The sequence below is a fragment of the Lynx canadensis genome, chromosome E1 (genome assembly GCF_007474595.2).
Source record: "Lynx canadensis isolate LIC74 chromosome E1, mLynCan4.pri.v2, whole genome shotgun sequence".
In the NCBI taxonomy this organism is placed as follows: Eukaryota; Metazoa; Chordata; class Mammalia; order Carnivora; family Felidae; genus Lynx; species Lynx canadensis.
The window spans coordinates 53976965-54118401 of record NC_044316.2 but is presented as its reverse complement, the minus strand read 5'-3'; the positions used below and the strand labels follow the sequence as shown (position 1 = coordinate 54118401).

Below are 141437 nucleotides of genomic sequence, written 5' to 3'. Positions count from 1 at the left end.
TGCTATTGTTTTTTGGCACTTGCTTGCCAAACACTTGCTTCTCAGTTTCTTCCAGAAAAAAAAAAAAGTCAGCTGAATAAAAAATGATTGGGGTTGTGAGTGGAAGCCACAATGATGAGAGATATACATGAAAGTAGAAGTAAGAGAATGTAGTCCTTTGTCTCTGCAGGGTAGGCCCAGATGGAGTCTAACATGACTGGCCTGTGTAGAGGGAAGAAGTGAGTCTTGTGGCCAGAAACATGAACCTGTTTGTGGTCACTTTCCTTTTCTCTCTTCCCAGTGCCTGGGGCAGAAGTGTTGATGGAGAATTGAGTAAAAATGGTATCAGGGATAACAATTGAAATGACAAAGACTTTCAGGTTACTTCTGCAGCCATTTATATGTGCTTAGTAGAACTGATAAAATCACCTGTGTTATTCCAGAGATTGTTAATTCCAACCACCCTCACTTGCATATAACATTTTATAAAGTTTTATTTTGAAATTTTAGATAATACAGCACTTCATAGTTTGCAAAGAACTGTCTACTCATCAACTCATTTATTTCTCATGACAACAATACATGAGAAAGCTGAGGCTCAGAGTTTATTTACCTGCCCAAGGTCATTTAGCAAGTGAATGGCAGAGCTGAGAGTAGAACACAAGGGTTTTGACTCCCAATCCAGTGCTCTTCCCAACTGCTTGAGTTCAGGGACAATTGAGGAAAGTGGAAAGACCAGTGGATTCGAATGGGGTGGTGAGGACAGCATTAGGGGAGCATGCACAGAGAAAGGTGCTCAGGTGGTGGTGGCAGGTGGTAGAGAGGGATAGGCAAGAGTCTCTTGTTTTTAGGTTGAGCTTGGTGGGTTGTCTCAGTTCAGTGGACATCACCATGCTTCATGGCAGAACTTAGCTTTGATGGAAGAGAATTCGATTTTGTTTTGTTTTTCTTTCTTTCTTTTTAATAATTTTATTTCATTTTTAAAAAGATTTTGTTTGTTTATTTATTTATTTATTTAATTTTTTAAGTAGGTTTCACAACCAGCATAGAGCCCAGCGCACGGCTTGAACTCAAAACTCTGAGATCAACACCTGAGCTGAGATCTGAGCCACCCAGGCACCCCTTATCTGATTTTTTTAAAGTAGGTTCCACAGCCCAGCATGGGGATTGAACTCATGACCATGAGATCAAGAGTTGCGTGCTCTACGGACTGAGACAGCCCAATGTGCCCCTCAATTTTGTTTTTTCATTTCAGCAAACATTTGCTCACCTAAGTCCCCGGTCATGTACTAGAGAAAAGGGGATAAGACTCACTGTCACAAGGAGAAGAGTTGATTAATGGCAGTGATAAGAGTGTTTCACCTCATCCACAACCTCCAAGAGACTGATTCATAAGCCAGGTTTCCAATTTATTTATTTGCGATGGGAAATATTTGTGACATGATAACTGGTGATCTTTACTTACCAAGTGGAAGGTCTGTTCAGGAGACCAAATGATCATTCTGAACATTGCTTGAAGATAGAATTAGTAACCAGGAATGGTAGTCAAAAGTCACCTGTGTCAAGCTGATTTGGTTTGCTTTGTTTCTTTAATGGTGTGCTATGTTTGTCTCAGTAATAGGCTTGTCACTAACATGTTGTTACTCCCAACCATTTTATTCTGGATTCGTTTATGGCTATTAGATATGATTGTCCTATCACATCCAACCTTGTGACCTAGACTCAGTGCCTGGGGCTGACACAGATGTGGATTCTGGAATCTGGTGACCAACATTTGAATCCCGACCCCGTCACTCACTGTGACTCATGCAGACACTTAACCTGCTTCTTCTTCTGTAACTGAGGCTGAGATTATTTCTGGAGAGATTCCCTGCGGCTCTTGGCCACAGCCACATGCCGAGATGAGATTGAAGATCACCCCAGCCTGGACTATGATGGTAACCAGTCAGAAATGCATACTAATAGATAAACAACAGATAAAATATGGGATCTGGAATGAGGGAAAAGTCCGCAACCGTCAAGAGGAAGCTTCTAGTGGCTGTGAAGTAGCATGCCTTGTGGGGGCTTTTTTGGGGGAGACATTTAAAATTTTTATTTAACTTAATATATATTTTTTTAGTGTTTATTTTTGAGAGAGACAGAGCATGAGCGGGGGAGGGGCAAAGAGAGAGGGAGACACAGAATCTGAAACAGGCTCCAGGTCCTGAGCTGTCAGCACAGAGCCTGACGTGGGGCTCAAATTCACGGACTGTGAGATCATGACCTGAGCAAAAGTCGGATGCCCAACCGACTGAGCCACCCAAGTGCCCCACTTAACTTAATATTAATATCTGATCTGCCAATACCCTATTTGTGTTCCTACCTTGTCTGTGAAATAAATTCATAAAATCATTGAAGTCTCTAGTAGCTGGGTGGAGAGACAGGAGGAGTGGGTCTGTACGTATGTATGACCAAATCATTTTTCTGAAGATTATAATGTTTCAAACAGAGGTAATCTCTTAAGCACCAAAGTGTCCATTTCCGTGGCATTAAGTATAGTGACATTTTTGTATAGCAATTAACAACATTCCTGTTGTGGCTTTAAATCGAATTTCTCTGATGACTAATGAAGCTGCACATGCTTTGCATATGCTCATTAGCTATTCATAGATCTTCCTTGGTGAAGTGTCAGTTCCAATCTGTGGCCTGTTTTAAAAAACTGAGTTGCTCACCTTTGTTATCAGTGATTTATACGAGTTCTTTATATATTCTAGATGTTCAATGTCTACAGTCCATGGCAAGACACATGTTTTGCATATATTTTCCCCCTGCCTCTTCATTTTTTAAATGATGTCACTTTATGAACAGGAAACTTCCATTTGGATGAAATCTAATCTGTAATTTATGGGGGTGCTTTTTGTGTCCTAAGAAAGTAATTGCCTACTTCAAGGCTGCAAAGATATTCTCTTTTATGCTTTTTTTCTGAAAGCCTTATGGATCTGGCTTTTATGTTTGGGTCTGTGGCCCTTTTAAAATTAATTAATGAATTCTAATTAATCATGTGTATGGAGTGAGTAGAGGTCAAGGTTCATTTTTTCCCACGTGGATATTCACTTGTTCCAGCACTTTTTCCTTTTGCATGGAATTGCCCTGGTGTCTTGATGGAAAATCAATTGACTGGGGGCACCTGGGTGGCTCAGTCAGTTAAGCGTCTGACTTCGGCTCAGGTCATGATCTCACGGTTCATGAGTTGGAGCCCTGTGTCAGGCTTTGTGCTGACAGCTCTGAGCCTGGAGCCTGCTTCGGATTCTGTGTCTCCCTCTCTCTCTATCCCTCCCCTGCTTGTGCTCTCTCTCTCTCTCTTAAAAGTAAATAAATGTTAAAAAAAATTTTTTTTAAGTAAAAAGAAAATCAATTGACCGTGTACATGTGAAGTTTGTTTTCGGAGTCTCTATACAGTTCCATGGATCTATTAGTATGACCTTGCCCAGAAATTTAGGATGACAACAGACAATTAAATCTGCAACATCCTAACCAATAAGCAGAGAAAGCCCTGAGCTGCTTTCGTGGCTGTATCTCATCATTGTTTATAACCCCCAATTTCCCCGGGGCACTCTCCCTATGCCCCCTCGCTTCCCCGATATGAGCTCACTCAAAAACTACTATAAAATCTAGGAATCGAAACTGCAGGCCAGATTTAGAAGCAATTGTGCAATGTTGGGCAGTTCCTAAGTTACCGCTCGTGTGGTTCTTCATGATTTGTGGATAAGAAGCTTGTTTTTTGTCTTTCTCTTGCTGACTAGTGTGGACCGTGCATGTGAATGTAGGTGGGCATGTGCAGAAGTTCTTTGTATTTGACTGTTAAGTATTTGCATGTGTTCCTTCCTCTATGGGGTTCATCAACTAAGAAACTGGGATCTGTGGGTAGAGCGTGCATACGTGCCTGGAGATATCCAGAATCTTTGTGATCCTCAGTGTCCCATCCACGATGTTTTTGGGGTTTCTAAAACTGAAGCGAATGCACCGAGGCCTTGTTGACAGCATCCTGAATTCAGAGCAGTTACTCAGAGAAAGGTCAGGAGGGGAACGGCTGTTTTTTTATCTTCATGGGCCTCATTTGACCAATAGAGGTTGCAAATAAACTGGCTAAAAGCATGGGGTTTGGGGACAGAGGGATGTGAGTTTGAACTTTGACTCTGCTACTTCTTGGCTTTTTCATCTTAGATAAATCACTTAATCTCACTAAGATTCAGTTTCCTCATCTGCAAAATGGGGGATCATCATCGTTCTTTTTTCAGAGGGTAATTGTCGGTATGAAATAAGATAACAGATACAATCTTTCAATACATATGGGTTATTATTATAACTATTAATAAACATTTACTAAGCATGTTGATCACAAAGCACACAGGTGCCTCCTATCCCTATGCCCTGTGATACACTCTAGTGATCAAAACACAAAGTGACTCAAATGCCTCCTCTTTCACTGTGGGTCACTGTGAACTTGGACATGCCATACAACTTCCCTGAGTCTCACTTTCTCTGTCAGTACAATGGGGCTACAGCATCTCCCATGTAGGGCTTCTGAGAGGTGTTTCATACAGCAAGGTCTGGATAAATGTTGGTTCTCTTTCCTTAGGCATGTTCCCTTCCATTTTAATATGTGTGTGTGTTGGTGTCAGAGAGTGGCATTTCTGGGCCACAGTGAGGGCTGAGAAGATATGTGAGCATTCGTTTTTCAGATGACTCCTCAGTGAGGGGCCATGGCCAGAAAGTGGCCAGAAGAGAGGATAAATGCAATGCCAGCTTCTGGCTGGGAGCCATGTGGGAAACACTGGGGCTGGGGAGCCACCTGGGATTCCTGTTCCTACCTCATTAATACCAAAGGAACTGAAGACGAAGAGAAGAGACAGCAGGTCTCCAATACAGATGATCGCAGTCAACACACCTTCCCTATTACCATGGAGAAAATGCAGGATTGTTGGCAATGTTGACACCGGCATGCAGGTCAAGGAGTTAGCTGGCTTAGAGCATCCTACTGCAGCCTTGAGGGTGCAGGGTCACTGACCAGCTTCTGTGTCCCTGACCTGGGAGGAAGCCCTAAGTGTAAGACAAGGCTGGCTGTGGGACCTAAGGAGCTGAAGCTCATGGTGAGGAGGAAGAAAATATCAGAGAAATATCATTCTGATATTCATCTCCATTTTTCCTCTCCTACCTTGACCTTTGGCAGTAAAGATCTCCAGTGACATCCTTCTGCTAGATGTGAAGGCCATCTTTCCCATCTGTCCCATTAGATATTATTGACTGCTCCCTTTGGGAAACTTTGCCTTATCAAGTCCCCTGGGCCTCCCATTTCTCTGGACATAATTTCTTGGTTTTCTTCATGGACTCTTCTTCCTTGGTCAACTCTTTAAATAACCAAGGCCCTCCAACATCCCTGTCTTCTTCTTGGTCTGCAACAGTGTTCTCATGGACATCCTGGTGGTTCCTACACACGCTTTTCCAACCCTGGATGGACATTCATCCATTCAGTTGGTCTTACTAAGCCCCTCTGTCACACGCTCCAGTCAGCATTTTTACCTACCACCTCTGTCTTGAACATTCACCAGGATATCTCCTACCACTGTTCCTGAAGCCCCTCCAACTCCCCATGCCCCAGATCACACTTCTTACTTCCCTCACAGCCTCCTCCCTCTAGCTCAGTTCATGGTGTCCTCAGCCCAATCTTTACCAAGGCTAGACACTCTAGATTCTTTTTTGGCTCCTTATCCTATACCTGGTCAAAAGTCTTGTCAATTAGATGTTTATTTAATAATTCAATTTTTTCTTTTTGCTAATTCTCATAGTAACTCTCATGATTGGGATTCTTATTACCAGCCTCTCCTCTTTCCAGTCCACCCCACATATCTCTGCAGGAGAGGTCTCTTTCTAAACCTCACCCTGGTCAATCACTCCTTTGCTCAAAAACTTACAGGGGTTACTTATCACCTTTAGGGTGCAGTTCGAGGCCTCCCAAGACCCATTTCTCTGTTAACGTGTACAGCTTTATCACTCCCCACTCCCATGACGCCTCATGCTGCAGCCACAATGGACCGACCCACCTTTTGGTTTCTTCTAAGTGGCTGCTTTGGCTCTTTTCTTCTTCTAAGACTTAGTTCAGCATCACCTCTTCTGGGAAGTCTCCCCTAACCTGTCCAGCTATAGCTGGTCATGCCCAGCTATGCCCATGTCAGGGTTTTTATCACTTTTAGCACATTGTGTTATGGCTGATTGCCTCCTGGACTCTAAGTCCTACTGGGGCTGGGGACTGCCCTTTTCATCTTTGTATCCCCCCACCCTTGGTACTGGTCCTGCCCCAGGGTAGATACTTTGTGAAGGTTGGTCGTTTGTTACTGAGTGAGGTCCACTATAAAAATAGGTACTTCTACAGGCATTTCTTTGTTACATCTTTACTACACAAATCAAAGCCCAGTCTCTTGGTAATCTGTTGACAAGCAAGTGGGATATAACAACACACATTAATATTGGTCTGCTTTGACAAACTTCACTCCTTTGACCTGGAAGTGAGTTGTTCAATGAATTATGGCACCTAAAGAAAACATTCTCCAGGAAACTGAGTCTACAGGTTTCTGGAGATTAGACTATTGATAAGATTGCCTTTTTTCTTATAATTTACTAACATATTTGTAAACTGATGGAGAACCATGTCCTGTATGACTGTGCTCTCTATCAGTTAGCCATGTGTTTTCTTTCCTTTCCTTTGTTCTTGGGCAGCCAGTAGTGCTTGAGGAATATCACACATATCCCATTACCTCCCCCAACTTCATGGTATATAGCGAGCCACTCTTCACAAAGCCAGTGCAGCTGTTCCTGCCCACAGGTCCTGTCCCCATGCTTTAATAAAATCACCTTTTTTGCACCGAAAGAAAGAAAGAAAGAAAGAAAGAAAGAAAGAAAGAACATTCTCGCCAAATGATAAATTGAAAAGAGATCTTCATTGGGAAATTTATTGTAAATGACACAAAACCAGATTTTAGAGGGAAAAGCAGCTTCAAAACAAATTTCAAGGGAAGACCAAAAGCTTAAAAGTGATGGTTTTTGAGAAGCTTCTATTTTAGAGCCTGATTATGCTAACCAAATGATTCATGGGATTATTGGGAGGAGAAAATCATGTAACAGATGCAGAAGTGCTTTGAAAAGTCAAAGGTGCCATTCTAATGGAAGTCATTACCCAAAGAGTGGCTTGTAAGCTGTTTCTTTTGGATCCTGGTATAGCCTTAGCTACTTTGTGGACTTCAATTGGCAGAGACAGAGGGTAGAAAAGTGTCTTTGAAATGGATATTTCCCTGTTGTACTTTTAACATCTTTCACACCTGGTAACCTCCTCTGTGGCCTTACATGGGCCAGTTATTAAAGTGGGTGTGGCTTAGGGACCACAGTGGATCCTGAGAAAGACAGGGAAGAACAGATGAGCCACTCCTCACCTGTCCCCTTGTTCCTGCCACAGGTCCCTGCTCATCACATTTTCCTCCCTGCTTCTGCCCCCACTGAAGGTGCCCCTAATCCTGAACCTGCTCTGTGTTGTGATCTGTGTGAAATGGCCTCAGAAAAGCACTGAAGAGATGGGGAGCCTGGGTGGCTCAGTCAGTTGAGCATCTGACTCTTGATTTCAGCTCAGTTTATGATCCGGGGTCATGGGATTGAGCCCTGAGTAGGGCTCTGTGCTGAGCGTGGAGCCTGCTTAAGATTCTCTCTCTCCCTCTTCCTCTGCCTCTCCCCCACTCCCTCCTTCTCTCTCTCTCTCTCTCTCTCTCTCTCTCACACACACACACACACACACACTCTCTCTCTCTCTCAAAGAAAATAAATTTAAAAATTAAAAAAAAATAGGCACCACAGGGAGTTGAAGCAAAGACCTCCATTTTCTGTCTACAACCGCCTCTGATGCTAGTTATTTGGAGGAGCCATATTTTTTACCCTCAGCACTCAACCCTTTCTGATGGGCTTAAGAGGATAATCAGAGCTGATGGCTCATTTATACCTGTGGCCCATGGTGAGTCATCAAGATCAAACCAACACCAGATTGTGCTTGACGTAGTGGTGCCATGGCCACTTCCCAAACGGAGATATGGATGACTCTGGTGTAAGACTTTAAGACTCTGCTTAATGAAACCAACATGGACCCTAAACTGGAAACTTCCATTTATCTCCCCAGGGTTCAAGATCTGGGACCATTTCTTAATCCAGGAAGCTGCCTAGGGTAGCAGTCCTGCTCACCCCATCTGCCTTTACTATTGTTTATGTATTTATCCATTGGTCTTCCTTCTTTGTATCTGCCTTCACCTCTTGGGTGTTTATAAATGTTGGTAGAATAAACTCACAAGAACACTATCTTACTTCTGAGTCCCCGGAACCTACCTAGTACCTGGAACATGGCAGGTGCTGTAAGAATGAATACTTGTTCAATGACAGGATAAATGAATCATGCTGTTGCTCTTTCCTGAAGCCTGTAGATATAGGAGGGAGGTGATCAGACATCCATGATTGGCACTGAATCTCACACTTCCTATAGGAGTTGAGGATGTATATAACATGAGTACTGGTTGTGATCCACAAGATCAATCTTAACAGAAAAATTAGCTGCCATGCTTTTGCAATGAAGACTAAAGACTTTACCAAGATCTATGAAAATTGCCTCTCCCGTGCCCTTTGCCAGCCTATCGGGTGATGGCAGTGAGACCCCACTTACATTTCATTCCTGGCATTAGACTCCCATGCCCATCAAAGTTTCAGCCTTTCTAGCAGTGCTCTGGGGTTGTCTCAGGGACGGTTAACACAGAATCTGGGCCTTGCTCTTCTCCTGATCACTGAAACTGCTTGAGTGAAACACTGCTGCCATGGCAGCTGGCATGCTCCTGGACACCAATATCAGTGTCTCCAGGTGAACCCAGATCTGCTACCCCTTGGGGCCCCAGAGTAGCCATGCTGTATCCTTCTTCCCATTTTTGGCTCACACTGTCTAGGCTCTGAGGCAATGATGCTTGTCCTTCCATATGTCACAGAGGACTGGTGAGGACAGCTCTATCATCTGCTGCCTAGGGCCACTCTCCTCACAGGCTAGACCTAAGCTCAGGTGCAAGGAGAAGGGCTTTGAGAGACCCTTGTCTGTCGACCCCCTCCCCTGCCTCTTCTGCTCTCAGGGTTCTTTCTCCAATGTAGATGGACCCCTGGAGTCTGCCTGCTTCTTGGTTCATCAGACATGGCTGGTTCACCTGTTTGTGTGAAGTGGTCTGGTGACTAATGTCAGGATAACCTGTTTCCGTAGGTCAACTAGTGTCTCAAACTAATTCCATGGGCATGCTTGGGGGTCATTATACCATTTCACTTTTTTTTTTGGAAGGCAATTATCAGCTGGATGCTTAGCCCTGACTCTGGTTGCCAGGTAGATGTATATTAACTCATACACTCATCTATTCAAGCAGCACCCATTTACTGAATGCCTGTTGTGAGCCAGCCACTGTACTAAATGCTGAGACTAGTAAGATAAATCACACATGGTGCCTATTCTGGAGGGGTTCTTGGTCTTAATGGAGAGGGGACATAACCTCACTCTCCAGTTTCTGGTGGAGTTCAGCTAATTGCCAGTGGGAGGTAGAAGGGCAGAAAGAAAGGTGTTTCCCTGCAGGGTTGGGAATGTCTGTGTCCTTCCACCAAAGGCCCTCAGCCCCTGCCAAGTGCTTTTCTCCCTCAACTTTCTGGGAGGTCTCTCCAGTGGCTCTGTTGGGTTATGGTTTTTATCCCCTCTCCTCCCTCATTTGTTTGTTTGTTTGTTTATTTATTTATTTATTAAAAAATTTTTAAATGTTTATTTATTTTTTAGAGACAGTGAGACAGAGTGTGAGCAGGGAAGGGGCAGAGAGAGAGAGGGAGACACAGAAGCTGAAGCAGGCTCCAGGCTCTGAGCTGTCAGCACAGAGCCCGATGTGGGGCTCAAACCCACAAACCAGGAAATCATGACCTGAGCTGAAGTCAGAGGCTTAACCAACTGAGCCACCCCGGTGCCCATCTACTCCCTCCTTTAGACTTAGGGGTGGTAAGGGCTCCCTGCTGCTGCTAGCCCTGGTTTTTTTTTCTCTAACTTTTGTTGATTTCCTTTAACTCATTCCTTGCCAAATCAAATTATCTTCAATTATACCATCTTGTAGGTGTACCAGGATCCTGGCCGATGCGGATTTCTAATTCATCTTTGTATCTGTAGGGGCTGGTACCTAGCAGATGCTCATTAAATGATTGCCAAATTAATAATAATATGATGTGATAAGGGCCATGTCAGTAGTTTTTATAAGGCTTGCTCTGTGAACATCCAGCTTCCAGTCCTGACTCCAGAAAAATCTGCTTGGTTAGCATATTTGAAGACACAATGATAAATTAAAAAAATGTGACTTGTCTGTTTTGGGAAGTTGTGGGAGTTTTTGTAGAAGTGGGTGCCCTGTGATGCTAATTGTTAAAAGAATCAAAACCACAGCATTTCTGTCACTATTAGCAGCTTGTCTTCCTCCAGCTTCTTCTCCTTCTGAACAATTGTATTTTCCCAAATTTTGATGTGATGGGAAAACAAACTGAAGTGTAGGGGGAAAAAAAAAGAGACATAAAGAAGCAGTAAGAAAAATGAAGGCTATTTCAGTCCAGCTGCTGTAGATGCTCCCCAAATTTTGGCTGCTGAGGCAGGGAGAACAGCGAGACTCTGCAATGCTCCTGCTCACAGCTCTGCTCCTCAGTGTCCCAGGTGGGATGATGGTTCCAGTATGAGGAGCAGGCCTGGTGGGCGGGAGAAGGGGAGTTGGAGGGAGTGGGAACTCACTAGGGAAAGAACAATGAAATCAGAGGGATGCCCAGTATTCAGACTACAACTCCAGATAGTTGGTGGTCCTGCTGATGGCAATCTGGAGACCTAAGCAAAGCCACCAATCAGGCTTTGTCCTCCAGAGGGCACAGAGACAACCCAGGGTGTGTGTGGGTAGTCTTGGAGGCAAGATGGAATCTCATTCAGTAGGGTGCTCCAACACAAAGTAGGGCTGGTGCACAGTGGAGACTTCACATGTGGCAGTTGACTGCACAAATGGATCCCAGTTGTTCTGAACATGCATAAGCCCAGAAGCAAAGGAAGGCAGTGTCTGCAGGTTAACATGAGAAGGACAGAGGCAGCCAGAGTAGATGGCAGAATGCTGGTGGCAGTGAGGACCACAGGAGCTCACCAGCAGGGCTGCCTGATGGAGTCTTTGAGGGGGGCAGGTTCCCGATGCTTCCCAACCCTGGGCTTCCAGAGAGGGGGAAAGAGAAAGTTCTCTGCTACAGAAAAAGTTCTGTATCTTTTGGATAAATATCTGTTTAGATATTTAGATAAATATTGGTTATCTATTTCTATATAACAAGCAATCCTAATGCTTAATGGCTTAAATCAATAACCATTTTATTAAACCTCACAGTTTCATGGGTCAGGACTTTGGGCAGGACTTGGCTAGGTGATTCTTCTTTTGCACCTGGCATTAATGGAGGCCTCTTGATGGTACTCAGCAAGTGGATGAACTGAAATGGAAGGAGCAAGGTGACTTAATTCATATGTCTGTGCTTAGTGGAAGTAGCTAGAAGGTTGGATTAAGCTGAGACTGTTGACCAGAATACCCACATTTGATCTTTTCAGCATGGTGGTCTTGGGCAACTTGGATTTCTCTCATGGTAGATGACCTCCCCAGTGAGAGCATTCCAGGAGACCAGGTGGACACTGCAAGGATTCTTACAATTCCTCCTTGAGATTTCCAGAACATCACTTTTGCTGCATTCTATTGGTCAATCAAACCACCTTGAATAAAGACCAGCTTCTTCCTCTTGATTTTGGTGAGAACTGCCCTCTTGTTATTCTGTGTGTGTAGTTACACCTCATGCTGTGAGCCTCTGAGAGTGGGTGCCTTTTAGAGTCCACTAGCTTGGGGCTGAAGCCTGACTCTGACACTTTTGGACCCCATGATCCAGGGTAAAACACTTAACCTCCATAATCTGCAGGGATGATAATCTTCCATACTCTACAGGGCTGTGGAAGAGTTATAGCAGTGTCAGAAACACAGTAAGCATTCCAAAATGTTAGCTGCCGTTGTAATAGGCATTAGTGTTCAGTAGTCAGCTAACCCACTGGAAACATTCTTGAATAAATAGCTTTGCCCTTTGGGGGGAAAAATTCTTTTTTATTTTCTTAAGTTTATTTCTTTTGAGGGAGAGAGAAAGCATGAACAGGGGAGGAACAGAGAGAGATGGAGACAGAGAGAATCCCAAGATGCACTGATAGTGCAGAGCCTGATGCAGGGCTTGATCTCATGACCATGAGATCACGACCTGAGCCAAATTAGATGCTTAACCCATTGAGCCACCCAGGGACCCCTGGGGAAAAAGAATTCCTAATCTCTTGGAGGTACTCTCCATTTTCTCACCTGTAAAGTGGGTGCCCCAGGGTGCAAACATTCAATGCTGGTAAGTGTCCAGGGCCCTGGGGCTGGCCTTGCTCATGCCCAGTGGTTGAGGGGAAGGCAGAAGTGACAGAGGGCTTTTGCCTTCATGTGGTCGTGGAGCCTCTGGAGGAAGTACTGCATCCTGATTCCAGCAAGGGAGAGAGGGTTCTGACTTCCCCCCTTTTACTTTCTTTCTTTCTTTTTTTTTTTTTAATTATTTTTTTCTGGTGCAGAGATACATGAAACTCAAGTACAACTCCCACCCATGATGAGGTCCAGTTTTGACTTCGGTCTTGTGCTACAGGGCTTCTCTCTTATTGAGTTGTGGAGAAAGACATATCCGAGAGAGCAGGCAAGAACTTCCCACGCCCAAGGTGTAACCCAGCCAACATGAGTCGCTCCATGGGGAGTCAGAAGCTGCACCAGGTTGAGTTGTTGCCCAAAGAAAATGTTTATTTGCAGCAAATAAGGAGATCTCTATGAATAAGAGAGGGTGAATGGGTTCCTTATGTTCAGGGTTAGGATTACTAGATAGGAAAGACTTGTCATCTAGTAGAGAGCATGCACCTTAAGGAAACACACCTTTAAAAAAAAAAAAAAAAAAGGAAACACACCTTTACATACATTGTATTTATGTAAATGAGGCTGAGGTTCCTCCCTGGGTGAAGATTTTAGTATTATAATGAGATAAAGGTAATGGGAGGTCATTCAGGAGGTCACTCTTAGCACTGTCCATCATGAGTGGGGGGTAGTATTAGCTCAAAAGGTCTGGGTGGTCTGGGCCTGTGGGAGGCAGGTCTTGTGAGGACAGTCACTGTCACCATCGCCTGAGAGGTGGTTTTGGGTTTCCTTTGCCTGAGTTAAGAGGAAAGCCAGAAAGAAGAGCTTAAGGAAAAAGACAAGACAAAAGTGAGTGAGTACAAGCAGGTGGGAAGTAAAGGTCAGGTCTTGGGGTCTAGCTGGTGACAAAGGGTCTCCAAGGCTGGCTCCTTCTCCCTTGAGAAGACTTGTGTTTCTCTTACTGGAAACAGGTGACCTCGGCCTTCCCTGCTTGTGAGCAGTGGCTACATTTCGAGTCTCTTCAACTCATCAGAAGGAAACAACTCCACTTGGCACTGCTGACAGTTGATTTTCCAAGTGTCCCCTGTCACTCAACCTCCTGACTTGACAGAAGTGCCACATTTGCTGTGGCATAGCTCACTTCTCCTTCGGTGGCATGTGATGATTTTGTTTCCCTGTGCTTGTTTCCTGAGGACCAGGCAGCAGGAGTCTCGTGTGCCAGGCCACGTGGGCTGATGGTTTGATCTAGAGTACCTTCTGCTCCCTCTGTCTTGTGTGTGACCGTGTGTCTCAGTGAGTTCAGGCAGCATAACAGAACCACAGACTGGATGGCTTAGGAACGAACAGGTCTTCCTCACGGTTCTGAAAGCTGGAAGTCCAAGATCAGGGAGCCAGCATGGTTGGGTTCTGGTGGGGGCCCTCTGTCTGGTCTGGTTGACCAACCTCTCTTTGTATCCTTAGATGGCAGGAAAGGAGATAGTGAGCTCTCCGGCCTCTTCTGAGGGCACTATCCCATCCATGAGGGCTCTACCTTCCACCCTAATCACCTCCCAAAGGCCTTTGCATCACACCGGGATAGGGTTTCAACATATAAATTTGAGGAGGGCGACACTGGTATCAGTCTTACTGCAGGCTGCCATAACTAAGCACCACCGAAGAGGCAGCTTAAATAATAGAATTTTTCTTTCTCACATTCTGGAAGCTGGAAGTCTGAGATCAAGATGTCCACAGGGTTGGTTTCTTCTGAGGCTTCAGTTCTTGGCTTGTAGACACACCTTTACCCTGTGTCTTACTATTTTTTTTAAGAAAGTTCCATACCCAGCATGGAGTCCAACACAGGGCTTGAACTCACAGCCCTGAGATCAAGACCTGAGCTGAGATCAAGAGTCTGATGCTTAACCAAATGAGCCACTGAGGCACCCCTACCCTATGTCTTCACACAGTCTTCCTTCTGTGTATGGGTGTCCTAATCTCTTCTTACACGGACACCAATCACATTGGATTAGGGCCTACCCTAATGGTAAATGACCTCATTTTACCCCAATCACCTCTTTAAAGACTATCTCCAAACACATATGTGGGGTTAGGACTTCCACATATGAATCTGGGTGGGGACACAACCCAGCCAGTAACAACGCATCCATGTGTGTGCCCGTTGTGTTTGTTCCTAGTAACAGCTTCCCTTTCTAGAATTCCTTCCCCATTTCCTATCTTGTCTAGAGAGATCCTGGGGTGTGGTGAGGGTGACCAGACATCCCTTTTTTATGTCTGATGTGCTGTGATAGCAACTAGTTTCCCCTTTCATCTTCAGTGACATGACTTTTGGACAACAAACAAATTCAGAGACCTGGCCCCTCTCCTGACTCCACAGTCATGCAGCCATGGAACCTGGGGCAACAAAAGTACTTGCTTCTCTAGTATGGTCTTTCTATAAACCCGTAAGTCAGCTTAGATGATCATGTAGATACCTTTCGCCTCTAACTGTGATTCACATTGTGTTATAGCAAGAAAGAAATATCTTTGATATTTATTGAATGGATTTCTTTGAATAAAGATGAAGTTTTATGTAAAAAAATGGGGCATCAGTTTAGATGTCAAATTATTAGAAAAATATATGTATAAAAGCTATTTTTTTTGATCCTCTAAGAATGAAGACCTTCCCAAGAAAGCCTGGGAAAGTGGGTGCTGAGTAAGTTCACACACCTGAAGTCAGCCCAGATGACATTTTTCCTTGTGAGAGCTAAGCTTGCAAGTCAAAAGAGGGCAGAGAGGACTTTTTCCATTGTTATGGAACCAGACTGGAACGCTGGCGGAAAAGCCAACTGGCACTCAGAGATCTTGGTAGATCGGAGATTTATTTAACACCGGTGGGCTCAGAAGAGACCGTTTCTCCAAAGATCTGAGCCCTGAGCACAAGCATGGGAGACAAAAATAGTCTATTACTTCCGCATTCCGCATTAGTAGTAATTTGGCACAAGGCAAGCAGGGCAGGAAGAAGAATCCGGAAAAGGGGTCTATAAGCTAGAAACTAGAGTTTGTGTTAGTCTTGTAGGCCATCTTATGGTGCATAACTTTACTTATTTTCCCAACACCATGAATTCATTGTTGAAATTGGGCATTGATCCCCGTTTTCAATCTCTAATTTCAAAGTATTGCTTGTGTTGTAAACAAACAGTCCCCAAAAAGAGTTGCTTGTGGGAAGCCCTCCCCACCACTCCCAACTTAATACCTAACCTAACTGCAGTTTCAGCCTCTCCCAGGAGTGGAATTTTAAGCCAATCAATCTGGAATTTCCTAATGAGCATTAGTGAAGGAATTTGCATGATAAGACCTCCTGCTTCCTCCCCCTCTCCCAACTAAGGAAAGGTGACCTTGCCTGAAATAATCTTTATTTTCTTTTGCTGATAACTTCCTTGCCCCACCATCCTTCTTATAAAAACCTTCTATTTTGTACAGCTTCCAGGAGCATCTCTTTACTTGCTAGATGGGGTGCTTGCTACCTGATTTGTAGAGGCCACCTTGAGGCAACAAGGCTTTGGCACTGGAAACCTGAGCCAAGGCAAAAGGCCCACAGTGAGGGAGCCTGAGGCAAACAGGCTCATTAAGCGACCCACCTGGAAATAGCCATAGTCCCTTACAGACCAGTTACAACCACACACAGTTTATAAGATTACTAAAAAGCAGAAAAGTCCTTACATTCCATGACTGAGCACTCCACCCCATAACTCTGGCCCTTACCACTGCTTCCTGGCAGACGGTCTCTCTTTTGCTATCCTACCCGCTGCCCCCTTGCAAGTGTATTCAATAAACTTCTCTCTTGTTCTGCCTTGGGGGGATTCTTTCACCACCTGTACCGCCAGCCCCGACCTGATCAGGATGCTTCACATGATTTATGATAGTAACGATGTTGGGCCTGGAGCTAATGGCCAAGAAAGAATTCCTGAGATTTTTTTTTGGTGCCAAAAGGTGCCTTTATTTATTTTATTTATTTAAAAAATCTTTTAATTTATTTTTTGAGAGAGAGAGAGAGAGAGAGAGACAGCGTGTGAGCAGGTGAGGGGCAGAGAGGGAGACACAGAATCCAAAGTAGGCTCCAGGCTCTGAGCTGTCAGCACAGAGCCCGACGCAGGGTTCAAATTCATGAACCATGAGATCATGACCTGAATGGAAGTTGGATGATCTATGACTGAGCCACCTGGGTGCCCCTTTTATTATAGCTCGGGCTCAGGACTTGTGGGCAGGAAGAACTGCATTTCAGTTAGTGGGGGTTAGGGATAGCAGAGGTCTCTAAGGAATTTGTGCATGTGAGAAGCAAGGTCTCCAGGACCTTGAAGGGCTAGCTGCTAAGACAAGATTATTTACTACCGTCTAGTAAAACATCAGTCACGAGACCCTTCAGATGTATGTACATCAGTGGGCCGTATGTTTGACAGATGATTGCTAATGTATGTCTTGGGGGGGTGTTTTCGGCTCTCAGAGGGAAGTAACACCAACGAGAGCAAAGCTGTAGTGGTAAAACATTAAAGGAAGTCCTTGAGGGAGCTTCAGAAGCGTTAGAGTCTGTATGCCTCAGGGAATCTGCCTGGAGGCGACAATCCACAGCCCTGTCCAGTCTTTGGTCCTTTTTCTCCCACCAATAATAATAAATAATAAAGCCTATTAAATCTTCAAATTTAGTCAGTTGAACTTTTGTTTTTTTAACACTTGGTTAATGCAAAATAATCTTATCCCATTGGCAGAACATTCTTTTGTGTCCCCCAAACCTTTTCCAGGCTGCTCTCTTTCCTCCTGATCAGTTCGTGCTCATTAAACACCACTAAGGGGCAGATGTGGGGCCAGGTACCAGAGACACGGGAGTGAACGAGGCAGAATCCCGCAGAATGCTGCATGCAGTGCAGGCTGCAGATGATGCCACCTGCACTTACAAGTTCATGGCCGAATGTGTGCGGGGCACTGTGGCAATACATAGACGTTGATCTGACCCAGCTTTGAAAGGCACTCCCAGGAGGCTATCTGAGCCCTGTTGGGTAAAGCTGCAAGTTCTGGCTCTCCACTGGGCCTGCACTGCTTAGATCCCTGTCTGGGAGGGGCTCTGTGCCTCGCTGCTCCCGGACACCCCGCCCTGTGCTGCGCTGGGTGGGCGGGGCTGCCATTTTCTCTGTGGTTTGGCCAGACGTAGGAAAGTTACCCTCTAAGCTTCTGTTTTGCTAGATTGTCCATTTCCTGGTTCTTTGGCAAGAGAATGGTTTTTGTTGAGGCTCTTTCACCCTTTTCTCCCGGTGCCTGTTAATATATCCTGATTGCTGTCTTCTCCAGTCTGGGGTATTTCCAAGTTTGGGGTATATGAAGCCAAAAGAAAACCCAGAGAACTTACCATTTCATTTGTTGTTCCTTGACTCTCAAGGTCCCTTGTCAGTCTACTTTCTCTTCACCTTTCAGAACCTTCCTATTTTTGTTTTATGTGTCAGATCCAGGGGTTAGATGTCCTTTGGGGGAGGGATAGGGAAAAAATGGACTATCTTCCTGGAAGCAGAAATGCATGTTTCTAAGGACTAGGCATAGACATGGCTTACTTTGTTTCTGATGACATTACCCTGCAGAACCTCTGTCTCATGGTCCCTCTGGATGTGGGTGAAAGTGAGTTTCACCACTTCCAGGCTTGCCCATAAGACATCTACACAATACCCACCCCCACAATGCATGATAAAAACAGGACCAGTATTGAAGGTGTTGGCATTGTATGCTGGAAAGAGTCTAGATCCTTCCACTTGGAGAGTTCCCTGACTTTCTTTACTGTGCAAAGTAGGCAAGAAATAAGCCTGTATTGCATTGAGCTACTGAGATCTTAGGACTGTTACAGCAGCTAATATTTATGTAGACAAGTGCACCATGTCCCTTCTCTTTTCTTCACTTTCTCCCCTAATGAGGCTGGACCTCAAGATTCATCTATGCAATGTTTATCATGTTACTTCCCCACCTTGTCTTTCTGCCTTACAAATCCCAAACTGTTCACTCTCTATCACTGCAGCTGTACATTTCCCTGTCTTATTCTGGGGTGACTGAGTGCTACCGGGGGCAATTCAGTGATGGTGCCAGTTAGCACCACCCTCTCAGTCTCAATTAACTGGGCTCTCAGCAGCCCTTAGCAATCCTTAGACATGTCAGCTCCCTCTCCGTTTTCTCTAGCCACTATCCCAACATTTTCCTCTCATTCTCTACTTCCCATTTCAACTCCTTGCTTCTCCTTAGAGTGGAAAAAATCTTCAGAGAGGTATAAGCTTCCTCAGCCTTCTGTCCTCTCATTTAATGAGCTTCTCTAATGCTTCCTCTCTTTTCTTTCTTTTTTAAAATTTTATGTATTTATTTATTTATTTATTTATAAATTTACATCCAAGTTAGTTAGCATATAGTGCAACAATGATTTTAGGGGTAGATTCCTTAGTGCCCCTTCTCCATTTAGCCCATCCCCCCTTCTACAACACTTCCAGTAACCCTCTGTTTGTTCTCTATATTTAAGAGTCTCTTATGTTTTGTCCCCCTCCCTGTTTTTATATTATTTTTGCTTCCCTTCTCTTATGTTCATCTGTTTTGAAGTCCTCATATGAGTGAAGTCATATGATATTTGTCTTTCTCTGACTGACTAATTTCACTTAGCATAATACCCTCTGGTTCAATCCACATAATTGCAAATGGTAAGATTTCATTCTTTTTGATTGCCTAGTAATACTCCATAGTATATATACCATATCTTCTTTATCCATTCATCTGTCGATGGACATTTGGGCTCTTTCCATACTTTGGCTATTGTTGATAGTGCTGCTATAAACATTGGGGTGCACGTGCCTCTTCGAAGTAGCACACCTGTATCCCTTGGATAAATACCTAATAGTGCAATTGCTGGGTCATAGGATAGTTCTGTTTTTAATTTTTTGAGGAACTTCCATACTGTTTCCCAGAGTGACTACACCCAGTTTGCATTCCCACCAGCAGTGCAAAAGAGATCCTCTTTCCCTGCATCCTTGCCAACGCTATCATTGCCTGAGTGGTTATTGTTAGCCTTTCTGGCAGGTGTAAGGTGGTATCTCATTGTGGTTTTGGTTTGTATTTCCCTGATGATGAATGACATTGAGCATTTTTTCATGTGTCGGTTCGCCATCTGGATGTCTTCTTTGGAGAAGTATCTATTCAGGTCTTTTGCCTGTTTCTTCACTGGATTATTTGGGTTTTTTATTTGATTTTTTTTTTTTTTTGGCGTTGAGTTTGATAAGTTCTATATAGATTTTGGAAACTAACCATTTATCAGATATGTCATTTGCAAATATTTTCTCCCATTCTGTTGGTTGCCTTTTAGTTTTGCTGATTGTTTCCTTTGCTGTGCAGAAGATTTTTATTTTGATGAGGTCCCAATGGTTCATTTTTGCTTTTGTTTCCCTTGCCTCTGGAGACATGTTGAGTAAAAAGTTGCTGTGGCTGGGGTCAAAGAGGTTTTTTCCTGCTTTCCCCTCTAGGATTTTGATGGCTTCCTGTCTTATGTTGTGTCTTTCATCCATTTTGAGTTTATTTTTGTGGATGGTGTAAGAAAGTGGTCCAGGTTCATTTTTCTGCATGTTGCCGTCCAGTTTTCCCAGCACCATTTGCTGAAGAGACTGTCTTTATTCCATTGGATATTCTTTCCTGCTTTGTCAAAGATCAGTTGGCCACACATTTGTGGGTCCATTTCTGGGTTCTCTATCTGTTCCATTGGTCTGAGTGTCTGCTTTTGTGCCAGTACCATACTGTCTTGATGATTACAGCTTTGTAATACATCTTAAAGTCCAGGATTGTGATGCCTCCTGCTTTGGTTTTCTTTTTCAAGATTGCTTTGGCTATTTGGGGTCTTTTCTGGTTCCATATAAATTTTAGGATTGTTTATTCTAGTTCTGTGAAGAATGCTGGTATTATTTTGATAGGGATTGCTTCCTTTATTTTCCATAACCCAATTTCCCCTTCTTTCCTCTAGTCTGGAGAGACATTACCTTCTATCTCTCGAAGTATGTGAGTTTCCTAGAGCTGTTGTAATGAAGTACCTTGAACTGAGTGGCTTAAACAGTAGAAATCTATTGGCTCACAGTACTGGAGGACAAAAGTCCAAGATCCAGGTGTCATCAGAGTTGGCTCTTTCTGAGGGTTTCTGGTGGCTTGCTGGCAATCTTTGGCATTCCTGATCTCTGCTTTGTCTTCATGTGGTGTTCTCCCTGGATTCATCTTGGGGTTCAGATTTGCCCTCAGCTCTTTTCTCCAACACTTGCTTCTCCATCTGTGTCTGTAGCCTAATGAATTGTACCAGCCTCTGCCAAAGACAGAAAAAATATTATCAATTGCATTTGTGAAGTGCCCAGCCATCAAAAACTGGGGATTCTGCCACATCTCTGCCAGCTGTGCTCTCTATGCCACACCAGGGATAGTCATGATCTGCTTAGGAAGTTGCAAGGAATCCCAACAGTTTTCCTGCTTCCACTTTTTTTTTTAAAATTTTTTTTAACGTTTATTTATTTTTGAGACAGAGACAGAGCATGAACGGGGGAGGGTCAGAGAGAGGGAGACACAGAATCTGAAACAGGCTCCAGGCTCTGAGGTGTCAGCACAGAGCCCGACGCAGGGCTCGAACTCACAGACCACGAGATCATGACCTGAGCCGAAGTCGGACGCTCAACCGACTGAGCCACCCAGGCGCCCCCTGCTTCCACTTTTATGGATTTCTACTCCTTCCTCCATGCCCTCCTTTCCAGACGCAGCTCTTGCTTTTTTTGATGTACAGTTCTTTTGTGTGTGTGTTTGTTGTGATAAAATATACACATAATATCTATCATCTTTACCATTTTAAGTGTACAGTTCAGTGGCATTAAATATATTCACATGGGGCGCCTGGGCGGCTCAGTCGGTTGAGTGTCTGACTTCAGTTCAAGTCATGATCTCATGGTTCGTGGCTTTGAGCCCCACGTCGGGTGCTGTGCTGACAGCTCAGAGCCTGGAGCCTGCTTCAGATTCTGTATCTCCCTCTCTCTCTGCCCCTCCCCTGTTCTTTCTCTCTCAAAAATAAACATTAAAAAAAATATCCACATGGTTGTGTAGCCCTCACCACCGTCCACCTCCAGAATTCTTTCATCTTGTGAAACTGGAACTCTGTCTCTATTAAACTTATCTCCCTGTTCTCCTCCCCCCGTCCCAGCCCCTGGCACCCACCATTCTGCTTTCTGTCCCTATGATTGTGACTATTCTAAGTACCACATGTAAGTGGAATCATACAGTATTTGCCTTTTCGTGACTGGCTTATTTCATGCAGTGTAATGTCTTTGGGGTTCATCCATGTGTAACATAGTATAGCATTTCTTTCCTTTCCAAGGCTGGATAATTCCATTGTATATATATGCCACGTTTTGTTTGTCCATTCATCTGTCAATGGACACTTGGGTTCCTTCCACATTTTGTCTGTTGTGACTAATGCTACTGTGGACATGCTACTCTTTGAAACTCTGCTTTCAGTTCTTTTGGGTATATGCCCAGAACTGGAATCACTGAATCATATGCTAATTCAATTTTTGATTTTTTTGAGGAATCACCAAACTGTTTTCCAGAGTGATTGTATCATTTGACATCTCCACCAACAGTGCACCAGGGTTCCACTTTTTCCACATCCTCATCAATGCTTGTTTTCTGTTTTTTTTAGATAGTAGCCATCCTAATGGGTGTGAGGTGGTGTCTTTTGGCTTCGATTTGCATTTCCCTAATGATTGTGATGTTGAGCACCTTTTTATGTGCTACTGGTCAATTAAATATCTTTGGAGAAATGTCTATTCAAGTCCTCTGTTTTTCTGTTTTTGTTTTTGTTTTGAATTAGGTTGTTTGCTTTTTGTTGTTGAGTTGTAGGCGTTTTCTCTATATTCTAGATATTAATCCCTTTGAGACATATGATTTGCAAATATTTTGGGTTTTTTTTTTTTGTCTCTCTCTCTCTCTCTCTCTCTCTTTTGCTGCAGCTTTGCTGGAACACGGGGCCCTTCCTAAGTGTGCTAGTTGGGTAATCCTAGCTGAGCATGGGTGTGGGTGGGGGCTATGATGAAAATGCCACTGCCACAGCACCCCACCCTCCATTGATGCTCAGGGTGTCCCTGGAGTTGACAGAGCTGACAGTGAAAGTTGGTGACTCAAGGGTGAGGTACAGCAATGGGGCCAACAGCCCTGGGGCCTTGTTTAGAAGGCAGAATGTAGACTTGAGAAGGATGAAGACAGAACCACCTGCTGAAGCCTGAGAGAGAGGAAGAGCAGAGTGGAGGGAGGGAAGGGAGAAGAAGAGAGGAAGAAAGGAGGTAAGGCAGCCTGCTTGCTGGCTCTTCTGTCTTTGTGAGTAATGATAATTTTGCATTCTAAGGGAGGTTCCCTGTCACTCTCAATTGCTCTGAGCTGAGAGTTTTCCTGAACTCCAGGGAGTGGGTGAGGTAGCAGCACTTACTTTGGACAACTCTAAGATCTACCTTGAGTTGACTGGCAGGGGAGTGAGAAGCTTGTAGGAATGAGTGATTCAGTTCAGCCAGGGGTAAGGGGTAAGTCAAGAGTCCAGCTGAATGAAGTGGTCGTTCCTTCAACAAACTCAGTATGTGCTTTGCATCACTGAGGTAACACAAGGTGAGAGAAAGAGCACCTGATCAGAGTTGTAGGGTTCTGGGTTCTGGGTTGACTTTACATCTGATCACACAGGATGGCCTTGTTCAAATCCCTTAACTTTTGGGCTTTGGTTTCTTCAACCCTAACTTGAAAGGATTGGCCTACATCAGTCAGTAGGCTATGATGAATTACTAGGTTAAAACATCAGGGGCGCCTGGATGGCCCAGCAGGTTAAGCATCCAACTCTTGATTTTGGCTCAGGTCATGATTTCACAGTGCATAGAATTGAACCCCTCCTCCATACTCTCTTTCTCAAAATAAATAAACCTTTAAAAATTGGAATAGAATAGAAAACATATTAGTGCACAGTATTATTTTTTGATACTTTTGTTTCAGACATAAATATGGGTGGTAGTTCTGGGCTGAAATGTAACACTTCTTTCTTATTGTGGGTTTTAGGTGAAAACTTTTTTTAAATGTTTATTTATTTTGAGAGAAAGAGACAGTGCGCACGTGCAAATGGGAGAGGGCCAGAGAGAGGGAGAGAAAGAATCCAAAGCAGGCTCAACACTGTCAGTGCAGAGGGGACTGCAGTACAGACGAGACTCAATCTCATGAATCATGAGATCACAATCTGAGCCAGTATTGAGTCTGATGCTCAACTGACTGAGCCACCCAGGTGCCCTCAGGCGAAAACTTTTAAGAGTACCAGAGAGGTAGATGAAGTTCCTTTCCAGCAACCACATTTTTGTATTTCTAGGTGAGTTATCAAATACCCCAAGTACATAATATTTTTAAACAACTTTTCTCCTCATCTGTGCACACACACACACACACACACAGATTTTTCCAGGGATCTTCCTTATTTTTCATTTTGAGAAATTAAAAAGAGATGTGATCACAAGGGTAGGAGTGGAAGGCGGAACAAACAAAGAGAAGCAAGTACTTGGCACTGAGTTTCTGGAGGACTGTGGGGTCCAGTGCACCTTTCCTCCTGTAGATACGGCGGAGGAGCGATCCACTGAGGCCAGAAGATGTGTCTTTTCAGTGCCTTCCTGCTCCTCTGCCTTCCGGGTGAGTGCGCCTTGGGGCAGGGGCATGTCTACTCCGTGGAGCTGGAGATGACGGGGAGGAAGAGAATCTACAGAGACAGACCCATATAGGAGGTGTGGAAGGCTGGGAAAATCTTCCTGGAAGATTCAAAGTTTTGTTCTACTTACTTGATTCTCCCACCTATCCTCCCTTGAGAATGGAGAAGGGAAATATTATCCTCTGGATAATCACCCACTTGACTTTTCCTGACTTGGGGCATGACCCCTATTTGCCAGTGATTCTTCTATGAGTAGAATCATGTGTTGCCCTTGTCAGGGAGAGAAAGGGGTTGACTTAAGGCTAGTCAGCCCATGGCTTCAGCCTCTCCCAGCTCTTATTGACTTTCCTCTGTGTCTCTGCTCCCACTTAACTCCTGGGGTGGAGGGGAAGCATCCTGTACCCCTTGTCCCCCCACAACCTGGGGAACACCAGATTACCCACTGTGGGGTCCTCACTCAGAAGCAGAGTGTTCCAGCTTTAGTCCTGTAACTTGAGAGAAACTTCCTCTCTCTCCCTTCTGTCCTCTGTGTTCAGATTCCAAATCCCACTCTTTGTAATGCTGTGTTAACATGAGGATTATTGAAGCCTGGACATGACATGGGATAGTCAGAGATGAGTCCTGCCAAAGGCGGCTTCGAGGATTAAACCCATTAACCCATTAACACATGTAAAGAGCATGGAACAGTGCCCGCTCCTTCCTAAACTCTGAATCAATACTTTCTCTTATAATGAGAACAGTGCTGGATCCTTGCTCAATTTTCTCTCACTCCCCCTCTTAACAGAGGAGAGCCAGGTTGGGCCTATAACAGAGTGAAAAATCACCCAAGAGAAATGATTCAGACTAACATCACCTCCAGAGACTCAAGAAGGTCAAAATGGCTTGGTGGGGGCTGGGGGAGGGGAGAGGTGAGTGTGGAAGGAGGATTTGAGAGATGAGTATGTGTGTTATGTGGAGGGAAGTTGATTTGCCATAGAGGAAAGATATTTTCTCGTCTGCTAGAAAAGCAGGAGAAAATTCATCTTGCTCACAGATCTGAGGGGAACACAGCTGCCCATGTAGGCACGTGTTTGTGCAGCTAGGCATGTTTCCTGTAGAGGGGTGAGCATGGGAGGATGTGGGGGGCACCCAGGGATGGGGAATGGTGTCTCTGTTCATTGAAGGTCACTGCAAGTTGGTGAACAGGGGCCAGGAGCTACAGGATGCACTGGATAAGGTGTGGGGGTTTGTGTTTTTCAGGCTATTTCACTCTGAGCATTCCCAGGATCTTAAAAGGCACAACGGGAGGAACATTGGTGATGGAGTGCCGGTACAATGTGGGAGAGGAGGGTCACAGGAAGTTCTGGTGCCGAGGGCCCAACTGGACAGACTGTGTCCGAGTCATTGAAACGGAACAGATGGCAGGGCAAGAGGTGAGGCGTGGCCGAGTAACCCTTCGAGACAACCCCAGAGAGCACCTTTTCCACGTGATCACGGAGGACCTGGAGGAAGGAGATGCAGACACTTACTGGTGCGGGGTGGACAGGGCCACAAGTGTCCCCCAGGCCCCGGTGGCCGTGACTATTTTTCCAGGTAATCCCTTCCCACACCCTTTGCCTGCATAGGTTGAGGTCATGGGTGCCCAGTCTCTCTTGCTGAGGAGTGAAAGGAGGCTCCAGCCAAGGCCCATGACTGGCTACCCAGGGGGACAGGAATGCACCTGTGTGTAGGCACAGGCATCTGTAAAAGCCTGCGTCTGTGCCTACATGTAAGTGTGACTGGTGAAATAAGTCGGGTTGCATCTTGAGCCCTGGAGTCAGAAAGCTGTGTTCAAGTCTCAGCTGTGCCACTTGTGGGCTGTGTGACTTGGGCAAGTTACTTAACTGGTTTGTGCCTCAGTTTCCCCATTAGTAAAACTGGAGAACAATAGTGTTGCTATACAGTGATTGAGAGCATTAAATGAGTTGGTAGGGGTGAAGCGCTGATCACAGTGGCTGGTAGTTAGTTAGGACTTACAAGATGGTAGCCATTGGTACTATTATCCAGGCCAAACCAAAGCTGCAACACTCACATCTCCAGGTTCTGGCAGGGAAAAGTGGCTTTATTTATGGGCTTTAGGGGGTCCCCTTGTTTCTCTCCCTCAGTTATCGAAACATTATTATCTGCCTATTATGGACCTAGTCTGGCGATGTCAGGGGGAGACGGGGAAAGCAGACAGATTCAGTCTTCACAGCCCGGTGGGCTTGCAGGGAGTTGTAGATGTTGACCTTGGAGTGGAGATGAGGAAGGACAGGGACAGAGAACAGGGGAGCTTGGGAACAGTGGTGGGGCAGGGGAAGCCCATCCTTTATGGACATGCAGCCACTCACTATACAGATGGTGACAGGTGCAATGTAAGTGTGTGGGGGGGCTAGTGAGATAGGGATTAAATGGTGTTTGAGTGGGGAGGGGCTACCTTGGGTACAAGGCCCCCAGGAGGGCTCCCTCCCAAGGAGGTAGCACATGAGCTGGGTCATGGCCCCCCTGCCCTATGGCTCTGCTGGGGACCCCAGCCCTGGTGTCCTGCTTCTTCTTAGCCCAGCATGAACACAACTATGCAGTTACAGCTCCCTCACTCAGGTCCCCACTCAGAAGGGGGCACATGAAAATCTACACCAGGATTTTTTCCATGCTTTTATTTTATGCCATATACCTGATCTGTGTGTGGGGGTGAGGGAAAGAGGGAGGGTCTGGGTCCTGCCCTCTGGAGTTTTCAGAGTCCCCACAGTGATGAGAATGTGCTGGAGCTTCACTGGAAGGCCTCTTGTGGGGTTTCCTGGAGGGCTGGCTGAGGCCCCTGAAAGACCCCTCCTTCCAGCATCCTCTGCCTGTGCCTGGGATGTCTTGGTGTGAGATGGGGCTGGGGACCCCCCCCCCCCCGAGAAGTAATATGGGATTCTCCTGCCTGGTCTTGGCACCTCCCCCAGGACACTTCTCCTCTCTGTGTAACCACAGCGTCCCTTGAAGATGGGGAGATGTGCAGTGTTATGATGACTGAAGACTTTGAGCCATTGGGAAGTTGGGGCAGAGAGTGACTTGTGACCTGCTCTGTAGGCTCAGCGACAGTATCAATGATGACCACTGAGACATTGGCCAGCATGGGAGCCCCAGCTCTGACCAGTCACATGGCCAGCCCTGGCCTTCCTGCTTGGTAAGAAAAGCCATGTCCCTGCAAGAGGGTCCCACTATCCTGGCTTTATAGTTTCCTGGTGGGGATGCAAGCTTGGGGTTCCCCTGGCTTTGGTGTGACACCTTAGTACTTGCTGCAGGTCCCAAGGAGAGCCAGGGCCCCTGTACCTGGCCTCTGCTTTGGTTCTCTGCTCTGTCTCCTTCCCCGTCTCTAGGTGTGAGGGTGTTAGTAGCCAGTGTTTGGGTTCCCATTCCAGCTCTACTTTTTATTAACAGGGTGATGACACTGGGCAAGTCACTTAACCTCTGCATGTCTCAGTTGCCCCATCTGTAAAATGAGGATGATTTGGGGCACCTGGGTGGCTTAGTTGGTTAAGTGTCTGACTTTTGACTTCGGCTCAGGTCATGATCTCACAGTTCATGAGATCGAGCCCCTTGTCAGGCTCAGTGTGGAACTTGCTTGGGATTCTCTCTCTCCTTCTCTCTCCGCCCCTTCCCTGCTCTCTCTCTCTCTCTCTCTCTCTCTTAAAATAACCAAATAAACATGAAAAAAAATAAAATGAGGGTGGTTCTAGTGACTATGGTTGTTCTCGTTATTTGTGGTTGTTTTATGCCAAAAACTAGTAAAAAAATATAATCATTTATGATGTTCACGGATTCTGTGAGTCAAGCATTTGGACAGGATACAGCATGGAAATTTGTCTCTGCCCCAGGATGTCTGGAACCTCAGCTGGAATCCCATATGTGGCCTCTGCATGTGGTCTGGGCTTCCTTACAATATGGTGGCTGGGTCCATGAGCAAGTGTTCCAAGACAGCCAGGTGGGCCCTGTCTCCTTCTCCTGACCTATTCTCAGAAATCATGCATAGCTTCTATGTTCTGTAGTCAAAGCAATCACCAGTCCATCCAGCTTCAAAGGGATGAGAAATAGATTCCACCTCTTGATAGAGAAGAGTCAGGCTTCTGGAAGAGCATGTGGGACTAGAAATATTGCTGTGACCATTTTTGGAAAATACAACCTGCCACAGACATGATAACAGAACAGCCTTACAGAGTCCCTGTGAAGAATACATTAAGGGAATAGGGTGAAGCATGGAGCCAGGGCTCCCCACATAGTGAGCCATTCTCCCTTTTCTCTCTTCTGTCTCTCTGTCCTGGGGAACAACTTATCAGAACCAGCATGGCAGGGGGGGCGCTGATGATGGTCTATGACTTGTGTGCTGGGTTCAGAGTCCAAAGGTGGGGTGCAGAGTGGCCTCTCACTAAGGCACTGTAGTCACTTTCTTCTGACCCTATTTCCTCCACCAGGCCCTTCCTGTTCTTTGCCAGCTTCCTATTCCTGGTCTTGCTGAAAGTCAGCCTCTTCCTGAGCTTCAATTATGCTGCCATTTGGTTGGCCTGGCTTCAGCGTCACCTCTGAGGACGATGGTCTGCCCAGCCCAGTGTAACTGCAGCTCACTCCCCAGTGACTCCCTGTCTGGTGACACAGTTCCTGGCCTCTCTGCTCCAAACTCAGCCTGGACCCATCCCTGGGATGTGAAACCAGAAATGAATCAGCCCCAGCAGAGACTTTTGTGCCTGGGCATTGAGTCATCTTTGCCGGATCCTTTCCCGGGCTGGTCTGACAGCAGACACCAGGACTCCATGTGAGGACATGGGCTGTGGACTGAGATGGATGTGTGTTCAAACTTCAGTGCTTACAACATGACCCAGTAGAGGTTTTTGATGGCTCTCATCATCTGTTTCTTGGATTTGTACATAATTGAGATAATACATGGAGGACATTGGCCGTGTAGGAGCTTCCACATGGAGCTGCCATGGCAATTGCTGGTTTGGGTCCAGGGCACAGGGAGGAGGGTAAGCAGTTAAGGGACCTGGGAGGAGCAAACCAGGCCTCCTGCGACTTCTGCTTGACTCTGGGCACAATGTGGGCAGGTGGTTAGCCCCCAGAGGTCTCACCCACATCTGTCTGTGCCAAATATGCATTCAGCAAATGGGAGAAGGGGATGAAGAATGTGGGTCTTGCTTTAAATGGCAGCTGAAAGCACCATCCCTATGTGCAGCAGGTTCTAGGAAGAGGATTTTCTTGTGACAAGCTGCAAACAGAGCTGCTTTGGGGCAGTGAGTGTCCAGGCACGAGGGGGCCTGACCTGGCTCTAGCCTGAACCCCTCCCCGCTCCTTCTCTCTCTTTGTCCCTCTGTCCTCCATCCTCAATGGCCTCTGTCCTGAGGAGGAGTTCCTTTCTCTTTCCTTAAGGTTCAGCCCTTATGCCCAGGGTACAGAAATCACATCTTATCTGCTATTCTTTTTGATACTCCTCTCCCCTGGATTTGTGTGATCTACAGAAGAATCCCACATGCCTTCTATGCCTTCATGCAAGGTGTTGCTAAAAATACTGAACAGGTGGGGCCTGGGTGGCTCAGTCGGTTGAGCGTCCGACTTCGGCTCAGGTCATGATCTCGCGGTCCGTGAGTTCAAGCCCCGCGTCGGGCTCTGTGCTGACAGCTCAGAGCCTGGAGCCTGTTTCAGATTCTGTGTCTCCCTCTCTCTCTGACCCTCCCCCGTTCATGCTCTGTCTCTCTCTGTCTCAAAAATAAAATAAACGTTAAAAAAAATTAAAAAAAAATACTGAACCGGTGACCTCCCAGGTGGAACCTTTGGTCATCTGACTGCAGGTGTCTTGACTTCTTTCCTGCAGGATGAGGAATGTGGCAGGCACCCTGACACTGTCCTTCTAGACAGGTGTGACAACAGGCTATCAGTTGGTTACTGCCTCACTTCTAGTTGAATAAATATATCCTCACACTTTTTCATGAGTTAATTAGCAAGACAATAGGCCCTTTAACTCCTAGCACCCTAAGTAAGCGGCTTTCTCTGTACCGAAGGTCTTACAAAGAGGCCTAGTCAGAGCTAAGGGGAAATGAGTGTGGGATGAACCCACTTGCTTCTAATGAATAGGATATGGCAAATTAACAGGATGCCACTCTGCTATTTGGTTACAAAAAGACTCGGGGGTGCCTGGATGGCTCAGTCAGCTAGGCATCTGACTCTTGATTTCTGCTCAGGTCATGATCTCGCTGTTGTGAGGTTGAACCCTGCATCAGGCTCTGTGCTGGGTGTGGAGCCTGCTTGTGATTCTCTCTCTCCCTCTCCCTCTGCACCTCCCCTACTCAGTCTCATGCACACACTCTCTCTCTCAAAAAAAAAAGTCTCTGGTTTCTGTCTCACTGGCTTTCACTTACTTGCTATGATGGAAGCCAGATGCCATGTTGCGAGCATATTGGGAGAACCATATGGCAAGGAACTGAGGGGGCTTCTCACCAATATCCATAAAAGCCTTGAGTTCCATGGTCTGTGAGCAACTGAATCCTGCCAGCAACTACATGAATGAACTTAGCAACTGACCCATCCTCAGTTGAGCCTTCAGATGAGAATGTGGTCCCATTCAACACTGCAGCCTTCTGCAAACCCTGTAAACAATGTCATGCACAATTTCTGTGGAATAGTATGTATTATTGTTTTAAGCTAAGTTTTGGGGTAATTTGTTATGCAGCAGTAGGTAACTTTGATCCCATGTGTTGCCTAAGAGTAGGACCAGGAATGAAGGTTTATCTTTCTGCCTTCTCAGGCTCTAGCACAGTGTTGACACACAGAACATGCACAGAAACGTTGGTTGCAGTGATGGGAAGTCACTGGTGAATCCAGGATTACCCCATCAGGGCAGGAGGCAGAGACAGGTCAATGCACATGCTCCATTTGAGGAGTGTGCAAAGAAAGGTTTAATGCAGTGTGTCTCTTTCATTCAGCTCTTACTTATCTCCAGGAATGCCCAGGGCCATGTCAGTGACTCTTGGCCAGGTTAGAGTTAGGGTTAGGGTTAGGTTTAGGTTTAATGACTTAACTCCTGGAATGCTCACATTGTCACCAATGAGTGAAATTATTCTGTAAACCCGAGACAGTGGGTCAGGATGGAGCGGGTGGTCAACATTGTTCCATGTCATCATGAAGATGCTGGTACCTGGATTGTAGGTACTTTATCAACTCTCTTTAAGAACTCTTGCCTCCAAACTGAAGTGGGCTTCCCTGGGTGGAGACATCTCCCACATACCTTTAGTTGGCGGCCAGAGAGAAGTGCCCATTCCCATGGCCCTTGCAGAGAAGCCTCCAACCCCACCTCTAGTGTTTGCTCATGGATAAGATTCCTGATACTCCTTTACTGTATCTTTTGCTTTAAGAAGCCTTTGCCATGACCATAACTTGTTAAGTTGTTTGAGTCCTTCCAGTGAATCACCAAACTAGTGGGAGATCATGGGACCCCTTGTGCAGAATGAAAAGGTGTTTAGGGGGCAAAAGAGGAGCTTGTTATTATGAAAGGAAGGGAACGGGCTCTCTTCATCCCTCCCTTAATTCCATTATTTGGCAGAACAGTGGCACCCCCAAAGATGTCCCCATTGTAACCCCCAAAAGAACTTGCGAATATTTTACTTTTTATGGCAAAAAAATACTTTACAGATGTGATTAAGTTAAAGATCCTGAGATGGAGAGATTATCCTGGATTATCCACTGGACCCAATATTATTGTAAGGGTTCCTATGAAACAGAAGCTGGAGGGTCAGAGTCACAGAAAGAGATATGATAATGGGAGCCAAGGGTGGAGTGATGTGGGGCCATGAGCCACATGCAGGTGGAAGAAGTCAAGGAAGTGGATTCTGCCCTGGAGCTTCCAGAAGGAATGAAGCTCTGCTGACACTGTGACTTTGATCCTGCAAAACTAATTTCAGACTTCCAACCTCTAGAACTTTAAGACTGGTATACAATCCCCCCTCCTCTTTGTGACACCAAAAAGGGAATCTAGGTTAAGATTTGAACTGTGGAGGGATGTAAACCTTGGTTATAGCTGGACCAGAAACCATCCCCCAAGAGGACCTGTGTGTGACCACAGTGGACAGGCATTTCCCACAGGGCAGGGCTGGAGTTGTGGAAAAGCTATAGGATTGAAAGCAGAGGACAGCCTGGGATGGAGGGGTAACTGGCCTCCCAGGGATGGGTGCGTTCTGCCGTGTCTGGGTGGGGCCTCAGCAGGTGAGGGAACATGGTGCCATCAAACTCCCCTTGTGGCTGTGGTTTTGGGCCACTCTCTATTTCAGCAGGTCCTTCCCCTTTCCTGATAACTTTGCAGCTTAAAATGAAGAAGTAGCAGAGGAAGGAAGCAGATAACAAAATATGGACAGGAAGTGACAGTGTCCAGGGCTGGAACTCTTAGGCCAGATGTCAGGCGAGAAGGATCTGGATGTTCTGGGGCCAGGGAGACAGAACCACCGGTCTATTTGTAGCTCGGCCCCCTCTCTGCCTTCAGGTGACTGGGGCTGGGACTTGTCACTTACTGAATCTTCCCTGGGAGGAGGAGGTGGAGAAAACGATGAAGGAAGTTCAGGCACACACAGGTCCCATGAGATCACCACCGCCTAAGTAGATGGGCGGGAGGATATGGAGACCATGGCTATCACTGCACGGCACAGGCTGGGGTGGGGCATTTTGTCAGCCCACAGGTGTGTGTGTGTGCACTTGTGATAGCAGTTGCTAACATGACACCAGGGTCTGTGCCTAGCACTTGACATCATTGATCTCATTTATTCCTAACAACAGTCCTTAGGAGGTGGATACCACCATCGTTATGAAGAAACTGGGGGCTACAGAGGTGCCAGGGAGGGAGAGGTGTACTCTCCTCAGCAGTGGGAGGCCAGTGGTTAAGGGGGACAACAGCCAAGCTTCCCATGAGAAACAAAGTAAGGACAAGCCAGAGGCCTGGTGTTTGGGTGTGCAGGGCCTCACAGGAGTAGACCCCAATTCTCAAGAGGCCCAATGGAGTGGCACAACCTATCTTGGGGCCAGGGAGGGTGACTGGGGCAGCAGTAATGTGAGTGGTCAGGTGAATGAGCCACTGTAAGGCAGAATTAGCAACGACTTGGGTGTGCAGCCACCAGGCATCCAGGATCCACTGGGACGTGTGCAGGCAGCAAGTGACTGTTGATCACGCACCAGAAGGTCCCGTAGGCAGCCCCAGTTGTTGCCCTTGAGGATCCAAACAAAGGATCCTGAATTGGTCTTGAGCTGCACTGGAGAGTCTAGACAGAGGGATTTCAGTAAGATTTGAGGAATTACTAATTTTTTTTTTTTTTTTTTTTTTTACCGGACTGAACAAATCCATGCCAAACTGCTGGCCAGAATCTTCTGCATGTTGCTGTCTAGTTCTCCCTGCACCATTTGTTAAAAAGACTGTCTTTTTTCCATGGGATATTCTTTCCTGCTTGGTCAAAGATTAGTTGGCCATACATTCGTGGGTCCAATTCTGGAGTCTCTATTCTATTCCATTGGTCTATGTGTCTGTTTTTGTGCCAATACCATGCTGTCTTGATGATTACAGCTTTGTAGTAGAGGCTAAAGTCTGGGATTTGCTGGCCAGAATCAAAGGGGGAAGTCCCATCACCCAGTTTGTGAAAACTTTGCTCTGCTTAGTGAAACAGTTTCTGGTGGTAGACCCTGGCTGCAAGGATGAGACTCAATAGCCCAGTGCAGTCATTTTGCACAGCAACCTGTCAGGTTAAGTGTATGTTTACCCCAGAACCTGGAACCCGGAAATCCTGCTTTGGTGAAAATTTGACAGCAAGGAAGCCAACGAATCAGACTTCAAAAGTTTCCTCATTTTCTTTCAAAACCACCAGCAACGTCTGCATTGTCCACACTCTGGTGTCTGGATTCGAGACTGGTTTGAGGACACCATGCCTCTCCACTTTGGAGACACTATTTCTATGGTAATAACTTATTACTGTACAATTGCTGAAAGTGGAGGAGAGGTCCAGACACCTGTCTTTGGGAGGCAGCTCTCTTGTGTGGCTCCAGCTCTCTGCCCTGGTCCTTTCACTTCCTTCGAATCCTTTGAGGAATTTGTAGACTGTTTTCCACCACTTTCCATTCCCATGAACAGGTATATGGGTGTTCTGACTTCTCGACATCCTTGTCAAGACTCACTCTCAGAGTTTTTGATGCTAGCCACTCTAGTGGGTATAAAGCAGTGTCTCACCGCGGTTTTGATTTGCATTCCTTGATGGCTAGCATTTCCCTAATGATGTTGTCTGTGCTCCTCTTTGGACTGCCCCAGCTTTCTACCTCCTCCCTAGTGTGGTGGAGCAGATAGTAATAAGGGGAGTCTTGTCTTCTAGAAATTAAGCCTCTTCCCCTATGGCAGCTTCCCCCAAATGCATGTGTTTCAGTTTTTGGTGGAGATGGGCAGGCCCCAGCCCTAAGGGCCTCCTGCCCTCCCCTGGCAGAATGGCTCTGGGCAGTGGGTAGACACTGGATGGTAGTTCCCATGTCATAGAAGCCATGCTGTGGATTGTGCAGCCTGTGGCCCCCAACTGCAAAGCATTGGTAAGACATTGGGGTGATGGAGGTGGGGAAGAGGCTGTGCTTCCTTTTGGGAAAGGATCTCCCTACTTCTTGGTCACTAAGCTCTTGGTCAGTTTGCTGCTTCCTCTACTGGCTTTCCCCCCAAATCCCAAAGGATAACAAACCAGATTGGAGTTTGTGAACTTGATTTGATGAAGTCTGGTATCAGGACCTCCTTCTGCCTCTGTCTTCTTATCTATAAACTAGGAATAATGGTACCTGCCTTACAGCTTTGCTGTGAACTTCAGAAATAATTTTGGAGAACCCGTTAGCACTGTGCTCGGGGAAGAGAAGCAGTTATTGTTATAAGCAGGACCCCTGCCTAGCCCCTCCTGGGTGTTGCAGTTCTACAGTTTCCTGTCTCCCTGAGATGCTGTAGGTCTGCCCAGCCCACACTTTTCTCAGAAACTTCAGATCTTATCCCTGCACTGCCAATTTCTCACTCAGCTTCCGACTGGAATATTTGATTTTCCACTTACAGGCAGAATCCTGCCAGGAAGAAAGGCCCAAACCTTTTGATGGTTGAACAGAACTCACGCATCTGGCCACCATTCCCTTCCCGTTCTCCACAGGAAGTGAGAAATATCTGTGATGCTTTGGGCTTTGAGACCCAGAAGCTTACGTTTATTAATTAAAAAAAATTACGTGTGTCTTCTTCCAAATATTAAACTTTAGCATTTTCAATAAATGTAATAACCATATTAATAATGATGATTTAGACATAGATTCTAAAGTTTAACAGGTTTTCTACTGTTATTTCCTTTATACCCACATCTTTTTCAAATTTCAATTCTTTGGATTGACTTCTCGGTTGGGTGGAGTACTTTGAGACTTTTTTTTTTTAACATAGTATAAATGGATAATGCACATTTGGAGTCCTTGCATTTTTGAAATATCTTTCTGTTTTTGTCTACAAGGTAGAGCATTCTTGGACATTGATTTTCTGTCTTGAAATTCCATAGACATTACTCCACTGCATATATATTTAATTGTACACACACACACATGCATTTAATTGTAAGATACACATGGAAAAGACTGCATAAAACATATGTACCATTTACATAATAATCATAAAGCAATTTTTATATAGCTACCAATGAGGTCAAGAAATAGAACATTGCCAGTACCCCAGATATCTGCTTTCTGTTCATACCCTCTCCCTTCTCCACTAGATGTATGCATTACTCTGATAGTTGTGACATTCATTTCCTTGATTTTTAAACATCAACCGTATTGTAGTACATTTTACATATAAGAAAATGCACCCATTTTATATGTACAGTTCAATGAGTTTTGACCATCTCCTTCCCTGTGACCAACACCACAATCAAGATATAGGACATTATCAATTACCGCAGAAAGTTCCCTTGTGCCCCTTTATAGACCATCCCTAACCCTGCTACAGGCAACTATTGATCTGATTTCTATCACCTCTATATGAATTTCATATAGTTTAGTCTTACCTACTTTGGGACTTCATATAGATGGGATAATATTGTAAATATGTTCATGACTTGTTTCTTTCACTTAATATTATGCTTGAGATTCATCATGTTGCAGCTGTAGTGTGCCCATTTTCGCTGCTGAATAAGATTCCACTGTGTGATTATACCACATGTATTTATCCATTCTATTGTCGATGAACATTTGGTTGTTGTCAGATTTTGCAGTTATGATCAGGACTACATTCTACATTCAATTCATGCATAAGAAAATAAGGACAGTGTATTAGTCACTTGTCTGTTCGCTCTTAGATCTACTCATTGGCATCTATCTATCATCTATCTATCTATCTATCTATCTCTATCCATCCATCATCTGTCTCTCTAGCTCTATCTTATCTATCTCTCAATCTATCTAGCTATTATGTATCTACATACCTATTCACAATAGTATATAGTCTCTTATTGTTAGGTAATTAGGGTCTATTGTTAGGTAATTATTGTTGGGTAATTAGGGTCTTTTCAATTTTTCACTAATATGTGTTCTCATTTCCAATTTTTTTCTTAGCCTAGATTATGCAAAGCAGAAATATGGGGCACAGAAAAAGGCCACTTTTATAATTCTTTACACCTATTGCTAAATTACATTGTAGAACCAGAGCAGTGTGTCACCCACAAGGAATATATGAGTTCCTATAGCACCACACCTTTGTCTGCCTTTACTACTACCTTAAAAACATCTTGACTAACGGGTCCCTGGGTGGCTCAGGCAGGTAAGCATTTGACTTTTGATTTTGGCTCAGGTCATGATCTCACAGTTTGTGGGATCAAGCCCCAAGTTGGGCTCTGCACTGACAGTGCAGAGCATGCTTGGGAATTCTCTCTCTCCCTCCCTTTCTCTCTGCCGCTTCTGTGCATGTGCTCGCTCCCTCTCACAAAAATAAATAAATAAACATGAAAAAAAGCCATCTTGACTAATTTGGGAAAATTTATAATTTAGTTGTTTTCATATATCTATGAGTTTTCTTGCCAGTGAGGATAAACACTTATTTTTTCTGAATATTAGTCCTTTGCCTTTCTTTCTTCTTTTGAGACTTGCGGGTCCATGGTCTTTGCCAATTTTTCTTTTAAGGCTTTAGTATTTCTCATTTTGATTTGTATAAGCTCTTAATGTTTTTGGCATTTTTTTCCCTATTTTATTATTTGCCTTTTTTTTTTAACCACAGAAATGATTTAAATTTTATGTAATTAAATCTAGCTTTGTGCTTGTATTTCAAGTTCTGTGAGCAGCATGATGACACCCTGGAGACTGCCTGTCACAGGACATGACCCTGCAGTCTGCCTGTTCACACTCCTGGACGCCACACTGGCCAGCTCCTCCCCTTTGCTCCTAGCCCTTTCCAGCCACTCCCTCTTTTCTCTCTGCTTTTCTTCCCAGAGCTTCTTGTGAAACACTGTCTACACTGGCTGGCTCCGTTTCCTCTTCCCTCCCTTTCCCCCCAGTCTCTCCCAATCTGTCTTGACAAGGACCATATCCCTCCTTCTAATCCTGTCCAGAGGCATCTTGTCTTCCTGCATCTTACTTTACTTCTCTGTAGTGTTTGGTTCAGCCAATGGCTCTTCCTTCTGGAAATGTGTTCCTTTCCCTGCTTTCAGACTCTCCTGGTTTTCCTCTTGCTTCACTTTCCTCCTCCTTACTTTTTTTTGCCACCTTTCTTCCTCAGTCCACACATGTTGCTGAACTTGGGAACCTGGGTCCTGGTGCTCTCAGGTAACCCTGTGAACTTCTAAATGTGTGTCTTTCACCTGGACCACAGGTTGTACACTCAGCTCCTCACTAAGCATCTCCACTTGGACGTCTAACAGGCATTGAGAAACCCTTAGTGAAAGGAAAAGCATTTCAGGTAGAGGGAACAGCACATGCAAAGGCCCTGAAATGAGAAAGCAGTTGATGTATTCAAAGAAAAGGAAGGGAACCAGTGAGTCTGTAGGCTGATAGGTGGGTGGGAGGGGGTTGTATAAAGCAGTGGTGGGATAGAGGACCAGCGAGAGAGGAGGGGTAGACTTTGGTCATGTTGAGTGTGAGGTGCCAGAGCAGCTGGTCCCAAGGGCACAGCAGGGCCATGGGGAATTGGGGCTGGAGACACTGGGCAAGGAATCTGAGGTGCTGGTGGAGGAGCAAGTGGGAGCTGCTGCTTCCCCTTGAGGTGACATGGGGCTGTACCAAGCAGAGAAGCAGGGAGGGCCTAGAAGAGAGAGCCAGCTTCTCAGGCCACACCAAATGAGGCTGATGAGGACCAAGCAGAAGCATCCGGGTCTCTAACTGGGCCAGGTTGGACTCAGCCTGAACCAAGACTGGCCTAAAGTCACTCTGTAGGTTGTTTGGACCCTGGAAAAATGATCATACATCTAAAGTAGCTGCCATTGCCTCAGGATTCTGCTTCCAATTACTAGCAGGAATGATCTCTGGTGAGGGGCCTGTCCTCCAGACAAGAGGGTGGCAAACTCTTCTCATCAGGGCCAGATAGGGGACATCATGGGTTTTGTGGGCCAGCTACTCAATTCTGCCCTTGTAGCAGAAAAGCTGCCTCAGACAATATAGAAAGGAGAATGGGGCGCCTGGGTGGCACAGTCGGTTAAGCGTCCGACTTCAGCCAGGTCACGATCTCGCGGTCCGTGGGTTCGAGCCCCGCGTCGGGCTCTGGGCTGATGGCTCAGAGCCTGGAGCCTGTTTCCGATTCTGTGTCTCCCTCTCTCTCTGCCCCTCCCCCGTTCATGCTCTGTCTCTCTCTGTCCCAAAAATAAATAAACGTTGAAAAAAAAAATTAAAAAAAAAAAAAAAAGGAGCAAGTGTGGTTGTGTTCCCGTAAGACTTGTTTATACACTCTGAAATGGTAGTGTTGTGCAATTTTCATGTGTCATGAAATATTTTTCTTCTGATTTTTCCAACTGTTTAAAAATGTAAAAGCGTTTGAGGAGTGCCTGGGTGGCTCAGTTGGTGAAGCATCTGACTTCTGCTCAGGTCATGATCTAGCGGTTCGTGGGTTCGAGGCCCGCGTCAGGCTCTGTGCTGACAGCTTGGAGCCTGGAACCTGCTTCAGATTCTGTGTCTTCCCCTCTTTCTGCCCCTCCCATGCTCATGCTCTCTCTCTCTCTCCCCCAATAATAAACACTAAAAAGATTTTTTTTTATATGTAAAAGTGTCCTTAGCTCATGGACTATAGAAAACCAGAGGGTGGCCAGGAGGCATGGTTGCGGTTTTGCATCCATGTCTCCCAAAGCCCTCCAAGCCTCGTCATTTGTCAACCTGATTTTATATTAATTACTTTACCCAAGCCTCCCATGCTATGGGAAACAGTGACTTTGGCTGTCACGCCTCAGTGTAGTACTGTTTGGGTGCCAATTCTTATGGAAGACTCTGTAACTCCTGTGGCTTCAGGGGGCCAAGATACCTTGGTGCTCCCCTGAGGCTATCAGTGAAGTATGCCCTCGCTCCATTCTGGGGCTGTGGTGACCCTTCATGGATCCCAGTTTTGGGCAGGGAGCTCTGCTCCAGTTACCCATCTGGTATGGACCTAAGGCATAAGCTCCTGTCCCCTTGTGGTTGTTGAAATGCCAGCCCCTTTCCTCCTAAAGCCCGTATCCATTCTGATAGTTCCCATCAGCCATCTGGTATCAGATCCTGTTCATGGTCTTGGCTTTCAGTTCCCTTTACATTTCTAGAACTTGGGGATTTCTTTTGCTTTGCTTTGGTTTATTTGTTTATTTATTTATTTATTTGAGAGAGAGAGAGAGCGCGCGTGCGCGCGCGCACGAGTGGGGGAGGGGCAGAGGGAGAGGGAGACACAGAATCCCAAGCAGGCTCCGGGCTCAGAGCTGTCAGCACAGAGCCTGATGCTGACTCACGAACTCACGAACCATGAGATCATGACCTAAGCTGAAGTTTGACGCTTAACTGACTGAGCCACCCAGGATCTCCTCCTTTGCTTGATTTTGAATTCACTTAAGTATCAGAACCTTTGGAGTTGCATTTTATTTATTTTACTTTTATTAATTTTTCTTTTTAAAAAATTTTAGAGAGGGGAGACGGAGGGAGGGAAAGAGAAAGAGAGGGAGAGAGAGAGAGAAGAAAATCTAAAGTAGGCTCCATGCCTAGCACAAAGCCTGATGTAGAGCTGCATCCTACTACCCTGGGATCATGACCTGAGCCAAAATGAAGAGTTGGATGCTCAACTGACTGAGCTATCCAGATGCCCCTTGGGTTGCGTTTTAGATAGGATTTCCATGTTTGGAGCTAGAAGACAGTCTGTGTATTGGCTCAGTCTACCATATTGCCTGGAATTTGTCCTTTCTTTTTTAAAAAAAAAATTTTTTTTTAACATTTATTTATTTTTGAGAGAGAGAGAGACAGAGCATGAACGGGGGAGGGGCAGAGAGAGAGGGAGACACAGAATCGGAAGTAGGCTCCAGGCTCTGAGCCATCAGCCCAGAGCCTGACGCGGGGCTTGAACTCACGGACCGTGAGATCTTGACCTGAGCCGAAGTCAGATGCTCAACCGACTGAGCCACCCAGGCGCTCCAGAATTTGTCCTTTCTTATTGGATAATGAAACGTGACCACATTAGACATATTTTATAAATTTTAAACCATTATTGCTTGCCTTTGCTCATTCCAATTTCCTTTATTTTATAAAAAAAATTTTCAAGGATCAGATTGGGGGGAAAAAAGAAAGCAGAAGAAAACAATGTAAAAGCAGGACCTAGGTGACTGAAGATCTGTTTGATGCTCTTGATGGGAGAATGGAAACCTCCAACTGTTGTCTGTGCTGAAGAACAGGGTACACAGAGTTGTGCCTACCATCAGTTCCACTCATTCTGGGTCCCCCAGTTGAGTGACTAGTCACATACATGCAAGCAGGAGCCATGTGGCTTTTTCCCTCTGGGGCTCAACATGTATACCATATTTCATTAGATATGGTGAAAGAAGGAAAATAAGAAATTGTGCCCTTACAGCAAGTTTGAAGTGACAGATAATCTGGTAGAGAGTTTCAAAAGATAGTGAAGGTTATAGGCTATGGGTATCAACCACTGGGAAAGAGAAGAAAATGATGGGGGTTATTTATCACTGGAATTACATGTTTAGATACCTGTGTCTTAGAGAAGAATATGCCTCTGGTGTGTAAGTTGAATTGGAGGGAATGTACAGCTGGTTGATAGACCAGATGAGAAGCTAGTCCTGTTCCAGGACTATTCTAAAGATATTTAACATTTTTACTGAGTAGTTACTACTATGTTCCAGGCACTGTGCCAAATGCTTTGTGTTTGTTCACTCATTTATTTCCTATGATGCAAGAATGGTTACCAACTACTCTACCTTATACATGAAGAAACTAGGGAAGAGAGTGATTTAGCAACATGTCCAAGGGCACATGAGTAGTACATAATGGAGGTGGGATTTGAATCTGCATAACTCCAGAATCTAGACCCTTAACCAAAACCCTTATACTAAATTAGGTTGATAATGTACAAGCAGGTTGAGCATCCCCACAGGAAATCAGAAAGTTGGGTCTGGAGCCAAGAGAGAGACTAGGTTAGAGGAAAGGGTATGAGGTCAACTGCCTGGAGGTTATGGTTGAGAGAGTTATGGGGAGTCCTCACCCCTGATCTTTAAGTGGGCATGTTTTACGACCCCAAAGTAGGCAGCCAGAGAGCAGGAGCAGCTGGTTATGTCAAGCAAGCAAACCCAGACAGGAAGAAGAATGGGAGGCAGGTTCAAAGGCTCACCTCTGTTGGAGGTTTCATATATTGGGATTGGCTTTCATGGAGGCTTGGGGTATGATCCAAACATTATATTGCCATTAGATGAAGCACAAATCAGCAGATTTCCCATGTTGTTCTTAGTCCATTCCCTGAAGTATCTCTTGTCATTCTTCTCCTGTTTCTAAGTAGGGCTTCAAATTAGGAAGTGTCTAGGAGAAGAAAAAGGAAGTAAATGAGAGAGAAACACAAAGGAAACTTGAACAAGTAGAAGGTGGATGCCCTAGGCTCTGTCACAAACACCTGGATTCCAGCTGGGACTTGGATTTGCTGGGGACACTAGCCAGAGAGACGGGACCATGTGGCTGTCCCCAGCTCTGCTCCTTCTCTGCCTCTCAGGTGAGTGAGGCTGGGGCTTTGGGTACCTGGCATTTCAGGGGGTGGAACAGTGGGCAGAAGGTCTATCCTGGGTTCAAGCCAGAGGTGAAGTCTCAGCAGACACAAGAAGGACACATCCATTCATCCATCTGTGTATCCTTCTATCTACTCAGACATTCACCTACAGATCCTACATACACTTATTGAGTACCAGATGTGTACTAGGAGCATTCTGGGTGCTGTGTTTAAGAGCAACTTCTGCAGTCAGAAACTCATAGTTGAATGAGGGAGTCAAGCCAGTATGATACAGTGTTGAACTTGTTGTAGAAAGAGATTTATTTATATGGTGTGGAGGTGCACAACAAGGGCCCCAAACACTGCTCTTGACCAGGTGCAATTCTTCACCGACGCTCCACTGGACATTGGTCTTGAAAGATGAATAAATTGGTTGAGTGGAAAGTGGGAATAGCTTATGAAAAAGTGTAGAGATATTAAAGATCATGGAGATTTCAAAAATTAGCAATAGTTCTATTTTGTCAGAGCTTAGTTTAAAGGGGTTGGAAAGGTTTATTAGTAGGAATTAATGAAGGATCTAAAATGGCATCCTCCGCACCCACCTCGGACCCTTTCTGGAACAAGATGTAGTTCAGGCAGGTAAATAAAATTGTCCATTGAAGGTTGGAGTTTCAGAATAGAAACTGTTAAAAATAAGCATTCAACATGGATGAGAGCCCATTCTCTACAGGAAGTAAGTTTAGGGTAAAAATCAGACGGTATTCTTCATGTTTGTAGAATAATTTTTACAACATGGAACCTGCCCAACATAATCATGGACTGTTCCAGAATAGTGAGTGGAAAAGGCAGAGGTTTAAAGGAAGAATACCAGCTGGGTGCAACTGGCCAAAACATAATTTTCTTTTCAGTAACACGGTAGAGTAGACAGGATGATCTTCAAGGCCCCCCAGAGCCCTCATAGCCCCAAGATCTTAGACTCAGAAAGACGTTTAAAAGAGATGCATCTCATTACACGTGGGAGGTGCTCAAAATGTCTTGAATGAGGGTGACGATGATAATAGATGTTTTCTGAGTTACCGTAATTAATGAAATGGGCATCCAAAGCAGTAGTGGCTGAAGCCAGCTTGCATCGGCTCATAAGAACTGATTATGGGCTTATCTTCCCAACCCCGTGTCCAGTGACAGCATGTTGTTGGCCTGAAATCAGTCGTGGTGAGAGCATTTACACCACAGAAATTGGCAAACGGTATAAACCATGGCTACTCCTCGACTCCCCTCACCCCGCCATGTTCCTTACCCAGAGTCAGTTTACCGGCCTATCACGGCTTGCTCACATCTGCTTGCTTAAATCTGATATAATTGTCTAAGTGCCCTAGCCTGGGTGCAATTAAACTGGACTGGAAACCTCTTCCCACTCCTTCATGTGGACTGGCTGACCTCTCCAGACGCACGTGGGCTGACCCTAGGATTCCTCCTGGGTCCAGGTTGAAACTTTGGAGTCACTTATGAATTTTGGTTCTTTTTTTTCCATCCCAGCTCCTGGCTCAGCTCCTTCCTGCTTGTCCCTACTTTCTCCCACCCACCACACACTGGGGTTATAAACACCATTTGGAAATGTGTGACCACTTTACATTTTTATAGAGGGCACCCCAAAGAGTTGTATGGCTAGCCTGAGAGAGGAAGGGGAGAAAGTTGTAAAGAAAGATGGTGAGGCTCCGGGTACTGTGATGGGGGGTCAATGGGAGAGAGTCAGCTCATGCCCCAAACCTCTGTCGAGAAGCCTAATAGGGTCTCCTTGGGACTGAGCCCTTCTCAGCAATGCGTCACTCCTCCCTCAAGTGTAGTCTGGATGAGAGCCAGGGGTTTACTTTTCCTCTCTTGAGAACATGTGGAGAGCAGAGTAAACAAGAAGTTGTACTCTTGCAGAACAATTTGAATTGCAGAAAACCTAGAATGCAGAGCCTCTCTCCAAAGGGAAATATTTTTGTGTGTGACTGAATTTCACGTCTGGCAAAGGCTGCCAGTCTAAGGACAGGGCAAGACAGCTCACTCTGCTGAGAACTAGCTTTGTTCCAATTCTCCCTGTCCCCAAGGGCTGGCATCCCTATGTGGTTACTCAGTGTTTCTGGGCTTAGAGAGCACAGGTCTCTACTCATCTTTCTGGCTGTAGTCTCCAAACCTTCTGGCTTAGGTCCTAAGTTCAGATGTCCCTTCAGGTCCCCACACCTGAGCCTGGAACCACCTATACTTCCTTGGCAAGTTTCCCCTTGGGCTTCAGGCATACAGCTACTGAGGGGACCCATTGAGATAGAGTCCTGGGACATGGCTTGTGTTTTCCAGGCTCTTTGTCCCTGACGGGCCCCAGCTCTGTGACAGGCACCTTGGGTGGCTCTCTGAGTGTGCAGTGTCAGTATGAGGAAGAGTACCAGAGTTATAAAAAATACTGGTGCCGAGGGCAGAATGAGGGCACATGTGACAATATTGTGGAGACCCAGGGAGAAGCGAAAGAAAAGAATGGTCGCGTGTCTATCAGAGACCATGCTGATCGCCTCACCTTCATCGTGACCATGGAGAACCTCACTGCAGACGATGCTGGATCCTACTGGTGTAGAGTTCGGAAAACATGGTACCTGGGCTTCTGGTCATCTGGCACTTCAGTCCAGGTTAAGGTGTCTGTTTCCCCAGGTAAGAGATCTTCTCACTCCATCAGCGGAGCTTATGGGACATGACTGAACATGGGGATGAGGATGGGTGTCATACTGAAGAATGTCTTTAGGCCTTGTCTAGCCCTTAGTCCCAGTGGTGTTGGGAAGAGCCTATGATGAGGGCAGAGAGAGAGGTGACTGACCCTTTAGCCTTGGCATGGGTGGGGGTGCGTAGCCCAAGGTGCCCTTACTCTCTCACTCCATTGCCTGGGAGGCCCCTCCCTGCTGGACCAAGGCTATTTCCACCATGTCTTTTGGAAACCTGCACTAAAGGAAATAAACTCTTTGTATATACATCTTCAGCTTGCTCACAGAACATTCCCTCTACTATACTGTCCTGAAATTAACCTCACTCCTCTCATTTCAAAAAATAAGCTTCTTGAGTGGAAGCTGCTCCTTCTCCTACCTTGATGTGCTATAGGGCTGTGAAGCTGTGTCCAAATTCTCCCACCCCTTCATTACAGCTTCCAACCTATTACTGTCCTATCTGCCTCCTTTAACACTTTTGTCACATGGCCACACCCCTCTACCTCTCCTTTGCATGGCCTTCCATTAGCTTCTAGTTTACTCCTTAATCCCTGCCATTGTCTTGGGAGTTTTTAATGAATAACTAGTCCAACATCCTTTTCTTGGGTTCCATGACCTTCTTGACTGCAGTGGCCCACATTTCCACTTTCCAGAATTCCACTCCATGGCAACGTTGCACAGCTTGCTGTCACCCCAAACTGGTCCATGTTCAGAACCCTACACTCAGACATTGTACTTTTGGACAGCTTTCTGTGCATCAGCTTTCCCACACCCTCACCCCCACTGGCCCTATCTATTCTCAACCTCACATATGCCTCCAATCCTTTGATGCCTGTCTCCATTCTCTCTCCATTTATTACCCATCCTGCTCCTGCCCTGATCTCACTTCCTTCCTCAACCCTCATGGAAGACTACATTTTCTTCTCTCACCAGTACCCTCCACTCTTGTGCACCATTTCCCTACCTACTTCTCAAAAACTTCATCCCTGGATCCATCTTAAAATTAGGGTGAGCAACCATTGGGGGTTGCCCAGGACTGGCAAGTTCCTTGGGAGGCAGGACTTTCAGTGCTACAACTGGAAAAGTCCCAGGCAACCTAGGGCAAATTGATCCCCTACCTAAAATCTATTTGCTCCAGTACTGCTGAAGAATAGTCACAGAAGGCACCTATGGGTGTCAATACAAATTCATGGTTTCTAATATGACCCTCCTGTTCTTCTACCTTACTAAGGGAGTACGGGATACCAGACGTGAACTCTTTCAATTTCTTTTCTTCTGCGCTTACACCCTTCTGTGCTGCTTAACTCGTTCTTCCGTCTTTCCCTTCTAGGTGCAAGGAAGTTTCCTTCTGTTCAATAACAGTCATCCTGAAGCTGGCTTCTCACCCTGTAGCTCCTTGCCTCTCCATTCCCTTGAGCGAAATTCTCTCTTTGCGCATCTGTATCCTTCTTCCATCGATTATCCACACTCTTTACCTCAACCTGGAAACAGGCTCGAGTCCTAAAACTATCTTGTAATCCCTGCGGCCTCCGCTAGGCGTCACCATCCCTCATGTCTTTCCTTTGCCTGGAAAGTAGCTGAGGTCCATGTCCTCTTTTGTGCTGCTGCACCTGATGGAGTCTGCCCCTGTACTCACTTTCTATTGACCTGACTCCATCTATTTAGACTCATACCCGTCCCTCCTCCCTCTGGGGCTCCTCGTCAGCTGGGGAAGCCCCTGAGAGACCCCTGCTGTCACCCCAGGCAGAGTCAGACTTGGGATGGAAAGAAAGACCTGGCACTTACTAGAGGTGGCTTTTACGACCAGTTCTGAAAAAGTCTCACTTGGTCTCTGAGGGGCTCACTCCATCCAGGAGGTGGCCTGGGTCTAGCTTCAGAGTCCCTTTTGTGGGTGATGGTGTGCAACATTGGGTCCAAATGGGCACTTCATGCATGGCTAGGGAGAGGGCAGCACCTGATGTGTGACTTGTCTCTAGCACCAAGTAAAACCGCAGAGGAGACCACATGTCAAGCTGCATCTGACATCTTTCCAGGGCTGAGTACCAAGCAGAACTTCAGTGCTGAGGAAGTGTTGACCCACTGCTCGGGGTAAGGGATCACAACCTACAGATCACAGAAGAAGGGGTTCAGAAGCCTTATGGGACCTTTGGGTGGGGGCTGACAACACACCATGCTCTTTTTACCTCACTGTCTGCTGGGTTTTCTTCCAGTTCTGGTCCTGATTTTTACATTCTCCATGGCTGCATGGGGATTCCTCACGGAAAATACCACTTGTTCTGTGAACCCTCTCCCACATGGGGCAGCTACAGGGAAACAGGAGGCTGGTTCAGGTGGATGTGCAGCCTCTCCCACCCCACCCCACCCCCTCTACTTCTCCACCTGGTTCTGGACTCCAGGTTCTGGTTCTGTCCTCCCAACCCGGGCTTGCCTCCAGAGGTCTTGGCTGTATCATAGATCCTATATACCAGGAGCCGCTTGTGGGGTCCAGGGCAGGGAGATGGACTGGCTCCAGGCTGTTTTTCTCCTCCCAAAGATACCCAGAAAAGGCCACGATGTTTCTGTCAGGTCCTGCAGGACGGAGGACAAGGGTCAGGACTTTAAAGTGAGGGTGGGGGTGGCTTTCATGATCAAGGGAGGGGAGAGGGCCCAGAGAAGTGCTGCCCTGATACGTGTCCTTTCCAGGTTTGATCCTAAGTGATTTGGGCTCAGGTTGCAGGGACAGGTGGGGAGAGAAGGGTCCTGGCCCCACTCCCTTGAGGAGGCAGCTCACTTTCTGTCCCTATTTCCCCGGACAGGCCCTCATCCAGCAGTGTCCACTTGCTGCTCCTGGTCTTCCTGAAGCTGCCCCTGTTCTTGACATTGGTGGGTGCTGTCCTCTGGGTGAACAGGCCTCTGAAGGGCCCTGGAGGAAGTCAGCCTGACAAAGAGAAGCCATCACGTAGTGCACCGTCCCCAGGAAAGCCCTGTCCAGGAATACAGTCCTTCAGACCAGATAGAAGAGACCTTCAGACTCTGGACTCCAGGGCAGGGGGGCAGCAGTCCCTGGATTCTGGAGGCACCTAAGTCTTCTGGAGATATTGTTCCTGTGTCTCAAGGGAGAATCCTGGATCTTGGATGACACTTGCTGCAAGTGCTCAGATGCAGGAAGGATGAGTCTCCTGGGCCAGTGTTTGGGGTCCTCCTCTCTCTATCCCAGATCCCTTGGCCACTTGCTCTTATGCCTACCTCTCAAGGGCAAGAATTCTCTAGAGGTTACTGGCAAGTCCAGCCCTTTACTCTTTTCATTGCCACAAAAGCTCCTCAGCTCAGTTTCTCCCAGGGTAATAACCACCTCCTCCCTGTAGCCAGGAGGCTCCCTGAGGACTTACCCCGCATAGTCTCAGTCTTCGGGCTCAACAGGGCTTCAACCTCACTTGTGTCCCTGTGATCAGGGAATGTACGCTGTGCTCAAACATCTCTGCCTGGGCCGGCCATAACTGAAGAGCTTTCGGTTAAAGCCCTGGAGCTGGTTGGAGCTGCAGTGGGTGCCCCCAATATCACTCCCAGAATTCTCCACCCTGGTGGGCCTCCTGCACACAGGGCTGGTGGACAGTCCACTGTAGCAGAAGTGTGGTTGAAGCCACCTGTCAACAGTTGGTGCTTTCCATAGGAGAAGCAGACAGTTTTCTAAAGACAAGGACACAGAGGTGAGGAGTACCTCCCCACATCAGCTTGACATGATGCCACAGCCACCACGGGGCACACCAGCCCTGGAAAGGGCTCTGTTGGATTTGAATGCTTGTCAACGGCTCCCTCCCTGAAGTTTGCAGCGAGGCGCACAGTCTGTTATAAGCACGCGTCACCATCTTCACTCAATTCCTTGTGTGTGGAGCAGCCCTCTCGTCTCCACCAAGCCCAAGCCTTCCCTGGGCTAGTGATGCTAGTTTCCAGAAAACACTCCAAACTCCGGAGCACTGAGTTTGCAGGCAGGGCCACCACACTCAGAACCTGAACCCTGGCGTGGCTCCCACAAAGGCAGGGCCATTGGAGGAGAGCTGGGACTGGCCCAGGACTCCGCTGAAGGAGAAATTCAGCCAGGGAGGCACATCCAGACCTTATTAATAAAACACAAGGCGGGGTAGGAAGCACAATGATGGGCAAGAAAGAACCTTATGATGTACTTTATTCTGTTCCAAAATTATTTCAAGCATTCTCGTTTCTTCACTTTCCAGATAAATTTTCAAGTAAACTTGTGTATGATCGGAATCGTATTAAACTTATAGATCAATACTGGGAACATTGACATCTTTACTATGTTGAGTCTTCCAGTCCATAAACATGGTACCTCTTGCAATTTAGTTAAATATTCCTTGGCTTCTATCACCAGTGTTTTGTAAATTTAAGTATTTGGATGTTGCATGTGTTCTATTAGATTTATACCTGGGTATTTTATCTTCTTTTTGAGCACTCGTGAACAACACTGTACTTTTCCTTTCATTTTCTACATGCTCATTGCTAGTTTACAAGTAAGATTGTGTGTGTAGGTGTGTATATGTGTGTGTACGCATATGTGTTTATGTATGTATGTATATGTGTTGGTATATATGTGTGTATGTGTGAGTGTGTGTATGTGTGTGCATGCATGTGTGTGTAAGTGTGTGTATGTATGTATGTGTGTATATGTATGTATGTGTGTGTGTATCGATCTTTATTCCTGTGACTTGTTAAATTCATTTACCAGTTCTAGCAGTTTGGTAAAAATTTTTTGATAGATTCCTTGGGATTTTCTACACAATTATGTTGCCTGCACAAAGGCACAGTTTTATTTTTTCCTTCCTAATCTGTGTGCTTTAGTGGTGTCCCGGAACCCTAGGAGCCCCTGGAAGGTCTTAAACACTCTGATGACCCTGTGGAGCATGTAGCATCGTGGACCCACTGTTTTCCAGCATTTCTGCTTTTAAAAGAGAAGCCAGGAGTGAAATGGCTCATGTGTACATGTAGGCAACAACCTCCACTTAAATAAATATTGTGATCCAAGCAAAACCTATTCATAAGTTCATGCAACTCTCGGATGCAGTCTGTGACCGGTGAGTAAAGCAGAGAAAGTTCAGAGCATCGTTGTGTCTGCCTTGTACTTACACTGGGGCCACATGGTGCCCCCAGCAGACTTGGGACCTGACCTGTCCAGTGCACAGATGGACTCACAGTATCGTGGTGTGGACTTTCCTTGGGGCAGGTCCAAGTCTGCTCCCTGGCCTTATGACTGGGGGCCGGGGGCCTCAGCCCTTCTGGGCCCCTCGTTCTTTAATCTGATGTGAAGTCACTATATTAAGATTCTTCCAGGTGGCAGCTTTAAACTGGGACTGTAAATTTCTTGACACTTCTGTTATTGAGAGTTGAGGGTGTGTCCCCTCCCCTTGAGTCTGGGTGGGCCAGGGCTGTGAGGTCAGTAGCTTAGAGCAGATTCCCAACTTTTCCCCGTAATTATCCTCCTAAGGATATCCTCCTAAGGAGGCTGTTTAGTAATTTTCTTTTATTAGAACCCGCCCCCCCCCCCGCCATGGGTATGAAATTTTAATACCAAAGATATACTATACGCCTATGTTCTATATATCGATCAGTCGATCCATCTATCAACTGATCATCTATGTTTTGTATATAAAAATAATTTTTTGGTATAAAAACAGCATTTTTTTTACCCCCAAAAAACAGTGTTCATCGCCATCGGACATCAGAATGCATGGATAGAGTATGGTGACAGTGACCCTGTGTGACTTCTGAGGCCAGGCCCAAAGGAACCCTGGAGCTCCATCCTCCATTTCTTGAAATGTTTGTTTTGGACACTCTCCTTCTCAGAACCCAGGTCCACATGGAGAGGCCTCCTGTAGGATCTCAGGTCAACTATCAAGATTGAGATCAACCTGGCACATGCTCTAGACACGCAGAAAAGAAGCTTCCAGATGACAGTAGCACCCAGCCATTTAGGTTCCCCCCCACCCCCCCGCCTCCACTGCCATTATGTCTTCCCAGCTGAAGCCCCAGACTTTTTGGAGCAGAGACAGGCCATCCCTGCTGCACTCTGTCCAAATTCCTGACCACAGAATCTGTGACACGACAGGCAGATTGCTGTTTTGTGCCCCACAGAAGATCTAAGCAGAGAGAACTGGACGTTCCAGTCCCAGGCAGGACAGTTCAGAGGAAACATACTGCCTCTGCCGGATGCACAGTGGGCTGGGGGGAGGCCCCTGGGAGACACAGCCCTGTGGTGGGAACCTGGGGCCGACTCCCCACGTGGTAACATGCATGGGCTCCTGAGCCTGGAGGTATTGCCCTTTTCAGAGGCGTGAATCAGAATCATGTGGGCTGGAGGCTGTCAGCACTGGTGGGAGGTGTTCTCCACAAGAAGTCACCTGCTGCTGTAGAACACCCCCCTGCCCACCCAACCCTCTCTGCAGTGCCCTGACCACATTCAAAGGAAGCTTCTAGTTGAAAATGGACCACCATCTTTCCTCACTGACAGACTCAAGGAGAGTAACACAGCACCAGCAAAATACAGCTGGAAACATGTCAAGACATGTCTCCAGCAGCAAGGGAAATAAAAGCAAAAATGAACTTTTGGAACCTCATCAAGATAAAAACTTCTGCACAGCAAAGGAAACAATCAACAAAACTAAAAGTCAAACAGTGGAATGGGAGAAGATATTTGCAAATAACATATCAGATAAAGGGTTAGTATCAAAAATCTATAAAGAACTTATCAAACTCAACACATGAAAAACAAATAATCCAGTGAGGAAATGGGTGGAAGACATGAACAAACACTTTTCTAAAGAAGATATCCACAACGTGGATGGAACTGGAGAGTGTTATGCTAAGTGAAATAAGCCATACTGAGAAAGACAGATACCATATGTTTTCACTCTTATGTGGATCCTGAGAAACTTAACAGAAACCCATGGGGGAGGGGAAGGGAAAAAAAAAAAGGAGGTTAGAGTGGGAGAGAGCCAAAGCAAAAGAGACTCCTAAAAACTGAGAACAAACTGAGGGTTGATGGGGGGTGGGAGGGAGGGGAGGGTGGGTGATGGGTATTGAGGAGGGCACCTTTTGGGATAAGCACTGGGTGTTGTATGGAAACAAATTTGACAATAAATTTCATATATTGGAAAAAAAAAGAAGATATCCAGCTGGCCAACAGACACATGAAAAGATGCTCAACATCACTCATCATCAGTGATGATGTTTTGATACAAATCAAAACCACAATGAGATACAACCTCGCACTGGTCAGAGTGGCTAAAATTAACAATTCAGGAAAAAGCAGATGTTGGCGAGGATGTGGAGAAATGGAAACTTTTTGCACTGTTGGTGGGAATGCAAACTGGTGCAGCCACTCTGGAAAGCAGTGTGGACGTTCCTCAAAAAATTACAAATAGAATTACTTTATGACCCAGCAATAGCACTACTAGGAATTTATCCAAAGGATACAGGAGTACTGATTCATAGGGGCATATGTACCACAATTATTATAGCAGCACTATCAACAATAGTCAAATTATGGAAAGAGCCAAAATATCCATTAACTGATGGATAAAGAAGATGTAGTATGTATATACAATGGAATATGACTCGGCAATGAAAAAGAACGAAATATTGCCATTTGCAACAATGTGGATGGAACTGGAGGGTATTATGCTGAGTGAAATAAGTCAGTCAGAAAAAGACAGATATCATGTTTTCACTCATATGTGGAATTTGAGAAACTTAACAGAAGACCATAGGGGATTGAAGGAAAAATCAATTACAAACAGAGAGGGAGGCAAACCTTAGGAGACTCTTAAATACAGAGAACAAACTGAGGATTGATGGGGGTGAGGGTTAGAGGTTGGGGCAAATGGGAGATGGGCATTGAGGAGGGCACTTGTTGGGATGAACACTGAGTGTTGTATGTAAGTGATGAATCATGGGAATCTACTCCTGAAGCCAAGACTACACTGTATACACTGTATGTTAGCTAACTTGACAATACATTATTTAAAAAAAAATGCAGCTGGAGAACTTGCTTCATGAACGCCAGGGCCCCAGGACACAGAGGAGGAGTCCAGATGGTCAGTTTGGCTCAGTCTAAGAGAAATTACAGACAACATGACCTCTCTAAGGAAGGAGCTCAGAAAAGAGATATAAGTCCCCAAAATGGTTCAAAACAAAATATAGAGACAAAAAAGAACAGAACCCAGGAAAAATGTAAGTAAAAGAGAAAAAAAAACACCCCTGAAAAACCAAACGGTTGAGAGGAAAATGTATAACTTTGAAATTTAAAAAGAAAAGGGCTGTTTTTGTGTTGTTAGTTTTTGATGAGTAAGTGGGAGGAAGTTAAACACAAAGAGCCCAGCATCCTGGGTTTGCGTTGTTCAGCTGGGGTGAGGTGGGGGATGGAGGTTAGGGGTGTGGGAGCATGGAAAGGCCAAAGATCAGGCCAAACCCAGGAGTGGGTGATGGTGGGTGTGAGCTGCCTGGGGGATGGGCAGCGTCACAGGTAAGAAGGGGACAGATCTGTCCATCTCAATGGAAAAGTCCAAACAGTCCATGGAGCCCCTGCACGTAAGGACCAGTGAGGCCAAGGGACAAATGGAGGAACAGAAATGAAGTGTTCTGGTGATGACTGGGTGAATCCCCTGTGCTTGGAGGCCACTGATGTAGATAAGGGGACAGGAATGTTTGCATTGTTTCAAAGCCCCTCCCCGCAAAACATTGATTACTTACAGAGGGAAAAAGAGTGACTTCAATGAGTTTCAACAAATTTATACTCACAACCACTCAAAACCATTCGGATTCTAGCATTGGATTTAGAGTCACTTCCCGCCCTCTAGAATGGAAGGGTTGTCCTCTCACATATAAAATATTGAAAGAATGTCCAAACAAAATAATTTCCAGGGAGCACAAGAAAGCCAAAGATTTTAATAGGGAATATACAGGGCAAACAGATCAGATGTGGGTTGGGCGATGGTCCAACCCTGTTTTCCATCTTTTACGTTCAAGGAATTCTTTCTTGGAGGCGCTGATGCAGCAGAAGGTGGAATTGGCGGACCTCTGTGCAGCTGGCCCATCAGGGGCTTTGTCCTTGTGGACACACTCTGGAACTTGATTTAATCCAGGTTTTAAGCTTACTGGTTGGTCTGGAATTGGAAAACCCATCATTGGCCAGAGTCCTGAACGATGTAATAGTTATTTATCCTTGGCAGAGCCACTTGAGGGTGGCAAGGAAAGGAGGTACCAGGAGGATCCACACAGGAGGATTCTCTGCTGCTACATTGAAGGCCAAGATCCCCGACCTGTGCAGAGCAGGGAGGGAGCCAGAGTTTAATTCCTGACAGCAGGACGCGGGGAGTCCTCACCTAACAGGGACCCCCATCTGTCTCGGAAATGTAATCATTGCCCTTTCCCTGACCAGAGCTCAGAGGGTGTGGGGGTGTCCATGGTGGGGGAGAGGGCTGTGTTTTTCCTGCTCAGACTGACGTATCTTCCCCTGGAGTCCCCCGGACTCCCCACATCACAGTCACAGCAGGACCCAAGCAGGGGCAACTTCACAAAGGTCAAAAGCACAAAGTGAAGGTTGTGTAGCAGGGCCCTGAGCAGGGATCGTGCTGACAGGAGTGGGATCCCTCTTCAGGGGCTGCTCCAGGCCCTTCCTGTCCACCCTCACTCCCGCCCCCAGACCTGGAGGACAGGCCAGCCCCGGTCCCTGCCCAAAAGCTCCTCTGAGGGCACGGCCATGCTGCCCAAGGCGAAGCATTCAGGGGCCTCCCAGCAGCCTTAGCCTGGGCTCCAGCACCTCTGCACCCTGATTTCATCCTGCTTGTCGGCTGCCTCCCCCAAATCCCCTCCACCTCAGCTGCAGGCCAGCCAGGACCAAAGGTTTCCCTTTGCCTATTTGATTCTACTTCTGTCCCAGCTTGTGTAAATTCTGCCCTCTCTCAAGCTCATCTCATATAACATTTCATATTACCATTCAGCCTGGCTGAATACCTTCTGGCTTCTCTTGGGAGGGGTCTCTCCCAACTCTGAACCCCATCTGGTAGCACATAGGAGGTGCACTATCTCATACACCCTGAACAGTGGACACATGGTCTAGTGGACCATTGGGCCCTTGCTCACATATGTCCCCCTGGGAGTCCACATCAGTATCCAAGAGTCTGATGTCCTCACCCTCTGCCTCATCCCCTCCCCCACAAGCAGTGTCAGGGCCCCCATGCAGGCCAGCTTTGTTCTCTCCTTCTGCCTGCCTTGAGCAAGATTTGTCATGTGCATTTCACAGGGGGTTTTCTTGACAGAGAAGACATGCTCCCTTGTACTTCCTGAAATTATCCTTGAACTCACTGTGCTCTGTTCCCAAGTTCCAATCCCTGTGGGGCTGCGGCCCCATCTCTCCACCTACAGGCTTCCACCCGTGCCCTTCAGTCTCCTAAAAGTCCCTCATCCTCCCCTCCTGGCTCCACAGAACAACTGGTCTCCAAATAGTCATGAGCAGGACAAAAGCCAGTTGTGAAGCATGAGACAAGTGCCTGGCCTCATTCATACACATTGTCCAGCAGGACAAAGCTACAAGGAATTGGTCCTTGAGAAGGGACGGAAGAAGGAGTGGACTGGAAGGTAGACCATGGAAGGGGCATTTGGGAGAAAATGCACCTTCACCCTGAACTCCGATGGGGTGAAACTGAGTCAGGGGTGTGCCCTTTGAGGAAAGAGTTAATTCATTGTTCTTTGGATGCTTTTGAGGGGGTAGGCTTCAGGTTGATGGCCCAACCTCTACCATGTTGGGAATGTGAGAAAGCAGGAATGCCAGCTTCCCACTCCTTCCCAGCATTTCCCAAGCACTTGGGAGGGGAGGGCTGGATCCATGGAACAAGTACCTGCCCTTGACAGTGGGCAGAATGACTCCCCCTCAAAGATGTCTTAATCCCCAGACCTCTGAATGTGTTAGATTCCTTGGCGCAAGAGAATTAATGATGCAGATGGATTTAAGATTGCCAACCAGCTGACCCTGAGATGGGGAGGTGATCCTGGGATATCTGGGTGGACCCTATGGAATCGCCAGTGTCTTTATAAATGAAAGCACACAGGAGAGCCAGTGTCAGAGTAATGAGGGTGAGAAAGACTCAACCACCCCTGCTGGTTGATGGAAGAGACCACGGGCCAGGGGTGCAGCAGCCTCCAGAAGCTGGAAAAGACAAGGAAGCCCTTCTCCCTCAGAGCCTCCAGGAGGAGCCAGCCCTGCCAGCACCTTGAGTTTTAGCCCAGTGAGACTCATCCCAGACCTTGATCTCTAGAACTTTAAGATCATAACATCGTTTTGCCTTCAGCCAGCAGGGTGGTGGTGATTTGCTCCAGCAGCCACAGGGAGCTAATCCAGAGCCCTTCCCTTCTGGCAACTTGAGGCTGAAAACACCTGTGCCTGTTTTGGCTGCTTGGGGGTTGGGAGGCAGGTCAGAAGGAGACCAGAAGCTTCTCTCCTACAGCCCAGCTGAACAACTTAGCTTAGGTTTCTTGTGGGGAGGGGGAGCTCTTTAAGGACTCAGAGGTACAAAGAGGGGGCCCAGCGCAGACCTTGCTGTTTCTCCCCAGCAAAGGAAACATCAGAAGGGCCAATGGGGGCCCCTGTCAGAGTGCCCCAGGGGAGAGCTGTCCCAGGGCAGCAGTGGGAAAGTCTGTGGGTTCAGCTGTGCTCACCTGCTGTGGGGGTTGATCAGAACAATAGGCTGGCTGCTGTTGATGCCCTGGGTAAAAGGAGGAGAGGAAGCTCGACCAGCTGGTGTTCTTGCTACAGGCTTGGGAGAGTCTGTTGGATCAGGGGCTAAACACACAGAGCAAAGCATGGTTGTGAGTGTCACAGGTGGCTCCCATGGTCTCCACCCCCCACCCCCAGGGATGCAGAACCTTTCTGTCTTAGTGCCACTGCTCAGCCAAGTTGGCTTTCTCTTGCATCTTTTTGGTTTCTTATCCCAAATATGAATACATATTTCCAGAGGAACACCAGTTTGCCACCGCGTGAGGGATTTTCAGCGGCAGGCATAGTCGTAGGCGAGTTTCGAGACTCCCCTTCATCCATCAGGGAAGACAGAGAAATAGTCCTGACTCCTTTGGGGGTGGGACTCAGGGTCCCAGAGCACAGGAAGGGTAGTACCTACCTGGGTCAACATCCACGTACACTTTGTACCCCAGGTCATTGCCAGCTTTCTCAATCCCACACCAGTAGGTGTCTGCATCGTCATACCAGAGATCCTCCAATGTCACGGTGAATATGCGCCGGCTGTGATTGTCCTGGATGGATGCTCGGCCCTTCTTCACCAGTTGCTCTGACCCGGTGCTTTTAACAAGGATTTTGCAGGAATCCCACTCGTACCCACGACACCACCATTTCTTGTAGGATTCCCAACCCCGCCCATATGTACAGTGCACGGTCAGTGTGCCCATTGCCGTGCCTCTCACCGTTCTCTGCACGCAGGTGGAGAAGTGGCCTAGAAAACAGAAACCCAACATGCATCTTATCCTTCCTTGAGCCCAGAGCTGACCCGGGCGCCGCTGGGGCTTCTGGCCCTGCCCTGAAGACCAGCCAGGAGCCTCTGCCCTCTGTCTAATTGCCACATCCCTCCTGTCCCTTCATCCCCTGCAGGATTTCTTTTTTGTCACCCGTCTTGTGAATCCCCCTTGAGGCTCCTAACTCTCCTAACCAATACAGGGCTCTCTGCACGCTCACCATCCTACTGACCACCGTCCCCTGCCCGACCTCAAGCAGCACCTCTCCCAGCAGCACAGAGCGCACACTGCAGCCACAGGTGTATTTCTGAATCCCAGATCTTGTGAGACAGTGTGGCCCCCTCCCCATCTATGCCCCGATACTGTAAACTCCGTACACCTACAAACCCTCAGCCTCTGAATCGACACATGGCACAGAAGTAAACACACACGCACACACACACACATACCAAACACACTCACTCGACAGGTGATTGCTTGTTTCTTTTTTTTTTTTTACCTATACACCTTGTTCTTCTGTGTCTCTATAATTTAATGCAAGCTGTTCCCTCTGCCTAGAATGTGCTTTCTTCTCTGTTTGAAGGAAGCAAACCTTTATATTCATCCCTTAAGTCTCATCTCCAACAGTGTCTTTTCTATGGTTTGTCTGGTTCTGCAGACAATCTGGTCGCTCCTGGTACAACCAGAGCCATTTGTCCCTGTCACAGGTGTTGTGCTAATGACGCTAGATGATGATCTGTCTTTAGATCATCCAGAGAAGACCCAGGAAGGCTGGTGTGTGGGGATGAGCAACTCTCCAGAGAGCCTGTCACCCTGGTTTTGCTGCCTGCCTTCCTCCCTGTTGTCTGAGGTCTTCAGAAGAGAGGATTCCAGCTCAAGCTTCAAGTCAAGACCAGATGTGTAAGTTTTTAAATGATCCAGTTGCCTGAACTTCACCTTGACTGAGTGGGTCTCAACTGGGGGTTGAGCATCTGTGCTTCTTCAAAGTTCCTCAGGAACTCATGCATTTAGGTATGTGTGCGTGTGTGTGTGTGTGTGTGTGTCTGTCTGTCATGTGTCCATCCATCCATCCATCCATCCATCTGTCATCTGTCTATCCTTCTCTCTGCCAGGGTTGGGAAACTGTGCCTAGAAAACAGACACTGTACGTGTTATTTATTTCCTTTCCCTAACATTTAACTTTGTAGCTTTCAAGTAACAAAACTTAAAAAGTTTTGTAAATACGTAAATGTCTGGATATGAAAGGCCCTGCCATCTCTCTCAGGACAGACCCTATCTGTGTCCCATCTTGATCCTGCAGGTACTTAGTAAGCCCCTGCCTTACTCACCTTGGACGACGAGAAGGATCACAACCGGGAGCAGCCGCATGTCCTGCCTGCCTGGCTTGTCTCCCTGGTGCTCAGCAAATGCCAGCTGCCCTCCAGAGACTTGAACTGAGCACAGAGGCAACCTACCTTCTCTTCTAAATTATCCTTTTTTGTTTTCTCTCATCTACTTCCCCTCAATTTTTTCTTCAGTTACTTCCTAATTTCATTAGTTTGGTGCAAAGCAGCGGCGACTGTTTGGAGCTTATGGCTGACGTGATGAGGTGGCCCCACTCCTTGCTCTGGCCCCTCAACTCAGCATCCCCTAGAGTCTGACTCTGATGATCTGCTCTCTGGGGAGGGTCCCTGCCTGTCCCCCCCCACCCCCCACTCTAGCACCACCTCCAGTCTGTGCGCACCTACTTCCTGCCCCCCCCATCTTCCAGCCCAGTTCTCCACTTTAATGGCTGTTGGAGCCTTGTAGAACTGTCCACCCTGTTAGCAGCTCAGATGTGCTCCAAATGCCATTTCTTGTCATCTTTACCCTTAACGTCAATCTGTCCCAACACCTGGTCCCTGGGCCCAGGGATCCCTCTCCACCTGCCTCCACCACTCTAGTCTTCCGTAGACAAAGGCCATGGGGTCTTCTCCCTGCCACCTGCCACCTGCCACCCTCAGAAGGCCTTGCAGGGGTGGGGGGCTTGGAGGTGGAGCAGTCCAGGGCTTTGCCAGAGGAGTAGGAGAGGGCGTGGCGGGCGAGCCCCAGGAGGGAAGGGGAGCAAGAATCCCTGTCCCCCTCAAGGTCCTTCTGGCTGGACTAAGACTCAAACTGACATGAGACAGATTAACAAGAGAAAATCAAATCTAATAGCATACGTGCAAGGAGTCCACACAGACGTGGCAGTCAGGCAAAAGAGATACAAATGTCATCCCGAATTAAGCAGAAGGGGGTAGGGGACTGAGATTTCAAAGGGAAGGAACCAGTAAATGTTTGGTGCACAAATGTCAGTCCTGCCAGAGAGATGGGTTACTCAGATCAAATTTAAATGTAAGCTTCTCTGCAGTTGCACACATTAACAGTTCAGCTGGTACGTGTTTCTTCCAACTGAACTGGTCTATTCATCCGGATGATAGGTCAGTTTAGGCAAACTCATTCCAGAAGGCAGTGATGCGGGTGGATTCACAACGTTAGATCTGTGGTCCAAGTAATCAGGTAAGAAACAAGAGGCTTTTCTATGGAAACAAGAGGAACCCAGTGGTTCATGACTGGATCAAACGTTCAGCCAGTTTCCGAGTTGTGAGGGCGGCCAGTGGAGCAGACTTCTAGATGTTGGACTCGAAGCATCTCAGATAGAGTGAGGGCAGGCTGTGCAGTCAGACAGGTCCCCTGGGTTTGTAGTTCAAATGTCCCTGGTGATCTCTGCTTGACTGATATCCCCTGAGCGATAGGCACAAAGATTGTGTAGGTTATGAGTTCTTGTGGATTTCTCCAGGTTTAGGTAAGTGGTTTACATTTAGCAGAACCTCAGGAGAAGGGCAGTTTTAGTTCTCAAAGGATTCCAAGTCATAAAGGTGGGAGAAACCTCAGAATGTCGATTTGGAACGTTGTAGCTGGTGGTGGAAGACACTAGAAGAAATCAGGACCTAATCCAGTATATAATGAATAGTAATAAAATCTAAAATGTATGAAGATGTGTTACTGAAACATATTTTCTCTCTATAATCACTTCTTTGACCAAAGATAATGAAATTAACACTAATTTGTTTGCAAAATAAGTCATTTACCATAAAACTTGGCCTGACTATTTCCATAAGTACAACAAAAATTGCAGTTGGCTCTTTCAACCTGCTTTGCTGGAAGTTTTCATAAAAAGTCTCCAGATGAAGTTTAACAGCCTCTTGAGGCCAGGAGCCAAGCCAATTACTTGCCATCAGACTTTGCCTGTAATACGTGTAGATTTGGGTGAATTCCTCTCTTCTCAAGGCCCCCCAAATATCCCGGGGTTCCTGCACCTGCCAGGAAGTGACCCTCTTTACTCACCTGGTAAGGCTGCTGGGAACTCTGTAAGCAAGCTATCAGTCTGGTATTTCCAAGGGGCTTTATTGGCTCCATGAAATCACCCTGAGTTCTTTAAGGCTGTCAGGTCACATCTGAGCACGTCATTCCCAAATATGACCTTCCAGTCCCAGCGTGGTAATATACGCAGTGTTTCCCATTGTGTCCTGTCATAAAGAGAACAGATTCTTATTGAAAAATAGATTCAATAGATTCAAATAGATTGCTAGAAAATATATGAATACTGACTGAGAGTTTCTGAACTCTGGAGGGTTCAGGTAAGGAGAAAAGATAAAGACTTGAATTTGTTCACAAAGGTGTATTTTATCAAATCGCTGTAAGTCAGTTAGCTGAAGAAACAAAGTTTCCTTAAATCTGCAAAAACACCACATTTAAAAAAAAGCACTAATGTTTCATACAAAAAGCCATAAAGAGTATAATGATCTTTTGCAAGTCGTTATTAATTTTGGTTCTGCTTGAATCTGGTTTTCCACTAGTTCTGGAAACCTTTACTTCATTCAGATTTCAGGTCTAGAAGTTATTAGAAACCTGTCCTCGCAGTTTTCCCCTGAATCTCCTTGAAAGTGAAGCACATGCCTCATGTAACGAGGCATCTGAGTGCAAGTATCACTGTCTAAAAAAAGGCGTAAAAATGGCCATGCTTAGAGATCTGCGGAGTTCCTGACAATGCAGCTGGCATGGAAATCTGGATCTTTCTTTGACACACAGAACTTCCAGATAATATCATATGGAGATATAAGATATGTAGGAGTTTCATATAATTTTATGACACAATTTTAGTAACATATCTACATAAACATAATCTAAGAGGTTTTCATATCACTTATTTGGCAATGAATGCTTCCCGTGTAAGTAAATGTACCAAGTAGCCTCATTAGTTCAATTGCTCACAAAATCTCTGAGATGTTCAAGTGTCAAAAATTTGAAAAGGTTTGAATATTTGAGTAGGATCATAAATCATTAAGAAACAATGTTTAAATATCCTTTTCACCAACGTGACAATAAAAGATATTCAAGGCAAATATAGAAGGCTACATAGCTATGAGACCAAAATGTAACTCCTTGGATATTCAGACCCACTCAGTTTTCTTAGGTATCCAAGATTGATAAACACAGGAAATTATTTTGGTCGCCAGAATCATGGGTTTCAGGCAGATAAGAAGATCAAGTTTTGCTTACAATTTTTTATGGGGAGCAGACCATTAGTTCAAGCCAACTCTGTACTTTTTATAGAGAAAACAAAACCTTTACAAAAGTGCACTTTTGATGTTAAAACTCATTTACTTCTTTAACTTTATCATGATCTTAGCCAGTATTGGCCACACATAGAATTTTTTTCCCAAAGATTCTTTCTTTATAAACTTCCCAGAACTTTCTTTTTAATACTCAGATTTTGTTTTAAATGTTTCGTCTTGAAATAAATGGTTTCACTTTAGGAAAAGAAAGCTTCTGTTCCCTCAACAAATATGTCTTTTTATTCTTCATACCTTCTCTTCACAAAAACATATGTTTTATTGTCTTCATATACAGAGTTGTTTCCCTTATTAATAGTCTTAATTGCATTAATTAGAATATTTAATGCTTAGAAACCTTAATTTCCAGTAAAAACTAACTAGTAAGCAGTTCTGAACTCTGTTACACCAAAACTCTTTAGATTTGCACATTAATGGATATATTTTGGAATATTTATTTATTTATTTATTTATTTTAATTTTTTTTTTCAACGTTTATTTATTTTTGGGACAGAGAGAGACAGAGCATGAACGGGGGAGGGGCAGAGAGAGAGGGAGACACAGAATCGGAAACAGGCTCCAGGCTCTGAGCCATCAGCCCAGAGCCCGACTCGGGGCTCGAACTCACGGACCGCGAGATGGTGACCTGGCTGAAGTCAGACGCTTAACCGACTGCGCCACCCAGGCGCCCCTATTTTGGAATTTTTAGAAACATGTGCTTTTTCATAATACAATCTTTCTGTAAAGCATGAAATCTGTTTATTAAAGACCGAAATATATCTTTAGACAAAAGCAGATAAATCTCTGCTCATTAGTTTATCGTAGTTAGGTCAGTTTACTTGTTTTAAACAATTATACTCAGACTGACCTTAAAACTTCATGAGGCATTAGGTAAAAATTAATAATTATTCTAAGGTTTCTTTTTCTCCTGGTCAAGTGCAACAGTGATACTGTGACCTCATTTGGTTTTTAGTAAATGCAAGCAGGATAAAAGTTTTCTATTTAAAGCTGGTAACTCTTCAGCCATACCCCTTATAAGTAAACCAGCAACCTTAAATTCACTTTACTACTGAATATGTTCCCAGATCGTGTGAACTTGAAACACGTTTGGGTGAGTTTTTACCTTTCTGGGTTTTAGAATGCCCAATCCTTACGAGTACTTGCCTTCAATCTAACTCAATAGAGCTCTTTTGCAAATTAGTTTTAGCAGTACTGCCCAGAGATAGGGAAAATATCTCACATGTAAACATGGACACACACACACACACACACACACACACACTACGCAGACAAGACACAAACAAAATCTTAATTTTGTTTGTACTACTATTTGTGGAGAGGACATGACAGGCCCAATTTTTAAATACTTCCCTCTATTGTTTTGTTTATTTATTTGTTTTAACATAAACTTTCCCCTAGAGTTTACATGTTGTAAAAAGGCCCTTAGGTCTTAGTGAAGATGGGGGGGTAGAGAATTTATATCACAAAAGCACAGAGCAAGGGTCTACTTTTCTCCAGGGAGGATCCTTGGAGCCTCTCTGCCTGTCATAAGAGGGGCTGGAGTTTGGGCACATGAGTCCTGCCAACAGTTTGTATTTTAAAAGGGCCACTTTCCCTCTTTATTTTTTCTTGTTCTTCATTCTCAGGAGATTGTGGGTTGTGTATACATTTCAAAGACATGGTAAGATTTATAATTTCAAGGGATAGAAAGAATATAAAAATAGTTTTTTCCTAGGATTTCGGGGTAATTGCTATTTAAATTTTACCTCTTTTTTCTTTTTAAAGAACAGAATATTTTTCTTCCAATATTGTAATCTTTCCTAATATTCACCAACATTATGAGAGGAATAAGCAAGGTTTGGAGATCCGTAGAATTAGGTGGACTTTCACTCATTTTTGGAGTTGTAGTTCTGGTTTTGTAGAGATTTGGGTTTTTTTTTTTAGTGTTTATTTATTATTTATTTATTTTTTAGGAAAGACACAGAAAGAGAGAGAGAGAGAGAGAGAGAGAGAGAGAGAGACAGAGAGCATGAGCAGGGGAGGGGTAGACAGAGAGGGAGACACAAAATCTGAAGCAGGCTCCAGGCTCTGAGCTGTCATCACAGAGCCCGATGCAAGGCTCGAACCCATGAACTGCAAGATCATGACCTGAGCCGAAGTTGGAGGCTTAACTGACTGAACCACCCAGACGCCCCTGGTTTTGTAGAGTTCTGTAAAATAAGGACCGTTATTCCTAATTCCTCAAGACCTGGATTATGGCCTGAATATCAAGTGACTGCCCCTTCTTTTCAACTAATTTTGTTTCTTTATAACAAGGAGAATTTTAACTAAAATGGAAACCAATAGTTATATGCCTTTGTAATGTTTGTCTAAAGCATCTTAACAAAAACCTTTTTTCTAAATATAAAATATAAGTGGGGCTTCTATAAGCCCCTAAATATTGGCCTTCAACTGACCATTTGTAGGAGAGCTTAGGAGAGATTTTCGTCTTTTGTTTCCTCTGTAAAGAGAAGGTTGCATGTGTAGTCAAATAATCTTTGTAAATCCTCTCTAAATTTGGTAGGAGCTTCTGAAAGTAGAGGTAAGAGCCTTTTTAATTTAAAAGCTCTGCTGCTGTCCAGGGGACATGACTTTTTTGTGGTGGTGAGAGGTCTAGGATACACCTGCAAACACATTCTATAAGAATCCCTCAGTCTGGCAGAGCCTGGTTACAGAGCCCTGGAAGTCGGGAGCAAATTGAACCTTATTGCCAGTGTCAAGTGCTTTTGTTAAATTCACTTTATGGGTTTTAGCATTTGTAGGAGCAACCTGGATACTTTGAGCCTAGAAATCAGGCCAGAATGATCTCTGTCAATCCTGTAGCAAAAGAGAAGTTAAGACAGGCACATGGGGGCACCTGGGTGACTCAGTCAGTTAAGAGTCCGACTCTTGATTTTGGTTCAGGTCATGATCTCACGGTTCATGGGTTCGAGCTCCACATCGGGCTCTGCGCTGACAATGCAGAGCCTGTTTGGGATTCTTTCTCTTCCTCTCTTTCTGCCTGTCCCTTGCTCACATTCTCTTTCTCTCTCAAAATAAATAAATAAGTTTAAAAAAAAAGACAGGCCCATGAAAGCAGAATTTAAGAAGACAAAACAAAACCAAGGAACAAAGAAAAAAAGAAACCAGAAAACAGACTCTTAACTACAGAGAACAAATGGATGTTTCCCAGAGGGGAGGGAGTTGGGTTTGGTGAAATAGTGAAAAAGACTATTTAGAGTCCACTTATTGTGATGAGCAGTCAGTAATGTATAGAACTAAAAAAAAAAAAAAAACCCAACTATAATGGCAGTGAAAAAAAATCAATGAAATTCAAACAAAGGGGAATTTACACTGGACATGGACACTTATTTTTGTCTAAAGTTGAACTTCTTCAATCTTGCCAAGGGAGTCGTGAAGGCTAACCATGATACTAATAAGATAATTGAGAGCTCTATATGAAATATATATTTAAAAATGTACCCAGTTTAAAGGATACATCCTCTGGCCATTGGTGGTTATCACCTCCTAATAGCAACTCAAAGCAACAGCCTTTTTGTGGCTTGACTCAAGTCAGAAGAGGTGACCAGAGAGGGCAGAAGTGATGCAGCCTCACATGACCCAAAAATTTACTCCTAACGTTGGACTAAGAAAGCAAAGGCCTTCAGTGCACAGGCGGTAAAGATGGTTTAGTGTAATTGATGTCTCCAATCTCCCACAAAAATATGATACATGTCCAGGGTCAGACCCACTAATGAGTAACATCACATAGGGTTCTTCTGGAATGGGACTTCCCAGCACTGACAAACAATGAGGGTTGAGATACAAAGGTGTCCATGGTCTGGAACCTCTCAAAACAAATACCCCTGAGAGCTGGCACAATCAGACAGAAAGAAATTTGGATTCCCAGTTTATTTGATGGCTACCATTTGACCCCAGTAAGTGCACGCTCTGGAAAGTGGAGACCACAGAGAAAATTCTCACTGGTCATAAAGCCAAACACTTTAGACATAAAACAACATAAAAGGAAAAATTGAACAGCTTTATTGAAGCCTTGGTTCTTTGGGAGCCACAATAACACCTAAGAGGGATGTGTCATGGGGTTGGGGACTGTGTGTTGTTTACAGTGTACCTGCTTGCATGGAGGTTTCTTGAGGCTGGTGGGTGACCTAGTGTCAGTCTACCCCATTCCATGACCAGCTCATCCTATCATGGGAATCCTCTTCAGGTGACAAGAGCTCAAACAGCTTTTAAGTGCTCGACTTGTGTCCACCAATTTTGCAGCTCTGGCTTCCAAGATGTCCCTTAGCAACAGATGAAAAACATCAGAAATCATATAGACAGAGGAAAACAAAGAGCACTTCTGGGATGAAATGGATCAGTAATGAAAGGACACTCAGCCAAATTGAACTGGTTGAACCACAAAGCCACTAAGCCCAAGGAACTAGGTCCACGAATATTGTCTCCTGCTCATCAAAATCGAGAGAGATAGGGACTCTCATCATGCTATTTCCTTGGCCTCAGCAAAGAGCCATTCCAAGAGCCTGGCATGGTAAGAAATCTTACCTTCTGCTGGCTATATGTCATATGTCCTGGGGGCATCGCAGCTGTGGCAGAGTCTCAGTGAGCGGTGTCCAGCTAGTCCTGCCGACTACACCAACTGTTGGGGAGCAAGAATGTCCCATCCCTTTCTCAGGGAGAAAGAGTTCCTGGGTCCTTCAAGGTCCTTCTAGCTGGGCTAAGAATCAAATTCATATGAGATAGATTAACAGGAGAAATTAAAATTTAATAGTATGTATGTGGAGAACTCACACTGACATGGCAGTCAGACATAAAGGGTATAAATGTCAATTTGAATTAAGGAAAAGGGGGTAGTGGTCTGGGAACTCAAAGGGGAAAAAAAGCAACTCGCAGGAAGATGAAAACCAGTAAATGTGTGTAAACAAATGTTTGCCCTGCCATGCAGTTGGGTTACTCAGATAACATTTATCCCTCATAATAACCCTTATCCTGAAAAGACCCTCCAGTTGAGATTCTTGTACATAATAAGGAAGGGGTAAAAGTTTCTCTGGAGCCCACAGGGTCTCAACTGCCTTTAATTCAGAATAATCTTCCTGTCAAATGGCCCATCTTGGAGCGTCCTGCCCACAGCCCCTATACCTCTGTGTTGGCGTGTGAAAACTGAGACTTCTCCTGGATTGGGGCTCCAATGAACCCTTGGGCTTCTGCCCACAGCCCAGAAACTATGAAGGGATGATAGAAGGAATATTGGCCTCTCAAACTTTCCCCCTCTCCCTTTCTTTCTCAGGTTTGATTGAGGTGTAATTGGGATAAAATAAACCAATATGCTTAAAGTGCACAGTTTCACACATTTTTCTTGTTGGTTTTACTACTTCTTAAATCTTACATATGGTACAACTTTGTGGTGGTGTTCAGTTCTATGTGTTTAACACACGGATAATTTCACGGAACCACCACCACAAACATGCAAAGCAATGCTATCACCTCGCGGGAAAGGTCTTTCACTCTGACTCCTGTTTCTTTCTTTGCAGGCAGTCCAGCTGGTGAGGTTAGAACTTCAAGTGCTGATGTGGTTTTTGTGGACTGTGGTTCCCACATGCACTGGTCCAGCTTTCTGGAGCCTTGCAGGTGCTCCTCTGATGTGCCCCCATGGGCGCCATCCAATGGCCAGTCCATGACTGGTGAAGGTCGTCACCAAATTCTCAAAGTTGGGGTATTCTCTCCAGGGTCTGAACAGGAGCGCACACTGGGGCGCGATCCTGAGAGACCAAGGGTCTCTTTCTTCATCTGCTTTCTCCTCTCCATCCCCCCACCCCCGGCCCCCGTCATTCCCTCCCAGCTTTCAGAACCTCCACCTTCTTCTTTCCTGGTCCTTTGGCTAGGAAGTTTGTAGAGCTGAGGCTTTTCTCTCCCCAGTCTGCTGTGTACTTCCTATGATTGGGTTTGCATCCAGGCCAAGCAGCAGAAGAACCAAGAGAGAGAAGATGCACTGGTATCCCCCCCTCCCCGCTCTTGGAGTCCAAGGTCTTTTGGGCAGCAAGGACCTTCCTCCTTCAGAGTTCTAGTAGTCTACCCCCCACTGGCTGCAGGTGGAATTGCAGCTTCTGTCCTGAGGCTTGCTGGGGACCTGGTGGAGGGAAAAACACAAACACTGAGGAAACTCTGGGAATATAAGCCCCATCTTCCATTAATGCTTCGTTTTACTCCTCCTCTGGAGCTCTTAAGATCCCTGCTGAGCCTGAACTTTCAGGATGTGGGATATAGGGTTCATCCTCAGACAGGAGAATATAGAAGGATATAGAAGGAAACATAATCAGGAAACTTACAGCTGGATTGGTCCAAACTTGGTCTGGTTTCCTTCTCCAATTATTTGCTAAGGTTCATTTTACAGGAAGCTCAGAGAGTCACTCCACGTATTCTGTTTGGGTTCCTAGTTGTAGTCATGAGGAGAAGTCTGTGGAGTGTGTTGACTTCATCTTACCCAAAATGGACCCTGCAGCACAGACTTGCGAAGGCAAGAACTTGGAAAGCAATCAACAGCTAACAATACAGGAAGTGTTAATTATGCTACAGGCACACAATGGAACATTAAGGCAGCTATTGAAAGGATTAAGTAAACACATGTGTAACGATTTCAAAAAGGTTCACGGTAAAATTTAAAACCTTTTTATTACAGTATAATATACACACAGAGGGTGCACACATCAGAAGTGCACAGCTCAATGTATTTGCACAAATAAAACATACTTGTGCAGCCAGCACCTAAATCAAGAAATAAAGATTTCCATTCTCCAAAGGGCTCTTCCACTTCACAAAACATTTGGGGAAACTAAGGCAGCTAGAGACAATGCTGGAGGCCACCTTCAAACATCATTACTCTGGAATTTGGAAGTTGCTTCTGCCTGCATGTGGGAAAGCATAGCCTGTAGGTCAAGGAAGAGATGGAAGGGTAAAGAATTAGGCACAATACAACACACCTAATTCACATGGTGTTTTGCACACACATACTCAGAGCCCCAGTCAGCTATGTTTTGGCTCAATCTCAATTACAATCAGATAACCAACAACGATCAGACATTTGAGGCAGGCATGTTACATGAAAGAGAAGGATCAAAGCAGACCAGACCAAACCAAACATGACCACAGTGAGGAGAGTTTCGAAAACCTTAGCAAGCAGAAACAAAAAAGTAGCTTTTGACATAAAAATATAATTCCCAAAGTAAATATTTCATCCAATGGTTGGAAGAGAAGATAAAGCACTAAAGAAAACAAAACCTTTCCAAGCAGTAGAACAAAAATGTGGGAAACATAAAAGAAAAAAGGAGACAAAAGAATTGATTCAGAGAGGAGAGGGAAAGGGAGCAGGGAACAGAGAAGGGGACACCTGAAGGAAGAGGGGATGCCTTTGTGAAAGTCACTTAGGAATCATTAGCATAAGCAGTTTTGGGGCTGGGAAGAGGCCAACAGCCCACAGTCAGGGGAAATCTGCCAAGGGTGACAGAAGGAGCATCTAGGGCACGATAAGGGTGATGGGAACAGGTGATTTCTCCTACCTTATAATCTCCCCATGGCACTTCTGCCTCAGAGGAACTCAGGACTTCAGGGGTACCCCAAGAGGAAGGGGCAGCAGGTCAGGATCTGGGCTGGACAGGACCCAGGGCAGGAGAGGTGGTCTGGGATGCACCGAGGTGGGCTGCCTGGAAGGAGGTTCAGGATGGGGCTGTATGTCCAGCAAGGCTGGGTGTGAGCCCTGAGGATTGATTCTTCCCCATGTGCAAGCCCAACGTGTGCCCATCCCTCCCTTGGGCCAGACCCTGAGGTTCTGGTGTCCCTTCCCTGCTGCACTGGGTCACGTGGTTTGCTGGCAGCTGGCTCCCCAGGTCCTCACGCACAATTGCAATAGCACCCTGGACAGTGGGATGCTTTGCTTCCGCAAATCACGGAAGACATGATGACGTCAGCCATATGCTCCCAAAGAAGGCACTGATTTTCTTCTAATTAATGGAATTAGGAAGTAACTGAAGAAAAAAATAAGGGAAGTAGATGAGAGAAACTAAAAAAAAAAAAAAAAAGATTTAGAGAAAGAGCAGGCACTTTGCTTCTGAGCTCAGTTCAGTCCCCGGCAGGCTAGCATTAGCTGAGCACCAGGGAGACATCCAAGGCAGGAGGACATGTGGCTGCTCCTGGTTCTGTTCCTTCCCATCGTCCAAGGTGAGTGGCAGGGGCCCTTCAGGACTGAGCACCTGCAGGATTGGGGCAGAACACAGACAGGATCTGTCCCACAGGGAAATCGTAGGACCTTTCATTCATCAAGACACTTACCCTTTAAAAACTTTTTTGGAACAAACAAACAAACAAAAAGAGCTTTTTCAGGGCACATGGGTGGCTCAGCTGGTTAAGCACCAGACTCTTGATTTCAGCTCATGTCATGATCTCTTGGTTTGTGAGTTTGAGCCCTGCATCAGACTCTGCACTTAACGCTCAGCCTGCTTGGGATTCTCCTTCTCCTGTTCTCTCTGCTCCACCCCTGCTTGCACACTAGCTGTCACACTCTCTCTCTCAAAATAAATCAATAAACTTTCAAAAATTACAAGAAAAAAACTTAAAAATATTTTTTTGTTACCTGACAGGTACTAAGTTAGGTGTTGTGAAAAGAAAATAAAAATAAATAACATAAATGGTGTCTGTTTTCTAGGGCACTATTTGTCCTCCCTGGCAGATAGGTTGATAGACAGATGATGGATGGATGGATGGATGGATGGATGGATGGCTAGATAGATGATAGTTAAATGCATGAATTCCTGAAGAATTTTTAAGGAGCTCAACCACCAGCTGAGACCCACTCAGTCAAGGTGGGGTTCAGACATCTGGATCACTTAAAAACCTGCACAACTGGTGTTGACTTGTCCCTCAAGCAGGGAACGTCTCTTCCGAATTGCTCAGAGTACAGGTAGAAAGACAGGCAGTGAAACCTGGGTGTGACAGGCTCTCTGGAGAGTTGTTCACCCCCACACAATAGCCTGAGTCTCTGCTCTGCATGAACCAAAGACCAGACAGTTGTCCAGAGTGGTTAGGGTAACAACTGAGACATCAGAGAGGGAAGGCCAGAGATTAGAAGGTGTGTATTTTGGGGATGGATTTCATATCTTGGAGACAGCTAGTGCTTGATGCTCCCAGAGGATAGGAGCTACTACAGGACCATTTGGTTGACCCAGCTCTGCTCCCTGTCATTGAACAGAACTGCAGGGTTTGGGGCTGGATGCAGATAGTGTTTCTTCCGGGAAGGAGGTTATCAGAGGAAATAAAATGACTTAATTTATTCATCCATTGGCCTCGTCATCATATGTGTGGAAGATAAAAACTCTGATAGGGAGATTTCCAGGCAGACAATTTTGGGAAAACTTGCATATTGTTACGTTCTTAATGTGGAAGTTCATGCGGGGATAAAAGGGTTACAAATGTGTATTAGTCATAATTGCAACATACCACAGACTGAGTGACTTAAGCTATAGAAATTTATTTTCTCGCATTCTGAAGGCTGGGGGGTCAAAGCTCAAGGTGCAGGCTGATTCAGTTTGTGATGAAAGCTCTCTTTCTGGTTTTCAGCAGTCACCTTCTCACGGTCAACTCCTCTTTGTTCACAAGCAAGGAGGGAGGGAGAGAGGGAGAGACAGAGACAGAGACAGAAAATAAGGAAGAGAGAGAAACTCTCTGATGTCTTTACTTGTAAGAGCACTAATTCCATCCTGAGGTCTCCGTCACGATCTCCTCTAACCCTAATGTCTTGCCAAAGACCCCATCTTCAAACACCATCACATGGAAGGTTAAGACTCCCAACATATGAATTCTGGGGCAATGCAAGCATTCAGTCCTCCACAACATAGAGACAGAACTGATCAAGCGGCAAACAGGGATAGCTCATCTGTTGTCATTTTGACATCACCACCACCCATTTTAGAATTAAAAAAATTTTGATGTTTATTCATTTGTGTGAGAGAGAGAGAGACACAGAGTGTGAGTGGGGGAGAGACAGAGAAAGAGGGAGGCACAGAGTCTGAAGCAGTCTCCAGACTCTGAGCTATCAGCTCAGAGCCTGGTGTGGGGCTCGAACTCACAAATCCTGAGATCGTGACCTGAGTCGAAGTCAGACACATAACCGATTGAGCCACGGAGGTGCCCTACCACCATCCCTCTAACTCGTCTTCTGCTTCACAGAGCAAAATCTGGGAATCACATTTCCCTTAATCACCTTCCTTCTATGGGTTGGAGTTTGTCCATGGAAGTACTTGTCAGAGATTTGGAAGGTGGGAAAGCAGCCTTACACTCTGGAGGCAGCTGAAGGGCCCATGGATGGGTTAGAGATTTGGAGTGACTTCTTGTCAGGTTCTTGGGAACCCGCACTCTGTTGGTGAAGACTGAGATGATTGGTGGGAGTTTCTCAGAGAATTTTTAGGATCTCAGCAGCTTCTTGTGGACTCTTGAGCAAACTCATTCTGGAGCTTTCGGCTGTGAACACAGGGTTAGCTTCCTTTCACTTGAATCAGTGGAAAGACTAGGACATAACTGCTCACAGCAACATTATTCACTTGGCCAAAATGTAGAAAAATCCTGTATGTCATCAACTGATGAATGAGAAACTGTATGTGACTTATCCCTACCAAGGACTGAGTGCCCATATACGCTACCACGTAGATGAACCTGAACAATTATTATGTTAAGTGACTGAAGCCAGAAAAAATGGCCATTGATTGTATGATTCAGTTCATATGAAATATCCAGAAGGGAGAAGTCATTAGTGGTTGCCAAAGGCTTCAGGCAAAGGGAAATGAGGAGAGATTGGATGTAGGGTTTCTTTCTAAGGTGACGAAAATGTTCTGGAATTAGAGGTGATGGTTGCACAGCTTTGTGAATACCCTAAAAACCACTGAAGTACAGACTTTAAAATTTATGACATGTGAATTATAGCTCAATTTTTAAATTGGACAAAAATAAATCCTTAGTCTTAAACCGTATTTCTTCATTTTAGAAAGGAAGAAAATGATCACTGTCTTAACTTAGCTAATTGGAAAAAGAGCACAATGGCAATTTTGAGGAAATAAGAGGAATAAAATTATACATATGAAAACTTAATAACAGGAAATAAAAATAGTAACATCTACAAACTAATCTCAAAACTGCTTTAGTGATGCAAAAAATAAGGAGGGGAAGAAAAACAGGAAGGACATCTTGTGGCATTTGTAACCAACAAAATCAAAGAACGTGTGTAGTCAGAACATGTAATTACAACAGATATGAACGCTTTAATTATTTAAGGTACATTCTAGGGGCGCCTGGGTGGCTTGGTCGGTTAAGCGTCCGACTTCGGCTCAGGTCATGATCTCACGGTCTGTGAGTTTGAGCCCTGCGTCGGGCTCTGTGCTGACCGCTCAGAGCCTGGAGCCTGTTTCAGATTCTGTGTCTCCCTCTCTCTCTGCCCCTCCTCTGTTCATGCTCTGTCTCTCTCTGTATCAAAAACAAATAAACGTTTAAAAAAAATTTAAAAAAAGGTACATTCTAATTGCAGGACTTTATGCTAATACATATTCCGTGAAATAGGTAACTTCCTGGAAAAAAAACTAACCAAAACAATAGAACAGATTCAAGAACCATGGAAGAATTTGAATCTTCAACATTCATGGGAAAACAATTTCCAAGTTCGAAGAATTTGTCCCAATAATGAATTTGTCACGTAGTTTTGTAGATAATTTCTTTTTTTAAAAATTTTTTTTTCAACGTTTATTTATTTTTGGGACAGAGAGAGACAGAGCATGAACGGGGGAGGGGCAGAGAGAGAGGGAGACACAGAATCGAAAACAGGCTCCAGGCTCTGAACCATCAGCCCAGAGCCTGACGCGGGGCTCGAACTCACGGACCACGAGATCGTGACCTGGCTGAAGTCGGACGCTTAACCGACTGCGCCACCCAGGCGCCCCGATCTTTTCATTTTTCGAGAGTAACCAGGAATCTGGATTTTGTGGGGACATCCCAATGTTAAAACACTGGCCATCAGCACATAAACAGAACAAAGGAATTTCTGTGTCTTTAAGTGTTAAGAAATTATCTACAGGGGCGCCTGGGTGGCGCAGTCGGTTGAGCGTCCGACTTCAGCCAGGTCACGATCTCGCGGTCCGGGAGTTCGAGCCCCGCGTCGGGCTCTGGGCTGATGGCTCAGAGCCTGGAGCCTGTTTCTGATTCTGTGTCTCCCTCTCTCTCTGCCCCTCCCCCGTTCATGCTCTGTCTCTCTCTGTCCCAAAAATAAATAAACGTTGAAAAAAAAAATTTAAAAAAAAGAAAAATGAAAAGATCTGAAACCACAGAGCCAACATCTTGCATGAGGGCAGTGGGCCAAAGTGTACTGGGGTCTTGCCTTTCCTTGGGTCATTTGCTCTCCAGATGACATTGGCCACAGGGAGGGGGAGGGGTGGGTTATAGGATGCTGCCATTGCTCAGTGTGGGTGTTTTTGATTCTTGGAGATCTGTAGTTGTGCTCTTAGGTGATTTCTGTGGTGGATTTGACCCACTGGAGTTTTGAAGGACAAAGATCTGTCTTGTGGAAGGTCTACTACTTCTTTGACTGTTATTCAACTCATCAGGTACTTGGGTTTATTGGAATCATTTGTGATACAGGAGGCTGTGGCTCTTCCTCAGGCAATGGGGTGTGGTGGTGACAGGCACGTGGACTTGTGTTTTTCAGGCTCATATCCCCTCATGGCAGTGTCAAATGCAGTGAATGGCCCCATGCGGGGCTCGCTGACCGTGCAGTGTCGCTATGAACCTGGGTGGGAGACCTACAAGAAGTGGTGGTGTCGAGGAGCTAATTGGGACAACTGCCGTATCCTTGTGAAAACCAATGGATCAGGGGAGAAAGAAAAGGTTAACCAAGTGTCCATCCAGGACAATCAGAAAATGAACATGTTCACCGTGACCATGGAGGAGCTCAGGTGGAACGATGCAGACACCTATTGGTGTGGGATTGAGAAATCTGGAACTGACCTTGGGGTCAAAGTCAAAGTGACCATTGACCCAGGTAAGAGTATGTGTAAGTGTGGCTGTGTGTCTTTAGAGCCTGCTCTGTCCTGGGCCCTGAGGTTCCTCTCCAGTGACTTCAGTGTCACTCAGAGTGAACTGTCACACAGGGTGGTTGAGTCCTGAGTTCTCCTAGAACCCGAATGACCCCTTAGATGTTCTCACGGCTCCCAACACCTCCTCCAGGACTGGATCAAGCCTTTCTGGGCATGTGTTTCTCTGCACAGCTCAGTGTCTGAGTCTATTGCCCACAGAGATCAAGGTGATGGTCCCAGTTTCAGGCCATAGGCCAAAGGGACCTCCTTCCATGGGACCCAGAGACCCCAATTCCTGCCAATGCTTTCCTGGGCTTCTGGTGCCCTGTGTTCCTGCTCTTTCTGGAGTTTGGGGCTGGGACTTCATAGTAGCTATTCCCACCCTCTGCTCCATTTCCAGTGTCAGAAGGAAAGGGCCCCCAGCATAGTTGTGGTGGTGTAGTTGATTTCTGAGGTCCAGAATGGTCTCCATAGTCAAAGCACTGTTTAAATCTATTAAATACTTTTTGTCCGTATCTACGAGATGATCATATGATTTGTCTCCTTTAGTCTGTTAATGTGGCATATTATACTTCTTAATATTCTCATGTTCACACAATTTTGCATTCTTGGGATAAACCCAACTTGGTGATGATGTATTATCTTGCTTATATATCCCTGGATTCAGCTTGCTGATTTTTGGTTGCAGACTTTTGCATTTATGTTCATGAGTGGATTTGCCTGTAATATTTCTTATTGCACTGCGTTTGTCAGGTTCTGGCATCAAGATTATGTTAATCTAATTAAATGGATATGGGATTGCATCCTCTTTCCTATGTTCTGGAATTTTCTGTGTAAGATAGACATTATTTCTTCTTTAAATGTTTAGCAGATACGTCCATTGAAGCTCTAAGTGTCTGGAGTTTCCTTTTGGAGAGGTGTTTTATTACTTTTTTTAAGTAAGCTCTACACCAAATGTGGGACTTGAATTCCCGATGCTGAGATCCAGGGTAGCACATTCTACACACTGAGCCAGCCAGGAACCCATGGGGAGGTTTTTAATGATGGATATGACTCATTCAAATAATTGTAAGATGATTCAGGTTTTCTATTTCTCTTTGTGCCTGTTTTAGTATAATACATTTTCTGTAGAGTATTTTTAAATTAACTTGTTTTATTTTTTATTTTTTTAAATTTACATCCAAATTAGTTAGTATATAGTGCAACAATGATTTCAGGAGTAGATTCCTTAGTGTCCCTTACCCATTTAGCCCATCCCCATCCCACAACCCCTCCCATAACCCTCAGTTTGTTCTCCATAATTATGAGTCTCTTCTGTTTTGTCCCCCTCCCTGTTTTTATATTATTTTTGTTTCCCTTCCCTTATGTTCATCTGTTTTGTCTCTTAAAGTCCTCATATGAGTGAAGTCATATTATTTTTGTCTTTCTCTGACTGACTAATTTCACTTAGCATAATACCGTCCAGTTCCATTCCACCAGAAGTTTCAAATTTATTGGCATAAACTTGGTTAGATGTCCTTTTATTATCCTGTTCCCTTAGTATCTTACCTTATTATAATATGCGCAGAATATTATGTGATATGCCTTTTTTCATTTCTGGTATCAGTTATTCAGACCTCTCCTATCATCACTAATATCTTGCTAGGGTGGTTTTTTTTTTTAATAACTGTTGCCTTTTTTTGTCTTCTCTATTTTATATTTTCTTTTTACTTCATTAATTTTTTTTCTTCATATCTTTCCTTCCTTCTCCTTTCCTCTGCAAGTGACCATGCAGTGTCACTACAGCCCAGAGTGGGAGACCTACGTGAGGTCCTGGTGTCCAGATGCTGATCTGAGTAGCTGCACCATCGTTGTTCAAACCGCTGGATCAGAGCTGAAGAAGAACCTTGTGTCCATCAATCAGAAAATGCACACATTCTCCATGACCATATGGGGAGAGTAAAACAACTTTTGAAAAAAAATGACCTGTTGTGTTTCTGAGTTGCTCCCAGACGTTTTACAGAATGGCATCCCTGTTCACACCCGAAATCTGGAAATTCAGAGAAGGACCCAAGCTTAGAATTCTTCCATAAGTTCCTTCTTTGCTTTTTCTGGGGCACCTTTTAAATTAACCACTTGGATTTCATTCTGTGAAAAATCAGTGACCTCTTCCCCGACCCCCTTGTAAGTCACAGAGGCTCTCAGTCTCCTGCTTGTTCGTGGTCCAGGATGGGGGACTGCCCTTCCTCAGGCTCTCCCCTGGATCTGTAAACAATAAATGTTGTGACTCTGCTTCCATCGTGTGGGTGTATTGAAACTGCGCCTTTCATTAAAATGTCCCTGTCCCTGGGTGGTTCATGTCCCTAAAGTGGGAGTGTGGCTATGGAGGGAGCTACCTGCCCACCCACGTGGGTGGTTGTGCCTCCTCATGCAGCGGGTCGTGATCTGCATCTTCTTAATTCAATGAACTAGCTCTGGCTTCTAAATACACACGGAGGAACTCAGGCAAGTCAATGCAGACACAGGCTGGTGTGGGATTAGGAGAGTTGGAGATGACCGTGGGTCCAAGTGACCATTGACCCAGGGAAGTACTCTTCCCTCATGGACCACTGGCATCTCCTCAGCAAGAGGGAGCTAGTGGAAAAATGAGCAGATAGGCCAACTTTTATAATTATTTGTGGATTTTTAGAAAGAGAAATTTTAAAAATACACAAAATGTAAAGTAGAAAAGTATGTTCTGTCTTCTACCCTACTCCCCTACCCAAAGGTAGGACTATAACCAGTGTGTGTGTGTGTGTGTGTGTGTGTGTGCGCACGTGTGTGACTGCATGTGTGTGCATGTGTGTATGTGTGCTTAGGAGAAATTCTATGTGTTGAAGCATATGTGTGTGTATATTCTTTCCCTCCCTCAAAGAAAAATAGCTATATTGTTCTACAGCCTGCCTATTTTCAGTTAATGTATTTTAAAAATCATTCCATAGCAATATTTACAGACTTCTGTTTTTCATGGTTTCATAGTATTTCATGGTATCTGTATATCATGATTTGTTTAATTTTTTTTGTTCATGATGGACATTTCAGTTGTTTTGATTTTTTTTGCAACTACCTGCAATTGTGTAACAATTCTCCTTGCATATGGGGCTTGATACACATTTATGGATATACATGTAGGCACATTCCTGTAAAAAAAAATAGCTCTGTTACTGGTCTGTGCAGTTTTCAATTTGGTGCATATTACCAAAAAAGGTTATAACATTTCTATCCTCACTGAATGTGTTAATAAATGCCCACCCCACCTTGGATGTGGTCAATTCTTTATCTTTATCCTCTGAATGGCAGACTTGGCATATTGATGCACATGACCTGGGCCCACAGGCAGTGGAGAACGCTGTAGCGGATGGGAGTGGATGAGAGGGGAGAAGGAGTAGCAAAAGGCTGCCAAGCAGAGAGCTACCAGGTTGGTGATGGTGGGTGAGCTGAGAACCAACAGGACACCTGCCCTCATCGACAGAGAGAGGTTCCAGGCTGCCACTTGCTCCAGCTTGCAGACCTTCCCAACAGCGTCCCTCCTTACACTAGACTTTGGCAAATATCAACTTTTATTTGTAGAGGGAGTAGCACCTTCAAAAGCTTATGGGTGAAAAGAAAAGAACTCAACAAATCAAAGGAAAAAAAAAAGAGCATACTTCACAAAAGGCAATGCCCAAGGAAACATAAGCAAGGCAGCTCATATAAATAGTCCTACTCATTCTCCAGGAAATGATAGACAACAGGAGGATTCTAGAAGTGTAAAGAGAATGAGGCACAACATAGGGTGATGGAAAGCAAGCAGGTTGACCTCAGAAAAGAGAAGGAGCAGAAGAGAAAGAGCCAACGTTGCCCAGAAGAAAGAATAGGGAAAGAACCACAAAACCCAATGATAAGTGTGCCTAAAAACGCACAGACGTGGTGCCCTGTGGAAATTTCATGGAGTGAAGTTTAAGTGAACCAGTACAAAACGTGTGGAGAGGCAGACATTGGTATAGAAGACAGAGAGGTGATGCCACAAATGTACGTTGGCTATTCCTTTGGGGGAGAAAAGAGAAGGCAAAGGAAACATAATTGAATCGAATTAAAAACTATCCAGGAACAAAAGGATCTTTCAGACTGTTACTGAAAGCCCACCTGGTGACCCAGGAAAGGAACTGACACAGATGATCCACACCTAGAACAGTATGAAATTACCAAACCATGTGGATAAAACAGAATCATATGGGCTGGTATCAGAAACGATGATCAAATCAGAAGGTCATACCAGAAGGATCGTGTTGTCTGTGACAGAAATAGGCTAGCCTCATAACAACACTGCATCCCAGAAGACAGGGAGGAGAATCTATATGTTCTGAGCAAATGGCACAATAGTCTGGGAATATTCTAGCAACAATCTCATGCATGAAATATAGCACCCTGAGACCTTTAAAAGCAGAAAATCTACATCATGATGAAGTATCGCCAACAAAGAGATAAGTTAAATAGTGAAAAAAGAGAAGCTATGGTTAGCAATGAATATATTTTAAAATATACAAAGAACCGTAAGCAATGGTGGGGACTATTACAGGACAGAGTGGTAAATATCATATATTCCAAGAATACTATGCTGACAGTATCAGCACTGGGTAGAGGAGGGTGGTAAGGGGTGAGATGCAAACGTCTTCATCTTTTAAGGCATAAAATCCATAGATAGTTTAAGTGTGTCATTAAAAATAAAATGGTAGGGGTGCCTGGCTGGCTCAGCTGGTTAAGCGTCTGACTCGATTTTGGCTCGTGTCATGATCTCATGTTTCGTGAGCTCAAGTCCCACTATCAGCTCAGATCCTACTTGGGATTCTCTCTCTCCCTCTCTCTCTTCCCCTCCCCTGATCACTCTGTCACAAAAATAGAGAAACTTATAAAAGATATAAGATGGTAATGTGGAGGCTTAGAGTTCAAGCAAAGTGCAGAGGGTGTCCAAGTGAGGGGCAGCTTGGCATGAGTGTCAGGGCCTCAGCAGGGTGAGGAAGCCCTCCCCACTGAGGGTCAGCTCATTCTGGGGTGACAGAACCTAAGAGTGTGAGAAGGGTATCCACATGGAAGGAATTTGTGTGTAGGATATCAAAGCCCTCATAGGGTGGGGCTGGAGGTAGGGTGGTGTAGGGCTGTGCATGGGTGTTGAGGCAAAGCCTGTCTCTTCCAGGCGAGATTGGTTACAAGTGGCATTATTGACCCATAAGTAAATATAGGAAAACTTCCAGAAGTCAAGTTTCTCACAGTGCGAGAGGAGAGTCACAAATAGAGAAAACCAGAAAACTAGAATGAGCCCTGTGCTTCTGACTGGGAATTGGGAGCATTGCAGGGAACTGATAGTTTCAGGCTGTCCCTGAAAGCCCATAGATGTGAATTCAACAGGGAGTATGTTTCCATCAGTTACCTGTATATGTAGGTGTATCTGCAGAGGACCTAGGAAAAGGGACACCCTAATAACTAGAGAGCACCCAGCTCCTGGGCCTTTGGCTTCTTGAAAATCATTCTCGGGGCGCCTGGGTGGCGCAGTCGGTTAAGCGTCCGACTTCAGCCAGGTCACGATCTCGCGGTCCGTGAGTTCGAGCCCCGCGTCGGGCTCTGGGCTGATGGCTCAGAGCCTGGAGCCTGTTTCCGATGCTGTGTCTCCCTCTCTCTCTGCCCCTCCCCCGTTCATGCTCTGTCTCTCTCTGTCCCAAAAATAAATAAACGTTGAAAAAAAAATTAAAAAAAAAAAAAAAGAAAATCATTCTCCACTAAAAGGAAGTAGAGTTCTTTGAGAAGTGGCTGATTCCAGGGCTGGGACACAGAACTGACAAGTTGAGCCTTGGACATCTTGTGTCGCAAAAGAGGAAGAGGTCAAGGGCCAGAGAGACACATCAAAAGGACAGGAAGCTGCTCAAAGGGGCTCCCAGTGGCCAAATCTGGGACAATTTGAACATCAAAACACATAATGGTAGTAATGGAGTGTAAACCCTCGGAGCAAAATAAAAGCCATTTTAGCGTATATTGGTATAAGCATATAAAGGACTAAATTGAAATTTGATGCGGAACTGGTGATTTACATTGTTTCAAAGAACTTGTATGCAATACTTACTAATTATAAGTAACAGGGCAACTTTGTAATGAAGAAGTCTTCCGGCCACAACCTTCAGCAAGTGACCAAGTGGACCCCATTGGTAATGGAACAAATTGAAATCACGTGTGCCACCTGGCAAGATGCACCTCCTGAAGGTGAGGCAGGAAGCCGGTGCCAGAGCCCCTACCCCACAAGTGACAAAAATACAGCAGGGCTGCGACCCCAGAGTCTTCTGTTCACTTGTGGGTTCAGGTCTTCCTTCATGGTTGGCACATACTCAAGGCTTAGTTCTGCTTTCGATCGTGATGGGGTCTAGAATTTTGAAACCCCTTTTTGGCTGGAGCCCTAACATCCATGGGACACAGAAGAAAGTCCATGATGGTTGCAGGTGGCTCACAAACTTGAGATGAAATATGTTTTCCAAGGAATCGGGGCCCCATGGGAAGGCATTTTCTACTATGTTAGAGGCCTCAGGAAAAAGAAGGGCCAGGGCTGTGTGGCCAAGGGGGCCACTTGGCTTCTCAGGCTGTCCTCATGCCCACCAGAGACAACAGTGGTGCTGGCAAGCCATAGCAGCCCTTTGGGGACCCTGAGTTTGTGGAAGGGGCCTCCGTGTCACAGATCCCAAGACTCAGCTGCCTCCCTCTTGTTCCTGCCAGGACCCCTCTGGCCTCAGCTCTGTGTGTTATCTGAGACCCAATTCAACAAAGAGACACATGTAGACAAGTAAATACACCCCCACAGACTCTCTAGTCACCTGGATGCATAGCCGGACTTGCTGTTTTTCCCTGAGGGCTTCTGGGTAGAGCCCCAGAGCCTGAGTGAGAGGGTATCTCTTGAGGAGACAGACACCACCACCTGGATCACAGGATCAGGATGGAGCCCACCTAGACCTTCCATCGCCCAGTCCATCTCAGTCTCGCACCAGTGAGCTGTGCATCATCTGTACGGAGGTTCCCTCATGGTGACCGTGAAAATGAGGGTCTCCAGATGGTCTATGAGGGACACAGGGCCTCTCCTCCACTCTGTCACCAATGTGGTGGCTTCCACAAGTCTCTTATAGGCAAGGAGGTACTGTTTGTGGCACCAGAAATTAGTGTTCATCTTTCATTTCTCCTAAGATGGAAATGACATGCTCAGAGTCCCCCCACCATGGTGTCTATAACTTCTTTTGACCCCTCAGAAGCAGGGAGCCTAGAACACACAGACTGATATCCTTCTCCTTACACACACAAGGGACAGGGTCCTAGTCAGTTCCCTGGGAGTCACCTCCCACTCTGATGATAAAGCAGGTATTACTGAGCAATTCCATGAGTATCCAATGCTCCCTGCCATTGATCATTGTCTCTATAAGTAACATGAAACTTTCATTGACAGCCACTGTGTCTGAGGCAGGCACAGTCACATCTCCTCTGAGCAGCTCCCGAGTCTAGACAAACTGGGCTCTAGGCAGTATAGGGGACATTAATCACTTCACTTTACACATGAGGAAACTCAAGCCAGACTGAAGACACTTGCCCAGTGCCACAGAGCCAATGACACCTGTGCCAAAACTGGAAACAAAGCCTTTGATCACAAGCCTGGCATAGTTTCTACCCTCAACCCCCAGGATGTACAAGGTTACTTCTGTTTTGGTGTGCCCACTCTATGTTGGTTCCTATTCCAAATGAGACCACCATACAAAGATCCAGCATAACAAATAGGGCACAGACACCATGCTAGTCTAAGCTTTTCATCTTAGCACTCTCTGATCTATTGAAATGTAGGAAAGGACCCCCCAAAATCTCCTCCACCATTATTCTAGACACTTGGAAAGACTTCTTAACTAATGAGTCCTTGGTATTTTCCCTGATTAGGGCTTCAACATATGAATTTGGGGGCAACATGGGCTTATAGTTCTAACAAAATGGTTCGAAATAAAATATGGACGCAAAAAAAGAATAGACAGAGCCCAGGAAGAATGTAAGTGGAGGAGATCCCCCCAAACCCCCAAATCTTTATTGAGAGGAAACATGTATTCTCTTGAAAATTAAAAAAGAAAATTGCTTATTTGTTATTTTTTGATGAGTGAGTAAGAAGATGTTGAACATGAAGAACCCAGTATTCTGGGCTTGCAGTTGCTCACCTGAGGGAGGGGGTGGGTAGGAAGGAGGGATGGTGGAAAGGCCAAAGGCCAGGCCAAACCCAGGAATGGATGATTGTTGGTCTGAACTGCCTGGAACATGGACAGTATCACAGCTGTTACGGGGAGATCTGAGCCTCTTAGACTGTCCCATCTAGATGGAAAAGTCCAAATGGTCCTTGGAGCCCCTGCACCTAAGGACCAGTGGGGTCAAGGTACAAATGGAGGGGCAGAAATGAATTGTTTCTTGTGACCACTGGGTAAGTCCACTGTGTTTGGAGGCTACTGACGTAGATACAGGGATAGGTGGATATTTGCATTGTTTCAAAGCCCCTCCCACAAAACACTTATACTTCACAGAGGAAAAAAGAGTACCTTCAATGAGCTTTGTCAAATTTATAATGATATATCTGTATACCTGTATTAAGATCTTGTTTGAGATGAAAGTAACCCAGGTATTCCAGGCTTAACAAAGGTGATTAGACTGTGCACTTAGCATGAGAAGATTATAATATTTGAGGTATACATATACCATGATACATTTTTTTAAATACAGAAAATAATTGCAGACGTAGATCCCTATACTTTCCTTTAACTCTCTTGACCATCAGTGAAATTTTGCATCTACATAGAGGGAACCCTTGTCAGGACCTCTCTGAGGGGATAAAAAGGCTTATCCAGGCCTCTCCCTTCTACTCTCCCACCTCCCTGTTGCTGGAAACAATCTAAATCTACAATTGGACTTAGAGTCACTTCACAACCTCTAGAATGGATGGCTCATACTCTTACATATAAAACATTGAAACAGTGTCCTCTCCAAAAAAAAAGCTCCAAAGAGTGCAGGAAAGATTTTAATAGGAAATGTATTTTATAGGATGTAAATGTATTTAATAGGAAATAGATTTTAATAGGAAATGTATGGTGCAAACAGATAGGATGTGGGTCAGGTGATGGTCCAACCTTGCCTTCAATCTTTTGTGCTCAGACGATTCTTTCCCAGGAGGCACTGATGCAGCAGAAGGTGGAATCGGTGGACCTCTGTACAGCTGGCCCATCAGGGATCTTTGTCCATGTGGACACATTCTGAAACTTTTTGGTTTAGTTGAGGTTTTCTACTTACTGGTTGGTATGGAACTTGAAAACCCATCATTGGCCAGAGTCTTGAACGATGTAATAGTCATTTATCCTTGGCAGAGCCACTCCAGGGTTGCAAGGAGAGGAGGTGCCAGGAGGATCCACACAGGAAGATTCTCTGCTGCTCCATTGATGGCCAGGGCCCCTGACCTGTGCAGAGCAGTCAGGGAGCCAGAGTTTAATACTAAGATCAGGATGAGGGGAGTCCTCACCTAACAGGGACCCTCATCTCCCTTGGAACTGCAGTCACTGCCCATTCCCTGATCAGAGGTCAGAGGATGCGGGAGAGTTGGTGACACAGGGGCTGTGGTTTTCCTGCTCAGGCTGACTTATTCTCCTGCTGGAGCCCCCCTGACTCCCCACAGCACAGTAATAGCAGGTCTCCAAGCAGGGGCACCTTTTGTTGCTGCATCCCCCCACATCCTCTCCACGTCACCAGCAGGCCACCCAGGATCAAGGATTTCCCCTTGCCTGACTCTTTTGGTTCTACGTCTGTCCCACCTTATGTAAATTCTGCCCATTTTCCTTTCTTTCTTTCTTTCTTTCTTTCTTTCTTTCTTTCTTTCTTTCTTTCTTTCTTTCTTTCATTTTTATATTTGAGAGAGAGAGAGCCTGAGCAGGGGAGGAGCAGAGAGAGATGGAGACAAAATCTGAAGTGCAGATCCCAAATTCTGTCCATCTTTCAAGCTAGGATATAATATTACCTAATACAATAGAGGAAAATTTCCACTCCCCTTTCAATCTGGATGCTTACCTTTCAGCTTCTCCTGGGAGGAGTCTCTTCCAGCTGTGACCCCCACCTGGTAGCACATAGAAGGCGCACTATCTCATGCACCCTGGGACAGTGGGCACGTGGTCTATTGGACAGTTGGGCCCCTGCTCACATATGTCCCCCTGGCAGTCCCCATCAGTATCCAAGAGTCTGATGTCCTCACCTTCTGCCTCATCCTCTCCCCAACAAGCAGTGCCAGGACCCCCCTGGAGGCCATTCTGTTCTTTCCTTTTACCTGCCTCGAGCAGGATTTGTCATGTCCATTTCACAAACGACTTTTCTTGAGGGAGAGGACATGCTGCCTTGCATTTCCCAAAATTATCTTTGAACCCACTGTGCTCTTTTCCCACGTTCCACTCCCTGTGAGGCTGCTGCCCTTCTGCCCTCCCACAGGCTTCCTTTTCTGCCCTTCAGTCCCCTAAAAGTTCTGCATCCTCCCCTCCCACTCAACAGAACAACTAGTCTCCAAATAGTCATGAGTAGGACAGAAGCTGGTTGTGATGCATAAGCCAAGTGCCTGGCCTCATTTGTACATGAGTGAACACACTATCCAGCGGGCCAGGCTCCAAGGAATAGGGACCTTCAGAAGGGAAGGAAGACAGACTGGAGCTCGAGGGGAGGCAGTGGAGGGCACTTGTGGCAGGAAATGCACCATCACCATGGCCTGGGATGGGGTGAAGCAGGGCAGGGTGTATGCCCTTTGATGAAGGAGTTAATTGTTCTTTGGATGCCTGTTGAGGGGGTTGGGCTTTAGGTTGATGGCCCAACCTCTCTACCGTGTTGGGAATGTGAGATAGCAGGAATGCCAGCTTCCCACTCCTTCCCAGCATTTCCCAAGCACTTGGGAGGGGAGGGCTGGATCCATGGAAAAAGGACCTGCCCTTGACAGTGGGCAGAATGACTCCCCCTCAAAGATGTCCTAATCTTCAGACCTTTGAATGTATTAGATTCCTTGGCGCAAGAGAATTAATGATGCAGATGGATTTAAGATTGCCAACCAGCTGACCCTGAGATGGGGAGGTGATCCTGAGACATCTGGATGAACCCTATGGAATCGCCAGTGTCTTTATAAGTGAAAGCACACAGGAGAGCCAGTGTCAGAGTAATGAGGGTGAGAAAGACTCAACCACCCCTGCTGGTTGATGGAAGAGACCACGAGCCAGGGGTGCAGCAGCCTCCAGAAGCTGGAAAAGACAAGGAAGCCCTTCTCCCTCAGAGCCTCCAGGAGGAGCCAGCCCTGCCAGCACCTTGAGTTTTAGCCCAGTGAGACTCATCCCAGACCTTGATCTCTAGAACTTTAAGATCATAACATCGTTTTGCCTTCAGCCACCAGGGTGGTGGTGATTTGCTCCAGAAGCCACAGGGAGCTAATCCAGAGCCCTTCCCTTCTGGCAACTTGAGGCTGAAAACATCTGCACCTGTTTTGGCTGCTTGGGGGTTGGGAGGCAGGTCAGAAGGAGACCAGAAGCTTCTCTCCTACAGCCCAGCTGAACAACTTAGCTTAGGTTTCTTGTGGGGAGGGGGAGCTCTTTAAGGACTCAGAGGTACAAAGAGGGGGCCCAGTGCAGACCTGTTTCTCCCCAGCAGAGGAAACATCAGAAGGGCCAATGGGGGCCCCTGTCAGAGTGCCCCAGGGGAGAGCTGTCCCAGGGCAGCAGTGGGAAAGTCTGTGGGTTCAGCTGTGCTCACCTGCTGTGGGGGTTGATCAGAACAATAGGCTGGCTGCTGTTGATGCCCTGGGTAAAAGGAGGAGAGGAAGCTCGACCGGCTGGTGTTCTTGCTACAGGCTTGGGAGAGTCTGTTGGATCAGGGGCTAAACACACAGAGCAGAGCATGGTTGTGAGTGTCACAGGTGGCTCCCATGGTCTCCACACCCCACCCCCAGGGGTGCAGAACCTTTCTGTCTTAGTGCCACTGCTCACCCACGTTGGTTTTCTCTTGCATCTTTTTGCTTTCTTATTCAAAACATACGATTTCTTATTTGCGGATAAATACCAGTTTACTACCTTGTGAGGGATTTAGGGTTACTGGTTATGTAGGAATTCACATTCAGTTTCATCTCGGTGTCCTATTAGACACAGCTCAGTATGTCAGAACCATGTTCCCAATCCCTGAGGCCTTAAATCAGCCAGGCCAGCTCGTTTCTGTGTTCAGGCTTGCCTGAAGCAGGCTCTGTGCCACCTGCCCTGAAGCGATGTGACCCATGAGCTGGCAAGTCCAGGGTTCCCTGTATTCTGGGGCTGCCAAGTGCCCGCAGCTTCTGCTTCCCCTTGGGGCCCTTTCTGCCTACCTGGGGCTTGCTTTCTTACTTCTTCAGGTCTGCCAAGGGAAGGTCGTCTGGGTTAAGGGTCCAGACTCCAATTCTCTTGCACCAACTCCTCCTCTACTCTTGCACACATCTACCACATTTGATGTCCTTTTCAGTTAATTTCTAGAACATTCTAAGACCAGCATCCTTCCCACTGCACACATTTGCACACATTTGCATATTCTAAGTTTGAAGAGACTTTTCTCTGCTCTAGAAATGGAGTGTTGAGTAGCAGGTGCATTACCTACCTAGTGTCTGTGTGTTGGAGACAAGACGCAGGGGTCCAGACATGGAGCTGTTGGGTGGGGGCTATAGCCTGACTCTCTTTCCAGGCTCTTCTCTTAGGAGGACTTAGTGCTTCTGGGCAGCTTCAGGGGAGCCCAGGGTCCCCTCCAAGGATAGAGGCAGCCAGAAGGGAAGGTGCCTGCGCCACAGTGGAGTCTGTCTTTCCTTCTCCTAAAAATGGGTTCATAGTCCCTCACCTGCTCCTTTGTGCTGATGTTGCCAGGGGGTGGAGGGGAGGAAGAAGAAGGAGGAGGCAGGGAGAGGGTGTCTTGACCTATAGCTGAGACCATCACCATCATGTCCTTATGGCACCCCACTCCTCCATGCAGGCCTGACATCACCCCACACAGGCTGGGATGTGCTGAGGGTGAATGTGACCGGGAAAAAAGGAGCTGCCTCCCCTGGACAAGCCTGTCCTGGCCAAGTGTGTCCTTTCTAACCCTCTGGGGAGACCAGATGGACTCATGCGGCATTGTGGGGGCTCACTCTTTATTCCAGTCCTTTCCAGAATCTTAGTGCCCCCACCCATGCTCTCACATGCACATACCCACTCACACAAGCACATGCACACGTATGGCCTCAGGCCAGATTCCAGACTCCTCTCCATCCATCGGGGGAAGACAGAGAAACAGTCCTGACTCCTCTGGGGGTGGGTCCCAGGGGCCCAGAACACAGGAGGGTAGTGCCTACCTGGGTCGACAATCACGGAAAATTTGAATCCTATGTCAGTGCCGGTCTGCTCAATCCCACACCAGTAGGTGTCTTCGTCGTCATACCAGAGATCCTCCAAGGTCACGGTGAACATGTGTCGGCTGTGATTGTCCTGGATGGACACTCGGCCCTTCTTCACCAGTTGCTCTGACCCAGTGGTTTTAACAAGGATTTTGCAGGAACTCCAGTTCTTTCCGCGACACAACCATTTCTTGTAGAATTCCCATCCTGGGCTATACTCACAGGACATGGTCAATGTACCAATTGCTGTGCCTCTCACCATACTCTCCTGGCAGGTGGAGAAGTGGCCTAGAAAACAGAAACCCAACATCCTTGAGCCCAGGGCTGACCCAGGTGCCACTCGGTCTTCTGACCCTGCACTGAGACCAACCAGGAGCCTCTGCCCTCTGTATAATCACCACATTCCACCTGTCCCTTCATCCCCCGCAGGATTTCTTTTGCTGTCACCCCTCTTGTGAACCCTCCTTGGGTCTCCTAACTGCCCAATACAGGGGCCTCTGCTCACTTCATCCTACTGACCACCCTCCCCTGCCTGCCCTCAAGCAGCACCTTTTCCCGGCAGCACAGAGGGCACACTGCAGCCACAGGTGTATTTCTGAATCCCAGACTGGTGAGACAGCATGGTCCCGTCCTCATCCCAGCCCCTGACAATCTAACCCCCACACACCTACATACCCTCAGCCTCCAAACTTACATGAACTAAACACACACACACACACACACACACACACACACCAAACACACTCACTCACTCAGACACATGATTGCTTGTATTTTTACCTACACATCGTGCTCTTCTGTGTTTCCATACCTTTGTACAAGTTATTCCCTCTACCAGGAATGTGCTTTATTCTCTGTTTGAGGGAAAAAAACCCTTAATTCATCCCTCAAGGCTCAGCTCCAACAGTGTCTCTTCTCTGGTTTCCCCGGTTCTGCAACAACTTGGTCACTCTGGTGCCTCCAGGGCACTTTGCCCCCATCTCGGGTGTTTTGTCTAAGACATTGGATTGCATCTGGTCTTTGGATCATCCAGAGCAGAGACCCAGGCAGGCTGATGTGTGGGGACGAGCAACTCTCCAGAGAGCCTGTCACCCTGGTTTTGCTGCCTGCCTTCCTCCCTGTTGTCTGAGCTCTTCAGAAGAGAGGTTCCCGGCTCAAGCTACAAGTTAAGACCAGTTGTTTAGGCTTTTAAATGATCCAGATGTCTGAACCCCACCTTGGCTGAATGGGTCTTAGCTGGAGACTGAGTATCTGTGCTCTTTAAAACTTCCTCAGGAATTCATGCATTTATGTGTGAGTGTATATATGTGTGCGTGTATGCCTCTCCATGCCCTCTATCTATTTATCCATGCATCCACCATCCATCCATCCATCATCTGTCTATCCTTCTCTCTGCCAGGGTTGACAAACTGTCCTAGACACAGACACTGTTTGTATTATTTATTCTATTTCCTTGTCCAACACCTAACTTAGTACTTATCAGGTAACAGTACTTAAAACAAATGTTTTTAAATAAATAAATAAATAAATAAGCATCTGGCTGAATGAAGTCCCCGCCATTTCCCCCAGGACAGACCCGTCCATGTCCTGCCCCAGCTCTGCAGGTGTGCCGTCCTGAAATCCCCACCTCACTCACCTTGGACGACGAGAAGGAACAGAACCGGGAGCAGCCACATGTCCTGCCTGCTTGGCTTGTCTCCCTGGTGCTCAGTAAATGCCAGCTGCCCTCCAGGGACTGAACTGAGAATAGAGGCAACCTACCTTCTCTTTCTTCTAAATTATTCTTTTATAGTTTCTCTCATCTACTTCCCCTCAATTTTTTCTTCAGTTACTTCCTAATTTCATTAATTTGGTGTAAAGCAGCGGCAATGGTTCGGAGCTTATGGTTGACGTGATAAGGTGGCCCCACTCCTTGCTCTGGCCCCTCAACTCAGCATCCCCTAGAGTCTGACTCTGATGATCTGCTTTCCGGGGAGGGTCCCTGCTTTTTCCCCCCACCCCCCACTCTAGCACCACCTCCAGTCTGTGCGCACCTACTTCCTGCCCCCCCCCCATCTTCCAGCCCAGTTCTCCACTTTAATGGCTGTTGGAGCCTTGTAGAACTGTCCACCCTGTTAGCAGCTCAGATGTGCTCCAAATGCCATTTCTTGTCATCTTCATCCCTAAAGTCAATCTGTCCCAACACCTGGTCCCTGGGCCCAAGGCTCCCTCTCCACCTGCCTCCATCACTCTAGTCTTCTGTAGACAAAGACCATGGGGTCTTCTCCCTGCCACCTGCCACCTGCCACCTGCACCCTCAGAAGGCCTGGCAGGGGTGGGGGGCTTGGAGGTGGAGCAGTCCGGGGCTTTGCCAGAGGAGTAGGAGAGGGCGTGGCGGGCGAGCCCCAGGAGGGAAGGGGAGCAAGAATCCCTGTCCCCCTCAAGGTCCTTCTGGCTGGACTAAGACTCAAATTGACATGAGACAGATTAACAAGAGAATATCAAATCTAATAACATACGTGCAAGGAGTCCACACAGACATGGCAGTCAGGCAAAAGAGATACAAATGTCATCCCGAATTAAGCAGAAGGGGGTAGGGGACTGAGATTTCAAAGGGAAGGAACCAGTAAATGTTTGGTGCACAAATGTCAGTCCTGCCAGAGAGATGGGTTACTCAGATCAAATTTAAATGTAAGCTTCTCTGCAGTTGCACACATTAACAGTTCAGCTGGTACGTGTTTCTTCCAACTGAACAGGTCTATTCATCCGGATGATAGGTCAGTTTAGGCAAACTCATTTCAGAAGGCAGTGATGCGGGTGGATTCACAACGTTAGGCCTGTGGTCCAAGTAATCAGGTAAGAAACAAGAGGCTTTTCTATGGAAACAAGAGGAACCCAGTGGTTCATGACTGGATCAAACGTTCAGCCAGTTTCCGAGTTGTGAGGGCGGCCAGTGGAGCAGACTTCTAGATGTTGGACTCGAAGCATCTCAGATAGAGTGAGGGCAGGCTGTGCAGTCAGACAGGTCCCCTGGGTTTGTAGTTCAAATGTCTCTGGTGATCTCTGCTTGGCCTGCTGAGCGATAGGCACAAAGATTGCGTAGGTTATGAGTTCTTGTGGATTTCTCTAGGTTTAGGTAAGTGGTTTACATTTAGCAGAACTTCAGGGGAAGGGCAGTTTTAGTTCTCAAAGGATTCCAAGTCAGAAAGGTGGGAGAAACCTCAGAATGTCGATTTGGAACGTTGTAGCTGGTGGTGGAAGACACTAGAAGAAATCAGGACCTAATCCAGTATATAATGAATAGTAATAAAATCTAAAATGTACAAAGATGTGTTATTGAAACATATTTTCTCTCTATAATCACTTCTTTGACCAAAGATAATGAAATTAACACTAATTTGTTTGCAAAATAAGTCATTTCCCATAAAACTTGGCCTGACTATTTCCATAAGTACAACAAGAATTGCAGTTGACTCTTTCAACTGCTTTGCTAGAAGTTTTCATAAAAAGTCTCCAGATGAAGTTTAACAGCCTCTTGAGGCCAGGAGCCAAACCAATTACTTGCCTTCAGACTTTGCCTGTAATACGTATAGATTTGGGTGAATTCCTCTCTTCTCCAGGCCCCCCAAACATCCCGAGGTTCCTGCACCTGCGAGGAAGTGACCTTCTTTACTCACCTGGTAAGGCTGCTGGGAACTCTGTAAGCAAGCTATCAGTCTGGTATTTCCAAGGGGCTTTATTGGCTCCATGAAATCATCCTGAGTTCTTTAAGGCTGTCGGGTCACATCTGAGCACGTCATTCCCAAATATGACCTTCCAGTCCCAGCGTGGTAATATACGCAGTGTTTCCCATTGTGTCCTGTCATAGGTAGAATAGATCTTATTGAACTGAAGCAAATAAACAGTTTCCAGAAAAAAAGAAAATATTCCCTGAGAGTTTCTGATTCTCGAAGGTTCAGGTAAGGAGAAAAGATAAATACTCGAATTTGTTCACAAGGTATATTTTATCAAAATGTTGTAGTCAGTCAGCTGAAGAGACAGTTTCCTTAAATCTGCCCAATTAAAACATTTTGTGAAAAGTAGCAATATTTCAAAAAGTCATAAAGAGTGTAATTATCTTTCTCAGTCGTTCAGAGTCATGCTATTAATTTTGGTTCTGCTTGAATGCAGTTTTTCCACTCGTTCTGGAAATTTTTACTTTGTTCAGATTTAGGGTCTTGAGGTATTAGAAACCTGTACTCGCAGTTTTCCCCTGAATCTCCTTGAAAATGGTCACATTTGCTCGTGTAATGAGGCATCTAATACACATACAACTGTCTGTAAATAAGGAAAGACTTAAAAATGTGCATTCTTCGAGATCTGCTTGGAGCTCCTGTCATTGCAGCCTACACGGAAATCTGGATCTGTGACACACAACACTTCCAGATAATATCATACCAGGACCTCAGATTTGTAGGAGTTTCATATAACTTTTAGAACATGTATTTTAATAACATATCTATATAAACATAATCTAAGAGGGTTTCATATCACTTATTTGGCAATGCTTCCCATGTAAGTAAATGTACCAAGTAGCCTCATTAGTTTAATTGCTCACAAAAATCTCTGAAATGTTCAAATGTCAAGAAATTTGAAAAGGTTTGAATGTTTGAATAGGATAACAAATTATTAAGAAACAATATTTAATTATCCTTTCAACTAACATGGCAATAGGAGATATTCAAGGCAAATATAGAAGGTTACGTAGCTGTGAGAGCAAAATGTAACTCCTTGGATATTCAGACTCACTCGGTTTTCTTAGGTATCCAAGATGTGATAAATACAGGAAACTATTTTGGTCGCCAGAATCATGGGTTTCAGGCAGATAATTTAAAAAGATAAAGGTTTGCTTACAATTTCTTATGGAGAGCAGACCATTAGTTCAAGCCAACTCTGTACTTTTTATAGAGAGGGAACAAAAACTTGCACCAGTGCACTTTTGATGTTAAAACTCATTTATTTCTTTGAATTTATCATAATCTTAGCCAGATTGGCCACACATAACATTTCTTTCCAAATATTCTTTCTTCATAAACTGTCAGAACTTTCTTTTTTACCTTCAATTTTTGTCTTAAATGTTTCCTCTTGAAATAAATGGTTTCACTTTAGGACAGAATTAATTTCTGTTCCCTCAACAAATATGTCTTTTTATTCTTCATATTTTCTTTTACCAAAACCAAATGTGTTATTTTCTTCATATATGGAGTTTCCCTTGTTATTTCCAGTAGTCTTAATTGCATTTATTAGAATTCTTAATGCTAGAAACCCTAATTTTCAGTAAAAACTAAGAAGTAAGCAACTTTGAACTCTGTTACACCAGAATTCTTTTTTTTTTTTAATTTTTTTTTCAACGTTTATTTATTTTTCGGACAGAGAGAGACAGAGCATGAACGGGAGAGGGGCAGAGAGAGAGGGAGACACAGAATCGGAAACAGGCTCCAGGCTCTGAGCCATCAGCCCAGAGCCTGACGCGGGGCTCGAACTCCCGGACCGCGAGATCGTGACCTGGCTGAAGTCGGACGCTTAACCGACTGCGCCACCCAGGCACCCCCAGAATTCTTTATATTTGCAAATTAATGAATATATTTTGGAATTTTTAGAAACATGTGCTTTTTTCATAATACCATCATAATACAAGCATGAAATCTGTTTATTAACAGGCCCAAACGTATCTTTAGTGTCTCTATAATAAGACAAAACCAGATAAATCTCTGCTTATTATTTTATCGTAGTTACATCAGTTTAATTTACTTGTTTTTAACTTGTTTTAATTATACTCAGACTACCCCCAAAACTTCATGAGGCATTAGGTAAAATTAACAATTATTCTAAGGTTTCTTTTTCTCCTGGTCAAGTGCAACAGTGATACTGTGACCTTATTTGGTTTTTAGTAAATGCAAGCAGGATAAAAGTTTTCTATTTAAAGCTGGTAACTCTTCAGCCATACCCCTTGTAAGTAAACCAGCAACCTTAAATTCACTTTACTACTGAATATGTTCCCAGATTGTGTGAACTTGAAACACGTTTGGGTGAGTTTTTACCTTTCTGAGTTTTAGAATGCCCAGTCCTTATGAGTACTTGCCTTCAAACTAACTCAATAGAGCTCTTTTGCAAATTAGTTTTAGCAGTACTGCCCAGAGATAGGGAAAATATCTCACATGTACAACATACATGGACACACACACACACACACACACAATACACAGACAAGACACAAACAAAATCTTAATTTTGTTGGTACTACTATTTGTGGAGAGGACATGACAGGCCCAATTTTTAAATACTTCCCTCTATTGTTTTGTTTATTTATTTGTTTTAACAAAAAGCTTTCCCCTAGAGTTTACATGTTGTAAAAAGGCCCTTAGGTCTTAGTGAAGATGGGGGGTAGAGAATTTATATCACAAAAGCACAGAGGAAGGATCTCACTTTTCTCCAGGGGGGAATCCTTGGATCTTCTCTGCCTGTCCTCAGAGGGCTGGAGTTTGGGCACGTGAGTTCTGCCAATAGTTTGTATTTTAAAAAAGCCTCTTTCCCTCTTTATTTTTTCTTGTTCTTCATTCTCAGGAGATCGTGGGCTGTGTTTACATTTCAAAGACGTGGTAAGATTTAGTTTTAAGGGACATGGAAAGAATATAAACAATTTTTTTTCTAAGGTTTTCAGGGTAATTGCTATTTAAAATTCACCTTTTTTTTAAAAGAACAAAAATACTTTCTTCCAATGTCCTGAACTTTTCTAATATTCACAAACATTTTAAGAGGAACAGGCAAGGTTTGGAGATCAATAGAGCTAAGTGGGCTTCTACTGGTCTCTGGAGTTGTGGTTCTGGTTTTGTAGAGGTTTGCAAAATAAGAACCATTGTTCCTAATTCCTGAAGGCCTGGATTATAGCCTGAATATCAACTATTGCCCCATCTTTTAAACAAAAATTGCTTCTTTACATCAGAGAGACTTTTGACTAAAATGGAAACCAATAGTTTAATGCCTTTGTAAAGTCTATATAAAGCATTTTAACAAAAACCCTTTTTTCTAGATACAAAATGTAAGTTTGGCTTCTATAAGCCCCTAAATATTGGCCTTCAACTGGTCATTTGTAGGAGGGCTTAGAAGAAATTTTGGTCTTTTGTTTCCTCTGTGAAGGGAAGGTTGCATATGTAGTCAAATAATCTTTGTAAATCTCTAAATTTGGCAAGAGCTTCTGAAACTAGAGGTAAGGTCTTTATAATTTAAAAACTCTGCTGCTGTCCAGGGGACATGAATTTTTTGTGGTGGTGAGAGGTCTAGGATACACCTGCAAACACATTGTATAAGAATTCCTTAGTCTGGCAGAGCCTGGTTACAGAGTCCTGGAAGGTGGGAGCAAAATGAGCCTTATTGCCAGTGTCAGGTGCTTTTGCTAAATTCACGTTCTTGCTTTTAGCATTTATAGGAGCATCCTGGATACATTGGACCTAGGATCAAGCCGGAGTGATCTCTGTAAATCTTGTAGGCAAAGGGAGGTTAAACTAGGCATATGTGGCCAGAGTTTAAGAAGACAAAACAAAATAAACGAACAACTACAGCAAAAAAAGGGAGACAAACCAGAAAATAGGCTCACACCTGTAGAGAACAAAGGGATGGTTCCCCGGACGGAGGTTGGTGGGGATTCGTTGAAACAGGGGAAGAAGTTTAAGAGTCCATTTATGTGATGAACACTGAGTAACGTATACAACTACAAAACAACTATAATGCCAGTGAAAAACTCAATGAAACGTAAAGAAAGGAAGAAACAAAGGGGGATTTATACTGGATGTGGAAACTTATTTTTGTCTTAAATTTGACCTTCTTCCATTTTGCAAAGGGAGTCCTTAAGCCTAGCCATTATGCTAATAAGATAATTGAGAGCTCTTTATGAAATATATCTATTTAAAAATATTTAAAGGATCCATCCTCTGGCCGTTGATGGGTATCATATCACTAGCAACTCAAACCAGTAAGACTTTTTGTGACTTAACTCATGTCACAAGAGGTGACCAGAGAGGGCAGAGGTGATGCAGCCTCCATGATCCAAAAGTTTACTCCTGACATTGGACTGACAAAGCAAGTGCACAGGCGGTAAGGTGGTATTGTGGAAATGGTGTCTTTAGTCTCCCACAGAAATGTGAGACACCTCCGGTTACAGACCCACTAATGAGTGACATCATATCAGTACTTCTGGAATCATACTTTCCAACACTGACAAGCAATGAGGGTTGAGATACAAAGGTTTCCAATGTCTGGAAACTCTCAGGACAAATACCCCTGAGAGCTGGCACAACATGACAGAGTGAAAGAGACTTGGATTCCCAGTCTATTTCACCACCAAGGTGTACCCCAGTAAGTCCACCCTCCAGATGGTGGAGACCAAAAGGAAAAACTCTCACTGGTCATAAAGCCAAACTCTTAGGAAATAAAACTAAACAAAAGAATAAATCTAACAGCTTTATCAAAGCCTTGGTTCTGTGGGAGCCACAATAACACCTAAGAGGGGTGTGTCATGGGGCTGGGGACTGTGTGTTGTTTACAGTGTACCTGCTCGCATGGAGGTTTCTTGAGGCTGGTGAGTGACCTAGTGTCAGTCTACCCCATTCCATGACCAGCTCATCCTATCATGGGAATCCTCTTCAGGTGACAAGAGCTCAGACAGCTTTTAAGTGCTCGACTTGTGTCCACCAATTTTGCAGCTCTGGCTTCCAAGATGTCCCTTAGCAACAGATGAAAAACATCAGAAATCATATAGACAAAGGAAAACAAAGAACATTTCTGGGATGAAATGGATCAGTAATGAAAGGACACTCAGCCAAATTGAACTGGTTGAACCACAAAGCCACTAAGCCCAAGGAACTAGGTCCACGAATATTGTCTCCTGCTCATCAAAATCGAGAGAGATAGGGACTCTCATCATGCTATTTCCTTGGCCTCAGCAAAGAGCCATTCCAAGAGCCTGGCATGGTAAGAAATCTTACCTTCTGCTGGCTATATGTCATATGTCCTGGGGGCATCTCAGCTGTGGCAGAGTCTCAGTGAGCGGTGTCCAGCTAGTCCTGCCAACTACACCAACTGTTGGGGAGCAAGAATGTCCCATCCCCTTCTCAGGGAGAAAGAGTTCCTGGGTCCTTCAAGGTCCTTCTAGCTGGGCTAAGAATCAAATTCATATGAGATAGATTAACAGGAGAAATTAAAATTTAATAGTATGTATGTGGAGAACTCACACTGACATGGCAGTCAGGCATAAAGGGTATAAATGTCAATTTGAATTAAGGAAAAGGGGGTAGTGGTCTGGGAACTCAAAGGGGAAAAAAAGCAACTCGCAAGAAGATGAAAACCAGTAAATGTGTGTAAACAAATGTTTGCCCTGCCATGCAGTTGGGTTACTCAGATAACATTTATCCCTCGTAATAACCCTTATCTGTAAAGACCCTCCAATTGAGATTCTTGTATGTAATTAAGGGAGGGTCAAAGGTTTCTCTGGAGCCCACAGGGTCTTGACTGTCTTTAGCTCAAAATAATCTTCTTGCCAAAGTGGCCCATCTTGGGACAGCCTGCCCACAGCCCTTTTGCCTCTGTTTGTGTTGGCATGTGATAGCCGCTCCTTCTCCTGGGGTGGGGTCCCAATAAACCCTGGGGCTTCTGCCTACAACTGAGAACTATGAAGGGATAGTGGGCAGGAATATTGGCCTTCCCTCAAACTTTTCCCTCCCTCCCTTTTTTCTCAAGTTTCATTGAGGTGTAATTGGGATAAATAAACCACATATACACAAAGTGCACTGTTTCAAACGTTTTTCTTGTTGTTTTTACTACTTCTCAAAGCTTACATACAGTACAACTTTGTGATGGTGTTTGGTTCTATGTGTTTAACGCATGCATCATTTCACGGAACTAACCACCACGAACTGCAAAACAATGGTAATCACCTCGCTGGAAAGGTCTTTAACTCTGACTTTGGTTTCATTCTTGGCAGGCAGTCCAGCTGGTGAGGCTAGGGCCTCAAGTGGTGATGTGGCTTCTGTGGACTGCGGTTCCGTGTCCTCTGGTGGAGCTCTCTGGAGCCTGGCAGGTGCTCCTCAGATGTGCCACTTGGGCGCCCTCCAGTGGAGGTCTTTACCAAGTTCTCAACGTGGAGTATTTCTCCAGCGTCTGATCAGGAGCGCACACAGCTGGGGCGCGAGCCTGGTAGGCCTAGGATCCCTTTTTTCAGCTGCTTCCTCTTCTCCATCCCCCAATTCCCCGCCCAGCTTTCAGAGCCTCCACCCCTTCCCTTCCTGGTCCTTTTGTTGGGAAGCTTGGAGAGTGGACGCTTTTTTCTCCCCAATCTGCTTTGTATTTCCTGTCATTGGGTTTGCTTTTAGGTGCAAGCAGAAGGAGAACAAAGAGAGAGAAGATGCACTGGTATTTCTAACCCCAGGTTTGGGACCCTAGCTCTTCTGGGCTGGGAGGACTCTTCTCCTTCAGAGTTCCAACTGTTGGCCCCCAGCGGCTTCAGATGGAGTTGCAGCTTCTGTCCTGTGGCTTGCTGGGGACCTGGTGGGAGGGAAAGAAAACACAAACACCAAGAACACTCTGGGCATCTGACCCCATCTCCCATTAGGGCTTCCCTTTCCCCCTCTTCTGGAGCACTTAAGATCCCTGCTGAGAGTGCACTTTCAGGATGTGGGCTGCAGGGTTCACACCCAGGCGGGAGGCTATAGAAGGAACCATAACCAGAAAACACACAGCTGGATTGGTCCAGTTTCCTTCCCCAATCTCTTACTAGGGTTCAGTTTGCAAAATACTCAGATAGCAGGTCCATGTATTCTGCCTGAGTTCTCAGCTGTAGTCGGGGCGGCGGGGGGAGGTCTTTGGAGTGTGTTGACTTCATCTTACCTGAACTAGAAGCCTGCAGCATAGGTTTGCAAGAGTAAAAAGCTAGAAACAGGGTCAACCGTCATCCATACAGGAATAGTTAATTATGCTACTGTCACACAATGAAACATTAAGGCTGCTATTTAAAGGGTTGATAAGCACATATGTGATGGCTTGGAAAGATTTCCATGGTAAAATTTAAAACCTTTTTATTGGAGTATAAAATACACATAGGAAGCACACACATCAGAAGTGCACAGTTCAATACGTCTGCAGAAATAAACACTCCATGGAACCAGTTCCTAAATCAAGAGAGAAACATTTCCAGCTCCCAGGAGGCTCTTTAACTTAATAAAATACATGTGGAAACCAAGGGAACTAAAGAGGATGCTGGAGGCCACCTTTAAGCCTCTTCACTGTGGTATTTAGACTACTCCTTGGCGGCTTGTGGGAAAGCATAGCCTGTAGGTCAAGAAGGGAGGGAAGGGTAAATAATTGGGCACAATACGACACAACCATTTCACATGGTGTTTTGCACCCACATGCTCAGAGCCCCAGTAGGCTATGTTTTGGCTCAACCTCAGTTACAATCAGATAACCAACAATGATCAGACATTTGAGTCAAACATGTGATATGAAAGAGAAGGGCCAAACAAGACCAGCCAAACCAAAACATGACCACAAATGAGGAGAGTTTTCTAAAACATCTGCAAAGAGAGAACAGACTAGGAGCTTTTGAAATAATAATATAATTCCTTGGGCCTATGCATGGCTCAGTTAGTTAAGCATCTATCTCTCTCCCAAAATAAGTAATGATTTCAAAATAATGTGATTCCCAAACTAAATATTTCATCTAAAGAAGAGCAAATAAAAGCACAAAACACAACAACCCCACCCTCAAAAAGTACAACCAAACTCACGAACATGGTAAACATAGATGGAAAAAAGAGACAAAAGAATTGATTCAGAGAGAAGAGGGAAAGGGAACAGGGGACCGTCAGGAGGGGACACCTGAAGGAAAAGTGGACACCTGTGTGAAAGTCACTTAGGAATCATTAACATAAGCAGTTTGGAGCTGGGAAGTGGCCAACAGCCCACACCCAGGGGAAATCTGCCAAGGGTTGACAGAGGAAGCATCTAGGGTACAATGAGACTGACGGGAAAAGGCGACTTCTCCTTCCTTATAATCTCCCCATGGCACCTCTGCCTCAGAAGGACTCAAGACCTCATCAAGAAGCCTGAGATGGAGGGGCAGTGGTTCAGGATCTGGGCTGCACCAGGGCCCAGGGTAGGAGAGGTGGTCTGGTATGCACTGATATGGGCTGCCTGGAAGGGGGTCCGGGATGGGGCTGTATGTCCAGCGAGGCTGGGTGTGAGCCCTGAGCACTGATTCTTCCTCAGGTGCAAACCCAATGTGTGCCCATCGCTCCCTTGGACCCGACTCTGAGGTTCTGTGTCCCTGCCCTGCTGCACTGGGTCACCTGGTTTGCTGGCAGCTGGCTCCCCACACACAATTGCAAGTTGCACCCTGGCCAGTGGGATGCTTTGCTTCCCCAAATCATTGAAGACACATGATAACATCAGCCATAGGCTCCCAAAGGACAGCACTACTTTTCTTCTAATGAATGAAATTAGGAAGTCAGTGAAGAAAAAAAAAATAAGGGAAGTAGGTGAGAGAAACTAAAAAAAAAATGATTTAGAGAAAAGCAAGCACTTTGCCTCTGAGTTCAGTTCAAGTCCCCAGAGGGCAACTGGCATTAGCTGAGCATCAGAGAGACAACCCAGGCAGGCAGGACATGTGGCTGTTCCTGGTTCTGTTCCTTCCCATCGTCCAAGGTGAGTAGCGTGGGGTCTTCAGGACTGAGCACCTTAAGGATCGGGGCAGAATGATGACAGCATCTGTCCCACATGGAAATCACAGAGCCTTTCATTGATCCAGACACTCATTCATTAAAAAAGTATTTTAAAAGCTTTGTTACCAGACAGGTACTAAGTTAGGTGTTGGGGAAGGAAAATAAAAATAAATAACACAAACTATGCCTGTTTTCTAGGGCACTGTTTGTTGTCCCCGGCAGATAAATCAATAGACAGATGACAGATACATGAATGGATGGATGGATGGATGGATGGACGATGGATAGACGGTAGTTAAATGCATGAATTCCTGAGGAATATTTAAGGAGTCCAACCTCCGGCTGAGACCCACTCAGTCAAGGTGGGGTTCAGACATCTGGATCATTTGAAAGTATGCACAATTGGTCTTGATTTGTCCCTCAGGCAGGGAACCTCTCTTCTGAAGAGCTAGAGTATAGGTAGCAAGACGCCAGCAAAACCTGGGTGTTACAGGATCTCTGGAGAGTTGCTCATCCCCACGTATCAGTCAGCCTGAGTCTCTGCTCTGGATGACCCAAAGACCTGTCTTCCAGCACAACAACTGAGACACTTTGAGTGGTGTCACTGGGGAAGGAAGACCAGGGATTAGAAGGAGTTTATTTGTGGACTGGATGTTACATCCTTGGAGGTAGCTAGTGCTTGATGCTCAGAAGGGATAGGAACTACTATCGGACCATTTGGCTGCCCCAGCTCTGCTCCCTGTCATTGGAAAGAACCACAGGGTTTGGGGCTGGATGCAGATAGTGTTTCTTCTGGGAAGGAGGTTATCAGGGGCAATAAAATAACCTCATTTATTCATCCATTGACTTCGTCATCATATGTGTGGAAGAGAAAAACTCTGATAGGGAGATCTCCAGGCAGACAATTTTGGGAAAACTTGCATATTATTATGTTCTTAATGTGGAAGTTCATGTGGGGATAAAAGGGTTACAAATATATATTACTCATAATAGCAACATACCACAGACTGAGTGGCTTAAACTATAGAAATTTATTTTCTCACATTCTGAAGGCTGGGGAGTCAAAGACCAAGGTGTGGGCTGATTCAGTTTGTGATAAAAGCTCCCCTTCTGGTTTTCAGGCACCACATTCTCATGGTGACCTCCTTTTTGTGCATAAGCAAGGAGAGAAAGAGAGAGAGACAGAGACAGAGAGAGAGACAGAGACAGAGAGAAAGAAAGGCATCATCTTTAAACAACATCACAGGGGAGGTTAGGACTTCAACATATGAATTCTGGGGCAACACAAACATTAGTCTTTGACAACATAGAGACAGAATTGATCAAGGGACAAGCAAGCCTAGCTCATCTGTTGTCAGATTGACATCACTACCAACCCATCTAAGCCTTCTTCCGCTTCACTAAGCAAAATCCTGGAATCCTGTCTCCCCCAATCGCCTTCCTTCTGTGGGTTGGAGTTTGTCAATGGAAGTACTTGCCAGAGATTTGGAAGATGGGAAAGCAGCCTTACACTCTGGAGGCAGCTGAAGGGCCCATGGGTGGGTGAGAGATTCAGAGTGACTTCTTGTCAAGCTCTTGGGAACCCTCACTCTGTTGGTGGAGACTGAGATCATTGGTGGGAGTTTCTCAGAGACTTCTCAGAATCGTAGCAGCTTCTTATGGGCTCTTGAACAAACCCATCCTGGAGCTTCTGGCTGTGAGCACAATATCAGCTTCCCTTCTCATGAGTCAGTGCAAAGACGAAGACATAACTGCTCACAGCAATATTATTCACTTGGCCAAAGGGTGAAAACAACCCATATATCGTCAACTGATGAATGAGAACTAAATGTGGCCAATCCCTACCAAGGACTGAAGTGCCCACATACCCTACTTGGTGGATAAACCTGAACAATTATTATGTTAAATGAATGAAGCTAGAAAAAAAGGCCATTAATTGTAAGATTCCGTTCATATGAAATATCCAGAAGGGAGAAAGTTATAGACAGAATGTAGATCAGTGATTTCAAAAGCTTCAGGCAAGAGGGAAGTGAGGAGAGATTGGGTGTAGGATTTCTTTCTGAGGTGACAAAAATGTTCTGGAATTAGAGGTGATGTTGCACAACTTCATGAATATCTGAAAACCACTTTAAAATTTATGATATGTGCATTATACTTCACTTTTTAAATTGGACAAAAATAAATCCTTAGCCTTAAACAGTATTTTCTCATTTTAGAAAAAAACAAAATTATCACTGTCTTCAACTTAGCAAACTGGAAAAAGAGCACAATGGTAATGTTGAGGAAATAAGAGGAACAAATTATATATATGAGAAATTAACAACTTAGGAAATAAAAACAGTAATATTTACAAACTAATCTCAAACTGGGTTAATGTGCAAAAGACAAAGAGGAGGGAAGGAGAAACGGAAAGGAAGATATCTTGCAGCATGTGTAATCAACAAAAATCAAGCAGTGCCATGTAGTCAGAATGTGTAATTATAATAGATACGAATGTTTGAATTATTTTTTTTTTAACGTTTATTTATTTTTGGGACAGAGAGAGACAGAGCATGAACGGGGGAGGGGCAGAGAGAGAGGGAGACACAGAATCGGAAACAGGCTCCAGGCTCTGAGCCATCAGCCCAGAGCCTGACGCGGGGCTCGAACTCACGGACCGCGAGATCGTGACCTGGCTGAAGTCGGACGCTTAACCGACTGCGCCACCCAGGCGCCCTTGAATTATTTTTTAAAGTTTCTTTGTTTTGACAGAGAGAGACAGACAGACAGAAAGGGTGGGGCAGAGAGTGGGAGAGAATCTCAAGCAGACTCTGCTCTGTCAGCACAGAGCCCAACGTAGGGCTCAATATCAGGAACTGTTTTATCATGACCTGAGCAAAAACCAAAAGCCTGACTGAGACACCCAGGTGCCCCAAGATATGAACATTTTGATTATGAAAGGACTTTGTTTCTTTTTTTTTTAATATTTATTCATTTTGAGAGAGAGAGAGCATGATCAGGGGCAGGGGACAGGGAAGGAGAATGAGAATCCCAAGCAGGCTCTGCTCTGTTAGTGCAGAGCCTGATGCAGGACTCAGTCCCATGACTGTGAGATCATAACCTGGGCTGAAATCAAGACTCAGACACTCAACCAACTGAGCCACCCAGGTGCCCCATGAAAAGTACCTTGTAATGACAGGACTTTATGCTAATACATACTCCATGAAATAGGTAACTTTCTTGGAAAAACAAACCAAAAGAATAGAACCAACTCAAGAACCATGAAAGAACTTGAATATTCAATATTCTTGGGAAAACAATTTCCAGGAATCAAAGAATTTGCCCCAATAGTGAATTTGTCACATAGTTTTGAAGATAATTTCTTAATACTTAAAGACACAGAAATTCCTTTGCTCTATTTATGTGCTGACCACCAGTGTTTTTTTTAATTTTATTTTTTATTTTTTAAAATTTACATCCAAATTAGTTAGCATATAGTGCAATGATGTTTCAGGAGTAGATTCCTTAGTGCCCCTTACCCATTTAGCCCATCCCCCCTCTCACAACCCCTCAGTAATCCACAGTTTGTTCTCCCTATTTATGAGTCTCTTCTGTTTTGTTTCCCTCCCTGTTTTTATATTATTTTTGTTTCCCTTCATACACACACACACACACACACACACACACACACACACAATGGAGTATTACTTGGCAATCAAAAAGAATGAAATCTTGCCATTTGCAACTATGTGGATGGAACTAGAGGGTATTATGCTAAGTGAAATTAGTCAGAGGAAGACAAAAATCAGATGACTTCACTTATAGGAGGACTTTAAGTGACCACCAGTGTTTTAACATAGAGAGGTCCACACAAAATCCAGATTCCTGGCTACTCTCGAAAAATGAAAAGATCTGAAACCACAGAGCTAACATCCTGCATGAGGGCAGTGGGCCAAGTGTACTGGGGTCTTGCCTTTCCTTGGGTCATTTGCTCTCCAGATGACATTGGCCACGGGGAGGGGGAGGAGTGGGTTATAGGATGTTGCCATTGCTCAGTATGGGTGTTTTTGATTCTTTGAGATCTGTAGTTGTGCTCTTAGGTGATTTCTGTGGTGGATTTGACCCACTGGAGTTTTGAAGGACAAAGATCTGTCTTGTGGAAGGTCTATTCCTTCTTTGACTGTTATTCAACTCATCAGGTACTTGGGTTTATTGGAATCATTTGTGATACAGGAGGCTGTGGCTCTTCCTCAGGCAATGGGGTGTGGTGGTGACAGGCACGTGGACTTGTGTTTTTCAGGCTCATATCCCCTCATGGCAGTGTCAAATGCAGTGAGTGGCCCCGTGCGGGGCTCGCTGACCGTGCAGTGTCGCTATAAACCCGGGTGGGAGACCTACAAGAAGTGGTGGTGTCGAGGAGCTAATTGGGACAACTGCCGTATCCTTGTGAAAACCAATGGATCAGGGGAGAAAGCAAAGGGTAACCAAGTGTCCATCCAGGACAATCAGAAAATGCACACGTTCACCGTGACCATGGAGGAGCTCAGGTGGAACGATGCAGACACCTATTGGTGTGGGATTGAGAAATCTGGAACTGACCTTGGGGTCAAAGTCAAAGTGACCATTGACCCAGGTAAGAGTATGTGTAAGTGTGGCTGTGTGTCTTTAGAGCCTGCTCTGTCCTGGGCCCTGAGGTTCCTCTCCAGTGACTTCAGTGTCACTCAGAGTGAACTGTCACACAGGGTGGTTGAGTCCTGAGTTCTCCTAGAACCTGACTGATCCCTTGGGGGCTTCTCTTAGATGCTCTCATGGCTCCCAGTACCTCCTCCAGGACTGGATCAAGCCTTTCTGGGCATGTGTTTCTCTGCACAGCTCAGTGTCTGAGTCTATTGCCCACAGAGATCAAGGTGATGGTCCCAGTTTCAGGCCATAGGCCAAAGGGACCTCCTTCCATGGGACCCAGAGACTCCAATTCCTGCCAATGCTTTCCTGGACCTCTGGTGCCCTGTGTTCCTGCTCTTTCTGGAGTTTGGGGCTGGGACTTCATAGTGGCTATTCCCACCCTCTGCTCCATATCCAGTATCAGAGGGAAAGAGCCCCAGCATAGTTGTGGTGGTGTAGTTGATTTCTGAGGTCCAGAATGGCCTCCATAGTCAAAGCGCTGTTTAAATCTATCAAATACTTTTTGTCCGTATCTATGAGATGATCATATGATTTGTCTCCTTTAGTCTGTTAATGTGGCATATTATACTTCTTAATATTCTCATGTTCACACAATTTTGCATTCTTGGGATAAACCCAACTTGGTGATGATGTATTATCTTGCTTATATATCCCTGGATTCAGCTTGCTGATTTTTGGTTGCAGACTTTTGCATTTATGTTCATGAGTGGATTTTCCTATAATATTTCTTATTGCACTGTCCTTGTCAGGTTTTGAAATCAAGATTATGCTAGATTCATAAATGGATTTGAGATTGTATCCTCTTTTCCTATGTCCTGGAATTTTTTGTGTAAGATAGACATTATTTCTTCCTTAAATGTTTAGTGGAAATCTCCATTGAAGCTCTATGTGTCTGGAGTTTCCCTTTGGAGAGGTGTTTTACTTTTTTGTATGTAAGCTCTACACCCAACAGGAGGCTTGAATTCCCGATGCTGAGATCAAGAGTAGCATTTTCTAAGGACTGAGTGAGCCAGGTGCCTGTTGGAGAGTTTTTTAATAATGAATATGATTCATTTAAATAGTTATAAGATGATTCAGGTTTTCTATTTCTCTTTGTTCCTATTTTAGCACATTACATAATTTTTGCTAGAGATTTTTTATTTCACCCTGAGTTTCAAATTTGTTGGCTTAAACTTGGTTAGATATCCTTTTATTATCCTATTTCCTAATTATCTTACCTTCTTATATATGCACAGGATATTGTGTGAATACCCTTTTTCATCCCTGGTATCAATTATTCAGATCTCTCCTTTCATCATGAATATCTTTCTAGGTTTTGTTTTTGTAAAAAAAAGCAATTGTTGGCTTTTTGGTCTTCTCTGTTTTATATTTCCTTCCTACTTCAAATTAATGTTTTTCTTTTCTTCACATATTTCCTTCCTTCTCCTTTCCTCTGCAAGTGACCATGCAATGTCACTATGGCCCAGAGTGGGAGACCTACGTGAGGTCCTGGTGTCAAGATGCTGATTTGAGTAGCTGCAACATCGTTGTTCAAACCACTGGATCAGAGTTGAAGAAGAACCATGTGTCCATCAATCAGAAAATGCACACATTCTCCATGACCATATGGGGGGAGTAAAACAATTTTTGAGAAAAATGACCTGTTGTGTTTCTGAGTTGCTCCCAGGCGTTTTACAGAATGGCATCCCTGTTCACACCCGAAATCTGGAAATTCAGAGAAGGACCCAAGCTTAGAATTCTTCCATAAGTTCCCTCTTTGCTTTTTCTGGGGCACCTTTTAAATTAACCACTTGGATTTCATTCTGTGAAAAATCAGTGACCTCTTCCCCGACCCCCTTGTAAGTCACAGGGGCTCTCAGTCTCCTGCTCTCAGTCTCCTGCTTGTTCGTGGTCCGGGATGGGGGACTGCCCTTCCTCAGGCTCTCCCCTGGATCTGTAAACAATAAATGTTGTGACTCTGCTTCCATCGTGTGGGTGTATTGAAACTGCGCCTTTCATTAAAATGTCCCTGTCCCTGGGTGGTTCATGTCCCTAAAGTGGGAGTGTGGCTATGGAGGGAGCTACCTACCTGCCCACCCACGTGGGTGGTTGTACCTCCTCATGCAGCAGGTCGTGATCTGCATCTTCTTAATTCAATGAACCAGCTCTGGCTTCTAAATACACACGGAGGAACTCAGGCAAGTCAATGCAGACACAGGCTGGTGTGGGATTAGGAGAGTTGGAGATGACCGTGGGTCCAAGTGACCATTGACCCAGGGAAGTACACTTCCCTCATGCACCACTGGCATCTCCTCAGCAAGAGGGAGCTAGTGAAAAATTGGGCAGATATGAAAATTTTTATATTTAATGTGGATTTTTAGAAAGAGAAATTTTAAAAATACACAAAATGTGAAGTAGAAAAGTATGTTCTGTCTTCTATAGTACAACCCTACCCAAAGGTAAGGACTGTAACCAGCGTGTGTGTCTGTGTGTGTGTGTCTCTGAGTGTGTAAGAGATAAAGAGCATGTGTGTGTGTCCACTGAAAAAACTCTATGCATCCGAAGTATATATGTGTGTGTATATCTTTCCTTTCGTCACCAAAAAATAGCATATATTGTTCTCTCACTTAATGTATTTTAAAAATCATTCTGTAACAATATCTATAGATTTTTGTTTTTAATGGCTTCATAGTATTCCATGATATTTATGTATCATGACTTGTTTTTGCTTGTGTTGGACATTTCCGTTGTTTTGGTTTTTTTTTTTTTTTTTTTTTTTTAACTACATGCAATTCTGTAATGAATCGCCTTGCATGTATGACTGGATACACATTTATGGATATACTTGTAAAGTACATTCCAATTTAAAAAAAATAGCTGTGTTACTGGTCAGTGCATTTTCCAATTTGGTGCATATTACCAAAAAGGTTATAAATTTCTACCTTTCTTTCAATGTGTTAATAAACAACCACCCCACATCCCCACCATTGGATGTGGTCAATTCTTTATCTTTATGCTCTGAATGGCAGACTTGGCATATTGATGCACATGACCTGGGCCCCCAGGCAGTGGAGAACGCTGTAGCAGATGGGAGTGGATGAGAGGGGAGAAGGAGTGGCAAAAGGCTGCCAAGCAGAGAGCTACTAGGTTAGTGGTGGTGGGTGAGCTGAGAACCAATAGGACACATGCCCTCATCGAAAGAGAGAGGTTCCAGGCTGCCACCTGCTCCAGCTCGCAGACCCTCCCAGCCGCCTCCCTCCTTACACTAGACTTTGGCAAATATCAACTTTTATTTGTAGAGGGAGTAGCACCTTCAAAAGCTTATGGGTGAAAAGAAAAGAAAAGAAGTTCAAATCAAATAAAAAGCATACTTCACAAGAGGAAATGCCTAGGAGCTGGGCATGGGTGTTGATGCACCTTCCAAGGGAGATTGGTTACACGTAGTGGTATTGACCCATAAGTAAATATACGGAAGCTTCCAGAAGTCAAGTTTCTCACAGTGCAAAAGGAGAGTCACAAATAGAGAAAACCAGAAAACTAGAATGAGCTCTGTGCTTCTGACTGGGAATTGGGAGCATTGCAGGGAACTGATAGTTTCAGGCTGTCCCTGAAAGCCCATAGATGTGAATACAACAGGGAGTATGTTTCCATCATTTATCTGTATATGTAGGTGTATCTGCAGAGGACCTAGGAAAAGGGACACCCTAATAACTAGAGAGCACCCAGCTCCTGGGCCTTTGGCTTCTTGAAAATCATTTTCCACTAAAAAGAAGTAGAGTTCTTTGAGAAGTGGCTGATTCCAGGTCTGGGACACCAAACCTGCAAGTTGAACCTTGGGTATCTTGTTATGCCAGATAAGAGGGAGAGCTCAAAGGCTAGAGAGACACATCAAAAGGACAGGAAGCTGCTCAAAGGGGCTCCCAGTGGCCAAATCTGGGACAATTTGAACATCAAAACACATAATGGTAGTAATGGAGTGTAAACCCTTGGAGCAAAATAAAAGCCATTGTAGCGTATATTGGTATAAGCATATAAAGGACTAAATTGAAATTTGATGAGGAACTGGTGATTTACATTGTTTCAAAACTTTCATTGACAACTACTGCATGTGAGGCAGATACACAAGTCCTCTGAGTATCTCCCTGATTCTAGACAAATGGGGCTCAAGAAACCATATGGGTCATTAACCACCTCACTTTACCCATGGAGAAACTGAGGCCAGACAGAAGACACTTGCCCAGTGCCACAGAACCAGTGGCACCTGAGCCAGAACTGGAAACAAAGCCTTTGATCCCAAGTCTGGTGTAGTTTCTATACCCCCCAGGATGTGCAAGGTTGCTTCTGTCTAGTAAATAGTTATGTTTTGGGGTACCCACTTTACATATGGTTCCTATTCCATATGAGACTACCTTATAAAGGATGGGCACAGACACCATGCTAGTCTAAACATTTCATCTTAGCACTCTCTGATCTGTAGGAATCCAGGTAAGTAGCCTCTAAAATCTCCTCTGCCATTACTCTAGACACTTGGAAAGACTTCTCAACTGGTGGGTCCTTGATATCTTCCCTGATTAGGACTTCGACATATTAATTTGGGGGCAACATGGACTTATAGTTACAATCAAAATGGTCCAGTATTAAATATGGATACACAAAAAAAAAGAGTAGACAGAGTCCAGGAAGAATGTAAGTAGAAAAGAGAAAACCCAAAAACCCCTGCACCCCTATTGAGAGGAAACATGTATACCTTCGAAAATTATCAAAGAAAAAGGCTTATGTTGTTTTTGATGAGTGAGGTAGACAAAGTTAAACACAAAGAGCTGCACATTCTGGGCTTGTCACTACTCAGCTTGGGGGAGGGGTAAGTGAAAGGGGCGGGTGGGGAGGTGGAAAGGCCAAAGGTCAGGCCAAACCCAGGAGTGGGTGATGGTGAGTCTGAGGTGCCTGGAGGATGGACAGCATCACAGCTGTGATGGGGACAGATCTGAGCCTCTTAGACTGTCCCCTCTATATGGAAAAGTCCAAATGGCCCCTGGATCCCATGCACCTAAAGAGCAGTGGGGCCAAGGGACAAATGAAGGGACAGAAATGAACTGTTTCTTGTGACCATTGAGTCCCCTGGGCCCAGAGGACACTGATGTAGATAAAGGGACAGGTGAGTATTTACATGGTTACAAAGCCCTTCCCCACAAAACACTTATTACTTACAGAGGGAAAAAGAGAAACTTCAATGAGTTTTGTCAAATTTATAGTCATACATCCATACCCCTATTAAGATCTTGTTTGAGATGACAGTAACCCAGGTATTCCATGCTTTAAAAAAGCTGATTAGACTGTATACTTAGCATGTGTAGACTTTGTAAAGTTTGAGGTATCATATACCACAATACACTTTTTAAAATTACAGAAAATAATTTCCTGACATAGATCCCTATACTTTTCTTTACCTCTCTTGGCCATCAGTGAAATTTTGCATCTGCATACAAGGAACCACGTTGGGACCTCTTTGAGGGATAAAAGGGCTTATCCAGCCCTCTCACTTTCTAATCTCCCACCTCCCTGTTGCTGGAAACAATCTAAATCTACATTGGATTTAGAGTAATCTAAATTCACACTGCCTAGAATGAAAGGGTCATCCTCTCACATATAAAACATTGAAGTCGTTTCCCAACAACAAAAAATCTCAAAATAGCGCAGCAAGCCATAGATTTTAATAGGAAATATATAGTGCAAACAGATGAGATGTGGGTTGGGTGATGGTCCAACCCTGCCTTCAATCTTTTACACTCAGGCAATTCTTTCTCTGGAAGGTACTGATGCAGCAGAAGGTGGAATTGGCGGACTTGTGTGCAGCTGGCCCATCAGGGGTATTTGTCCACGTGGACACAATCTCAAGCTTTTGGTTTAATTGAGGTTTTATGCTTACTTGTTGGTCTGGAATTGGAAAACCCATCATTGGCCAGAGTCCTGAACGATGTAATAGTTATTTATCCTTGGCAGAGCCACTCAAGGGTGGCAAGGAAAGGAGGTACCAGGAGGATCCACACAGGAGGATTCTCTGCTGCTACATTGATGGCCAGGGTCGCTGATCTGTGCAGGGCAGTGAGGGAAATAGAGTTTATTCCTAAGGACAAGAGGAGTCCTCACCTAACAGGAACCCTCATCTCTCTTGGAACTGCAATCACTGTCCCTTCCCTGATCAGATGCCAGAGGGTGTAGGGATGTCCATGGGGCGGAAGCTGTGGTTCTCCTGCACAGGGTGACTTATCTCCCCCTGAGTCCCCCTGACTTCTGCTCAACCACATCATAGTAACAGCAGGTCTCCAAGCAGGGGAACCTTCACCAAGTTCAAGAGCACAAAGTGAAGGGGCACCTTGGTGGCTCAGTTGGTTAATTATCCGACTTTGGCTCGGGTCATGATCTCGCAGTCTGTGGGTTTGAGCCCTGTATCGGGGTCCGTGCTGACAGCTCAGAGCCTGGAGTTTGCTTCGGGTTCTGTGTCTCCCTCTCTTTTTGCCCCTCCCCACTCATGCTCTGCCTCTCTCTCTCTCTCAAAAATAAACATTAAAATTTTTTTTAAAAAAAGAGAGCACAAAGTGAAGATTGTGTAGCAGGGCCCTGAGCAGAGAATATGGTGACAGGAGTGAACCTCTCTTCTTCAGGGGCTGCCCTAGGCCCTACCTCTCCACTTTCACCTATACCCCACCCATATAACCTAACTGTTAACCTTCTGGCTTCTCCTGGGAGGGATCTCTCCCCACTCTGACCCCCACGTGGTAGAGCATAGCAGGTCCACTATCACATGCACCCTGTACATGAACACATGGTCTATGCACCATTGGGCCCTTGCTCACATATGTCCCCCTGGTAGTGTCCATCAGTATCCAGAATCTGACCCCCTCAACCTCTGCCTCATCCCCTCCCCTACAAGCAGTGCCAGGACCCCCTGCAGGCCGGCCTCGTTCTCTCCTTCCACTTGCCTTAAGCAAGATTTGTCATGTTCATTTCACAGGGGGTTCTCTTGAGAGAGAAGACACGATGCTTTGTACTTCCTAAATTATCCTTGAGCCCACTGTGCTCTTTTCCAATGCCCCACTTCCTGTGGAGCTGCCGCCCCATCTCTCCACCTGTAGGCTTCCTCCTGGGCCCCTCAGTCCCCTAAAAGTTTCCCATCCTCTTCTCCAGACTCCACAGAACAACTGGTCTTTAAATAGTCACGAGCAGGACAGAGGCCAATCGTGAAGCATGAACCAGGTGCCTGGCTGCACACATGACCGAACACACTGTCCAGCAGGGCAGCTCCAAGGAATAGGATCCTTGAGAAGGGAAGGAAGACAGACTGTACCAGAAGGGAGGCGGTGAAGGGGGCTTCTGGGAGGAAACACACCTTCACCCTGAACTCGGATGGGGTGAAACTGGGGCAGCGTGTTTGCCCTTTGAAGAAAGAGTTAATTGATTGTTCTTTGGATGCCTGTGGAGGGGGTGGGTTTCAGATTGATGGCCCAGCCTGTCGACTGACCATGTTGGGAATGTGAGAGAGCAGGAATGCCAGCTTCCCACTCCTTCCCAGCATTTCCCAAGCACTTGGGAGGGGAGGGCTGGATCCATGGAAAAAGGACCTGCCCTTGACAGTGGGCAGAATGACTCCCCCTCAAAGATGTCCTAATCTTCAGACCTTTGAATGTATTAGATTCCTTGGCGCAAGAGAATTAATGATGCAGATGGATTTAAGATTGCCAACCAGCTGGCCCTGAGATGGGGAGGTGATCCTGAGACATCTGGATGAACCCTATGGAATCGCCAGTGTCTTTATAAGTGAAAGCACACAGGAGAGCCAGTGTCAGAGTAATGAGGGTGAGAAAGACTCAACCACCTCTGCTGGTTGATGGAAGAGACCATGGGCCAGGGGTGCAGCGGCCTCCAGAAGCTGGAAAAGACAAGGAAGCCCTTCTCCCTCAGAGCCTCCAGGAGGAGCCAGCCCTGCCAGCACCTTGAGTTTTAGCCCAGTGAGACTCATCCCAGACCTTGATCTCTAGAACTTTAAGATCATAACATCGTTTTGCCTTCAGCCAGCAGGGTGGTGGTGATTTGCTCCAGAAGCCACAGGGAGCTAATCCAGAGCCCTTCCCTTCTGGCAACTTGAGGCTGAAAACACCTGCACCTGTTTTGGCTGCTTGGGGGTTGGGAGGCAGGTCAGAAGACCAGAAGCTTCTCTCCTGCAGCCCAGCTGAACAACTTTGCCTAGGTTTCTTATGGGGAGGGGGAGCTCTTTAAGGACTCAGAGGAACAAAGAGGGGGCCCAGTGCAGACCTGTTTCTCCCCAGCAGAGGAAACATCAGAAGGGCCAATGGGGGCCCCTGTCAGAGTGCCCCAGGGGAGAGCTGTCCCAGGGCAGCAGTGGGAAAGGTCTGTGGGTCCAGCTCTGCTCACCTGGTTAGCGGGCTATTCAAATCCATGGGCTGGCTGCTGTTGATGCCCTGGGGAAATGGACGAGAGGAAGTCCAACTGGGCAGCCTTGTACTTGCTACAGGCTTGGGAGAGTCTGTTGGATCAGAGGCTAAACACAGAGAGCAGAGCATGGTTGTGAGTGTCACAGGTGGCTCCCATGGTCTCCACACCCCACCCCCAGGGGTGCAGAACCTTTCTGTCTTAGTGCCACTGCTCACCCACGTTGGTTTTCTCTTGCATCTTTTTGGCATTATTCCAAACAAACGATTACTGATTTGCAGAGAATCACCAGTTTACCACCATGTGAGATATTGGGGTTGCTGGTTATGTGGGCAATTCCCATTCAGTTTCATCTCAGTGTCCTGCTGGGCACAGCTGAGCATGTCAGAACCATGTTCCCAATCCCTGGAGCCTTAAATCAGCCAGGCAGGCTCCTTTCTGAGTCTCAGCCTGGCCTGAAGCAGGCTCTGTGCCAGCTGCCCTGAAGCGATGTGACCCAAGAGCTGGCAGGCCCAGGGTCCCCTGTCTCCTGGGACTGCTGAGTGTCTGCAGCCCCTGCTTCCCCCCTGCAGTCCTTCCTGCCTCCCCAGGGCTTGCTTTCTTACTTCTCCAGGCCTTCCCGGGGAAGGTCATCTCGGTCAATGGTCCAGACTCCAATTCTCTGGCACCAACTCCTCCTCCACTCATGCACACATCTCCCTACTTTTGTCTTTTTCAGTTAATTTCTGGAACATTCTACACAAGCATACCTCCACACTCCACACATTCGCATACCATATGTGCATATGCTAAGTTTTAAGAGACTTTTGTCTCTCTAGAAATGGAGTGTTGAGTAGCAGATGCATTACCTACCTAGTGCCTGTATGTCTGTGTGTTGGAGACAAGATGCAGGGGTCCAGAGGTGGAGCAGTGGGGCGGGGGCTATAGCCTGACTCTCCTTCCAGGCCTGTTTCCAGGGAGGCCATAGTGCTTCTGGGGCAGCTGCAGGGGAGCCCAGGGTCCCCTCCAAGGATAGAAGCAGCCAGAAGAGAGGGTGCCTGCACCATGGTGGAACCTACCTTCCCTTCTCCCAGAACTGGGTGCACAGTCCCGTGCTTACTCCTTTGTGCTGACGTTGCCAGAAGGGGGAGGGGGAAAAAGAGGGCACAGGGGGAGGGTCTCTTGTCCTGTAGGTAAGACCTTCAGGATCATGGCTTTCTGGCTCCCCACTCCTCTCTGTATGCCTGATATGCCCCACGCAGGATGGGATGTGACCAGGAAAAGAGGAGCTGTCTTCCCTGGACAAGCTCGTCCTGTTCAAGTCTGTCCTTCTCTGCTCCCTCTGGGGAGAGCAGATGGAGACATGTGGAGTTGTGGGGGCTCACTCTTTCTTCCAGTCTTTCTCAGACTCTTGGCGCCCCCCATACACCCTTGCATATGCACACACACGCTCACATAAGCACACACACACGTATAGCCTCAGGAGAGTTTTGAGACTCCTCTCCATCTACCTGGAAAGTCAAAGAAACAGTCCTGACTCCTCTGGGGGTGGGTCCCAGGGCCCCAGAGCACAGGAGGGGTAGTACTTACCTGGGTCGACAACAATAGAAAATTTGTACCCCAGGTCATTGCCGGTTCGCTCAATCCCACACCAGTAGGTGTCTGCGTCTTCCCGACGGAGATCCTCCAAGGTCACGGTGAATATGCGTCGGCTACGATTTTCCTGGATGGACGCTCTGCCCTTCTTCACCAGTTTCTCTGACCCAGTGGTCTTAACAAGGATTTTGCAGGAATTCCAATTCTTCCCACGACACCACCACTTCCTGTAGGATTCCCATCCTGGGCTATACTCACAGGATGTGGTCAGAGTGCCCCCCTCTCTGCCTCTCACCATTCTCTCCAAGCAGGTGCAGAAGTGGCCTGGAAAACAGAAACCAACATGCACCTTGTCCTCCCTTGGCCCAGAGTTGACCCAGGCGCTGCTGCAGCTTCTGGCCCTGCCCTGAATACCAGCCAGGAACCTCTGCCCTCTGTCTAAACACCACATCCCTCCTGTCCATTCATCTCCCGCAGAATTTCTTTTGCTGTCACCCCTCTTGGGCATCCTCCTTGGGTCTCCTAACTGCCCAATATAGCGGCTTCCACTCACTTGCCATCCTACTGACCACCGTCCCCTGCCCTCCCTCAAGCAGCACCTCTTCCAGGTAGCACAGAGTGCACAGCGCACACTGCAGCCACAGGTGTATTTCTGAATCCCAGAGCTGGTGAGACAGCGTGGCCCCCTCCCCATCCATGCCCCTGACACTCTAACCCCCACACACCTATAAACCCTCAGCCTCCAAACTGACATGAACTAAACACACACACACACATACACACACACACACACACACACACACACACACCAAACACACTCACTCACTCGCACAGGTGATTGCTTGTTTTTTTTTACCTATATACCTTGTACTTCCATGTTTCTATAACATCAGTGGATGAGTAAATGGGGTCATTTTATTTCTCATGATAACCTCCTGCCTAGAAGAGTCACTCTCTGCATCCTACCCCAAGCCCTGTGGTTCTGGAGGATGAGAAGGAACAGAGCTGGGACAGCCAAATGGTCCTGCACTAGCTACTGTCTCCTCTGAGCCTCAAGCACCAGCTGCATCCAAGGATTTGACACCCAGCCCACAAATAGTCACCTTCTCATCTCTGATCTTCCCTCCCAGGTGACACACTCAGAGTGTCTTGCTTGTTGAGCTAATGACACTGGCCAACAGTCTTGTCTTTGGATCATCCAGAGCAGGGACTCAGGCAGGCTGATGTGTGGGGTTGAAGAACTCTCCAGAGAGCCTGTCACACCCTGGTTTTGCTGCCTGTCTTCCTCGCTGTAGTCTGAGTTCTTCAGGAGGGAGGTTCCCAGCTCGAGCTACAAGTTAAGACCAGTTGTTTAGGCTTTTAAATGATCCTGATGTCTGAATCCCACCTTGACTGAGTGGGTCTCAGCTGGAACCTGATCATCTGTGCTCCTTAAAAGTTCCTCAGCAATTATTTATGTATATGTGCATATATGAGTGCATGTATGTATCTGTCCATCCATGCGTCCATCCATCCATGCTTCCTTCCTGCCTTCCTTCCATCCATCCATCCATCCGTCTAACATCTATCAAACTATCTGCCAGGGTTGACAAACAGTGCCCTAGAAACAGACACCATTTACGTTATTTATTTTTCTTTTCATTCCCCAACACCTAACTTAGTACCTCTCAGGTAACAAAACTTAAACAAATTTTTTAGGGGCACCTGGTGGCTCAGTCAGTTAAGCATCCGACTTCGACTCAGGTCATGATCTCGCAGTTCGTGGGTTAGAGCCCCATGTGGGGCTTTGTGCTGACAGCTCAGAGCCTGGAGCCTGCTTTGGATTCTGTGTCTCCCTCTCTCTCTTTTCCTCCCCTGCTCATGCCCTGTCTCTCTCTGTCTCTTTCTCAAAAATAAATAAACGTCAAAAAAAAAAAAAGAAGTTAGATTTCAAAAAAATTTTTTTCTTATCTTTTCAATGAAAAAGTATCTTGATGAATGAAAGGCCCTGCCATTTTCTCCAGGAAAGCCCCTGTCTAAGTCTCACCCAGGTCCTCCAGGTACTTGGTCCTGAAGCCCCTGCCCCACTCACCTTGGACGACGAGAAGGAACAGAACCGGGAGCAGCCACATGTCCTGCTTGCCTGGCTTGTCTCCCTGGTGCTCAGCAAATGCCAGCTGCCTTCCAGAAACTTGAACTGAGCACAGATGCAACCTACCTTCTCTTCTTCTAAATTATTCCTTTATAGTTTCTCTCATCTACTTCCCCTCAATTTTTTCTTCAGTTACTTCCTTATTTTGTTAAGTAGTTAAAGAGCAGTGCCGTCGGTTGGGAGCGTATAGCTGACCTGATGAGGTGTCCCCTCCCTTGCTCTAGCCCCTCAACTCAGCATCCCCTGGAGTCTGACTCTGAAGACCTTCTCTCCAGGGAGGGTCCCTGCCCCTGCCACTCTGTAGCACCACATCCATTCTGTGCACACCTACTTCCTGCCCCCCCCCATCTTCCAGCCTAGTTCTCCACTTCAGTGGTATTGGCCCCTTTGTACAGCTGTCCACCCTGTTAGCAGCTCAGATGTGCTCCAAATGCCATTTCTTGTCATCTTTACCCCTAAAGTCAATCTGTCCCAACACATGGTCCCTGAGCCCAGGGATCCCTCTCCACCTGCCTCCACCACTCTAGTCTTCCGTAGACAAAGGCCATGGGGTCTTCTCCCTGCCACCTGCCACCTGCCACCTGCCACCCTCAGAAGGCCTTGCAGGGGTGGGGGGCTTGGAGGTGGAGCAGTCCAGGGCTTTGCCAGAGGAGTAGGAGAGGGCGTGGCGGGCGAGCCCCAGGAGGGAAGGGGAGCAAGAATCCCTGTCCCCCTCAAGGTCCTTCTGGCTGGACTAAGACTCAAACTGACATGAGACAGATTAACAAGAGAAAATCAAATCTAATAGCATACGTGCAAGGAGTCCACACAGACGTGGCAGTCAGGCAAAAGAGATACAAATGTCATCCCGAATTAAGCAGAAGGGGGTAGGGGACTGAGATTTCAAAGGGAAGGAACCAGTAAATGTTTGGTGCACAAATGTCAGTCCTGCCAGAGAGATGGGTTACTCAGATCAAATTTAAATGTAAGCTTCTCTGCAGTTGCACACATTAACAGTTCAGCTGGTACGTGTTTCTTCCAACTGAACAGGTCTATTCATCCGGATGATAGGTCAGTTTAGGCAAACTCATTTCAGAAGGCAGTGATGCGGGTGGATTCACAACGTTAGGCCTGTGGTCCAAGTAATCAGGTAAGAAACAAGAGGCTTTTCTATGGAAACAAGAGGAACCCAGTGGTTCATGACTGGATCAAACGTTCAGCCAGTTTCCGAGTTGTGAGGGCGGCCAGTGGAGCAGACTTCTAGATGTTGGACTCGAAGCATCTCAGATAGAGTGAGGGCAGGCTGTGCAGTCAGACAGGTCCCCTGGGTTTGTAGTTCAAATGTCCCTGGTGATCTCTGCTTGACTGATATCCCCTGAGCGATAGGCACAAAGATTGTGTAGGTTATGAGTTCTTGTGGATTTCTCCAGGTTTAGGTAAGTGGTTTACATTTAGCAGAACCTCAGGAGAAGGGCAGTTTTAGTTCTCAAAGGATTTCAAGTCAGAAAGGTGGGAGAAACCTCAGAATGTCGATTTGGAACGTTGTAGCTGGTGGTGGAAGACACTAGAAGAAATCAGGACCTAATCCAGTATATAATGAATAGTAATAAAATCTAAAATGTACAAAGATGTGTTATTGAAACATATTTTCTCTCTATAATCACTTCTTTGACCAAAGATAATGAAATTAACACTAGCTTGTTTGCAAAATAAGTCATTTCCCATAAAACTTGGCCTATTTCCATAAGTACAACAAAAATTGCATTGACTCCTTAAAACCTGCTTTGTTAGGGGTGCCTGGGTGGCTCAGTCAGTTAAGTGTCCGACTTTGGCTCGGGTCATGATGTCATGGTTCACGAGTTCAAGCCCCACGTTGTCAAGCTCTGTGCTGACAGTAGGGAGCCTGCTTGGATTCTGTCTCCCTCTTTCTCTGCTCCTAAGCTGCTTGTTCTCTCTCTTTCTCTCTCAAAAGAAGTAAAAATGAACTTAAAAAATATTTTAAAAATATTCAAGGCAAATACAGAAGGTTACATAGTTGTGAGCAAAATTTAACACCTTGAATATTAAGACTCCGTTTTCTTATGTAATTGAAAACTGATAAACATAGGGATTATTTTGGTAAGCACAATCATGGATTTTTAGGCAGATAATTTAAAATATGAAGAAAAAGTTTTGCCTGCAATTTCTTAGGGAGAGAGTCTAATAGCTGAAGAAAACTCTGTACTTTTAAAAAGAGGAAACAAAAACTTTTCACCCGTGTGCTTTTTGTGTTAAGACTCATTTACTTCTTGGGGCACCTGGGTGGCGCAGTCGGTTAAGCATCCGACTTCAGCCAGGTCACGATCTCGCGGTCCCTGAGTTCGAGCCCCGCGTCGGGCTCTGGGCTGATGGCTCAGAGCCTGGAGCCTGTTTCTGATTCTGTGTCTCCCTCTCTCTCTGCCCCTCCCCTGTTCATGCTCTGTCTCTCTCTGTCCCAAAAATAAATAAACATTGAAAAAAAAACTCATTTACTTCTTTAAATTTATCATAATCTTAGCCACTATTGGCTGTATATAAAAGTTCTTTCCAAAGATTCTATCTTCGTTAACCTTCTAGAACTTCCTTTTTTTTTTGCATTCAGATTTTGCCCTAAATGTTTCCTCTTGAAATAGCTGGTCTCTCTGTAGACAAAATTATTTTCTTTTCCCTCAACAAATGTGTCTTTTCATTCTTCATACTTTTTCTTACCAAAAACACATATCTTACTTCCTTCATATACAGAGTTGTTTCCTTTATTATGTCCAGTGGTCTTAATTACATTTATTAGAATTCTTTTTTTTTAAGATTTTTATTTTTACTGTAAGAGAGACAGAGACAGCACAAGTGGGGGGGGGCAGAGAGAGAGAGAGAGAGAGAGAGAGAGAGAGACTGATGCGGGGCTCAAAGTCACAAAACTGGGAGATCACGACCTCAGTTGAAATCAAGAGTCGAATGCTTAACAGACTGAGCCACCCAGGCATCCCACATTTATTAGAATTCTTTATTCTTTATTAGAATTTATTAGAATTCTTAATTTCTAGTGAAAACTAAGTAGTAAGCAACTGTAACTTGGTTACACAAGAATCCTTTAGATGGGCAAATTTATGAATATATTTTATAATTTTTAGAAACAAGTGATTTTTTTCATCTTTTCATAAAACATGAAATCTATTTACTAACAGGCTGAAATACATCTTTAATTTTGCTATAATAAGACAAAAGTGGATAAACTGATGTTCTTTATTTTACCATATTTACGGCTATACAATTTAACTTGTTTTTAACAATTATGCTCAGACCACACCTAAGCTTCATGAGGCATATGGCAAAAACACCGATTATTCTAAGGTTTCTTTTTCTCCTGATCAAGTTTGCAACAGCCATACCACAACCTCACTTGACTTTTAGTAAATACAAGCAGAATAGAAGTTTTATATTTAAAACTGAGAAATCTACAGACATATCTATTTTAAGTAAATCAACCTTAAATTAGCTTTACTACCAAATATGTTCCCAGATCATGTGAATTTGAAACACGTTTGGGCGAGTTTTTACCTTTCTGAGTTTTAGAATGCCCAATCCTTACGAGTGCTTGCCTTCAAACTAACTAAATAGAGTTCTTCTGCAAATTAATTTTAACAGTACCGCCCAGAGGTAGAGAAAATATCTCACATTTACAACACACATGGACACACACACACACACACACACACACTACACAGACAAGATGCAAACAAAATCTTAATTTTGTTTCTACTAATCCTTGTGGAGAGGACATGACAGGCCTAATTTTTAAATACCTTCCCTCTGGGGCGCCTGGGTGGTCGCAGTGAAGTCCGACTTCAGCCAGGTCATGATCTCACGGTCCGTGAGTTCGAGCCCCGCGTCAGGCTCTGGGCTGATGGCTCAGAGCCTGGAGCCTGTTTCCGATTCTGTGTCTCCCTCTCTCTCTGCCCCTCCCCCGTTCATGCTCTGTCTCTCTCTGTCCCAAAAATAAATAAAAAACGTTGAAAAAAAATTTAAAAAATAAAATAAAATAAATAAATACCTTCCCTCTATTTTTTTGTTTTGTTTTAGTGAAAAACTTTTCCCTAAAGTTCACATGTCAAAAAATGGCCCTTAGATCTTAGTGAAAACGGGGGTAGAGAATTTGTATCACAAAAGCACAGAGCAAGGGTCTCACTTTTCTCCAGGGAGGATCCTTGGAGCCTCTCTGCCTGTCATCAGAGGGGCTGGAGTCTGGGCACATGAGTCCTGCCAACAGTTTGTATTTTAAAAGGGCCACTTTCCCTCTTTATTTTTTCTTGTTCTTCATTCTCAGGAGATTGTGGGCTGTGTTTACATTTCAAAGACATGGTAAGATTTATACTTTCATGGGAGATAGGAAGAATATAAAAATTTGGGGGACCCCTGGGTGGCTCAGTCAGCTGAGTGTCCAACTTCAGCTCAGGTCATGATCTCCTGGTTTGTGAGTTCGAGCCCGGCATGGGGCTCTCTGCCATCAGACTATCAGTGCAGAGCCTGCTTCCGATCCTCTGTCCCCATCTCTCTGCCCATCTTCTGCATGCACTTTCCCAAAAATAAATATTTTAAAAAGAATATAAATTTTTTTCTAGAATTTCAGGGTAATTGCTGTTTAAAATTTACCTTTAAAAAAAATAACAGAGGGGGGCCTGGGTGGCTCAGTCGGTTAAGCATCCGACTTCGGCTCAGGTCATGATCTCGTGGTCCGTGAGTTTGAGCCCCGTGTCGGGCTCTGTGCTGACAGCTCAGAGCCTGGAGCCTGTTTCAGATTCTGTGTCTCCCTCTCTCTCTGACCCTCCCCCGTTCATGCTCTGTCTCTCTCTGTCTCAAAAATAAATAAACGTTAAAAAAATTAAAAAAATAACAGAAAATTTTCCCTCCAACATCTTGATATTTTATAATATTCACAAGCATTCTGAAAGGAACAGGCAAGGTTTGGAGATAGATGGAGCTAAGTGGGCTTTTATTTGTCCCTGGAGTTGTAGTTCTGGTTTTGTAGAGATTTGCAAAATAAGAACCATTGTTCCTAATTCATCAAGACCTGGATTACAGCCTGAATATCAAGCAACTGCCCCTTCTTTTTAACTAAATTTGCTTCTCTATATGAGGGAGAATTTTAGCTAAAATGGAAACCAATAGTTTTACGCCTTTGTTAAGTCCGTCAAAAGCATTTTAACAAAAGCCTTTTATTCTAGATACAAAATGTAAGTGGGGCTTCTATAAGCCCCTCAATATTGGCCTTCAACTGACCATTTGTAGGAGGGCTTAGGAGAAATTTGGTCATTTGTTTCCTCTGTGAAGGGAAGATTACAAATATAGTCAAATAACTTTGTAAATCCTCTCTAAGTTATGTGGGAGCTTCTGACAGTAGAGGTAAGGGGCTTTATAATTTAAAAGCTCTGCTGCTGTCCAGGGGATATGAATTTTTTGTGGCATGTGTAGGATACACCTGCAAACATATTGTATAAGAATTCCTTAGTCTGAGGGCACCTGGGTGGCTCAGTTGGTTAAGCGTCCGACTTTGGCTCAGGTCATGATCTCACAGTTCGTGGGTTTGAGCCCCGCGTCAGGCTCTGTGGTGAGCTCGGAGCCTGGGGTCTGCTTCTGATTCTGTGTCTCCCTATCTCTCTCTGCCCTTCCCCTGTTCACGCTGTGCCTCTCTGCCTCTCAAAAATAAATAAATGTAAAAAAAAAAAAAAAAGAATTCCTTAGTCTGACAGAGCCTTGTTACAGAGCCCTGGAAGGTGGGAGCAAAGCGAGTCTTATTACCAGTCTCGGGTGCTTTTGTTAAATTCACGTTCTGGCTTTTAGCATTTATAGGAGCATCCTGGATACGTTGGACCTAGAGATCAGGCCAGAGTGATCTCTATAAATCCAGTAGGGAAAGGGAGGTTACGACAGGCACATGAAGCCAGAGTTTAAGAAAATGAAACGAAACCAATGAACAACAACAACAACAAAAAGAGACAAACCAGAAAATCACAAAGACTCTTAATTACAAAGAACAATTGGATGGTTCCCAGAGGGGAGGTGGGTGCGGGACTGGGTGAAATACGTGAAGGGCATTTAGAGTCCACTTATAAGCACTGAATAATGTACAGAATTAAAAAAAAAATAACTGTAGTGACAGCGAACAATTCAATGAACTTAAAACAAACAAAGGAAGAAACAAAGGGAATTTACACTGTATGTGGACATTTATTTTGTCTTAAAGTAGAACTTCTTCCGTCTTGTCAAGGGAGTCCTTAAAGCTAGCCATGATAATAACAGGACAATTGAAAGTTCTTTATAAATTATATATTTTTTTTCAGAATAGAGCGCATCCTAAAGGAACCTCCATCATGCGGCCATTAATGGGTAGTATCTATTCCTAGCAACTCAAACCAGTAAGACTTTTCACGACTTAACTCAGGTCACAAGAGGTGACCAAAGAGGGCAGAGGTGATGCAGTCTCCATGATCCAAAAGTTTACTCCTGACGTTGAACTAAGAAAGCCAAGGCCTTCAGTGCACAGGAGGTAAGATGGGGTAGTGGAAATGGTGTCTCCAGTCTCCCACAAAAACGTGAGATGCCTCCGGTCACAGACCCACTAATGAGTGACATCACATCGGTGCTTCTGGATTGGGGCTTTCCAGCATTGACAAGCAATGTGGGTTGGGACATAAAGGTTCTCATGGGCTGAAACCTCTCATGACATTGACCCCTGAGGACTGGCACAGCCTGATACAGAGAAAGAGATTCAGACACCCAGCCTATTTGACTGGTCACCAGGTGTACCCCAGTAAGTGCTCCCTCTGGATGGTGAAGACCAAAGAGAGGGGTGCCTGGGTATCTCAGTTGGCTAAGCGTCTGACTCTCAGTTTCAGCTCAGGTCACGATCTTGTGGTTTTATGAATTCAAGCCCTGCATCGGGCTCTGCACTATCAGTGTGGAGCCTGCTTGGGATTCTCTCTCTCTCTCTCTCTCTCTCTCTCCTTCTCTCCTGCTCATGTTATCTGTCAAAACTAAGTAAATGAACTTAAAAAAATTTTTTTAATGTTTTATTTATTTTTGAGAGAGAGAGAGACAAAGTACGAGTGGGGGAGGGGCAGAGAGAGAGAGAGAGAGACAGACAGACAGACAGAGAGAGAGAGAATCCTAAGTAGGCTCCAGGCTCTGAGCTGTCAGCACAGAGCCCAACACGGGGCTTGAAGTTGTGAAATGCGAGATCATGACCTGAGCTGAAGTCGGATGCTCAACCGACTGAGCCACCCAGGCAACCCCCCCAAAAAAATGTTTTTTAAAGACCAAAGAGAAAATTCTCACTGGCCATAAAGCCAAACTCTTAGGGCATAGAACAAAGCAAAAGGGAAAATCTAAGAGCTTTATCTAAGCCTTGGGCCTCCTGGAGCCACAATAACACCTAAGAGGGATGTGTCATGGGGTTGGGGACTGTGTGTTGTTTACAGTGTACCTGCTCGCATGGAGGTTTCTTGAGGCTGGTGAGTGACCTAGTGTCAGTCTACCCCATTCCATGACCAGCTCATCCTATCATGGGAATCGTCTTCAGGTGACAAGAGCTCAAACAGCTTTTAAGTGCTCGACTTGTGTCCACCAATTTTGCAGCTCTGGCTTCCAAGATGTCCCTTAGCAACAGATGACAAACATCAGAAATCATATAGACAGAGGAAAACAAAGAGCATTTCTGGGATGAAATGGATCAGTAATGAAAGGACACTCAGCCAAATCGAACTGGTTGAACCACAAAGCCACTAAGCCCAAGGAACTAGGTCCACAAATATTTTCTCCTGTTCATCTGAATGGAGAGAGAAAAAAGACTTTTCACTCTCGTTTTCTCAGCCTCTATAGATGGCGATTCCAGGAGGCTGACATGATGAGAAATCTTACCTTCTGCCAGCTCTCTGTCAGATGTCCCAGGGACGTCTCAGCTGTGGCAGGGTCTGGGGTGAGCGGTGTCCAGCTAGTCCTGCCGACTACGCCAGCTGTCCGGGAGCAAGGATATCCCATCCCGTTCTAGAGGAGGAAGTGTTCCTGGCCCCTTCAAGGTTCTTCTGGTTGGACCAAGAATCGAATTGACATGAAACAGATTAACAGGAGAAAATCCAGCTGAATAGTATATGTGTGGGGGAACCCACACAGACAGGGCAATCGGGCATAGTGGGGTGTAAGTGTCATCCTGAATTAAGGAGAAGGGGCGGGAGTCTGGGACTTCAAAGGGAAAGAAAGGATTTCGTGGGAAAATGAAAACCAGTTAGTGTTTGCTACACAAATGCTTGCCCTGTTATGTAGTTGGGTTACTCAGATAAGATTTATTCCTGGTAATAACTCTTATTCTGCAAAGACTCTCAATTGAGGTTCTTCTATATAGTAAAGGGAGGGGCAGAGTTTTTCTGCAGACAGCAGGGTCTTGACTGCCATTACCTGCGAACAATCTTCATGCTCAAAGTGGCCCATCTTGGGGCGGCCTGCCTTCAGCCTGTGTAGCTCTGTTTGTGTTCACGTGTGAGGGCTGGGCTGAGCCTTCTCCTGGGATTGGGGCCCCAGTGAGCCCTGAATTTATGCGGGGGTGGTGAGCGGGAACATTGGCCTCTCCTCAAATTTTCCCTCCCTCCCTTCCTTTCTCAAGGTCGACTGAGGTGTAATTAAGATAAAATAAACCACATACGCTTAAAGTGAAGAGTTTCAAACGTTTTTCTTGTTGTTTTTGCTACTTCTCAAATCTTACATACGGTACAACTTTGTGGTGCTGTTCGGTTCTATGTGTTTAACACACGGATCATTTCACGGAACCACCACCACAGACATGCAAAGCAATGCTATCACCTCGCGGGACAGGTCTTTCACTCTGACTTCCGTTTCTTTAATGGCAGGCAGTCCAGCTGGTGAGGTTAGGACTTAAAGTGCTGATGTGGCTTCTGTGGACTGTGGTTCCTGCGTGCGCTGGTTCAGCTTTCTGGAGCCTTGCAGGTGCTTTCTGGAGCCTTGCAGGCGCTCCCAGATGCCCCATGTGCGCCATCTAGTGGCCAGTCTGTGATTGGCGATGGCCTTCACCAAGTCTCAAACTCCAGTATTCTCCCCAGGGTCTGATCAGGAGCCCACACTGGGGCGCGATCCCTGGAGATCAAGCGTCCCTTTCTTCAGCTGCTTTCTCTTCTCCATCCCCCCCACCATTCCCTCCCAGCTTTCAGAACGGCCACCTCCTCCTTTCCTCGTCCTTTGGCTAGGAAGCTTGGAGAGCTGAGGTTTTTCTCTCCCCAGTCGGCTGTGTACCTCCTGTGACTGGGTTTGCATCCAGGGCCAAGCAGTAGAAGAACAAAGAGAGAAGATGCACTGGTATTCCTCTCTCTCTCCCCCCTCTTGGGGCCCAAGCTCTTCTGGGCAGCAAAGACCTTCCCCCTTCAGAGTTCCAGCTGTCGACCCCCAGCGTCTGCAGGTGGAATTGCAGCTTCTGTCCTGAGGCTTGCTTGCTGGGGACGTCGTGGGAGGGAAAGAAAACACGAACACCAAGAAAACTCTGGCAATTTGACCCCCTCTTCCCTTAGGGTTTCCTTTTTCTGCTCATCCTGGGCTCTTAGGGTCCCTGCTGAGCATGCACTTTCAGGATGTGGGCTGCAAGGTTCCCGCTCAAGCAGGAGGATATAGTGGGAAATATAATCAGAAAACTCACTGCTGGATTGGTCCTATACTTAGTCTGGTTTCCTTCCCCAATTCCTGTTACGGTTCATTCTGCGCAATACTCAGATAGTGGGTCTACATATTCTGTCTGGGCTTTTACTGTAGTCTGGGGAGAGGTCTGTGGAGTGTGTTGACGTCATCTTCCCTGAGCTGGAAGCCTGCAGCATAGATGTTCAAGAACAAAAAGCTGGAAATGGGCTCAGCCACCATCCCTACATGACTAGGTAATTATGTTACAATCACAATGGAACATTAAAGCAACTATTTAAGGATTACGTAAGTACAGATGTAATGGCTTGGAAAGATTTCCGCAGCAAAATTTAAACGCTTTTTATTGGAGTATAAAATCCACACAGAGAGTGCACACAACAGAAGTGCAAAGATAAATACACTTGCACAAATAAAACACACCCATGCAACCAGTACCCCAATCCAGAAACAAACAGTCCCATCCCCCAGGATGCTCTTAAACTGCATAAAATATTTGGGGAAACTAAGGCAGCTAGAGATCTTCATTCTGGACTTAGAAGATCCCTCAGCTTCTCGTGTGAAAGCATAGCCTGTATATCAAGAAGGGTTGGAAGGCTCAAAGACCTTGGCACAATACCACACACCTGTTTCACATGCTGTTTTGCACCCACATACTAAGAACCCCAATCAGCTACGTTTTGGCTCAATCTCACTTACAATCAGATAACAAACAATGATCAGACATTTGAGGCAGGTGTGTAATGTGAAAGGGAAGGACCAAACTAGACCAGACCAAACGAAAACATGACCACAAATGAGAGTTTTGAACACATCCACAAGCAGGGAATAAAATTTCTAAACTAAATATTTCATGCAAAGATTGGAAGGTAAAGTAAACACACAAAAGCAAACCAAACACTCCCAAGAAGTAGAATCAAACTCACAAACACGGAAAACATAAAAGAAAAACAGGAGACAAAAGAATTGATTCAGAGAGGAGAGGGAAAGGGAGCAGGGGACAGTCAGAGGAGGGGACACCTGTGGGAACATCATGTAGGAATCATTAGCATAAGCAGCTTGGGGCTGGGATGTGGCCCACAGCCCACACCCAGGGGAAATACACCCAAGAGTGATGGAGGAAATGTCTAGGACACAATAGGGCTGAAAGGAAAGTATAATCTCCCCATAGTACCTCTGCCTCAGAAGGACTCAGGACCTCAGGGGGACCCTGAGAGAGAGTGGCAGCAGGTCAGGATCTGGGCTGGACCAGGACCAAGGGAGGAGGAGGGTGGTCTGGGGTGCACTGAGGTGGGCTGCCTGGAAGGAGGTTCAGGATGGGGCTGTATGGCCAGCGAGGCTGGGTGTGAGCCCTGAGCACTGATTCTTCCCCATGTGCAAACCCAACGTGTGCCCATCCCTCCCTTGGACCCGGCCCTGAGGTTCTGGTGTCCCTTCCCTGCTGCACTGGGTCACCTGGTTTGCTGGCAGCTGGCTCCCCAGGTCCTCACGCACAATTGCAATAGCAGCCTGGACAGTGGGATGCTTTGCTTCCGCAAATCACGGAAGACATATGACGTCAGCCACATGCTCCCAAAGAAGGCACTGATTTTCTTCTAATTAATAAAATTAGGAAGTCAGTGAAGAAAAAATAAATTAACGGAAGTAGATGAGAGAAACTAAAAAAGAATGATTTAGAACAATAGAAGGCAGTTTGACTCCAAGCTCAGCTCGAGTCCCCAGAGGGCGGCTGCAATCAGCTGAGCATCAGGAGACAAGGCAGGTGGGCAGGACATGTGGCTGCTCCTGGTTCTGTTCCTCCCCGCCCTCCAAAATGAGTGCACGGGCAGGGGCTTCTGGACAGACTACCTGTAGGACCTGGGTGAGACTCAGACTAGGTCCGTCCCGAGGGAAATGCCAGGGTCTTTCATTCATCAGGACACTGTTTCAGTCAAAAAAGAATTTTTTTTTTAAGTTATGTTACCTGGCAGGTACTAAGTTAGGTGTCGGGGAAAGAAAACAAAAATAAATTGCACAAGCAGTGTCTGTTTTCAGGCATTGTTTGTCACCCCCAGCAGATATATCGGTAAATAGATGGTAGATGGACAAGTGGGTGGACGGACAGATGGATGGATGGATGGTTGGATGGATGAATAGATAGCTGATGGATAAACGCAAACATGCACACATATATACACACATACATAAATGCATGAATTCCTGAGGGATTTTTAAGGAGCTTAACCCCCAGCTGAGACCCACTCAGTTCAGCTGGGGTTCAGATATCAGCATCATTTTCAAGCCTGCACAACTGGTCTTGATTTGAAGCTTGAGCCAGGATCCTCTCTTCTGAAGAGCTCAGACAACAGGGAGGAAGGCAGGCAGCAAAACCAGGGTGTGACAAGCTCTCTGCCGAGTTGCTCACCGCCCCCTCCCCCACCCCGCCCCCATCAGGCTGCCTGAGTCTCTGCTCTGGATGAGCCACAGACCGGACCTTCATCCAGTGTTGGAAGCTCAGTAACCGAGTCACGGACAAAGTGCTCTGGTGGCTCGGGGGTGACCGAGTTGGCTGTAGAACCGGAGAATCCCCCAGAAAACACAATGTTGGAGCTGAGCCTTGAGGGATGGATATCAGGGTTTGATTCCACCAACGAGAGAAGAAAGCACATTCTGGTAGAGGGAAGAGCTTGTACAAAGGTATGAAGACACAGAAGAACAAGGTGTATAGGTAAAAAAAAAAAAAAGAAAGAAAATAACAACAACAACAACAAAAACAAGCAATCACCTGTGCGAGTGAGTGTGTTTGGTGTGTGTGTGTGTGTGTGTGTGTGTGTGTGTGTGTGTTTAGTTCTGTGCCATGTATTAATTCAGAGGCTGAGGGTTTGTAGGTGTGTGGGGGTTAGAATGTCAGGAGCTGGGATGGGGAGGGGACCATGCTGTCTCACCAGCTCTGGGATTCAGAAATACACCCGTGGCTGCTGCGTGCGCTCTGTGCTGCTGGGAAGAGGTGCTGCTTGAGGGCAGGCAGGGGACGGTGGTCAGTAGGATGGAGTGAGCAGAGGGCCCCTGTATTGGGCAGTTAGGAGACCCAAGGAGAACTTCATGAGAGAGGTGACAACAAAAGATTCTGCGGGGGTTGAAGGGACAGGCGGGATGTAGAGATTAGACAGAGGGCAGGGGCTCCTGGCTGGTCTTCAGGGAAGGGCCAGAAGCCCCAGCAGCATGGGGGTCAGCTCTGGGCTCAAGGAAGGACAAGCTGCATGTTGGGTTTCTGTTTTCTAGGCCACTTCTCCACCTGCCTGGAGAGCATGGTGAGAGGCACACTGGGGGGCACACTGACTGCACACTATACATATGATCCGGGATGGGAATCCTACAGGAAGTGGTGGTGTCGCGGGAATGACTGGAGTTCCTGCAAAATCCTTGTTAAACCCACTGGGTCAGAGCAACTGGTGAAGAAGGGCTGAGCGTCCGTCCAGGATAATCACAGCCAACGCACATTCACCATGACCTTGGAGAATCTCCAGTGGGACGACTCAGACATCTACTAGTGTGGGATTGAGCGATTTGGCACTGACCTGGGGTTGGAATTTGCTGTGATTGTTGACACAGATAGGCACTACCCCTTCTGTGTTCTGTGCCCCTGGGACCCACCCCCAGAGGAGACAGCACTGTTTCTCTACCTTCCCTGATGGATGGAGAGGAGTCTGGAAACTTGCCTGAGACTACACATATACATGTGCTTGTTTGAGCGTGTGTGTGCACATATGAGTGTTTTACAGAATGGCACGTGCAAGCATGGATGGGGGGCACCAAGATTCTGGAAAGGACTGGAAGAAAGAGTGAGCACCCACAGCTCCACATGTCACCATCTGCTCTCCCCAGAGGGAGCAAAGAAGGATAGACTCGGCCAGGACAGGCTTGTTCAGGGAAGGCAACTCCTCTTTTCCCGGTCGCCTCCACCGTCAGCACATCCCAGCCTGAGTGGGGTCTGTTGGACGTGGAGAGAGAGTGGGGTGCTAGAAAGCCAAGATTCTCCATCTCTTAGATGCTCTCATGGCTTCTGGCTTCTCCTCCAGGACGGGATCAAGCTTGTCTGGGCACGTGTTTCTCTGCACAGCTCATTGTCTGAGTCTGTTGCCCACAGAGATCAAGGTGATGGTCCCAGTTTCAGCCCATAGGCCAAAGGGACCTCCTTCCATGGGACCAGAGACCCCAATTCCTTCCAATGCCTTCCTGGACCTCTGGTACCTTGTGTCCTGCTCTTTCTGGAATTTGGGACCAGGACTTCATAGCGGCTGTTCCCACCCCCTGTTCCATATCGAGTATCAGAGGGAAGGAGCCCAGCACAGTCGGGGTGCTGTGAGGATTCCTGAGGTCCAGAATGGCCTCCATGGTCAAAGTGCTGCTTAAATCTATCAAATACTTTTGTCCATATCTACGAGATGATCATATGATTTTCTCCTTTAGTCTGTCAGTGTGGCATATTATACTTACTGATTTCCTCACGTTTGAACAATTTTGCATTCTTGGGATAAACCCAACTTGGTCATGATGTGTTCCTGGCTTATATATCCCTGGATTCAGCTTGCTGACTTTTTTTTGTTGCAGACTTTGGTATTTATGTTCATGAGTGATTTTTGCCTATATTTCTTTTTTACACTGTCCTTGTTAGGTTTTGCCATGAAGAGTATGCTAGTGTCATAAATGGATTTGGTATTTCATCCTCTTTTTCTATGTTCTGGAATTTTAAAAAAATTGTTTATTTTTGAGAGAGTGCAAGCTGGAAAAGGGCAGAGAGAAGGGGACGGAGGATCTGAAGTGGGCTCTGCATTGACAGACTGACAGGCTGACAGAAGTGAGCCCGATGTGGGGCTCAAACTCACGGACCGCGAGATCGTGACCTGAGCTGAAGTCGGACGCTCAACCAACTGAGCCACCCAGGTACCCATATGGTCTGGAATTTTTCACGTAAGATAGGCATTCTTTCTTCCTTAAATGTTTAAGGGATATCTCCATTGAAGCTGTATGGGTCTGGAGGCTTCTTTAGGAAAGGTATGTTTTTGTTGTGGTGGTTGGTTTTAAGTAAGCTCTACACCCAACATAGGGCTTGAATTTACATACCAGAGACCAAGGGTCACATGCTGTACCCACTGAGCTGGAGGGTGCTCCCTGTGAGTGGTCTTTAATAACAATGGATTTGATTCATTTAAATAGTTGTAAGATGATTCAGATTTTCTTTTTTTTTCAACGTTTATTTATTTTTTGGGACAGAGAGAGACAGAGCATGAACGGGGGAGGGGCAGAGAGAGAGGGAGACACAGAATCGGAAACAGGCTCCAGGCTCCGAGCCATCAGCCCAGAGCCCGACGCGGGGCTCGAACTCCCGGACCGCGAGATCGTGACCTGGCTGAAGTCGGACGCTTAACCGACTGCGCCACCCAGGCGCCCCTGATTCAGATTTTCTATTGCTTTTTGTACCTATTTTAGTATATCACATTATTTTTGCTAGAAATTTGTTTATTCCATCTAAATTTTCAAACTTATTGGCATAAACTTGTTTAGATTTCCTTTATTATCCTATCCCTTATTATCTTAACTTGTTTTTAATATGCACAGGATATTGTGTGAAATACCTGTTTTCATTCCTGGTGTCAATTATTCAGACCTCTCCTTTTATCACTAATATCTTGCTAACGGTTTTGTTTCTTTAAAAAAACAACTGTTGGCTTTTTGGTCTCTATTTTATATTTCCTTTCTATTTCATTAATATTTTTCTTTTCTTCATTATTTCCTTCCTTCTACTTTCATCTGCAAGTGACCATGCAGTGTCACTATGGCCCAGGGTGGGAGACCTACGTGAAGTCCTGGTGTCCAGATGCTGATTTGAGTAGCTGCACCATCTTTGTTCAGACTGCTGGATCAGAGCTGAAGAAGAACCTTGTGTCCATCAATCAGAGAAAGGGCACATTCTCCATGGCCATAAGGGGGGAGTAAAACAACTTGTGAGAAAAATGAGCTGTTGTTTTTCTGAGTTGCTCCCAGGCATCTTACAGAATGGCAACCCTGTTCACACCCAAAATCTGGAAATTTAGATCAGGACCCAAGCTTAGAATTCCTCCATAAGTTCCTGTTTTACTTTTCCTGAGGAATCCTTTAAATTAACCACTTGGAGTTGATTCTGTGGAAAATCAGTGACCTCTTCCTCAATCCCCTTGTAAGTCACAGGGGCCATCACCCCACTGTCAGTCCCCTGCTCTCTGTGGTTGGGATGTGGGACTGCCTTTCCCCTCACTGAATGCCTCTCCCTTGGATCTGTAAACAATGCATTTTGTGACTCTGCTTCCATTGTGTGGGTGTATTGAGACTGGGCCTTTCATTAAAATGTCCTGGGTGATTCGTGTCCCCAAAGTGGGAGTGTGGCTGTTGAGGGAGCTACCTACCTGACCATCCATGTGGGTGGCTGTGACTCCTCATCCAGCTTGTCGTGATCTGCATATTCTTTTGCTTTTTTAAGAGAAAGAGGCAAGAAAGACAGAGAAGAAGAAGAAGAAGAAGAAGAAGAAGAAGAAGAAGAAGAAGAAAGAAGAAGAAGGAGGAGGAGGAGGAAGAGGAGGAGGGGAGGGGAAGAAGAAGGAGGAGAAAGAGAAGAAGAAGAAGAAGAAGAAGAAGAAGAAGAAGAAGAAGAAGAAGAAGAAGAAAGAGGGGGAGAAGGAGGAGGGGGAAGAGGAGGAGGAGGAGGAGAAGGAGAAGAAGGAGAAGAAGAAAAAGAAGAAGAAGGAGGAGGAGGAGGAGAAGGAGGAGGAAGAGGGCAGAGGGACAAAGAGAGAGAATCTTAAGGAGGCTCCATGCCCAGCATGGAGTCTGACTCAGGGCTCAATCCCACAACCCTGGGATCATGACTATGGGTCAAAGTTAACGTGGCCATTGACCTAGAGGAGAACTCTTCCTTTGTGCACCATGTAGCATCTCCTCAGCAGGAGGGAGCTAGTGAAACACTGGGCAGATACGCCAACTTTTATATTTATTTGTGAATATTTAGGAAGAGAAATGTTTTTAAAGTACAAAAATGAAGAATAAAAAAAAAAGTGTGTTCTGACTTCTACCCTAGTCCCCTACCCAAAGGTAAAGACTATAGCCAGTGCATGTGTGTGGTTTGGAGAAATCCTATGCATCTAAAACATATTTATCAGCATATATTCTTTCCCTCCCTCATAGAAAAATCGCACGTCTTGTTCTACACCTTGTCTTCTTCACTGGGTGTATTTTAAAAATCATTCCATACTAGTATGTGTAGATTTTTGTTTGTAATGGCTTCACAGTATTCCATGATATCTACATATCATGACTTGTTGAATTTTTTTTTCTCTCATGATGGACATTTCAGTTGTTTGGGTTTTTGCAACTATATGCAATTGTACAATGAAACTCCTTGCATATGTGGATTGATACACATTTATGGATATACCTGCAGAGTACATTCCTATGAAAATATAGCTCTGCCACAGGTCTGTGCATTTTTCCAAATTTGATGGATATAACCAAAGAAGTTGTAAATATTTCTACCCTTGTCTGAATTTGTTAATAAATGGCCAGCCCCCATCCCCAACATTGGGTATTGTCAATTTTTTATCTTTACACTCTGATTGGCAGATTTGGCATATTGATTACACATGACCTGGGCCCCCAGGCAGTGGAGAATGATGTGGGGGGTGGGGGGTGAATGAGACAAGGGAGAAGGAGTAGTTCTAGGCAGCCAAGCACACAGCCACCAGGTAGGCGATGCTGGGTGAGCTGAGAACCAACAGGACACCTGCCTTCAGCACGAGTGGAAGGTTCCAGGCCATCACCTGCTCTAGCTTGCAGACCCTCCCAGCCACCTCCCTCCCCACACTAGACTTAGGCAAACACCAACTTTAATTCAAAAGGGGAATAACACTTTCAAAAGCTGATAGGTAAAAAACAATAAAACAAACATTTTTTTGCACAAAGCAAATAAAAAGCAGACTTCATGAGAGGAAATGTCCCAAGAAGCATAGGAAAATCAGTACCTATAAGTAGCTGTATTTAGTCTAAAGGAAATGATAGACAACAGGATGAATCTAGAAAATAAAGAGAGTGGAGTGCAAGACAGAGTGATGGAAAGTGAGACAGCAGATCTCAGGAAAGATAAGGAGCAGAAGAGAAAGAGACAATGGGGTGCTTGGGTGGTTCAATTGGTTAAGCATCCAACTCTTGATTTCACCTCAGGTCACAATCTGCGGTTTGTGGGATCGAGTCCCACATCAGGCTCTGTGCCAAGCAGGCTTGGGATTCTCTCTCTCTCTCTCTCTCTCTCTCTCTCTCTCTCAATCAGAGTAAATAAACATTAAAAAAATGAAAAGGAGCAGAAAAGAAAGACAATATTGCCCAAAAGAAAGAATGAAACAACCACAAAACCCAATGATAAACGTGCCTGAAAATGCACAGACGTGGTACCTTGTAGACATTTCCTGAAGCGACATTTACGTGAACATAGTATAACATGTGGAGAGGCAGACATTGGTACAGGAGACAGAGAGATGATGCCACAAATGTACCCCAGCTATTCCCTTGGAGAAGAAAAGAGAAGCCAAAAGTAAACATAATTGAATTGAATTAAAAACTATGTGGAAACAAAGAGATCTTTCAGGCTGTCATTGAAAGCCCACCTGGGGACCCAGGAAAGGAACTGATACAGATGATCCACACCCAGAATGGTATGAAGTTACCAAACCTTGTGGATAAACAGAATCATCTGGGGTGCCTGGGTGGCTCAGTCGGTTGAGCGTCGGACTTCGGCTCAGGTCATGATCTCACAGTTCGTGGGTTCGAGCCCCACGTCCGGCTCTGTGCTGACAGCTCAGCCTGGAGCCTGCTTCCGATTCTGTGTCTCCCTCTCTCTCTGCCCCTCCCCCACTCACACTCTGTCTCTCCTTCAAAAATAAACATTAAAAAAATAAAAAATAATAAAATAAAATAAACAGAATCATCTGGGCTGGTATCAGAAACGATGATCACATCAGAAGGTCGTACCAGAAGGATCACATGGTGTGTGACAGAAATACTCTTGCTTCATAACAACACTGCATCCCAACACACAGTGAAGGAGAATCTATATGTTCTGAGCAAATGACAGAATATTCCGGAATGCTCTGACAACTGTCTCGTGAATGCAAGACCTTATGAAATACAGCACCCATGAGCCCTTTCAAAATAGAAAATATACATCATGATCAAAGTCTGCCAACAAAGGGTGAAGTTAAATAGTGAAAAAAGAGAAGCTGTGGTCAGCAATGAGTGTTTTACCCTAAGCATAAAACCCCTAAGCAATGGTGGGAACGATTACAGAAGAGAGTGTAAGTGTCATAGATGCAAAGAACACCATTCTGAGAAAATCAGCACTGGGAAGAGGACGGTGGGCCATGGGTGAGATGCAGAAGTCTTCGTCTTTTAGGGCACAGAGTCCAGAAATAGTTTTAATGTGTTGTTCAAAATCAGATGGTATTGTGGGGGCTGGGAGTCCAGGCAAGTGCGGAGGGCATCCAAGTGAGAGGCATCTCAGCATGGGTGTCAGGGTCTAAGCCAGCTGAGGAAGCCCTCCCCACTGAGGGTCAGCCCAGGCTGGGGTGGCAGAACCCAAAAGGGGTGAGAAGAGCATCTCCATGGGTGGTGGCTGGGTGTAGGACATCAAATCCCACATGGGGTGAGGCTGGGGCAGAGTGGTGGGGGTGGGGGCGGACATGGGTGTGGAGGCGGGGTCAGACACCATGCTAGGCTCAGCTTTTCATCTCAGCACTCTCTGATCTGTGGAATGCAGGTAAGGACCCCCAAAATCTCCTCCACTGTTATTCTAGACACTTGGAAAGACTTGTCAATGGGTGGGTCCTTGGCATTACCCCTGATTAGGGCTTCGACATATGAATTTGGGGGAGGACACAGACACGCAGTCCATGGCAGGTGACTAACAGACACCTTCAATTCCAAACCAGAATCTGTTCTTCCTGCAAGCCCAGCTTTGCCCATTTTGGTTCATTGCATTCCCAAACCCCCAGGTGCTCAGCCTTGAACTTAGGAGTGGCCCCTGATTCCTCTCTTGCTCATATCTAATCTGTTAAGATATCCTGCTGCTCTGGGGCGCCTGGATGGCTCAGTTCGTTGGGCATCTGACTTTGGCTCAGGTCATGATCTCATGTTGCCTGAGTTTGAGCCCCGCGTTGGTCTGTGTGCTGACAGCTGGGAGCCTGGAGCCTGCTTCGGGTCTGTGTCTCCTTCTCTCTCTGCTCCTCCCCTGCTCTCACCCTGTCTCTCTCTCTCTCTCTCTCTCTCTCTCTCTCTCTCTCTCTCTCTCAAAACATAAATAAACATCAAAAAAGTTTTAAGCTATCCTGCTGCTCTTTCTTCAAAATATCAATGTCCAGAATCTAACCATGCCTCCACCTGCCCACTGTTCTGCCCACTGTTCTTAACTGAGTGCCTGTCACCATCGATGCACTGAACATTTGCAGACTAAGCAGCCTTCCAGTTCTCTGACCTCCATATTCTCCTCAGCAGCTTCGCATGCCTCCACGCAATTTCTCAAACATGCCAGCCACAAGACATTTGCTATTCCTAGATAGGACGGGGTGGGAAAATCTAGATGGAAGTCAGCTGGGACCACCCTACTGTGTGACAGGAGGGTGTGTCGGTGGCTGCGGGTGCAGTCATAGTAAGGGCATAATCTTCACAGGAACAGAAAGCAGAACGGTGCATTCAAATGTTTCTGAGGATGAACTTTAGCAAGTAATCGACTGGCCACATGATGCTCTGAGCCTCTCGCTTCCCCCATTTTCTGACCAGCCCTGAGAACAGAACCAAGAGGCTGAAGAAGGAAGCAGAGAAGTGCCAAGAATTGCAGAAGAGGGGGATGTGGTGAGCGGCCCCTGGGTGAGGGGTTCCAGCTGCAGCAGGAGAGACACCAGAGGGACGGGGCCATATGGCTGCCATCGGCTTTGCTGCTGCTCTCTGTCCCAGGTGAGCGGGGCTGGGCAGGTCTGGGTGACAATGGTGTGGGGCAAGGCTGGTGATGGGGAAGGGAAGAGATGAGGACACAAACAAAGAGAGGAGGGGGTGAGCTCGGAAAAACCTCACCCAGCCAAAGAAGAGGAGGAGTTGATGGTAAGATGCTTCCCACAGGTGAGCACGTACCGAGCCCTAAAGAAATCGGCTACTTTAATCCTGATGACCACATTCTGAAAATCAGGAATATTGTTTTATGTCCAGTAAAGGGGAGGGGAGCAGAGAAATAATACTAATTGGGCTAATCACTGCATTACATGGTTTTCCACATAATCTAACCCAATTCTTACTGCAATCCTATGAAACGAGACACGCAAAGATGCATATATTTTACTCCAGACCAGTTCATAAAAGTCAGCCAAGATTCAAAGAGAAATATTTCTATAGCCAAGTCATTGCTCTACTTGTAAGACTTATTTCCAAGCTCATCAATTTTTTCATAATACAATGATCACTTATGACATAAGCCTCCTTGTATATAACCGTCTATGTATCCCAGGTGCTAACACATCCCCCCACCCCCACACCCGGAGAAGGTTCTGTTGGGTTTGAATGCTTGTCAGCGGCTCCCTCCCTGAAGTTTGCAACGAGGCGCACAGTCTGTTATAAGCACGCGTCACCATCTTCACTCAACTCCTTGTGTGTGGAGCAGCCCTCTCGTCTCCACCAAGCCCAAGCCTTCCCTGGGCTAGTGATGCCAGTTTCCAGAAAACACTCCAAACTCTGGAGCACTGAGTTTGCAGGCAGGGCCACCACACTCAGAACCTGAACCCTGGCGTGGCTCCCACAAGGGCAGGGCCATTTGTGACACCTCAAGGAGAGCTGGGACTGGCTCAGGACTTGGCTGAAGGAGAAATTCAACCAAGGAGGCACATCCAGACCTTACTAATAAAACACAGATGGGGTAGTATAGGAAACAATGACGGGCAAGAAAGAAGCTTATGATGCACTTTATTCTATTTCAAACTTATTTCAAGCATTCTCGTTTCTTTGCCTTTCCAGATAAATTTTCAAGTAAGTCTGTGTGTATCTACCAAAACAATCTTCCTGGTATTTTGATCGGAATCGTATTAAACTTATAGATCAATACTGGGAACATTGACATCTTTACTATGTTGAGTCTTCCAGTCCATAAACATGGTACCTCTTGCAATTTAGTTAAATATTCCTTGGCTTCTATCACCAGTGTTTTGTAAATTTAAGTATTTGGATGTTGCATGTGTTCTGTTAGATTTATACCTGGGTATTTTGTCTTCTTTTTGAGCACTCATGAACAACACGGTGCTTTTCGTTTCATTTTCTACATGCTCATCGCTAGTTTACAAGTGAGATTGTGTGTGTGTAGGTGTGTATATGTGTGTGTTTATGTGTATGTGTTTATGTATGTATGTATATGTGTTAGTGTATGTGTGAGTGTATGTATGTGTGTATGTGTGTGCATGCATGTGTGTGTCTCTGCGTGTGTCAGTGCCCATGTGTATGCATGTGTCTCCGTGTGCATGTGTGTAAGTGTATGTGTGTATGTGTGTGTGTATGCGTATGTATGCATGTATATGTGTGTATGTGCGTGTATATCGATCTTTATTCCAGTGACTTGTTAAATTAATTTACCAGTTCTAGCAGTTTGGTAAAATTTTTTTGATAGATTCCTTAGGATTTTCTACACAATCATGTTGCCTGTACAAAGGCACAGTTTTATTTTTTCCTTCCTAATCTGTGTGCTTTAGTGGTGTCCTGGAACCCTAGGAGCCCCTGGAAGGTCTTAAACACTCTGATGACCCTGTGGAGCATGTAGCATCGTGGACCCACTGTTTTCTGGCATTTCTGCTTTAAAAATTTTTTTTTCAACGTTTATTTATTTTTGGGACAGAGAGAGACAGAGCATGAACGGGGGAGGGGCAGAGAGAGAGGGAGACACAGAATCGGAAACAGGCTCCAGGCTCTGAGCCATCAGCCCAGAGCCTGACGCGGGGCTCGAACTCACGGACCGCGAGATTGTGACCTGGCTGAAGTCGGCTGAAGTCGGACGCTTAACCGACTGCGCCATCCAGGCGCCCCTGGCATTTCTGCTTTTAAAAGAGAAGTCAGAAGTGAAATGGCTCATGTTTACATGTAGGCAACAACCTCCACTTAAATAAATATTGTGATCCAAGCAAAACCTATTCATAAGTTCATGCAAGTCTCGGATGCGGTCTGTGACCAGTGAGTAAAGCAGAGAAAGTGCAGAGCGTTGTTGTGTCTGCCTAGTACTTACACTGGGGCCACATGGTGCCCCCAGCAGGCTTTGGAACTGACCTG

At 45.5% G+C, this 141437-nt stretch overlaps 6 protein-coding genes and 3 long non-coding RNA genes across 9 annotated transcripts; 5 read left to right on the top strand and 4 right to left on the bottom strand.

The window, feature by feature from the left end:
• Nucleotides 1-20443: 20443 nt before the first annotated feature.
• Nucleotides 20444-42237, bottom strand: LOC115501519. Its single transcript, XR_003964822.1, has 3 exons — nt 42071-42237; nt 36309-36534; nt 20444-20847 (listed from the first exon to the last, which is right to left on the bottom strand). It is a non-coding gene; the product is annotated as an uncharacterized LOC115501519 (long non-coding RNA).
• Nucleotides 41811-49444, top strand: CD300E (CD300e molecule). The gene is made up of 5 exons (XM_030296610.1): nt 41811-42119; nt 42236-42442; nt 44777-45121; nt 47145-47256; nt 47964-49444. The coding sequence occupies exons 2-5, from the start codon at nt 42403-42405 to the stop codon at nt 48229-48231; spliced, it is 765 nt and encodes a 254-aa protein (XP_030152470.1). The 5' UTR covers nt 41811-42119; nt 42236-42402; the 3' UTR covers nt 48232-49444.
• Nucleotides 49445-49862: 418 nt separating this feature from the next.
• LOC115501517 lies at nt 49863-51167 on the top strand. Its single transcript, XR_003964818.1, has 2 exons — nt 49863-50234; nt 50860-51167. It is a non-coding gene; the product is annotated as an uncharacterized LOC115501517 (long non-coding RNA).
• A 2888-nt stretch (nt 51168-54055) lies between these two features.
• LOC115501515 (CMRF35-like molecule 1) lies at nt 54056-59046 on the bottom strand. Its single transcript, XM_030296620.1, has 4 exons — nt 59007-59046; nt 57330-57659; nt 56872-56995; nt 54056-54476 (listed from the first exon to the last, which is right to left on the bottom strand). Exons 1-4 carry the CDS (start codon nt 59044-59046, stop codon nt 54374-54376), a joined length of 597 nt encoding a protein of 198 aa, XP_030152480.1. The 3' UTR covers nt 54056-54373.
• An 11372-nt stretch (nt 59047-70418) lies between these two features.
• On the top strand, nt 70419-77701 carry LOC115501199 (CMRF35-like molecule 5). The gene is made up of 3 exons (XM_030296153.2): nt 70419-70541; nt 75064-75396; nt 77194-77701. The coding sequence occupies exons 1-3, from the start codon at nt 70502-70504 to the stop codon at nt 77370-77372; spliced, it is 552 nt and encodes a 183-aa protein (XP_030152013.1). The 5' UTR covers nt 70419-70501; the 3' UTR covers nt 77373-77701.
• Nucleotides 77702-84827: 7126 nt separating this feature from the next.
• Nucleotides 84828-90553, bottom strand: LOC115501200 (CMRF35-like molecule 5). The gene is made up of 4 exons (XM_030296155.1): nt 90514-90553; nt 88836-89165; nt 87242-87365; nt 84828-84930 (listed from the first exon to the last, which is right to left on the bottom strand). The coding sequence occupies exons 1-4, from the start codon at nt 90551-90553 to the stop codon at nt 84828-84830; spliced, it is 597 nt and encodes a 198-aa protein (XP_030152015.1).
• Nucleotides 90554-101552: 10999 nt separating this feature from the next.
• On the top strand, nt 101553-108227 carry LOC115501202 (CMRF35-like molecule 1). Its single transcript, XM_030296156.1, has 3 exons — nt 101553-101588; nt 105885-106217; nt 107707-108227. The coding sequence occupies exons 2-3, from the start codon at nt 105899-105901 to the stop codon at nt 107883-107885; spliced, it is 498 nt and encodes a 165-aa protein (XP_030152016.1). The 5' UTR covers nt 101553-101588; nt 105885-105898; the 3' UTR covers nt 107886-108227.
• Nucleotides 108228-112055: 3828 nt separating this feature from the next.
• LOC115501203 (CMRF35-like molecule 5) lies at nt 112056-118380 on the bottom strand. The gene is made up of 4 exons (XM_030296157.2): nt 118341-118380; nt 116264-116593; nt 114677-114803; nt 112056-112336 (listed from the first exon to the last, which is right to left on the bottom strand). The coding sequence occupies exons 1-4, from the start codon at nt 118378-118380 to the stop codon at nt 112234-112236; spliced, it is 600 nt and encodes a 199-aa protein (XP_030152017.1). The 3' UTR covers nt 112056-112233.
• An 18910-nt stretch (nt 118381-137290) lies between these two features.
• Nucleotides 137291-140948, top strand: LOC115501204. Its single transcript, XR_003964745.1, has 3 exons — nt 137291-137510; nt 138811-139094; nt 140867-140948. It is a non-coding gene; the product is annotated as an uncharacterized LOC115501204 (long non-coding RNA).
• The last annotated feature ends 489 nt before the right edge of the window (nt 140949-141437 follow it).

Coding starts and splice junctions, on each gene's coding strand:
- LOC115501202 (XM_030296156.1), top strand. CDS start 105,899: ATGGCAGTGTCAAATGCAGTGAGTGGCCCCGTGCGGGGCTCGCTGACC. Junction 106,218..107,706: donor CAAAGTGACCATTGACCCAG/GTAAGAGTATGT, acceptor TTCCTCTGCAAG/TGACCATGCAATGTCACTAT.
- LOC115501200 (XM_030296155.1), bottom strand. CDS start 90,553: ATGTGGCTGCTCCCGGTTCTGTTCCTTCTCGTCGTCCAAG. Junction 89,166..90,513: donor GTTCCTTCTCGTCGTCCAAG/GTGAGTGAGGTG, acceptor TCTGTTTTCTAG/GCCACTTCTCCACCTGCCAG. Junction 87,366..88,835: donor TTCCGTGATTGTCGACCCAG/GTAGGCACTACC, acceptor CTGTGTGTTTAG/CCCCTGATCCAACAGACTCT.
- LOC115501515 (XM_030296620.1), bottom strand. CDS start 59,046: ATGCGGCTGCTCCCGGTTGTGATCCTTCTCGTCGTCCAAG. Junction 57,660..59,006: donor GATCCTTCTCGTCGTCCAAG/GTGAGTAAGGCA, acceptor TCTGTTTTCTAG/GCCACTTCTCCACCTGCGTG. Junction 56,996..57,329: donor GTACGTGGATGTTGACCCAG/GTAGGTACTACC, acceptor CTGTGTGTTTAG/CCCCTGATCCAACAGACTCT.
- CD300E (XM_030296610.1), top strand. CDS start 42,403: ATGTGGCTGTCCCCAGCTCTGCTCCTTCTCTGCCTCTCAG. Junction 45,122..47,144: donor TAAGGTGTCTGTTTCCCCAG/GTAAGAGATCTT, acceptor ACTTGTCTCTAG/CACCAAGTAAAACCGCAGAG. Junction 47,257..47,963: donor GTGTTGACCCACTGCTCGGG/GTAAGGGATCAC, acceptor TTCCCCGGACAG/GCCCTCATCCAGCAGTGTCC.
- LOC115501203 (XM_030296157.2), bottom strand. CDS start 118,380: ATGTGGCTGCTCCCGGTTCTGTTCCTTCTCGTCGTCCAAG. Junction 116,594..118,340: donor GTTCCTTCTCGTCGTCCAAG/GTGAGTGGGGCA, acceptor TCTGTTTTCCAG/GCCACTTCTGCACCTGCTTG. Junction 114,804..116,263: donor TTCTATTGTTGTCGACCCAG/GTAAGTACTACC, acceptor CTCTGTGTTTAG/CCTCTGATCCAACAGACTCT.
- LOC115501199 (XM_030296153.2), top strand. CDS start 70,502: ATGTGGCTGCTCCTGGTTCTGTTCCTTCCCATCGTCCAAG. Junction 70,542..75,063: donor GTTCCTTCCCATCGTCCAAG/GTGAGTGGCAGG, acceptor TGTGTTTTTCAG/GCTCATATCCCCTCATGGCA. Junction 75,397..77,193: donor CAAAGTGACCATTGACCCAG/GTAAGAGTATGT, acceptor TTCCTCTGCAAG/TGACCATGCAGTGTCACTAC.